Below are 121,896 nucleotides of genomic sequence, written 5' to 3' on the forward strand. Positions count from 1 at the left end.
CTCCTCCACACATCTGGGATTTTAGTGGTTATATTAATAATGGTAGCTTGCATCTACACAGCCCCTGAAAGACTTCAAAGCACCTATGTACACGTCATCTGGTTTGATGACTGTCGACAAACCTATGAAACTATTCCTATTTCAAAAATAAAGAAGCTAAGTCTCTATATAGTTGCACAATGATTTGCCCAAGGCCGCACAGCTAAGTAGATTTTCAACACTTTTTTTAAATGAACAAATGAAGACAGAGCCAGAATGCTGACTTAACAACAAAGAGGAAGAGGCAGGACCACTTTCAATGGAGAAGAAACTATTTAGTCTGAAAGAGACCATGTAAAGTCCGAATCTGACCATGATTACATTCATACACACCAATCTGCGTGCTTGGCTTTTGTGAGACTGATAAGATACAGCAAAAGGCAGAATTTAATCTAAATAGTTCAACAAATCAATTTTTTTAAGCCTAAAACTGGGAAACTATACCCTCAGCAAGCACTTATTTCTGCGTTTGCGACTGTTGGGAGCTGACTGTGTGGGAGAGTTAACGGCTGTGTAAACTGTGGAATTAAAATTAAAAAGCTCTTAGGTATGTTTTTAGAGAACAGAAACAATTAAAATTAAATGTAACTCAAAATCTACTCCATGGAGTTGGCATTTAAACTGAGTGTTTAATTAGCAAACTTCTATGTGATTTAAGTAGTCACTTGAAATGTCTTTCAAGTTCCTAGATGACCTACATTACTTGGTCTTTGTGCTCCCCTCTGGATTTGAGTTGTTCTCCAGTTTGAGTTAAGGAGCTCCTGGACTAGTACTTTAAAAACGAGCTTATCAGAATGAAAACAGAAAGTGAATCCTATTCAACAATAAAGTATACTAGGCCTTGAAAGACCATTAGCTACCTTTAAGTGTTAAAGTGGGGGATGGGGAGAAACCTTTTCTCTGTATTGAAGTCTTAAACCCGTATCTTACATTCCATCTGAGTTACTGGGTTGGGGGACTTCCTTTGAGGGTGCTGATGAATCAGAGTCCTTGAGGTTGCACTCCCAACCTAAAACATTTTTTAAGCAACGGACACAATTTTTAAAACACCTTATACATAACTGTGAAGTCTTTGAGAAAGTATATCTACTTCAAATCCTCTTTTTCATTTAGAACCAAACTAAAACCACAACCAGCAGATAAGATCCAAATCGTTTTTTAAAACACCCCACGGTAGGGATAAACTAGATATTCGCCAAATACATTTCCTCTTCCTGTGCACCCAGATAAGCTGTGTTTCCCAGCTTCCTTGGACCTTGGACCATAAAATTAGTTCTTGTGAATGAAATGTGAGAGAGGGTGTGCCACTTCCCGATCAAGGCAGTTAAGAGTGATGACCTGCCTTCCCCACGTGCTCTCCCTTTTCTCCTCTCTGCTACGTGGGCGATGCCAGGGTGCCCTTGAAGCGACATGTTGAAAATGGCAGAGCCTCAACATGGAAGAAACCTGATCTTTAAAGGACGGCGTGTACAAAGCTCCTCCCACGCACTGTGATGCACAGTCCCTGACCCCCTACCACCCACCACTGACTGCATTACTCTGCGGGGTGAGCAAGAAAAAAAATTGCTATTATGATAAGACACTGAGATTTAGGGGATTGTTTATTAGCCCACTGGGTGTTGGCCTGCCTGCCAATTCTACATTCTCCCAAAAAGAAATTTCCACTACAACTACAATCCACAATGCGGTGCCTAAATGATGTTGCTTCATGTCCTTTTGTCCCAGTTGTATATGCTAGAAGCCAGTGGGCCTTAACCTTTTTTGAGTTGTGGACTTTTTCAAATATGATAAAGACTCAAAATCCCTCTCTCTTAAATGCACATATGCTCAGGATTGATCGTAAATTTCAAGATGCTTTCAGACCCCCCCTGAAGCACATCATTAGACTCCAGGCTGAGATCCCTGCTATCAGTGATTAGTGTATTAGGAACACAGAGACGCCCTGGGTAAATATGAAGTGTATATTTTTTTCTGAGCTTTCCAATTTTACTCACCATTTCTTTCATAAACAGCTGCCCTGTCACATTCATGACTTTGATGTCTGGATTTTAAAAATGTAGAAAATTTCGTTCCTCCACATGGATTTGTCTCTTCCAAATGAAGGTGTCAGTGTAACAGTCCCAATGCCAAACATCAATTCAGTGACCATGCCTTTTGATTTTCGTATCGATTGTGAGCAGTGTCTGTATCACAACGTGATGGTCAATGTTCTCTGCCGGGCACTGTGAAATTGCTTTTGGAAACAGGATCTTAACTTCCTAGCGTGACCCTTGAGACCTTTTCAGTTTTGCCCTTGTCACGCTCCCTAACCTCATTTTTCATCATTCCCCTGCATAGACGTTTTGTTCTTATAACATCACGCTGTGCATGGCGCACTGAATCTGCCTCATGACTTTGCTTGGAGTGTTGGCTGTCTCAGAACTCCTGTCTTCCTTATGATTCAGCCCAAGCATCTCCTTTCTGGCCATCATCCCTGGCCCACCGCTCCGTGCAAGTGCAGCGTCCGCACTAGTGCTCCCACGGTCTTGTCCCTGGCCCTGCCGCAGTACTCGTCACACGGGGAGGATTTACCGCTGTGCCTGCCCCTGGACTATTTGCTCCTTTGAGGTAAAGACTGTCTTGTATTGTGTATTCCTTATGTAGCGTAGTACCTGACAACACAGATTGAAGAACACCACCTGTACACAGTATAAACTGTGTTCTGAGCTACAGTAGAGAGACAACAGTTGGGGAGTTGTTATTTTTCACTTGTTTAAGCTATTAATCTCCCTTGTGTATCCTCAACATCTAAGATTTTGTTTCTGTACTATGACCAGTTGGTAAATTAAAGGTATGGATTCTAATATGCTGACTTTCTGGGTGATTTAATACATATTTTCTAAAAGGAACTAAATTGTATAACATATATGTTAAATAACAATCTAACACTGTAGATGTAACTCTACATTCCGTAGCTTTCATGGACTGTCTCTCATGCAGCAGGCACTGTTTCCCCAGACACTGGTGATGGATAAACAAAAATCTATATGTGGACAAAATATACATGATCCCTGACTTCACAGTGTTATGTTCGAATATGGGAGATGCATACTAAATAAACACAAATAAAGACATAATTACAAATTATAATAATGTTCTGAAGGAAAAGAAGAGATAAAATATGACACAAAATTTAAAGGGAACAAAATTTAGCTGAAAAACAGGTCAGAGAACTTCTCAGGTTTTAATCTCTTCAGATTTTAAGAAAAAAAACATCAGAAATAAAGATGAATTAGCCACACTTACTTATTTAATCCTTAGGCAATTTAACACTCACATTTCCCTAATAAAGGCCCACTCAGAATTTGGGAAGCATAGCTTCTCTTTTATGCTCTTCCATCTTTTATTTATTCTAAATAGCCCATGAAGGATTGGTAGTGACTTCCTGTGGAGCTCTATATTAAACTTTCTGGTAAGCCAGTCTTTAAGATAGGAGCATATTTATCTAAAAGGAAAAATTCTCTCTAAATGTATTTAATCTGGATGCTCTGAAACATAGCAAGATAAATCTAAAAACAGTTTTGGCTGTATTTCTACCTTGGATATTATTAGAGATGATATCATGTTTATTTCCTCCCTTGTTTTCCTCTAATTGAATATTTGGGCTAGGATAAAGTGATTATTTTTCCTTTCTCATTCCTTTACTAGTTTACCCCAATGCCATTTACACTTGGTACTAGTGGTGAAATTAAGGCCCTGGAAAGGGAAAAGGGATTAGGAATCCTTCTGATTCTATAGGAGGTTTCTTGCTATACAGTGACTTCTAAAATTCATCATTGTTGCTTCAAAGGCAAGGTAACTCCTCTCACCTCCTATCAATGGACTGTTGATCACACACATGCTGGTGCCTCTCAATGAAATCTCTACCAGCAAGCAATCGGATAAAGATGCAGGAGTCAAAAAACATCAATTAATACTAAGACATCTGAAACAAATTGGAAGGTATTATCAGCCTCATTCCCTACAAGTGGCTCAATCTCAATTCTCTTTTTTAAAAAAGGACAAAAGAAATATACACACACACAAACTCATCTTGGGTACAACAGGATCTGAGTTTAACTGTCAGATCAGATGTTATCACGGGAGCAAGTTCTAGAACCAAGTTATTCAAGGTATGAATATGTGAGCTAAGTTGTGAAATCTCAGATCTTGGTGGATGAAACCAGCATCACTATCATCACAGTCATAAGTGATTTCTGAGGGCCAGAAACCAGACTAAATTGTTGATAGATATCATATTGCCATAACTGTTTCTAATAAGAACCGAGAACTCCACAAACTTGCAGATGCTCCATGTGGAACACGTAGCTTCCTTGATCTGGAGAAAAGAGGCTGGGGAATTACACGTAGGATTCACTGCTTCAGCTGTAAGGTAGGAAGCAGTAGAACCAAGATTTAAACTCAAACCCTAACATTCCACATCCCCAAGATGCTCTCTGACTAGGTATCTGTATTGTTTTCATCTGTTGTATATGAACTTTAAAAACTCAGTGTAAATGAATAAAAGAATAGTATAAAATTTTCTGCCTCTAGAATTGTTAAACCTGAAACACTGTTTTGAATGCATGTTAATTTGTTTACCTTCATTAACTCTACACATATAAACCTGTCAGTTTAGATCCTAAAAATAGTTTAATCCCATTTTTCAAAGGATAATTCTTTAGTGTACTAACTCAGTACATCTTCCATCAACATGCATGCCAATTCCATGTTTTTTAACCAATGCTGACTTTCTCAAACCAATGTTTGCTGTGAAGAGCAGACATTTCTCTATTAACATCATTAAACTCTCCTATTGTCTTCTGGAAAAATCTACTACAAAAATGCATTAGTTGGGATATACTGGGTTATGCTGTGCTTCTAGGTTCATCCTGAATTCTCAGTGGCTTCACATAATGTAGATTTATTTCTTGCTCATACTACAAGTCTATTACAGGTCAGCAAGTCTCTCCTCCATTCAAGGACCCTGACTGACCAGGGCCGCACCAACTTGCAGATGCTCCATATGGAACACGTAGCTTCCTTGATCAGAAGGAAAGAGAGACTGGGAAATGACACATAGGATTTTTACTGCCTTGGGCTGTAGATCACTTTTGCTCCCATTTCATCGGCTAAAACTGTTTTCATAGGCTCAAAAACATGGATGCTGAGAAATGTTAGAGATCAAATGGAACACTTGGTAAACACTACTGCCTTTGCCACAAATAATATAATAATATTCTTGCCTTTAATTCATTCATCCCTGTTGTCCTCTGAGAACAGAATGAACGATTGGCCAAGCTGCATGAACTCAAAACAGAAATCTTTTTAAAGTTTTTTTGATAATCATTTAAAATCTGTATATATCTTAATGTGGATAAAATGAAAGTTCCTGTGGGCAGGATTCTCACCTGGCCCTGCCCCATGTGTGGGCAATTGACTCTGTATAAAGAGCTCTGCCCAGTGCTCTGGGCAACATGGTGGCACCGCTGCAAGGCTGCAGGAGAGCAGAGGCTGGAGTGGTGCTAGTGCCAAGCACAGAGGCCCAGAGAAAGAGACCAGCTTGCTGTGTGCAGACTCGCTCTGAGTGAACAGGATCCTAGTGATGGACCTGCCACCGTGGAAATAAAGTTGGGTATAACCCTTTAACCCCAAGAATGTTCTACTGTCATTTCTTTGGTCACGTTGAATCCATAGTGAACTTGTCCGGGGCTGAAACCCATTGGCAAGACACTGAACTAGATGAAAAAAAAAAAAGAGTGGTTTCTTGATATGTCAGCTAACAATTTCCATTGAGACAAAATAGGAATCTACAAAGCCTCTTTCCCTTTTATATTTTTACCCTTTGATTTAACACCATTTTTCCATGATCTGGATATAAGACCCAACTATGGAGAAAAAAAAGATGAACACTTATTTATATACAGATGATATGTCTCTATTTAAACATTCCAAGATTGGAAATAACCTTCCTATCATATTATTTTCCCCAAAAAAGCTAGAGACCAAATATTCTAGAATTAAAGTCATTATTCTTGTTACCACCCAATGTTAAATGAGTTCATAAGTTAGAACTCCATAAATTCATTTATCAATATTTCACCATCTGTTTTCATTAATATGCTCATCAGGAAGTTATATTTCTTAAAGGGAAACACCCTCTGGGTCCTTCACTAAACTAGCTTTATGGCCAAGGCCAATGTTCGGTTATAGCTGTCCTCAAGTGTTTCCAGGATGGAATAATTGGGGACATGATAAAATAAAGGTGAAGTGGTGACATTGACCTTCTGAGAGATCACTTGTCTGTATTTTAGAATTCACCAAATATTACTTTTTCAGAAGAATCTTGCCCTGCCTAAGAATGCTGCCACTACTATCTCTGTGCAGAGGTGAGGTGGCTGCCTTACTAAACCCCTAAATTGTGTTTCCAGCCAGTTTACTGTAAAATGCTAAGACCAGTGGCTCTACACATTGAATAGAGCTGCTTTCAGACACATGTCAGGGAGCATGACCTCAAACCTACTTCTGGTCCTTCCCTATCAAAACTCCTAGAGAGAAAAGCAGCGCTCATGAATGATTGCCAAAAGAATATGCAGGCTATCCCTTCTCTCTTGCTACTCAAAGTGTGATCCATAGACCAGAAGAATCTACAGCACCTGAGAGTTTTTTAGATTTGTAGACTTGGGGCCCTAACTCAGACCCAGTAAATCAAAATCTTCCTTTTATCAAGATTTGTACACACAGTGAAGTTCAAGGAACACTACTCTAAGCCACATTCCTAACATCGGGTCCATGGATTCCTGGTTGGGCCTCAGGAAGACTGTGAATCCCTTGAAATTGTACTTAAGTGTTGTGCACATGCATTTGTTCATTTTCTAGGGAGACATTGCATGAACATCATCAGATTTTCCAAGGGGTTTGCTTCAATCATATTCATATAAAGTAGAGACCCCTATCTGTACATTTTCTGAAATATTTCTTTGGTCTTGACCAAAGTATTAAAGAGTTTTCTTACCTCTACCACCTCTGCTCTTATCTATTGCTACCTAACAGATTACTCCCAAATTTAGTGGTTTAAAGTAGCAAGCATTTGTTATCTCACAGTTTCTGTGGATCAGGAATTTGGGAATGACTTGGCTCATGCTTTGGCTCCAGGTCTCTCATGAGGATGTGGTCAAGTGTGGGCCAGGGCTGCAATCATCTGAAGGTTCAGCTATGGCTGGAGAATCTACCTCTAGGCTCCCTCATATGCTATAGGCAGGAGGCTCCAGATCATTACTGGCTATTGGCTGGAGACCTCAGTTACTCACTTAAATGGATCTCTCCATAACCTGCCTGAGGTTCTTCTTAACATAACAGCTGGCTTACCCCAGAGTGAGTGAGCCACGAGAGAGGCAGAATGAGGCACGCAGCCACCCTCTTTTATGACCTACCTCTGAGTCCCACACTTCCACTTTAGCCTTATTTTATTCTATATCACAATGTTTTTGTGAGGATTTGATGACAATGCATGTAAATAAATACCTTAAGTATTTCTTAAATGGTAAATACTCATTAACTGTCACTATTGTATTGAAGGTTACTCTAAGGAGCAATCCTATAAAATTCACTGCTATATAAACTGTAAAGGTATTACTGAGGACATTGGCCACTGTGCTCCACAGAGATCTCTTCACAGAGAGTTCTTTGGTCTCAGCAAAGGGAATAGATTATCCATCTCATAGATATTGTGAGCGAGATGACAGTGTCCTTCCTGCATTGATCATCAAAAAAATATAATCACATTCATGGCCTGAGCTAACCAGGGAATGGAATCCCTCTGAGCAAGCATTTAGTGCTCTAATCTTGCTCTTAGCTTTATGTTACTTATCTGTTCTATGTTCCATTTACTCTGGTCCTTCACTGAATATTATCTAAAATAATATTTTAATTTTTTTCATTACATGTAGTTTTGTAAGCTGTTAAACCTGCTTTATGGAGCCCTATAATCTTTCAAAGTTCACTGATAAGAAATAATACATTAGTTACAGGAAATCTGATCTAGCACATTCTCTATAAAATGGAATCCAAACATTTTTTAATAATAGTTACTTACTGATGAAAGTTATGGAACCCCCCACAAAATAAATAAACACCCAAAAGTGTTAGCACAAGTTTAGAAGGCTTATGCACCACACAAGCCCATACATAAGCTTAAGCTGAAAGCCCATTCTCTGTGGGGTTCCCTGAAAAGATTCCTCTTTCCCAAACTTTCTAAAACTAAAGTACAGTCTTCAAACGGGGCCTGCATGCCCCTGGTGTTTCTTTAAGACTTTTCAAGGGATACAGGGACATCAAAAGTTTTAGGATCATCAATTTCCAAATCTTCAAATTCCATAGGCAGTCTTTCCTAAACCTGATCTGCCAGAGAGCACACCACAGCCAAGACGTCATGCCTGTTCTCCTTTTCCACCTCCTCTCCTTTCATAATTGCATTTTCCCACATTACAAAATAAAGACATGTCTCCTGTACATCCCCAAACTTACCATATTGTATTGCCCTCAGAGTAAAAGCATAGAGAGAATTCAAAATATCTGTGTTGGTAAAGCCATCTTAGTCAAGGTACCATAAACCCAGAGTAGACTTTAGCAGCTTTCTTTGTCCTAAATCTATTTCTTTTTCCTAAATCTAAAGCAAGGCATTAGAAATCTTCGTTGGGATGTTTCATGACTTACCTGAATATCTAGGCTAGCATAAGAATTAGGAAGGAAGATGATAATTGATGGAATGCATTCTAATGCATACATTTGATTCAGAAATTAAGTTGAATTTCTTCTGATGGAAAATAAGTATGATTTGGCTCCTTGGTTTGACAAAAGGGCTGGTTTGCCCAATTATTTTACATGTTAGACATTCTCCATAGATTGAACAAACTAAAGTTCAAGAATTACAAAAAATAATCACATAGGAGATTAAATGCTATATTTGCAAAGATAAATTGACATTAACAGTTTTTCATTTTCCCAACCCCTTTTGGGTATATTGAGATACCACTAAGTGAATGAATAAGAGCAGCTAATACTCATTTGAGAACTTTTAGTGAAGTCTCTTTGAGAGCCTTCCCAGAAATGAAAGGATTCTAATGACTGGGTAACAAATACTTTGCAAGTTAGGTGGTTTCTAATTCTGTGGTTTCAACAAAACTGAAGAAACCCCTAATTGAGGTGTCAGTTGCAATACTTTCAGCATATAACTTGAAAGAAAAATTTTTAATTAAAAAAACGTTTTAATTGAATAATATTGTCAAAATAAAACTTCCATTCCCATTATTTATGGAAATAAAGATTTCTCAGAGATTATAGCACTAAAATAAAAAGAAATAGTATGGATTTATGCTGAAAATATTCCATCTTCCTCTGGTGATAACTAATGATAAGTAATAGTTATCCATAGATGCATGTAAAGTGTAAGTAGTAAGAGTCACCATATCATAGGATTGCCGTGAAAAGTCAACAGACTAACACAAAAAGGACTTTGACAATGCATGGCACAAAATGAATAACCACACACATGAATTATTATCCTTGTAGCTGACATAGAGGTGACAATCATGTGAATCACAGCTATCTCCATCACACCTATCTCCACACGCATTTACAAAATGTTTTATGTTAATAATTACTTATCAAGTCATAATATGTGTGTTGCTTCGGTATTGATACTAAAAGTAATTTTTGTGGCAGAGAAGGATGTCAGGATTATTATTAAAGATTTTTCAAGCATTAAAATAGATTAAATTAGGAAAAAGTTGTGTGGAGAAGTGCAATAGAAATGAGCTTGAAAAGAAAAGGTAGCAACGTGAAGTTCTTAGGCTAAAGAAGAGTTTGTTCACGTATTTATTTAAATGACTTATGATAAGAACCAAATTGGTATAGCATTTGTATTCCATGTGATACATTTTAAAAAGTGATAGCACCATTTTAATGTAAAATGTCAAACAGGATATGCAGGAAATTAACACACTTTGCAACTACTTAAACTTACAAGGAAAATTTACTGGGACCTAAAAAATGTGCACCTATGTTATGAAAATGTTGTGCAAACCACTGTCCTGGAGCCCTGCCTTTGGTTTTCCACTCACTCTATATCATCTACTTATTCACACTCATTTTTCAATAAGCCTTGTTATCATCTGCTTTACCTACTGAATCTCTGAGCAGACATCTCCACACAGGGCTTTGCATTTTAGTTTGTATTGCCAAGTGTCTATGGGACATCTCTAGTTACTCTTCTACTAACAACCTCAAACACAACTTGTTCAAACGTTATTTTTCTGCCTGATCCTTATTCTATGTTTGTTAGTATATATATTTTTTAAGTTACAAAGAATGTAATATAAATGGGGCTCATTTTAAAAGGGAATTTGTTGGCTCATACAACTGAAGCTTTCGGTAAGGAAGGAAGCTTTCAGGAAGAAGTGAGGTGGGGCGTGACAGGCTTCAGGCCCCGAACTTGTCTTTAGAGCTGAGCCCCACACAGTAGCCCATTTGTCCCAGTCCTGTGCTGCCGCGGGGCTCTCCAGATGAGAGCAGGTGGCTGCGGCAGCTCTGCATTTAACAATCTCTGAGTTCTAACTCAGTAGTCAAGAACATCTGCTTCTCCTCAGGAACCTCAGCAAAAGGCTCCCAGTGTCTCATGGGCTCCCTTGGGCTCAGTCACCCATGGGTGAACCAATCGCTGGGGCCAAGGGAATGGAAGGCCCAGAAAGGACGGAACCTCCATGTTCCAGGGCCTGATGGAACCTGATTCAGGGGAGCTACTTGGACTGAGATTCTGAGAGGGGGAGATCCCAGAACAAAATTGAGGGCTGTAGCTGGAATGAGGGACTTAGATGCCCGGCCACCGCTCAGTTGTCCACTCTGCAACCTCACTTCCATTCCAGCCTCATTCTCCATCTTGCTAGCTAAGAGTATCACCACTTTTCTGGGGATTACTCTTGACTTGCCTCTTGTTTGATCCCCATACTCATGCGGGTACCAGTATATGGTAGTGGCTAAGAATGAAGACTGTCAGCTTAAATCTCACCCTGATGGTTTCCTAGCTCTGCAAGTTCACCTCACTGCTCTTTGCCTTAGTCTCTTCATTTATAAAATGTATGTAGTAACAGAACCCTCTTCATAAGGCTGCTGCGACAAGTAAATAAACTTATTCATGGAAAGCGCTGAGGCAACACCTGGCACATAAAAATTGTTCTATTCATATTTGCTCTTACTATTATTACTTCCCCTACACTTGTCACAGAGGTTACAAAGATTAATAAGGGGGACACTTTAGCACATGAATATCATGGTCCCTGCACTGCTTTTCCAACTTTATTTTCTGTTATGCTTCAACATAGTTACTCTGGGAGGCTATCTACTTTCCCTCACATTCCCTGTTATTTCCTATTTTCTATTTCTCTGTTTTGTTCAAACTATTCATTTTTCCCAAAATGCTCCCGCTTTGTATGTCTGGGTTTACCATGGTTTGGTGTTGGTATATAGGTTTCTGTTGCTTTGTTATGGGTGCATGCTGAAATAATTGCAGGCTGGTTATAGTTTTGCAAGCAATAGAGGACAGTCTAGTTAAAGACATACTTGTTCCCAGTCTGACTTTTAGTAATAGCCAAATACAACATTTTTTCTAGCAGCATAATTGGGATCTTGCTGAAGAAAAGAGAGAGAGAGAGAGTTCTACTAGTGAGCAATAAAATATTCACTTGATTATAAAAATCTGAGCAGAACCTCAACACCCAAAAAGCAAATAACCCGATTAACGAATGGGCAGAGGATATGAAGAGATAGATCTCCAAAGAAGAAATTCAGGTGGCCAACAGGCACATGAAAAGATGCTCCACATCACTAATCATCAGGGAAATGCAAATTAAAACCACAATGAGATATCACCTCACAAGAGTAAGGATGGCCAGCATCGAAAAGACTAAGAACAACAAATGCTGGCAAAGATGTGGAGAAAGAGGAAGCCTCCTACCCTGCTGGTGGGAATGTAAGCTAGTTCAACCATTGTGGAAAGCAATATGGAGGTTCCTCAAAAAACTAAAAATAGAAATACCATTTGACCCCAGAATCCCCCTCCTTGGAATATACCCAAAGAATACAACTTCTCAGATTCAAAAAGACAGATGCACCCCTATGTTTGTTGCAGCACTTTTTACAATAGCCAAGATTTGGAAGCAACCTAAGTGTCCATCAGTAGATGAATGGGTAAAGAAGATGTGGTACATATATACAATGGAATACTATTCAGTCATAAGAAAGAAACAAATCCTACCATTTGCAACAACATGGATGGAGCTGGAGGACATTATGCTCAGTGAAATAAGCCAGGCAGAGAAAGACAAATGCCAAATGATTTCCCGCATTTGTGGAGTATAACAATGAAGTAAAACTGAAGGAACAAAATGGCAGCAGACTCACAGACTCCAAGAATGAACTAGTGGTTACCAAAGGGGAAGGGTGCGGGAGGGCAGGTGGGGAGAGAGGGAGAAGGAGACTGAGGGGTATTATGTTTAGTACACATGGTGTGGGGGATCACGGGGAGAACAGTGTACACAGAGAAGGGACATAGTGGATCTCTGGCATCTTGCTGCACTGATGGATGATGACTGCATTGGGGTATGGGTGGGGACTTGATAAGATGGGTAACTATAGTAACCACGTTGTTTTTTTCATGTGAAACCTTCATAAGAGTGTATATCAATCATACCTTAATAAAAAATTTTTAAAAAATCTGAGCAGAATGTGTTCCTACCTGTTTGGGGGCAAACTGGAGTTTGATGGAATGAGTTGGCATCTTGGGATGAATTGGCTAAGTAACCCAGAGCTGAGGCACCTGATGCTCCTGACCATCTGTGAATCCCAAACATGTGCCAATAAGATTACTTACCACCCCACCTCATCAAAGACAAGGGGATTTGATAAAATTGTGGAAAATTTGAGCATGTCCTTCTGACCAGCCTCACAAGGCAAGATGGTCCCAACGGTTCTGCTCATGCCCAGTCACTACAAGGAAAAACCTTCACAGTAAACTCCCACCAAGGATGCCATATCAGCCCATCTGCACCCTACACTTTGTACAACCCAGATTCTATAACCTCAAGTATCATGGAACAATATAACTTGGCACAACTCCATAGTTCTCAGCCAAAACTCAGTTTTGGCTTAAAAAATAAAAGTAATATGCTTATAATCCCCCTACCCTACATCTGAAGTCTAAAAATATCTTTAGTAATATAAAATTTTTATTTATTTTATTAATAACTCAGTTGGCAGTACAACCTGACACAATTTGGACTCCTTTGGCAGCAAATCCTGGCCCAGCCTCGGGAGATCATTTATAATCTTTATTTGGCTTTGTGAATATTTATGTTTTGCTGAGACATATTGCTGTGCTTGATTATGAGTTATTTACCGAAACTTTACCAGAGGTCACATATGTGTGTGAGACAGAGAGATTAACTCATAATCAAGTAATCAAGTGCTCCAATATTTCTCAGCAAAACATATGTGCATGTATGTATATATACATATGTAATTTTTTAAATTAATAACTTAAAAAAATATTTCAATTATGAAGCACATCTGTGTCTGAAGCACATCTGTTCAGAGCTGCAGATATGGGATTATGAAAAATATCTATCAAATATGCCCCTCCTTCCACCATGCATTCACCTATTATGTAGGGACTAGGGTTGAGGCTGTGTCTAGAAACTTTTAAATGAGTAATCGTAGGCACCATAGAATTAATTCCCACTTACCATTTTGCGCTTTCCAGAAACTTTTTAGACTCTCCTTCACTTACAGCCTCAAGGAAATGCTAGTAAATTTGTTTGGCTTTTCTGGAGACAACACACAACCTAAAAGTTATCCTTTCCGTGTTCCTGCTTCTTCACCCAAATGTTAAAGCCTTTCTGTTTTTGTTACCCAGGACTTTCACTTTTGCCCCCAGAATGCACTGTAGGCCCAAAAGGGGTCCCTGATTCACCTGCCCTTTTAAAGCCATCTCGGGGTCCTTTGTTCTAACAAGTGTAGCAGGTGTCATTCCAACATTTGGATGTTTTCTCACCTTTGTTTCTCTAACTCAAGATTCCAAAATCTTACTCTCCTAATCTTCCATCAATAATTCTGTCATTTCCTGTTCTCTCTCTTTAACTGTTCCCAAGACAATCATTCATGTATTTTGGAAATAAAATTTCCATAGTTACCAAAATGCATACTGAAATAAAATGCTAGAATTTCTTATAAAGGGGATTTTTACTCAGGAAGGATCACTGGCTTTACAAGTCTTTAAATATAATTTGTAGCCATTACTTTCATGCAAACAGCCCATGATTCTATTTAAGTAGCTCAGTCACAATCATTTATGGGATAATAGGACTTTTCCCAAAAGGTGAGACTTAGAATTTGTGTCCCTAGCTTATGAATGGCTTAAATAACTCAAGCAGTTTCTCTCCTGCACATGCCCTCACACACACCCAATTCAAGCCATTGACCAATCCAGAATTAATTTGGTCATTCAGTCTGATCATCCTGAAGGATCTCTACACTGCACTTTACAAGGAGACATTGCTACAGAGTCTGGCATTTGCTGTGGCTAATGGCTCACATCATAAGTTCCAGACTCTGCTTTTTCAGATTTATATTTGCTAAACTAGACATACACATCAAGCAAAAAAATCTTGACCTCTGTTTATGTGACAATAATTCAGGGTACAGGACTGTTTTTCCATGAGACTCAGAGAAAGTTTGTGATCTGTACAAATTGAAAAAGCATGGCCCTAACAGAGGAAGATGTGGGACTTCCTAATCCCTGAGATAACATTAAGGGCTTCTTGTCATTTGTGCATTGTTCTGTTCTCTAACTGATACTCTTTTAAGTAAGTAACAATTGGTGTCTCTTTACCACTGGCATTTTATGACTAGATCCAGCTCCAGCACTGATGTGATGATATATAAGTGGTAAGAAGCAGAGTTTATGTGCACCGTAATGCATTCCTGTAGACTGAAAGTCAATAACCACTTGACATTCAGAAAACATTCTCATGCTAGCAAGTCCAATGTTTCTTTGTTTGCTCAGACTGTCATAACAAAATACCACAGACCGTGGGGTTTAAACAACAGAAATTTATTTTCTCACAGTTCTGGAGGCTGGAATTCTGAGATCAGGGTGCCAGCACGGTCAGGTTCTGGTGAGGATCCTTTTCCTGGTTTGCAGACGGCCACCTCCTGCCTATGCCCTCACAGAAAGAGAAGACAAGCTCTGACATCTCTTCTTAAAGGAGCACGAAACCCATCCTGAGAGCCCCACCCTGATGACTTCCTCTAGACCTAACTGCCTCCCAACGGCCCCGTCTCCAATACCATGACATGGGGGACTAGGGCTTAAACATGTTAATTTGAGGGGACACAATTCAGTCCATAGAAGCTTCATAATACCTTTTCCAAGTAAGCAATGAAATAGTTACACACAAGCTAAGCTTTGTGGGAAGAGCACCTGGAAGGAGTGATGTTAACAACAGAGGAACAGGTGCAAGGGCTTCATGGAGAACCGCACACACATACGGTTCCACGGTGTGGCATTTGAGGACATCCCCCAGACGCAGCACTTGGTCCTTAACCAAGGAGCAATGCACTTTCTAATCTGTTGATTCTATTAGGGAAACTCACATTTCAGAATAATTGTTGGTGTTCTTCAACAATTCCACCTGAAGACTCGCCAGAGAAACAAAAATAAGGAGCAGTAATTCTCCCCTGGCCCTTTTACCTGTCGAGGTGAAGTCGCCTCATATATCTAGGTCCACAGCTGAGCCCTCACGGAGAGAACTTCTCTGCCCATTACTAAACTGAACCAGCTAAAGGGAAAAAGAGGTGTCATTTATTGTTAGTTCTTAACTCTTTTCAGTTTCTATGCATCCATGCTTCAGTGATTGGGTTTAGCTTAGAGATTTCAGAAATAAAAAGATTATCCTTTTAACGTCCTATGCCTTCCTTGCCTGGTTTTTGTGTTTGGGGCTTGTTTTATTTTTACAAATGACCTATGTTTCTCCACCTCCCACCCAAGATCTATCTCCTCTGAGAATCTGATTCCATTCCACTCTGAATTTTTCCATTATCTGGCTTTTAAAATACATATTGTATGGGATACATGATAACTTCCTCAAGAATTCTCTAAGATAGTCATACATAATATTCAATATATATCTGATTGATTCATTGATATTCTTTATAAACAGCTCTAGTCCATTAATTACAAGTTATGTATAGTTTTTAAAATGATATGGAAGCAGGAGAGAGACCAAGTTGTGTGAAACTGTACTTCTTCCTGGAAGACTCTGTTGTTTTTGGCACCCAGAGCATCTCATCTGCTCCATAGGGGCACCTGGCAGAGAGCAGGACACCAGACACACCCCCTCTGGGATGCCCAGATGTACCTGCGGAGTCTGTCAGTACCATCCCTCTCCTAACCCAGTTTTGTTTGAAGAAGTACAGACTTCCTTCCAAGGGACCACCCACTCGCATCTCACTGTTGCTTTCTTTCCCATGCTCCCTTCCCCTTCCAGTGCAGGTTGAGGGTGTTTTGGTTTTTCATTTATTATCGGACAGGAACAAAAGGAGATAGGGGCAGAATGGAACTCACCCAGGATTTCTTTCAGTCCTGCTGTTTAATACGTGGTCCTAGAGATTTGAACTTAAAAAAACAGCAAACAAACAAAACCAGAGAGTAGCTGCCTTGTTACTCTGGTTCTGTTTTTCTTGGGGCAATGGTGGCCTAACACCCAACAGCACTACTGGGGAAGAGATATGGGAACAAAGCAAAGGGGAGACAACATTCATGCACATTTTGAAACATCATCCAGTTGCAGATTATAGTAATTGGGTTTGACTTTAAAGGTAGTCTAATAATTATTGAAGGACTTATTAAAATAGTGCTTGGGAAATACTTGATAAAGAGGATTTAGTGATAAATTCAAATAATTATTTTTAAGCGAATCATAAAATTAAGTGTGTCCAAGATTCCTTCAGGCTTCCCCCAAGTCTTAGCTCAGGCAACAACTTACCTTATCAACAATGTTTTTCCTATGAAAAGCCATGAACAATTTGTATCTGCACAGTGATATTTTGATCATTTGATTGCTGCAAAAGTAGTGGCTTGCTTTCAGCAAAGTTGACTTTTGCCCTTAATCAAGGAAAAGAATGTCTGTGTAAGGAGTTATTATCTTGGTGTTAAGGAATTGAGACTGTGCATCCTCGACAAAGAATGTATTTGCGAGTTGTTGATCTCAGAGGAGATTCACAGGAGGAAGTTAATATTTTCTTGCTAAATTGTCTATCACCAAAATACTGCAAACTAATTGTAAATAATGCGAAGGTTCATATAAGTGAAAATTATCTATATAAGAGCTGTAGAACAGTAAATTTAGCTGCTGAAGATATATAAGGCTTTTCATTGAGAAGTGGTTAATATTATATTCTTCTCCCAGTACTTTCTATATTCATATTACTGCTATCAACTATATTACAAGAGGAATGTATTATACTCATTGTATTCCCATTAATCTTTTTAAAAATAAATATTACATTGCTTTTCATTTTATCATTTCACAGCTATTGTTTTTCCACTAAACAATGATTTTTACAGTAAGGCTGAAGTCAATAGACATTTAACAAGTAATATACATAGGTTTATCATCAATCAAAAACCCTGGGGACCTAACACAGCATTTACTAAACTGTGTTTGAATTCATCTTTGGTATTGTATTTTGTGAAGTCCCTTTTAGAGGATCTGGTTTGCTTCACTGAAAAAATGTGCATTTGCCAATCCTAATTGACAAAGGATTTAAGGAAATATGATTTGAAAAAAATTATTTACTGCACATGGCTGGAACATGAACCCTTTCCTTCATTCTCTCTGCCTCTGGTAGTACAGCAGGCTATTTTGAAACTACTTTGCTTTTGTGTAACTTTTACATAGAAAACCTTCACTTAGAAAAAGGTTGTAAGTAAAGAGTTTGCTTTCCAGGAAAGTAAAACCAAACATGAAACTGCCTTTGGTTATCTGATTTTACCACCTGCCCGAAAGTTGATAAACTAAAATCAGGCCAGTTAAAAACTTAGAGGGCAAATTATTAAAGTGATTGTAACACCCAAATTAGACTATGACACAAATGGATATTAGGAGTGGAAGGGAATTTGTAGTTAGAATGAAGGAAAGTTGAAAATATGGCGATAGATGGGTCCACATATCAACTGGGAATTAGAGTTCTTGGTAATTAAAACCAGACAACTCTAAGCATAGAAAATACAGAGATGCTAGAAACAAGCTGTTGCTGTGCCAGGACCTCAGCCTTCTCAAAAACCAGTTCCTGTGTTTGCAAAGTGCTTGGGGATTCCTGCTTCCTACATATAATATAATATAATCTGCCTTAATTTGGGCACCTATTCCTTTATCATAGCCCATCATAAGCTAACCTGCACTACTTTTTTGTGTTCTGGAGCCCACCTGCAGGTTTTCCCCACCTGCCAGGAAGAATTTCAGGGTTGAGTGTTTACCAAAGAATAATTCTCACTGAACTAGTGTGGCACAGCATGAACAGGGCTGGAAGCACTCTCCCTTGACTTCAGGAAACTCACAGCAATGATTTTTATACATGACCATCACTAAATGGAACTTGTATTGTTTGAAATGGCAGTACTTCATGTACATGCATGTGTATGGTTATAAAGGAAACTTCCCAGGGAATGTTTTGGTATTAGAAAGAAGAAAAAGAAGGGAAGAAAGTAAACACTTTGTACAGAATTAAATTTAACAATAAGAAATGGATCTGTGCAAAACATTGGGAATATTGTAAAACTATCCATAAACTCTCTGGGCTCATAAACCCTTCTGTAGTCATTCCGACTTCTCCATAAAAGCTCTCAGAGAGCTATCCTTCCCCTTCTGCCTCCTTTTGGTTTATAAATTGAGTCTGAGGTATTTTGTTGTAAAGGACCAATAAACCAAAAGAGGGTGAGGACCAGGGAAAATTTGCAGCATTAAGAAAATGTCAGGGCTAGAGACTTCTTCACTGCTCTATGGCTGGTAATATAATTTTTGCAGAACATGATGCAACTTGAATATACAGTTGTCTGAAATGTTAGAAGCAAAATTAGGGCAGCAATCATCTCTCCAAGCTTTAGTTAGTATTCCGTTAGAATAGGGTGATTTTACAGAAACTCAGATGCTTGCAACTGAAGCAGCTTTTATGAATAAGAATAAGGCCAGTTCTGACCAGATCAATACCTTGTTTTCATGGGGCCACGTTCTCATTCCATGTAACTATGGAAATCAGATTACCCAGGAAAGCAATCTTCCCAAGGGAACTGGTTACAGGTGAACTTCATGATACTGTTAGTGAAACTGAAATTCTAAACCCAGCTATGTTGATGGAATTCAACACACTCTAAGTTGCGTATACATCATTTTAGTAAATTTAATTTTAGTAAAGGGAAACAATGCACAAATAATATGATTGAAAGTCTTGCTCGGCCTCTAAATCTGTGTCCCTGAACAAATGCAGAAAGGTTCTCTGCGTTAAGAATCTCTATTTAATGTAGTGTCTTGTAACTACCTCCAGCAGTAGCACAGTAGCTGTTGATTTTGATAAATTGTTATCTGAGCCAAATCATTGTCATTTTTCCTAACATCTACTTTAAATACGTATATTTTAAAGTTTCAAGTTGTTTTTCCCAATTGTACTAAAACTAAAAAGTTTAAAGACTATCTTGCTTCCTTGTATAATTTTAGTGCTTGCATTGTTTACTATGACTGCTGTAATAAATCCTCATGAATGTACTAGCTTAATACAAATTTGTTTTACAAAACAATACAAATTTGTCTTACAGATACAGCTTTTACAGTTCTAGAGGTCAGGAGTCTGAAGTGGATCTCCCTGAGCTGAATTCATGACTTTGGCAGGGCTGTGTTCCTGGAGGCTCCAGGAGAGAATCTGTTTTCTTGCTTTTCCAGCTTCTAGAAGCTGCTGCATTCCTTGTCTGGTGAGCCGCATTAATCTTCAAAGGCAGCACTGCTTGGTCACTTCTTCCTCACATCAAGTCATTCTGACGTCTCTTTCTGCCTCAATCTTCCACCTTTAAGAAACACTGGTGATTACATTGGACCCCCTCTGAGAATAATCATCTGGTTTAAGGTCAGATTAAATTACAGATAACTGTCCTTCCCTCTGCAACCTATTTCTCCCTTGCCATGTACCCTAACATACTCAAAAGTTCTGGGGAAGGACACAGATATCTATAGGTGAGAGGATATTATTCTGACTACCACAGCACTCCAATATTTATTGTAATTTATCATACCCTCACAGACACATTTTGGAATTAATGGTTCAACTTTAAAAGCTTTCTGCAGATCACACTCTGTTATAGGTTGGATTTTATCCCCTCAACAGATAGGTCGAAGTCCTAATCCCTGGTTCCCAAGAATGGGACCTTATTTGGAAATAGGCTCTTCACAGATGTAATCAAGTTAAGATGAAGCCTTTAGGGTGGGCCCAGGCAGTCACGTTTGCTCACAGTGGACTTCCCCACTGCTTAACTGACCAAATTGGAATGAACACTGACCAGATTCTCTTGCCCAGAAATTTGGCTTTGAGATAAGGGGTTATTGATCTGGGTGTGGAACTAAAGTGGATGGAAATAATGAGGCCTGCATCTGAGAGGTGTGTTGCTTCTGGTACAAGACAAAGAGAAAGCCCATGTGCAGAAGCAAAAATGAAACTGATCAAAGAGAGAATGGAGTCCATCTGGCCCCAAAATTAGAGTGACTGAGAGAGTAATTTCTGTGCTTTCTGAGAACTTTCTAGTCCCTGGCTAGCCTACACATGGGAATTTATAATTTCCTTCCTTTTTAATTAATTCACCATGAAGAGTATGGGTCATTCGTAACTAATAGAATGTTGATTAAGACATTCTATCATATTTATGAGAAATTAAATAGCTAGAAAACAAACTAATCAGGAAGAAACATCTTAATGTATAAAGTACAGTTCAGCAAATATGACTGATCAAAGAGTTTGTGAAGGTCATTAAGTGGGATTCAGAGCTGGAAATCCCACTTAATGACCTCAGGTTTGAGCTGCACTGTTTGGTAGACAGTAAGGCACATTAATAGTGAGCAGCAAAGCGATGTACTAATAATGACTTTTAGCATTTCTTGAGTGCAAATTAAATGGCAGAGATAAGCATTTTATGTGTATATTTTAATTCAGTCAATACAACTATAGGTTGTGGGAATTATTACTATCCATAACATAAATTAGGAAATAGGGAATGAGAGATAAAGTGGCTTAACCAATCCCCCACACTTAGCTCACCCCAGATTTGGGGTTCAACTCTCCTAGATTGTGTTGCCTTGAAGTCAGAGTTATACTTTAGAAGGACAGCTCTAGCTGGAAATCCTTAGTGCAAGATTAGAGTAAAAGGCAGAAGGTAAAGACACATATAAGAAACCTTTGCCTAAGAGATTTAGTAGAGCCACTGGAGATGACATCGGGAATGGAGAAGTGATACAAAGATTTCATTGGCAAGAACAGCTGATGGCGCATAAGGGGGAAGCAACAGTCAAAGCCAAACTCAAAGGCTGAAACCTAAGCTTGGAAGGATAGTAAAGCCCTGAGCAGAAGTAGGAATGCAAGAGCCTGGGTGAGACCAAGGATGGGACGGGACCTTCATGAGTTCACTGTCATTCAGTAGGAGATGCAGTCAAGCAGCTCTCTGGAGCTGTTCAACAGGCAAGTGATTTGTAGGATGCTGAAGCTCAGGGAAAAGTTCAGCTTTTAGATATTGATTTGGGAGTTATGTTCAAAAAAGTAAAAATTAAAACCACAGAAATGGATGAGACTGCCAAAGTAGAGGATATATATAATGAGAAGGTTGATGGCAGAAACTCAGAAAAACATTTTGAGCTTTGAAGGAATTTCTAGTGAGATCAAAGATCTGATATAATAGAACTACATTGTATCAGTGGAGGCAAAAACAGAAAATAATCAGTAACTCACATGAGCAACTAAGACACCAGTTCAGGTCCCAGGAATCTTAAAAGATATGCCCCCAAACAGAAACTTAACAATGGTAAAGGTGTAGAAAGGAAGTTATTTTCCAAAATTATATAGAAAATGGCTTTATGAGATCAGAAGTAGATAGGAGGAGCTTGGGCTTCAATTCATGAAGGTCTTCCCTGAAGATTTTCTGGGCATCTTTAGCTACACACGACAAGGTACATGTATTAACCTGTATTCACCTTTAACAGAAAGAGTGCTTTATGGTTATTGTGCTTTGAAAGGAAAGCATTTGGAATAACCATGAACATTCTTAGTGTAAAAAACTTATATAGGAAAGTGATGGTGATCAGTTACCCTTTTAAAACAGTCTTTTGTTCCTCGTATAAACAGTTCAAGTACATAAGAGACATAAAATATTCCCCAAAATTGAGTTTGTCATAAAACGTGTGTTCATGGTTATAACTTTATAACCTCAAATAAAGATACACAGAGCAGTTTCTAATGATTTTGGGAGGAGCAGCAGATACTGGTCATTTAGTAGTTAAAAAATAATGTTTGACTTTAATCTTGAACATTTATTTGAAGCACTTCGGCTCATTTTTAAGTCCTGGTTTCATGCATTTGACAGGAAACCCAAAAAGAAAAAGAAAACAAATTTCTCATGATTCCTTCTTCAGCTTTATTCCCCTACTGTGTTGGGCCAGTCAGTGCTCGGTGAGAAGTGATTCTTGCCTTTTATGAGATGCACCAAGGCTACAGACAGTTGGGTGTTTATCAGTGGTCTGTTACTTTCTATACTTGACTAGGGCAGAGGACCAAAGGAAGAAATCCTACAGTGGACCTAATCACAACCTTTAAATAGAACTCGTGCCACATGTCGAATTTACCGAGTATCATAATTCTTCCAAGTGGTAAAGACACCTCAAGACAAATGCTGGGCATAGAAGCCACAGGGCATAAATATGCAAAGAAGTAAAAAGCTAACCTTTTCAAACGATAAGGCCTCTCTCTCACTTACCAACTTAACATTTCCCTGTATGGCCCCAGAAGATGACTGGTTAGCCAGAGACGGGTAAGATTCCTCAAGGGAGGAACAACCTAAGACAGGCACAGTCGCAGGGGGCCATCTGGTGAGAAAATGGGGAGCAGCAGAGGTGAGGCTTAGAACCTCCCCCCTCATGTTCTGAGAGAAATCTTCTGCATACATGGATGTTTATTGCCCTCGTCTAGCGCGGATTAACACATAGTCTACAGGCACACACCTGATCATCTACATTTGCTCTCTTACAACACTAAACTCTGTTTTCTACCTTTATCTCGTATCTACCTACCACTTCAGCATTTTATTAAAAATAATAATAATAGAGAAATGTGGTATCCACATATAAATCAGGTTTAAAAATCAAATGAATATTCATATTTGAACTGACTGTGTATAGTTCATAATGCATTAACAAAACCGAAAGCTTCTGTGATGACTACCCTTGCACTGTTCACCATGTAACTTATTCACTATGTAAGAATTTGTACTCCATGTAAGAATTTGTTCGTTATGCATCAGAAGATTGGAGACTGACGAAAATTGGGCTTGGGGTGGATTAATGATTGTGCATTGAGTATTGACCCCCCTATACAGAGATTTGTTGTGGTTAACAACTATTTGATCAATAAATATGAGAGATGCCCTCACAATATATATATATATATATATATATAAACACACTTCCAATTGTAAAATAAATAAGTAACCGGGATGTAATGTATAGCATAAGGAATATAGTCAAAATATTGTAACAACTTGGTATGGTGATACCTGGTACCTAGAAATATCATGTATATAAATGTTGAGTCGCTGTGTTGTACACCTGAAACTAATGTAATGCAATGCTGTTGTCAACTACCCTTCAATAAAAATAAAAAAAAAATGAAAAAAAAAAAGAAATCCTACAGTGGAAAGCAAACAACAGCAGGACTCAAGCATCCTGAGCAAAGGTAAAGGAAGTTGCCTCCTTGTTCCACTGCTTATGCCCAGCATAAGATGAGTGACTCTTACTAGAAATCAAGATCTGTCACTAATTCAAAAGAGGAAAACTATACCAGAAAGCTATTCTATAGTCAGAGATATTAGATAAGAAACATTAGCTCTATCTTAATATTCCTCTGTTGACTTAAGAGAATAAGTTTTCCTCTTAAGAGTATAATTTAACATCTAAGTTAATAAACAATTTAAAGCACAGTATATTTAAGGAATTTCATATTAATGTTATACAGTGTTAACAATTGTTTCTATCCTTCTGAAATTAATTGATTATATCCTTCTGAAATTAATTGGAGCAATAAATAAATTGACACAAAATTTAAGAAATGCTTACCAAAATGAGATATTATTATTACTTTTTTGGTGTCATTAATGTACAGTTACTTGAACAACATTATGGTTACTAGACTAACCCTATTATCAAGTCCCCCCCACATACCCCATTACAGTCACTGTCCATCAGCGTAGTAAGATGCTATAGAATCATTACTTGTCTTCTCTGTGTTATACTGCCTTTCCCATGTCCCACCCCGCTACATTATGTGTGCTAATTGTAATGCCCCTTTTCCCCCTTATCCCTCCCTTCCTACCCATCCTCCCCAGTCCCTTTCCCTTTGGTAACTGTTAGTCCACTCTTGGGTTCTGTGAGTCTGCTGCTGTTTTCTTCCTTCAGTTTTTGTTTGTTCTTATACTCCACAGATGAGAGAAATCATTTGATACTTGTCTTTCTCCACCTGGCCTATTTCACTGAGCATAATACCCTCTAGCACTATCCATGTTGTTGCAAATGGTAGGATTTGTTTTCTTCTTATGGCTGAATAATATTCCATTGTGCATATGTACCACATCTTCTTTATCCATTCATCTACTGATGGACACTTAGGTTGCTTCCATTTCTTGGCTAATAGTGCTGTGATAACCATAGAGGTGCATATTTCTTTTTTAAACTGGGCTCCTGCATTCTTAGGGTAAATTCCTAGGAGAGAAATTCCTGGGTCAAATGGTATTTCTATTTTTAGTTTTTTAAGGAACCTCCATACTGCTTTCCACAATGGTTGAACTAGCTTACTTTCCCACCAGCAATGTAGCAGGGTTGCTCTTTCTCCACATCCTTGCCAATATTTGCTGTTGTTTATCTTTTGGATGCTGGCCATCCTAACTGGTGTGAGGTGATATCTCATTGTGGTTTTAATTTGCATTTGTCTAATGATTAGCAATGGGGAGCATCTTTTCATGTGCCTGTTGGCCATCTGAATTTCTTCTTTGGAGAAGTGTCTGTTCAGCTCCTCTGCCTGTTTTTTAATTGGCTTATTTGCTTTTTAGGTGTTGAGGCGTGTAAGTTCTTTATTTATTTTGGATGTTAACCCCTTGTCAGATATGTCATTTACAACTATATTCTCCCATACTGAAGAATGCCTTTTTGTTCTGTTGATGGTGTCCTTTGCCATACAGAAACTTTTTAGTTTGATGTAGTCCCATGAGTTCATTTTTGCTTTTGTTTCCCTTTCTTGAGGGGATGTGTTCAGGAAGAAGTTGCTCATGCTTATATTCAGGAGATGTTTGTATATGTTGTCTTCTAAGAGTTTTATGGTTTCATGACTTACATTCAAGTCTTTGATCCATTTCGAGTTTACTTTTGTTTATGGGATTATACAATAATCCAGTTTCATTCTCTTGCATGTAGCTGTCCAGTTTTGCCAACACCAGCTGCTGAAGAGGCTGTCATTTCCCCATTGTATGTCCATGGCTCCTTTATCATATATTAATTGACCATATATGGTTGGGTTTACATCAGGGCTCTCTAGTATGTTACATTGGTCTATGGGTCTGTTCTTGTGCCAGTTCCAAATTGTCTTGTTTACTGCGACTTTGTCGTAGAGCTTGAAGTTGGGGAGCATAATTCCCCCTGCTTTATTCTTCCTTCTCATGATTGCTTTGGCTATTCAGGGTCTTCTGTGGTTCCATAAGAATTTTAGAATGATCTGCTCTAGTTCATTGAAGAATGCTGTTGGTATTTTGATAGGGATTGCATTGAATCTGTAGACTGCTTTAGGCAGGATGGCCATTTTGACAACATTAATTCTTCCTATCCATGAGCATGGGATGTGTTGCCATTTATTGGTTTCTTCTTTAATTTCTCTCATGAGTGTCTTGTAGTTTTCAGAGTATAGGTCTTTCACTTCCTTGGTTAGGTTTATTCCTAGGTATTTTATTCTTTTTGATGCAATTGTGAAGGAAATTGTTTTCCTGATTTCTCTTTCTGCTAGTCATTGTTAGTGTATAGGAATGCAACAGATTTCAGTGTATTAATTTTGTATCCTGCAACTTTGCTGAATTCAGATATTAGTAGTTTTGGAGTGAATTCTTTAGGGTTTTTTATGTACAATATCGCATCATCTGCAAACAGGGACAGTTTGACTTCTTCTTTGCCAATCTGGATGCTTTTTATTTCTTTGTGTTGTCTGATTGCTGTGGCAAGGACCTCCAGTACTATGCTGAATAGAAGCAGGGAGAGTGGGCATCCTTGTCTTGTTCCCAATCTTAAAGGAAAAGCTTTCAGCTTTTTGCTGTTAAGTATAATGTTGGCTGTGGGTTTGTCATATATGCTTTTATTATGTTGAGGTACTTGCCCTCTATAACCCCCATTTTGTTGAGAGTTTTTATCAAGAATGGATGTATTTTGTCAAATGATTTTTCAGCATCTATGGAGATAATCATGTGGTTTTTGTCTTTCTTTTTGTTGATATAGTTGATGATGTTGATGGATTTTTGAATGTTGTACCATCCTTGCATCCCTGGAATGAATCCCAGTTGATCATAATGGATGATCTTTTTGATGTATTTTTGAATTCGGTTTGCTCATATTTTATTGAGTATTTTTGCATCTATGTTCATCAGGGATATTGGTCTGTAATTTTCTTTTTTTTGTGGTGTCTTTGCCTGGTTTTGGTATTAGAGTGATGTTGGCCTCCTGGAATGAGTTTGGAAGTATTCCCTCCTCTTCTAGTTTTTGGAAACCTTTAAGAAGGATGGGTATTAGGTCTTCACTAAATGTTTGATGAAATTCAGCAGTGAAACCATCTGGAACAGGCATTTTGTTCTTAGGTAGTTTTTCGATTACCATTTCAATTTCTTTGCTGGTAATTGGCTAGTCAGATTTTCTGTTTCTTCCTGGGTCAGCCTTGGAAGGTTGTATTTTTCTAGAATGTTGTCCATTTCTTCTAGGTCCAATTCTATAGGTTGCCATATAATTTTTTGTAGTATTCTCTCATAATTGTTTGTATTTCTGTGTTGTCTGTATTGATTTTTCCTTTCTCATCTCTGATTCTTTTTATGTGTGTAGGCTCTCTTTTTTTCTTGATAAGTCTGGCTAGGGGTTTATCCATTTTTTTTTTATTTTCTCGAAGAACCAACTCCTGCTTTCATTGATTCTTTCTATTGCTTCATTCTTCTCAATTTTATTTATTTCTGCTTTAATCTTTATTATGTCCCTCCTTCTACTGACTTTGGGCCTCATTTGTTCTTCCTTTTCTAGTTTCATTAATTGTGAGTTTAGACTATTCATTTGGGATTGTTCTTCTTTCCTGAAGTAGGCCTCTATTGCAGTATATTTCCCTCTTGCACAGCCTTTGTTGCATCGCACAGATTTTGCGGTTTTGAATGATTGTTGTCATTTGTCTCCATATATTGCTTGATCTCTGTTTTTATTTGGTCATTGATCCATCCATTAATTATTTAGGAGCATGTTATTAAGCCTCCATGTGTTGTGGGTTTTTTCATTTTCTTTGTGTAATTTATTTCTAGTTTCATAACTTTGTGATCTGAGAAGCTGGTTGGTACAATTTCAATCTTTTCAAATTTACTGAGGTTCTTTTTGTGGCCTAGTATATGATCTATTCTTGAAAATGTTCCATGTGCACTTGAGAAGAATGTGTATCCTGTTGCTTTTGCATGGAGGGTTCTGTAGGTGTCCATTAGGTCCATCTATTCTAGTATGTTGTTCAGTGCCTCTGTCTCTTTATTTATTTTTTGTCTGATTGATCTGTCCTTTGGAGTGAGTAGTGTGTTGAAGTCTCCTAAAATGAATGTACTGCATTGCATTTCCCCCTCTAATTCTGTTAGTATTTGTTTCACATATGTAGGTGCTACTGTGTTGGGTGCATAGATATTTATAATAGTTATATTCTCTTGTTGGACTGACCCCTTTATCATTATGTAATTTTCTTCTTTGTCTCTTGTGACTTTCTTTCTTTTGAAGTCTATTTTGTCTGATACAATTACTGCAACTACCTCTTTTTTCTCCCTATTAGTTGCATGAAATATCTTTTTCCATCCCTTTACTTTCAGTCTGTGTATGTCTTTGGGTTTGAAGTAGTCTCTTGTAGGCAGCATATAGACAGGTCTTGTTTTTTTATCCATTCAGTAACCCTATGTCTTTTGATTGGTGCATTCAGACCATTTACATTTAGGGTGATTATCGATAGGTATGTACTTATTACCATTGCAGGCTTTACTATCTAACATCTAATTTAACTCAGTTCATATGCTATTACAAACACAACTTAAAGGTTCTTTTTTTTCCCTCCTTTTTCTTCCTTCTCCATTCTTTGTATGTTATGAATCATATTCTGTAATCTTTGTCTATCCCTTGGGTGACATCTGTTTAGCCTTAGGAATACTTCCTTCTATAGGACTCCCTCCAAAATGCACTGCAGAAGTGGTTTGTGGGAGGTTAATTCTCTCAGCTTTTGCTTATCTGAAAATTGTTTAATCCCTCCTTCAAATTTAAATGATAACCTTGCCAAGTAAAGTATTCTTGATTCAAGGCTCTTCTGTTCCATTGCATTAAATATATTATGTCACTCCTTTCTGGCCTGTAAGGTTTGGTTGAGAAATCTGATGATAGCCTGATGGGTTTTCCTTTGTATGTGGTCTTTTTTCTCTCTCTAGATGCTTTTAAAAGTCGGTCTTTATCCTTGATCTTTGCCATTTTAATTATTATATGTCTTGATGTTGTTTTCCTTGGGTCTCTTGTGTTGGGAGATCTGTGCACCTCCATAGCTTGAGAGGCTATCTCCTTCCCCAGATTGGGGAAGTTTTCAGCAATTGCCTCCTCAGTGACACTTTCTATCACTTTCTCTCTCTCTTCTTCTTCTGGTATCCCTATAATGTGAATATTGCTCCATTTGGATCAGTCACAGTTCTCTCAATATTCTTTCATTCTTAAAGATTCTTTTTTCTCTCTGTGCCTCATCTTCTTTATATTCCTCTTCTCTAATTTCTATTCCATTTACCATCTCTTCTACTACATCTAATCTGCTTTTAAATCCCTCCATTGTACATTTCACTTCAGATATGGAATTTCTTAATGATTGAATCTCCATCTTAAATTCATTCCTGAGTTCTTGAATATTTTTCTGTGCCTCCAGAAGCATGTTTATAATTTTTATTTTGAACTCTCTTTCAGGAAGATTGGTGAGTTCAGTTTCATTTGGCCCTTTTTCTGGGGTTTGTGAGGTTTTGTTCTGAACCAGGTTCTTTTGACGTTTCATATTTCTGTGTGGTGCCCTCTGTTTCCTGCTTTCTGGCTGCAGTGCCTGTCTGTAGTGTTAGAGCCAGTGGGCTGAGCACTCAGGTGTAAGCCTCTGTGCTTGGCATCTCTTGCTGTTGTAAGCAGGGCCTCCCTCTGGCTGGCCTGACACCAGTGCAGTGACTCACGGTTTGCAAGCAAGTGCTGGCAGGCCAGGAGGAAGGCTTGGCAGGCTGCGTGTCACAGTGGGGGTGGGGGCTTGGAGCCGAGTAGGCAGCCAGGGGGATGGAGAGCCTGAAGTTCCTCAAAGTTCCCAACCTGCTGGGCAGAGCAGGCCCAGACAACCTTGTCCAGCTCTCCCTTCTCCTGTGCAGGAAGCTCCCCACCCCTTCATCAGCCTTCTCGCTGCTAGGAAGCCTCTCAGAACACCCATCTTTCCTCTGTCCCAGACTGGTTGGATGTGGATCCTGTCCTCCACAAATAGCTGGAATCTCAGTCCCTCAAGCACTTTGCCTGTCCCAGCTCCCTCACCTCCAGAGCACCACACAATGTAGGTTTCTGCTCACAAAGCAGACCTCCATGGCCGGGTGTTCAACAATCCCAGGCTTCCACCCCCTCCCCACTCCATTTCTCCTCCTCCCACTGGTGAACTGTGGTGGCTAAAGGGCTTGGGTCCCACCAGATCAAGGCTTTCATCTGTTACCCTGTTTAGTGAGGTCTGTATGCAGTATGGTGCAGCCTTCTTTCCTGTTGCTGTTTTAGGGCTAGTCGTATTAACTATATTTTCATACTCTGTGTGGTGTTGGGAGAGTTCTCTGTCTCACCTCTCATGCCACCATCTTGAATCTCTTGAGATATTTTTAATTGATGTAATTGCTTTAAGAGTTTGACAAAACTCAATTCTATTAGGGTTTTCATGAAAGCAGGCTCTCCTCTATATTGTTCATAGGACTAAATTTGGTCTACCATTCTGGAAAGGCAATTTGGCAATGTCTAACTAAACTAAAATCACATATTGCTTTTGATTCAACAATTCCCTGTTAGGGAATCAGACATAATCTCCTTATACCTATTCTTTCTTTAGATTTCTAGGAAGGTATTAAGGGTCCATGTAAAGCAGTGTGTTAGATACTCGTGGGTAAACTCATGGTAAAGAAATTGAGGGAAAAAATCAGTAATGTAAAGAAAACAATTAGAATGGAAATTTATAATTTCTCAAGGAGATAATGTTTAAAAAATCATGTGTGACAAAATGTAACAGCAAAGACAAATTTAAATTAGATTAAAGCACAGATTAAGTTTGTGAAAGAGAAGCTAGAGCCCACATTTTGCAATTCATCTGTTACAGTGTAACAACCGAGCATATTATGTCTTCTTTTGATTCTATTTGTTATAACTTTGATTATATATTATTATATTATTCAAGCATAGATCCTCCAAATTTTTGAAGGCAGTTGTAAATAAGCTCCTAAAATTTGAAGGGCATCTGATCCTGTATAGCCTAGGATATTTTAGACCCTGTATAGCCTAGGATATTTTAGATAATGAGGATAGGTATAAATCCATATCTATGACTGCCAAATATAAATTGAATTGGATGTAGTTCAGTGGGCATTTATTGACTATTACCTTGCAGTGCGTCAAGGGTATTAGAGAAGGGAGGCTGTCTATAAGAAGCATCTCTACCCTCAAAGGGCTTACAGGCTCATGAGCTAGGCTCACCTCATAGATTAACTATAATGAAAGGCAAAATGACAGATTCCAAATAAAAATACATAAAGTAGTAAGTCAAAGCTATAGGAGCTTTGAAGCATTGTTTTTCCCTATTTGGGGGGTGTGGTGATAAGAAATAGCAGAACAAATGAGTCAAACCTATGCCAATGACAGACGTTATACTCAGACCTCAGTCCACCCAAGCAGATGAAGGAAGGCTCCACAGCAGAGCCCTGGTTATAGAGGAATTCAAGAGGATGAGGTTGTAGAGAGAGGAACAGTGAATAACAGAACTTTTTTTTTAAGGTATGGTAGAAGGTTAAGTGCTGGGTAGGACTGATCCTGCTCTAGGATATGAGTAGAATACTACATACTCTTCTCTAGGACCCAAGAGCCGTTCTTTGAAATGCAAACTTTTGGGAAAAGTTTCTCATCAGAAGAAAACAAGAGGGAAAGGTATATGGAAATTGGGCTAATGGAAAATCTTAAATGTCTTCTCCACAATTATTAGTAGAAAAAGCTTTAACCATCTAAGTGGGTAAACTTATTCTACCTGACAGAAAAACAGCTTGGACTAAACTTTTCTTTTATAAACTAGTGAGTTTTGCATTATCATACTTGCCTCATGGGTAAAATTATAAAACAAAAGCTGTAGGATTGGTTTGTGTCCATGTGTATGCTTACATGTGTCTATTTGTTATAGATGTGTGCTATTTTTCTACTCTCAGAATTGCCAAAATTAATTTGTAGAACAAGAGCTCTATTTAATTGGCTTAAAAACCAACAAGCACTTCTAAACATAAGTTTGGGGAGCATATTATTTAGAGAGATGTAAGTGGGGTAAGAGTGCATAGGTAAACTTTTTAGCAGTAATTATATTTTATGGTATGTGAGTTCCCCAAATCTCTTTGGTAACTTTGTTAAGCAGGAAAACAGATATGAGCAGGGTGGAAAGAGAATAAGGCCAGTAAATCCCACTAGAAGGGACTCAAAGAATTAACTAGTTAAAAATAGAAAGCTCAGAAGGCCAGGAGCAACTTGGCCTAGAAGTTTGAATACTCCCCAGATAGAGAAAAGTATCTCAGCATAGCCTATGTTTTCACTGTGTCAGTTAGAACATACCATTGTAAGATTTACTCTCGCACCTGCTAAAAGGCCCAGCTTATTCAGGAAGAATTCCATCTTAAAGCTAAGATTGCATTTTAATCAAACGGACAGTGGCTCAGCGAACCTTGGAGGCAGGGCAGACAGTCTTGATTGATATGCTTCCAGACAGGAGCTGATATCCTGGAAAAGAATCAAAGCAGTACATTTCTTGAATTAAGTTAAAAAAAAAAAAAAAAGAACCTAATGTCTTAACAAAGATGAACATTCTGAGACAATTTGGCCAGTCCGCACCTGGCCCTGTATCGCATTCCTGAAAATCTTCAACTGCTTATAAAACCCCAGACCTTAACCCTTCAGTGCGCTCCTCTCTCTGAGGTCCCCCGCACTTTCTAATTGTGTAGCCTTAAATTTTCTTCAACTTTTCAGGGTGCCTCTCCTTCCTGAGGTTGTCAGCACTTTTTCTCTCTAAGTAACTTTAAATAAAACTTTTACTCTGCTTCACTACTGTGTCTCTGCCCTTCAATGCTTTGTTGCGGCAGGGACAAGAACTGAGGGAAATACACAATGCTCTCCTCACAACTTGAAAAGTTTAAAGTTTTGCCAAGATAAATTAAATGATGGGAAATTTATTGACTATCTGGGTCATTTCCAAATAAGATAAAATAGTAAAATAACAATTAGTGAACATAGGTTTATCTACTTCTGGCTTCCGATTGCAGATAAACTAACAATAAAAAAATTTTGTTAGTAAAAATGCCTTATTCCCTATTAAGATTGTACACTGAAGAAGGATATGCTTCTAGAAATTATGAAATGTATTCATAAATTTTCCAATCTAGAGAATATTGATATAACAGCTCACAATTGCTTACTACTTAGTTTTCACTAAAAATGAAAATTTCTAAGTGTTTAAAATTCTAATATATGTGATTAAAGCTACCAGAGAGAATAAGGGAAACAACTCTGTTTGCAAGGAAAGTAGAATGTGTTTTTAACTGACAAAATGTATGAGGTACAGAGGTGTATCTTTGTTAAAGAAAAAGAGAATAATTTGCCCCAAAGTAAAACTGGTGATTTCAAAATGCGAAATGGGAATGATGCCAGCGTTCTTGTTCATGCAGCCACAGAATGAACTTTGCAAACACTCAGAGTAGGAGAACAAGGGATAGGCTTTTATTTAGAGATAAAGTGACAGTACAGAGCTCCTGGTTCACTCCAGGAGGGGACAAGAGAGGCCATGATGGTGCATTGTCTAGGGGATTTATAGTTGGTTGAGGATACTCAGGAATGTGAATAAGGGCTAGGTGTGCAGACTTGTACCACCTACCCTGCCCTCAAGGTGAGCTGGGTTGTTGTCTGTTTGCTAGGGCTGTTTGTAGTTGAGGTACAGTGAAGTCATGGGTTATGCTGAGATACCCTTCTTTGTTTGCAGAACACTCAGACATTTCAGGCCAACTTGCTTCTGGCCTTTTGAGCTTTAACTGATCTCACTGAAGATGTTTATATTCCTAGTCTGGTATCTTCACCCTAGAGAATGACCTTGACTTTGCATAATGCTTAACACAGAGTTTCAATAGGGACGTCTTTGCCCATTGTTACCTTGCTCTGACTGTAAATATTCTGCCTTACTTTTTCCAGAGGCTCTCACCCTACTCTGACTACATTCATGGTCCCTGTCTCAGGAATACAAAGTACAAATTAAATAGAAAATTGTAAAGAGAGAAAGAATTTTACCTTGTGTGATCAACCTGGCTAAAACTGAATTATTATTAAGATATTAAAAATAAGCCTTAATATCAATAGTGTACTTATGTAAAACTGAAATTTAATTTTCTTTCATCTACTGAAAAGACAGTTTTCTGGGACTATTGGTTTTCTTCTGGCAAGAGATTGTGAAAGATTTTTCTTTGCCTTGTAAATAATCTACCTAGAAAGCAAAGATTTTGTGTTTTGACAAAATGATTTCCTGCACTCTTTATCATCAGCTCTTTGATTACTTAGGAAAACTGAGTCTTTTTAATATTAAAAGAGCCAAGTTTTGCTCACATCTATGTAACCTTCTGCATTTTCCTTTGAGATCTTTTATTGTAACTTGGTTAAATAGATAATTACGTACTATTTCATAATGATCTGTGATTCTGTTTATTCAACTGCCTAAATCTCTTGGTATATTTGACAAACTTCCCAAAGTCAAATTCTAAATGAAAGCTTTTTTACTTTAAATTAACTTTGATTAATTCCAGAGGACCCCTGGAACATCTCAAAAGATTTGTACTCTCTCTTTGTAAAAAGATAGATGCTACACTAATAGGCTTATTTGGTATGTTAAATTATGTGGAAAGCATTGTCAAGTAAGTGATGCTAAACCTTCTTACATTATATTTGTATGGATATAGGTTATTAATGTAAGTATTCTAGAAATTGTATGAAACTCCTAGTAATTTCATATGTCCTGGTATGTTATCTCTTGCAATTCTAATTATTATATTGAAGTGTATGTGTCACAGACACGAGCAATTTTCCTTGTCAATTGCATTATAACAAATTCTCATCAGATCTTTAACCATCGTCATTTTTAGGTCTTCTGTCACAATTATTATTTTACTCTGAGTACAGGTTTCTGTTAACTTTAAGATCATCCATTGAACTGGGTAAGAATTTCCAGAACTAATGTAAAAACTGCATTCAAGCAGAACTAATTACGTGGGATTGAATGAACTGATGAGGATGATTATAATTTTATGACTTTTTGTGGGAAACTTTGCTGATTCTTTAATGTTCCATCTTTCCAGATTCAAGGAAATTCTTTTCTTTTAAGCTGTCTATGATTTACAGCAATTTAGTAGGATACCACTGTGAACAAAGATGAAACATTTATTTTTTTGCTCCCTACCTGATTCCTCCAGAATTCAGAAACTTTCAATGCATATTCTTATTTTCAAGTTATTTCTGTAAGTTCAGTAAGAATCTGCTATCCTTTTAATAGGACACAATTAGAAACTGGTTATATTATCAAGGCTTTGACCAGATTGCCAGATTTGAGAATGTGCATAGAATCAGATATTACAGAAAACTTTAAGGAACTAAGGATGACTTTATGAAGCCAATAAAATCTCCTGGAAAACAGCCTGGTATCTTGCTTACAAAGTTTCTGACAACCTAAGCAGGTGAGTAAGGAAGGTCACTTCCTGGCAAGTGCAGGAACTTCAGGATATTTAGGGGACTGCAAGAAGAGAGGATTTCACCCAAATCTACATGTAGTGCAGGCAAGTCCTTCACTTGGCTCCCTAGCTTTGACTGGCTTTTAAAAGTCCAATCTGAGATTGTTTATGAAAAGTTCCAGTAAATCAGGTTTAAAAGAGCTGATGATCAATCACTATTCTTGCTGTATTTATGTGAAAATCAGACTGAGTCTTTTGCAACTAGACTTATTTCACAAACAAATTAGTTTTACCTTAATTATCATTGGTTAAAGTACATGTGATTGTAGAGAGAAAAAATATGCTTCATCAGAAACTGTAACACTTGTGTGGATATCAGATTGTAGTCCTGATAATTCTAGTGATGTTAACTGTCTTTAAGATTTTGCTATTTATCTATTAACTGGACTGGATCCTAAATTCTTCTGGTTTCCTCATCACAGTATAAATCTGCAAAGTAACATTTCTAATCTTCTCCCATCCTTTTGTTACAGGTGGAGTTTGTTCTCCTTAGTTCTTGTCCCCATCTCAACAAAGAATTGAAAGGCAGAGACACAATAGTGACACAGAGTGAAAGTTTTATTTGAATATACTCCAAGGGAAGAGTGGGCCATAGTCAAGGTAGACAAAGGACCCAGACTTTTAGGGGAGGGTCTACTTATCATGATAAAGCAGGCAGGCATTTCTTTTTTTTTTTTTTTTTGAGAGGGCATCTCTCATATTTATTGATCAAATGGTTGTTAACAACAATAAAATTCTGTATAGGGGACTCAATGCACAATCATTAATCAACCCCAAGCCTAATTCTCAACAGTCTCCAATCTTCTGAAGCATAACGAACAAGTTCTTACATGATGAACAAGTTCTTACATAGTGAGTAAGTTCTTACATGGTGAACAGTGCAAGGGCAGTCATCACAGAAGCTTTCGGTTTTGATCACACATCATGAACTATAAACAATCAAGTCAGATATGATTATTCATTTGATTTTTATACTTGATTTATATGTGAATCCCACATTTCTCCCTTATTTATTTATTTATTTAAATAAAATGCTGAAGTGGTAGGTAGATGCAAGATAAAGGTAGAAAACATAGTTTAGTGCTGTAAGAGGGCAAATGTAGATGATCAGGTGTGTGCCTGTAGACTATGTGTTAATCCAAGCTAGACAAGGGCAACAAAACATCCACGGATGTAGAAGATTTCTCTCAAAACAGGGGGGGTGAGGTTCTAAGCCTCACCTCTGTTGATCCCCAATTTCTCACCGGATGGCCCCCCTGTGACTGTGCCTGTCTTAGGTTGTTCCTCCCTTGAGGAATCTTACCTGTCTCTGGCTAACCAGTCATCTTCCGGGGCCATACAGGGAAATGTAAAGTTGGTAAGTGAGAGAGAAGCAATATTCTTTGAAAAGGTTAGCTTTTTACTTTTTTGCATATTTCTGCCCTGTGGCTTCTATGCCCAGCATTTGTCTTGAGGTATCTTTACCACTTGGAAGAATTATACTCAGTAATTTCGATATGAGGCACGAATTCTACTAAAGGGTTGTAATTAGGAAGGAAGAAGAAAAGCTTTAGAAGTAGCAGACGGAAGAAAACATGGGAAGATTGATTATTTCTTTGACATAACTTCTTGTAGAGTAACATAAGCATGTATAGGTTTTAACGAACTACTAATTAAATAGCATACACACATTAACAGAATAGGAATACAGATACATAACCAAAGCAGACCTACAATTACCAGCCATTTCCAGTAAAACCAAGAAAACCAGTTAGGTACCCTAGGCATTTGTGAAAACTTATCAATGATATGATGGATATTGTCTAACTGAATTTGAATAGTTTGAGAAAAATCATACAAATTAAAACAACACATTCCTGGGAACTGTTCACATTCCATATGTTCTTTTAACAGTAGATAGTCTATAGTTGCAAGATTTTGGAGCCCTGCAACTTGCACTTCTCCTAATTCTTGGTTGAGTTCCGACAATATAGATCCAGTCAAATTTGTTGTTTTACTGTATGCACAGGCCAGCTTAGATATCTCCTTCTTCATTCCAACGGCAAGTCCAGGAACCGGCGGGATGAATGCAGCTACAACTGCAACAGCGCCAGGATCTTTGTTGAAGTTTTTTGATGATCATCTTCTGGAACGACTCTTCCAGAGGATGTTGATGTTGGAAGTTCTTCTTCGTATCGTATCTTAATTCGTTTTCTGGGTAGCCAAATTAGGCTTTGATCCTCTATATAAACACAAACAAACCCTTTGCCCACACTTTGATATGACCTTTATACCATTGTGAAGAACCTATTGGAGATCACCACACAGGAACTGCTTTTTTTTTTAAGAGAAAGATATTATCAGAAAAATGTACTTCCATAGCTGATCATCCGACACCCTTTAAAAGATCAAAATTAAGGATATGTAAAACATGCATTAACTGTTGATTTGCAGTTAATTTTATCCTATCAGGGAGTAATCCCCCCCTTTTTTGTTATCATTAATCTACAATTACATGAAGAATATTATGTTTACTAGGCTCTCCCCTACACCAAGTCCCCCCCATAAACCCCATTACAGTCACTGTCCATCAGCATAGCAAAATGTTGTAGAATCACTACTTGTCTTCTCTGTGTTGCACAGCCCTCCCCTTTCCCCCACCCCCCACATTATACATGCTAATCATAATACCCCCTTTCTTCTTCCCCGCTCTTATCCCTCCCTACTATCCCATTCTCCCCAGTCTCTTTCCCTTTGATAACTGTTAGTCCCTTCTTGGGTTCTGTGATTCTGCTTCTGTTTTGTTCCTTCAGTTTTTCCTTTGTTCTTATACTCCACAGATGAGTGAAATCATTTGGTATTTGTCTTTCTCTGCTTGGCTTATTTCACTGAGCATAATGCCCTCTAGCTCCATCCATGTTGTTGCAAATGGTAGGATTTGTTTTCATCTTATGGCTGAATAATATTCCATTGTGTATATGTATCACATCTTCTTTATCCATTCATCTACTGATGGACACTTAGGTTGCTTCCATTTCTTGGCTATTGTAAATAGTGCTGGGATAAGCATAGGGGTGCATCTGTCTTTTTCAAACTGGAGTGCTGCATTCTTAGGGTAAATTCCTAGGAGTGGAATTCCTGGGTCAAATGGTAAGTCTATTTTGAGCATTTTGAGCATACTGCTTTCCACAATGGTTGAACTAATTTACATTCCTACCAGCAGTGTTGGAGGGTTCCCCTTTCAGGGAGGCACTTCTTGATTGACAGCTCGAGTTACACACCCATTCCTCTTACTGTTCATGTTTTTTCCCAAAATGCACACAGAAATGCCCCAGGTCGCAGTGGGGCACAATTTTATTTTACTAGATAATGATGAGGTGTGGTTTGGGCAGTTCTCAGTTTTGTTCGATTGCACCCACATTGGGATCAGGTTGGGACCAGTTTAGCCTGTTCCCAATAGGCAAAGAAATTATCTCCCTACAAGGCCTTTGTTATCTTCATGTGGGACCCCCCTACCTGGGCAGGGTTTGGGTAATTTTTTCCTTAAATCTTACTTTCCCCTTCCCCAGATGCTCATGTCTATCTTTCTACCTAACATTTTGACTTGAGAACTAAAACTCCCCTTTTCCTTGAAGCCTTGTAAACTGAAGCTAGATAACTTGATATAAAGGTCAGAAAAACTGCCACAATAGCTCATGTTTAGACAATCTTCTTCATGCCTGTAGCTGCATGGGCCACTCAGAAAGTTTACTGGTAGACCCAATGTCATCATCAGAGGCGATCAAACTGCAAGCTGGGAAAATCTGTCAGATTGCCACTGCCTGCTTTCACTCCATCTGAAGATGCTTTGACCCTGACATCTAGAAATACTGGCTGGCTTCCCCCTGGGCTTCAGAAACTGGTTTATAATTTGCTCCAATCATTAACCTTTGTTTTTCTTTTGTTTCTGTAGAAATACCTCTTAATAATTACCTGACTGCTGCACAATATAGGCCTAAATTTGGAGGCCCACCAACAAGACTGCCTGCTGAAATGAGACCCAATTTGCTTAACTGAACTGACATATTCTCAGAACTGAGACTGCTTCAGTGAGATGGAGCAACTCAGTGTCTTGATTGTGAAACTTCTTACATGAAGTTTCAAAGGTGGGCCTGAATGGGAGAAGAATCTGCCTTTCGAAAATGTCTCCTTGACATGGGGATCATTATAAGCTGTTTATAAGAAACAGCAGACATAGGTGAAATTCTGAAAACTGTGTCACCTTTTTGTGAGAAACATTTATAAGGGAAATCTCCATTTGTAAGGGTATCTCCTTGGCTGTGCCTGGAAGCAGGAGATGACAATAATCTCTAGAAACTGCTGCCAATGGAGAAAGCAACAATTTAAATTTGCATGACATCCTTACCCTTATTTACTGTGCTTTTCCTGGTAACCTCTCATAACTGACTCTCCACACCCAATATCTTTTGTGTTTGTTGAAGATAGTATTTTAAGATGATTGCATTGGTCATTTGGGAGAATTTCTCGGTTTTCCTGGGTTGCTACATGTCTATAGGAGATGTATATGTTGTAAATTTTGTTCATTTTTCTTCTTTTAATATGTCATATCAATTTGATGATTAGGCCCACCAAAGATCCTAGAAGCTAAGACAAGAAAATGTTCTGCCCCTACACACCACAAAGGAAAATTCTCTGATGGGTTTCCAACGAGGTAAATGAGATACAGTGATGAAAAATCCCAATATACAAGAAGAGTGTTTTCTACGGTTCTCTGCTTCTTCAATGTTGTGAACCAACTTGAGCGTTCTCTATAGAGACAGTGTGTATCACATTCATGCTTCCAAGAGTTTATTTGCTTTATGTTGTGGTTATTTTTACCTTGGTTAATTTATAAATTTGAATAATTGAGGCTCTATTAAAAACATTTTCCTTAAACTGTTAATGCTCTTTCTCATTTGCACTTAGCTTTTCCCCATACGGAAAGAAAACATCCAAACAGGTAATCAAAATACCCCTTTTTATTTAATTACCTGTTCATTTCATGCTGTCTTCTCTCTGGGAGGAATTCAAGGACTAAAAGTAATCCTTCTTAGTGTAGGTCCAATGTTTCAGGTGCCTATGGAATAATTTCCGTATGTGGCACACCACCTGCCTCGGTTGCAACATTTTATTTGATTCCCTTGACTGTTTCTCTCAAGAAATATGCCTTCCTTGGAAAAATATATTGTGTTTTTAACCAATTCCAGTAGAGCTTCAACCCATGCCTCCTCTCTGTGTCTGAGGGCAAAGCAGTGGTTCCCAAAGTGGGGTGGGGGGGTGGACGTTGTCCTGGACCAAACCCCAGACAGACTCTGCCTCTGACCTCTGAGATCCAGGAGGCGGCCGGTCTGGGGCTGGCGGCCCAGCCCTGTGGAAGAGAGCATGTTGACCTGCTGGAGACCAAGCAGCAGTGCCCGTGTTTGGGCCTCCGCGAGACAGACGCGAGCATCTCTGCCCGGTTGGTTTCTGGAGGCCCCGCGCCTCGCCGCGCCCTGGAGGGTCTCCAGCATCTCTTGGCCTGGAGGCCCTGGACAGCCGCTGCTCCCTGGTCGGGAGGCACAGCCGCTCCTCGGGCTCGGTCCGCTGCGCGGGGTGGAGACACCATGGCTGCCAGAGCCCGAGCTGCGGCTGCCGGGCGCCGGGGCTGCTTGAGCGCGGGCGGCGTTGGCGGCGGCCCCGCCTAGGGAGCCCAGTCCGGCCTCGGCCGAGTGGGGGCTCGCAGACAGCGTTACCGGAGCGGAGCCCCATCCCCGCGGACCGTCCTGGTCGCCAGGGCCCAGGGAACGTGCCAGGGGAGGGAGAAACCGCGGCCCGAGGCGGCGCGCGCTCTCCGCCGCCACCCGCCGGCTTCGTGCTCCCTCCGCGAGCTGCGGCGGGGGCCGGGCCGCCGGGTTTCCCTGCTGCGGGGGTCGGGAGGACCTGCGGGGTCTCAGACCCGCGGTGTCTGGCTTCTGCAGACCCCAGCTGACTGCATCCCTGGCGCGGCCCCCAGGCTCCGTTAGCAGGCACAGCCCAGCTCCCGCCCTGCCCCTAGGCCCTGTTATTTCAAGAATTCTAGGGAAAAATGTGCACCGGCGAGGTGTGGCCCAGGGCAGCCAGACGAACTCGAGGAGCAGTTAGGCAAGCGCGGCCCGCACGCAGACAAGTGTGTTCCCTAAGCGTCTGAGGGCCTGCTCCCAGCTTTCTTAATCTCAGGGGGTGGGGTGGGGTCTATTTCTGGCCGTGAAATCTATTTACTGTGGAATCTAGTCTCTCCGGGGTGAAGGTCCATATGATTATATCACTTCCATAGCAATCGCGCTGTGTCCAGAATGCGCAGGGACACTCGCGGAGCAGACCCAGTTCCCCAAAGACACGGAGTCTCTTGGCCCTGGCCCTGGGGCTTATTCTTGCTTTCTCTATGGAACGGGCCTCTGAAAGTAAGTTTTCTGTGTGTGTGTGTGTGTGTGTGTGTGTGTGTGTGTGTGTGTGTGTGTGTGTGTGTGTGTGTGATGATTCCAAGGACAATTGGTGTTAAGAACAGATAGACTTGGGTGTAAGTCACATGCACTTGTTGATAAACCTTTTGTGTGAAAAAGAATGAGATTTCTGAGATCTCTAAAAGATCGACCTGTTAAAGAATTGTATCTGCAGTTCTTCTCATTCAATTAAAAGCCTGCACTTCTGTAGAGCTTTGATGGAGGGTCTGGCCAGACCTTAGACCCCTTTGGTGTTCTGCGCTCAGTCTACCTGCATTTTCATAATAGTTCGTGTGCGTTGCCTGTTCGTGTGCATTGCTATTGCAGGTCACGCCTCCACAGAAACTTACGCTTTCCCAAGGCAGGGATAGTTTTTATTCACCTTTGATTTTCACAAACCAAGCAGTGCCTGTGCATAAGCACTCAATAAGTGACTATTCGATGATTACATCACTCACTCTTAGTCCTTCCATTTCCCTTAGGCCCTAAAGTGGAGGAATGGGGACGTAGGGCTCCAAGATACTAAATAAAAGTAAGGGGCTTGGTCATCCATACTGCGTGTCATTTGCAAGACAGTAACAGCGCTCAGAAACAGTTTGCTTACGAAGTTGCCTTAGTTTAGGGCTATCACAAGCAGGAGATGGGAATAACCTACAGTCTCAGGCTGGATTTTTTGTTAAATCAGTATTTGCTTATATTTCTCTTTCTTTTCTTCCATTTTTCTTTCTACAGATTAAGTTTGGCGTAGGCCATTATACCTGAAGTGAAAAGGTATCTTGCTAACCCTTGATATCTTATCTGTCCTTGTATTTATTTGTACATGTGGCTAATCTCATATTTCTCACTTTTATATTTCACTGGCATCCTAAAATAATATAGATTAGAGAAACCTGGTATTGGATATCTAAAATACTTCAGTTGAGAGTATGCTGCAAACATTAAAATCCATTAGCTTCCTTAATTGTTGCCTTTTCAGCTGTCAGTGATACTTTTATATCCTTGCTCCTTAGCCTTTGGATGTACTTCGCAGCCTTTTCCACAAGAAAATATTTGAAGGACCTGTCTTAATATGTAATATCAGAACATATTAACAAGTACTTTGTACTAATATTTTAGCTGATACTGTTTTTCATAATGGTTCGATTGTGCCCTCACATCATATAATGGCACTTAAAACATCACCCCTGATGGGTTACAAAACATTCATTCTGGTCTAGAACACTTTTATTGATACTAGAAATCTCTTGAAGAGAACGCTGCCCACAAGAGGATTTTTTTTATTTTAAATGCTTGTTCTGGAAAAGTATACTTCACTTGGGATGAGAGTGAAAAGACTAGGTCCCTAATCAGTATCATTGTTTCTGAATTTCTGTAGACCATTCAATTGTAAGATAAGCCGCTTGTCTAATTTTATGCAATGTAATAAAATACTCGTTTTATTCTGAACTTTAGGATTAAGGACTTGAATTTTTGTAGTTTTTCTTCTACTGTTTTCAAGTGCCAAGCATTCATTCTTTCCAGGTTGCAAATAAAATATGGTTCAGAATGCCATTCTCTATTTGCAGCACCAGTAAAACAGCTGTTGAATTTATATTTCTCTATAACCTTGTTCTTTTAGCATCAGTTTCCCCTCTTCCGTTGATTTTTAATGGAGTCCTTATTATTTATTTATTTCTCTTAACGTACTTTCAAGAGCTTTCACATACAGCGTGCTTTCAGTGATGGTGATTTCTGTAGCGTGTAGGAGCAAAGTCTTAAATCACAGTGGAACAGATTAGATGGCTATCACTTAAACTAGAAATGTTTTCGTGGCTTAAAAATAACCTGGTTCTAGCGTCCACAATTTCATAGTCAAATCTTTCAGGCTATGCGTTTCATGAGTTTGCTCAGTTCCCCAGACAGGAATTGAACCTCATTCTGGTCTGATCCAATTGTTATTTTTCTTTGTTGCCTCCACCCCCTTAGAGATTGTGTTTCCAGGGAAGAGGCGTTCTTGGGGCTGAAAAGGAAGCGAGTCGAGCGGGACGAGATCTGGTACCTCAGGCACTAGGATCCCTGCTCCCCGGCCCGGTAAGAAGTCAGAGAGAATTTTGACAGTTCACAGTCCTGCTTTGGCTCTCACATCTGCGGTCCATGGGTAGGTTTCACCTTCTCCTTCTTGTGCCTCGGGCCTGTCTGCAAGCCAACCTTAAATGCAGCGGTTGCCACAGCGCACTCAGAGCTTTCCCTCACTCGTCCTTCGGGGAACTGGGGCATGTGTCCGTAGAAGACTTCGGGGACTGGGGAAAGCCAAGCGTGGATTGGGACGCTGCAGAGGGCAGCCCCTCCCCGGGCTTCCCCCTTGAATCGCGGCGCCCACGTGACCGAGAGCAGCCCTCACCGGCCCGCCCCTTTCGGCTGCTGCACCCCACTTCCCGCTCGGGGTAAGTAAACTGCGGTCTTCCGCGCCGCCACCAGCCCGCCCTCCCCCTGTCCCCTTCCCTTCACCTCGCACGGGCGCCCTCGCACCGCCCGCCCGCGCCGGCGTCCCCACCTCCCCACCGGTCTCTTTGTACGTGCTCGGCGGCGTGCGAGCGCGCCCGGCACGTGACCCCGCCGAACGTGGCATTGTGTTATCACGTGACCCAGGTGCGTACGCGACGGAGCGGGGTGTGAAGATGGCGGACGAAGAGGCCGATCAGGAGAGGTTGAGTGGCGGCGGAGGCGGCTGCGTCGCGGAGCTGCAGCGCTTGGGCGAGCGGCTCCAGGACCTGGAGCGGCAGCTGCGGGAGAGCCGAGTGCCAGCCGTGGAGGCGGCCACGGAATATTGTCAGCAGCTGTGCCAGGTGAGGGCGCCTGGGGTCCCCTCCCCCTTTCCCCTGCTGGAGGGGGAAGGCGAGCGAGCGCCCGGTGGCCGAGCGGGGGTCGTCGCTGCCTTGGCACCGTCGGCGCCGCCGCCCGGACGGGAGCGGGGAGGACGAGGAGGGCGCCTTTGTGCGGCTGCCTTGGTGGCGGCCGTCTGCGGCTCCCGGCGGGGGAAGGGACTTATGGTCGGGGCGGAAAATCCGCCTCCCCTGCCCTTCCCCGAACTCGGGGCTGCGCGGTCCCTGGGGCGGAGGAGATGTTGACGGCGAAGATGGGAGCCCTCTTGGCCGTAGGGAGAGGCCAAGCGGGGAAATGGAAGCCAGGTTGCCGTTTTCCTTCTCTCATTGTGCGCTGGGATTACCGCGCCCCCCGCCTCTGCGCCTGTTTCCCACTCCTGCGGGCCTCCGCCCCCACTGGTTTGATTCCTTTGCCTTGCTCTGCTTTCCTGCGTCCCGCCCCCGGCCCCGTCCTCCCTGTCTCTGGGCCTTTGTTGTTCGAGTTTCGCCTTAGGACTGAAGGGGCCTTTGTTGATGTTCAGAGGCGCAGTCCCCGCCGACCCCTTATGGCTGGGCGAGACATTCGGGGGTGGGGCGGGGGGCCCGGCGGTTGTACCTTCCTGCCCACGATTGCTCGGTGTACAGCTCCCACGGTAGACGTTGCTCTCCTTGGTGAAGAGGAGTTGTCCCTGTAAATGTAGCCTAGGGTCCGGTGTGTCTGTTGGCGGCTCTTCCTTAGTCCGCTTGTCCTTTGCTTTCACCCTTGGGTTACAAGGTACGGTTTCCTGTGCTCTTTCTTCCCCATCTCCCCGCACCCCTATGCTTTGGAGTCTTCCCTGTTTGACCACCTAGTGAAACGGAGAGGATTGAGGTTCTTGTGGACCTGTGCTCAGGTCAGTTGAGACCTTTCCTTCCTTTTTTTGCACAAGGACTGTGTTTTTAAGTATCTGCGTTCCAACCAGGACTTGGAACGTTAATAACAGTTGGTAGAAATCGGAGAGTTTGGGTCTACATTTGGACTTGATTACAGACCTTCCAGTTATGTTTGTTATTTCAGTGTGCAGCTGCCGCTGGCCATGGTGAAGATTTTGATTAGATTGCCTTCAGGAAAAACGCAATTTATACAGGTCACATTTAGAGTGAATGTATCATTACAGAGAAGTTATTTTGGAAAGATAATGAACTTAAGATGGACCGTTTTAGCATTTTAGAGATTACATTTTTCACTTAATTTTTAGCCTGCAAATTCTGAAATCTTTGCTTACAAGATTAGGGATACTTGTCCCAAACAAAAAATTCTCCATTAAGGTATTCACATTATTGTCACTAATTTTTTGGTGGTGGTTTAATATCTTAAAAACAAATTGTGAGATCAAGTAGCTGACTTGTCTGGAAATTGACGTGAAAGATCCCCATTTAAGGTAATAACAGGTCAGGTTAAATACCTATAGCAATATTAGAGATCTGTCATTCCTTTCTAGTTTTAAGGAAGTGTTGACATTTGCCAATTTCACTACCCTGGCAGTACTCACTGTTAATTGGTCTATTAGATACAAAGATTTATTTTAGATATAAATAAGATACCCATAAAAAGAAGTCTTTCATTTACAAATAAAGTCAGCTTTTTAATCAGTGAAAAATATTAATGTCTAGCTTTGCTGAGAGGCATTTTTCAGATAACTGTGTCCACTGATGGGTTTAAGGCTAATTACTGTAAGTACTCTTGGCCAGCAATATTTATTAGCAGGATTAATAATTCTGGGAAAAATAGAATCTCATGCAAGTTGGAGTTGAGGGTGTGCTGCATCATAAAGTTATCACTTTAAAAATATTTTTATTGTATGAAGCAACATTCTTTTTTATCAGTGTGAAAGTAGTTTCTGGGTTAGTTTTAACTGATTAGTCTTACGATACATAAATTGTTTTTATTGACCAAAGTTACAGTAATAAAACAGATACTGGGTGTGTGAATTTCAAAAATAATGAACTGTTTCATGCATTGAAATCCCACAATAATTGAAATATATTTAAAGGTGATCTCCATTATTTGACTATACAATGTATCAATGTTTGATCCGCTCTAGAACATTTTCTCTGTGTATACTTTTAGGTAATTGTTTTAGAGATCTTGTCAAACCGTTGGTAACTTGAAACATTGTTTAAAGCTGTATCTTAGCCATTATTAACATTTTTGCTAATGTGTTGAGCAAAGCAGTGGTTAACAGTTGTAGAATTTGTTAGAGCAATCTAAAAAAGAGTGCTAGAAATACTAGGAGCTAGAAGTTACTTTATGTCTTGGTTTCTAACATTATCATTTAACTTTCTGTCTAAGCTTTTGCTGTAAAACTGGGATATTCACATGCTTCAAAGAAGGCAAAATGAGTAAATGTCAGAGTAAGTGTGCTGCAGAGTTAAAGTTCTTTAAATGTTAAGGCTTAGTGCTTGTGTAATTCTCATTGTTGCACTAATTTAAAAAAAAATAGTTTTTATTCTGAATTTTTACCTCAGTAAAAGGTGAGTTTCTGGAGAATATAGTGAAACCTACAAAAATAGAAGTTGCTTACACTTCCTAATTTATAGGTTTTCTTATTTTTTGGATGAGTTATAGTAACATTTCTTGAGTTCTGAGAAGACAGAAATGAAGAAATGGAAGACAGTACGTTTTTCTCATGTTAACAGTATTGTTTTGCTGTTTATATTGAGTTGCTTCCTGGAAGCATGCTCCACTTACACTTTTTTACACGGACATTGCTTAAAGCTTAAGTAGGAGGAGGCAAAGGTGGTAGAGGATGAGCATATGGGAGTGCCTGTCAAAAATCTTAAATTTCCTTATATCTTTATAAACTAGCTTTGATCTGAATAATGTAGTTGATTTATTGATTTTCTTAAAATCAACCTAGAATAATATGGGATAACTAGAAATAATTTCTTGCATTTATTTCCTTCAGGATCATTACTATATGTAAAAATTGACTATAAGTTAGAACCTCTTGAACTATTCATTGTAATTAGACTGGGCCAGTATTCACTCACTTATTTAGCATTGTTCCTAAATACTTAAACTGTGACCTAGTCAATCATGATCATGGTCCTTGGCCCTATACAGTCTCTGGAGGAAGTTAGAAAAATAATTGCAGTATACTGTGATTTAGATCTTTTATATCTGAGATGAGCTCAGTACAATAGGTTGTTTATTTGGGAGTTTAAACAGAAGCATTCCAACAGAAGAACTGTTCTAAAAGGATTTATAATAATTAAAGAATGATCCATTGGGGAATGATGTTTGTTGACAGCATTATAAGCACTGGGCCAGATGACTGGTCAACTCATACAGTAGTTGTGATTGCTTTTGGTCGGTTATCTTATGGTGACCGATAATAAATTGTTTTACAAGGTTGGATTGCAGTTACGGAAATACATGTATCAAAATAGACACTTCATGACTTAATTCACATAAGCAGTGCTTCTCAACTGGGCATAGTACTTAATACCCCTGGAGTTCTCTCTTAGAGGGTATTTGAAAATATATAGGATCAGTTGTTTGGTCATTGCAGTGACTGGCAACATGACACTGGCATTTAGGGCCCATGGACCATGGATGCTAAATTTTCTGAACTGATCAGTACAGAGACAGTCGTGCCCACTGAAATTCATACTTCTTCGTAAATACCGATAGTGCCCTTTTGAGCAACACTGAACAGAAAGAAAAAGAATGTATTAACAAGATTTTTCAAAAGTCACTGTGGTCTTTTCATGTTAAGATGATACAGTTAAGAAATGCAGTTGATCTGGAACAGGTCCAGGTAAATGCTCATCAACTGCACTTCAATCCATACTGAGCTTGAGAGGTCAAGTAGTTTCTACTTCCTTAGCAGAAACTACAAGCGATTGTTAAGACAGTTCTCTTAAACTAGGTTAAAGAGGGTAGCAAATTCAGCATACATATTGGCCTGATTAAAACAGAGATTTGAGCTTTGGATATAATTGAAATTCTGTACTTTTTAAGAAAGTATTTAATGCAAGGACTAGGCTTAGATGTTAGCAAGAAACATAAGATACAAAGACTCAGGATATAAACTAACAAGGTGGAATGTAAGTATCACTTCAAGATGACAAATGAAGAGAGGTGAAAAGGCAGTGTATCATTAACTAACACATTTGCTTTATTATTTTTTTAATTAAAAGTGTGCCATATTGAAATGTTTTTTTAAAATTCAAACACTGAGGGAAGCCATACAATGAAAACTTGATCTCCTCTTTACCACAGACTTGCAGGCAACTTCCTCACAAAGACAATGCCCAAATCGTATTTTTTAATGTATCTTTTTCCAGAAATACTGATTGTTTTTTTTTGTTTAATTAAAGATGAAGGCATACTACTGTGTACTGCATCTTGCTTTTTTTCACCAAAATGTGATCTTTTTTGTCATTTAGTGCCCATGATCATGTTTGAGATGATTCCATAGCTGTCCATGTAAATCTATGGCTTTCTGTTTTAAACTATAATAATTCCAGTTTATGGTTGTAAGAGTGTTTCAGGCTGGGGTATCAGAGAAGGCTTTATTGAAGGGGTTGGATTTGAGGTAGACCTTAGTACTTTAATAACTGTTGTTAGTGCCTTGTTGGTATAAGAAACAAAAACCAGGAAAAAGTTACTACTTAAATTATGTAGTTAAAATATTTCTTCACATGTTCTTGATATATCTGTTCAATATATGTTAACTTTTTGTTTACCTGCATGTTTTACTTAGCTTTATACTGGCAAGAATTTTGAAAATGTTTTTAAACATTTTCCTTAAAAAGCTAGACTTTTTCTTCTGATTATTTGAGAACATCTTGTTAATTTGTAGGACACCTCAAATCGCAAGGAAAGGACTCGCTTGTTAATCAGTGATAATTACTTTAGGTATTGAGGGAATAATAAATCCTTTAAATTTTAAGCTTAGGTAATTCTCAGGGGGAAAAGTTTTCAAGTGTTCATAATTAGTATGTTTGCATATGAAGGTACTAAATTCCACTTTCCATAATATGCTTATACCAATTTTAGCAAAGCAAAACGTTACCAAATTTTCTTGCCTCCTCCTTGACACTTCTTGGTCCCAAATTAAAGTGGTGGAAATGAAGATGTATTCTTCATATTTTCTATGACGAACCTGCAAAACCAAGGATTTTTGAAAATAAATGTTCTTAACTGTATGAAACTGCTTCTGTACTTATTTTCTTGTGATTCTGTCAAAGTTGAGAAATTACCTTATTTTTTCCAACCCCCACACATAAATCCAGTTCATAAAATTAATCAATATGTAAGTAGCCTCATTTATAAAATGGAAAGTTTGCTTTTCATTTATGTGTGTGTCACATACCCCATGTAACTTGCAGTGTTTTCCAGGATTGACTCTTGATTCATTGTTTCTTTTTGGCATTCAGAGTTGCACAGTGCATTTCAGAAGAAAAATGTTACCTTTTCCTCCCTTAACTTTACATTACAGAAAGGTAATGGTTTCCAGATACATGTATTTAGTTAAGAAGATTTGTTCAAATTTAGTCAGTTACACATATCTTTTAATTAACTTAAATAAAATGTTTCTGTTGTTCTTATGTGGGAGCACTAATGTAGAATTATGGAATGGATCTTTGCTTTCAAAGAGTTTACAAAATTAGGTGCATGTATAGTTGAACAGTATTAGTAAAGTGTCTGGTGACAAGTACAGTAGGGGGCTGTTAATTAAGAGGAGAGCATTTTGAAATTAATTTAGCTAAAAATTGAGTGGGAAAGGAAAATACTATGTTGGGTCTTGAATGAATTTAGAAAACCAAAGAGAAGAGAGAACGATGGGAATAAATGCTCAGAGAAATGGAATAACTGTTCAAAATAGCATCTTGGGAGAAAAAAATGTCACGGGTTAGGATGAAAAACAGGATAGAAAAGGTAGGTGAACCAGACTAAAGGTTTAGGATCCAAATTGAGGAATTTTATTCATCTTTAAGTATAGATAATACATGTTTACCTTGCCTGAAGACTTACCCTTCAAAGTTTGGGGCATAGAAATACGAAAAATTCAGAATGTTACAACCTTTGGTTTTTCTGGAAGTGTATCCTGTATCAGTTATTCTACATAGTATATGTAGTATACTACAACTTCTAGTTTCTGTACTTTAATAGACATGGAATAACAAGTTATGAACAGGGTAAGCTAGGAAGGGCCACCTCTTTGTCCTCTAGAGAATCTTATCTTAATGAAATGGCAGACCGTATAGGTTGATCATGGCATCAGTATTTCACCTGTGTGAAGTGTTTTAAGTTTATATGCATCTTTGTTCACATCACTTCATGTAATAGTTATTTGTCATTCAGTGTATTCCTAAAAACTTCAGCTCATTCTAGCCTTGCTTATTTAAAAACACATAGGGCCATATTGACATGTGAGTATTGCCGCTTTAAGGACTACTATGTTCTTAACCTACGTCTTATTTAATTTATGGAAAAGAATAGAGTTGATTAGCATCATATCCATGTTTGTTGCACTTAAGTGGAGCCTCCGAGTTTTGTTCTGCCTATGATTTGCATAAACAGAATTTTTTCTCACGGTGAAAAAAGGAATTAGTGGCTTTAAAAGAACTGCCATTTTTTTACCATTCTCAAGTCTGTGGGTCTGTTGGATGGTCTGCAGTCAGCTGGTAGGTTGTCTGGGGCTGAATCCAAGTGGTCTCACTTATATGTCTTGTAATTGTCAGGTGGGCCGGTCGGGGGTCCTCAGTTAGGTTGGCTTATTTCCTCTCCTCCACTCACCCTCAAGAAACCTGGATTTTTTCACATGGCATCAAGAGAGCTGTTTCACACTGCTTTTCAGGTCTCTGCTTGTGTCTTGCTTGCCAGAGTGCCATTGGCTACAGCAAGTGGTCAGACTCAGCCTCTTTGTGGGGTACAGGGAAGTGCAATTCTTTAGGGACCATTTCTGTAACATTCTACCACATATCCTGTTTCCATTTAATTCTCCACTGTAATTCCAGGCACTTTTCTAGGTCAAATTTCCATTTTTCCCTCTGCCATCTTACTGGTCGCCACGTTCTGTAATTCCAAGCACATCTGACTACTCCTTTTCTTTTAGGTTGGCAAAAGGCATTCCATTCCTGCTTTCTTATCTCAGTCTCTAAATAGGAGGACTCCCCACTTCATCACTGTAATTTTTTAAAAATTGTGACATGACCTCTGGTTCTTTACCTTGAGTTTGGTGTTTTCTGTTATCTCTGCCTTGTACAAACCTAATGATAGCATCCCTAGTCTTGTCCTATCTTTGACCTTCTTTTTTCTTAACTGATGAATTAACTCTTCCTTTAAATTTGTGAAATTCCCCAGCATCCTGCTGTCATCATTTTACCTCAGTGGTAGTCCAGTACTTATAACAGTGTTTCTCAAATTTGAGTTTATAGAATCCCTAGATCTTAGTTAGAGTTACAAGTTTTTGACCTCAGGTCATAGTGAGATGTAACTTTTGTTACCTCACTACTTAGTTACACTGAAACAGAATCATCACAAAACAAAACTTATCCTTACTATGTGTGATGCATTCTACTTTCGTTTATTATTATTATTTTTTAAAGCTGCTCTTGATTTTATAGTCCTATAACAAACAATTTGAAAAACACTACTTATAGGAGATCATTGAACTCAATTTAATAATAAGCAGAAAGGATGGCAGTCCTAAGTTGTAAGGTGGCCTTCTAGTTCAGTTGGTTCAGAACATGATTATACTTTATTTAAGAGGAGCATCAAATTTAAAATACAGTTTTAAATATCTTACAGTGAATGCTAGAAACTCAGCATTATGTCCACGGAACCCAATTTGAGAAGTACTTGTGCACAGGATAAAATCTTAAGTGTAAGCTTGAGTCCAGGCCTTTCCCTACTCTCTGTTTACTTTTTTTCATTCTTTCACAGGAACTTCCTGCTTCATCTAAATCAGTCAGTTAGTTCCTCACAATATACCGATTCATTTTACTGCCGTTGTGACTTTGCTTAGAGGAGCAATTATTGATGCCTGACATAGGTTATATTATGTATTAATTTCATTTGATTTAAGTTTTATATTTATAAAAAGGTAATTCAATTTAAAAGTCGTAATTAATAATTGACTTGATCCTCATTCCAGTCAGTTTTATAGGGATATTAGAAATACATATCATGTATTTGAATTAGGCCCTATAGTAATTTTGATTTACCAAAGTTAATTGAAACAGTTTATGATTTTGAGAGAAAATTATTTCCACTAGATAGGGATGGTTTTGCTACTTACTTTGGATGACCATTATCAAAACCAGGCATTTATAATTTTTATTTACTCAAATGGCTTACATTTTATATTTTCTGTATAAATGTGTGTACATAGTCTTGAAACGTAAGTATGCATTTAACAAAAATTCAAATTTCATCAATTTATATTCTGGAAATACAAATTTTTAGATTTCTGAACAAAACTTTCACAGGACTATTTCAAAACAATAACACATAATTGTTTAATAAAATACCTACTAAAATCAATAGTTAAGTAGTTTGAATCTGGTGACTTACCATAACTTATGTGATCCATATTTGTGTAACTTTATTTTAAACCTCTGTTAGGGAAATTGTCCTAAAACAGGTTATTGTACAGAACTAAACATGAATAAAATTTATGTCCTCAAACAGATTGATCATGAAGTTCATCATCAGCATGAAAATATTGTATAGGAAACATTTCTGGATGCTTGTGTATAACTACTGCTTCTTTAATAATTAAGAACTAACCCTAGTATGTAAAATTGAATATGTTAGCAAGAAATGAGTCAGACTTAGTATATTCAATATTGTGACCTATTTATGAAATATTTCTTAAAAGGCAACCTGATGTTGCAAATGTTACCTTAAGAGAAATTATTTTTAACACCAAAAGACCTTTGAGGATTTATTTATCTGGAATGAAAATGTTTGTGGTCTTTGATCTTCCCCTTCCCTCAGTCATCTTCTATAGATCTTGTTTTGCTTGATGAAAAAAACCTACTGTCTAGATCTGTCTTTCACATATAATTTGCTTGACAGCCCACTTTGGTACCATGAATTAAAGTCTTTGGATTCTAAGGACACAGGCTTTAATTTTCACAAAATTGTTGTGACCCTTGGCATGCTATTTATAACTTTCCTTTGTTTCTTTATCCTTGAAATGGAGATGATAAAGACCTATGTTGTTGTTACAAGAAGAATTGATCAAAGACAGTTATTTAAAATGATTGTTGTAATATAAAGTAACATTTTCATTTACACTTAAAGACTACTTTAGAAACATCTTTGATGTTTTACATGTGATAATGAGCCAGCATAATTCTAAAACATTAATAATTCTATCATTTTCAAGTCATCTGTTATCACTTTGAAAAATAGCACTAGATTATTGATTTACCAACTTGTTTGAAGCCTAAATTTTAGAGAAGTCAGGATTAGATTTTATGATAATTTATAAAGATCTTTTTGATTTGGTGTTGGGGGCAGGGTTACCTGATAGTGTGTGAATATTCCAGGAGAAGATTATTAGCTTTACGAAGTGACTCCTTTGTTCAAAATTTTAAACCTGGAGTTTGAGAGGCAGGGGGTGAGAGGAAGTAGTATTTATTTACATAGTAACTAAATTTTTAACTAGGATGTGAATTCCAACTCCATTACTTTCTGTGGGACTTGAGGCTTGGTTTTGTTTCTGTGTCTTCATCTGTAGACTGGAGGTAATCATAGTATCTGCCTTAAAGCTGTTGTGATTAAGACAGCGTTTGCTGAACACCTTGCATATTATGGTGCTGGAAATACACAGTAAATGTTATTAATATAAGAGAACTAGGCCTGAAATTTTTCCTCACAAAAGGACATTAATCTTAGTGAAGTACCCTTCAGTTTCCTGTCATCTAGATAGTAGTTTTCAAGCCTAAAAAAATTAGGGATCCCTCCCAAAGTCTTACCTTGATAATCTTGATGTATAAAACAAACAAATTACCTCTGCAGAACGGTTTGACAAGTGCTGATGTAGACTGGAACAGCACCATTGCCAGAGGTTAAAAAGAGCTGATGCATAGTTGTCTTCTGATATTATTTTCTAAAACAGTGGGATTGTAAAATTTTTCCTCATTTTACTACTTTTTTTTCGGTACTCTCCCAAAGAAAGAGTGTTCTTATCTTAGAGACACAATGAAACCACCATTGAAGGCTTTCATATGTATTACTTAATTTTAAAAGACTCTTAGTTGCCCTTTTTCTTGTCTTAAATATTAAGAGGCACATTAAATAAACTCATTTTGATACCTAAGATTTAAAATAAGTTTATTTCTTTGGAAGCATGGCACTGATGTGTGTATGGTATGAATAGAGAATTTATATCTTATCAGAGGAAGAAATAAATTAATAGTGAAACTTACACACAAACAGGTACATAAATATACTCCGCTGCTAATGTTTAATTCTTTCTGAAAATTGATTGAGAAGACCTAGGCCATCTTACACATTCCCCCATACCTTCTTCACCTCATATTTTCTCTGGCTCTTTCATTTTCTTCCTTGGGTTTCCAAAGATGTTGTTCCCTGGAATGTGGATCTTTTCATCTGTTCACTTGATTCCCACCCCTTCAGAGAACCTTTTCATTTTCCTGTGTCTTCATCATTTTTCTTTCCATCACTTCCAACCTGTAGTCTGTAGATATGTGTGAGTCTCCTCATCTTTTTGCCTTGTTGTTCATTTATCTTCAGATTTCTTTCTTTTCACATGAGACTTCATCTATCCTAAGAAAGACTTTCTTTAACTCTTGTTTTCTAATCTTTATTGCCAGACTTCTTGAAAAGGTACCTTATTTATTGTTCTCATTTCTTACTTTTTATTGCAGTTTTGCAGTTTGGAGTCTACTCCTTACCACAACACTAAAGAAAATGCTCTTTTAGAGGTCTCTTGGCCTCTGTAGGACCTTGTTAATTGTATACCTTAGGAGCAGTCTAGCAGCTCAGACTGCTTCATGTACCTGTACATTATTTTTAAGAAAATTTGATTGTCAGCATTTTAAAAAATCTAAAGTTTTCATGTTGAAAGGAGACTATTTGGCCTCTTTTGGAAAAGTCTGAAGATGTAGCGATACTGGATTTATTCATGGCTACAGGCTGAAGAGGCCGGCTAGCCCTTGTTGGCGTTCAAAAATATTTGCAACCCCATCTTAAACAGATCTCCCTTCAATTTATTTACACTGTTCTTCTGATTCTCCCACCTTTGTGACTGCTCTTTAGTCATCTTCACTGACTCTTTCACCTGCTGGAAGTGCACAGTAACCCTTAGGTGGTATTGATGTATTTAGGAGGACAGATCAAAAATTTCAGAAAAGTTTTATAGCGTTTTCTCATTGTTCTTTTGTTCCTTTCCCTCTTTTATTAGTGACCCTCAACCATTTTTCCAACCTCAACAGCAGCTCAATCAGAAAGTGGCTCATAGGCTCCTTGTTGATAATCTGTGCTTTACATACTAATTTCCAGCAGCCATCTACTCTTGCCAGTATCCCTTGTCACTCACTCTGAATAGGATTTCCAGGGTCCATTTTTTTTAGATCTTACCATTCTTATTAGTTCTTGGCTCCTGTTTCCCACCACCTGTGGAACTCTGTCTCTTGGATTTCAATGGGTATTCCAATTAAACATGTTTGAAATTGAACTGACTTACTCTCCTTTTTATTTCCCCATCCCCAACATAAAGAAAGCCTGTCGGTATTGGTGACATTTCCCTCCTCACTGTCAAATTTAGATTTTGAAACCTTGAGTCATTTTTAGCCTCTCCTTTTACCTCCACAGCCCAGTCATCAAGTTCTGTCAATTCCATTCATGCACTGTTTCCTGTAACTCTGGTTAGATCTGATAAGTTATCAGTGGCTACTTCATTTCTTGCAACAAGAAAATGCTACAGATTCTTTTTTTTGCATGGAGATACTTTTCTGTCTACCATTTTCTTCTCCAGTCTGTCTTCTATATTGTTGTTAAGATTATCAGTTACCTTTTCAAAGCATGTATATCATAGTTGTTCATTGGAGACTTGAAAAGGCAGCACAGCATTTAAGAGTCTAGACTCTGGTTTGGACACCATGAACTGAAATTTCAGCTCTTCCATTTACTAGTTATGGACTCAGATTTTTAACCTATTAAATAAGGATAACAGTGCTGATTTTGTAGGGTTGTGAGAATTAAATGAAGCATCAGCACAGCACCCATCACATTAGTAAAAACCACATAAAATGCTATTCCATGAAAAATAAAACTGAAGTTCGTTAGCCTTACATTCAAGGACTTTGATGCCTGGCTTCCATGCACCAGCCTGGTAATTGGCAGCTGTAGTTCTCATTTCTTTGTAGCCTTAGGGCTTTATAGTCGGTTCTTATACTTACACAGTTTACATATCCTTCCTAACCTCTGCTTTGGCTTTCTCCTTTAGTGTTTTCTTCTTTTATCAACCCCATTTCTCTACATGGCTTTCCCTCAATCTGTGATTAGATTATTAGGTATTACAGCATTTTTCATAAGACTTTCCTATACTCCCAAAGGGATTTAATGATGGACTTTGTTTTCTGGCTTTTATCATAGTTTATCTGTATTGTGATGTTTGTCTCCTCACCCTGTCTCCAAATTGGAGCTCCTTAAAAGCAGGTAATTAAATCTTGTTGAATGATTGTCTCCTCTTCCTTGAATAGGTGGTTTTAATTATTAGATGGGGGGAGTGAATTTAATAAACTTTAATGACCATGAAAGGCCATTTATTTACTGTACTTAGGCTTCTACTGACCTCTCTAGTTTCATCTCAATTCTGAGGTTGAGTGTCTATATTTAGGGTAAGGATTCAGTTTGATCAAATACTTGATTGTTCTTATAAAGCAAATATGAATGTATGATAAGTTAGTAGTCCTTTGAATAGCTAACATTCATTGAATGCTGACTGTGTGATAGGAATTACTAAGAGTGTGTCTGAGAAGGAGAGACTGAGAAAGGCAAACTAATTTAATCATGAACAACGCTCTGAAATAGATTGAGTTGTTATCTTTTATGTATGAGATTGCTGGGGCACAAGTAGAATAACTTGCCCAAGTCAAGTAACTAGGGTTTAATTTTTATAAGAAAAGCAAAACCTAAACTAAGTGAAACATTTTCTTTTTCTTTTTGGGAGGAATATGTAGGTGTTGATGAAATTTGCTTTACAGTACAAAGGGTATTTACAGTAAGAAATGAAACTAAACTTCAGGAAAGCAGAACAATGAATATAAACATTTTACTGTTGTAGCAGAGTTTGAATAATAGCCTTATTTAAGAATGTGTTAGAATTAGGGTTCTTTGTTTAGCATTAATGAGAATTTTAATAGTTTTGAATTTTTTTGAGTAATGTATGGGTCTTTTAAGAGTAATCAGTACATTATAGGAGCTACAATGAGAGCAAATAGTTGAAGAAAATGGTTTTTTATCTCCAAATATAACTAAGAATAATTCTCTCTTTTACTGGATTAAGGAAAAACAAATCCTCATTTGTAATGTATTTGATTTCTTCATATGTTGCAAAGAAGTACCTAAAACCCATGAGGATCGTGTCTACGTCAGTGGTCTTTAAGCTGTTTTTAATTGGGTCTTCTACCAGTAAACATTTGACTGTGAAACCCCATTATGAGAGTGTCTTATTACAAATCATATATGTATATGTCTCATGTCATATGCATATGTGTGATTCCTGTATTAGGGTTTCATATTAATGCTACACACACATGCAATAGCCCCCCTTATCCATGGTTTTGCTTTTGGTGGTTTCCATTACCCAGGATCAACTGAAGTCTGGAAGCTGGTGATCCTCCGCCTGGCATATTGTCAGAAGGTCAGTATTAGACAAATACTACGTCACAGTGTCTATGTCATTCACCTCGCTTCATCTCATTTCGTAGACATTTTATCAACTCACATCTTCGTAAGAAGGGTGAGTATAGCACAATCAGATACTTTCAGAGAGACCATGTTCACATAACTTTTATTATGGTATATTGTTATAATTGTTCTATTTTATTGTTACTGTTAATCTCTTGCTGTGCATAATTTATAAATTAAACTTTATCATAGGTATGTGTGTGTAACAGACATAGTATATTTAGGGTTCAGTATATAGACTGCAGATAAGGGGAGATTACTGTGTGTGTGTATGTATATATGCATGTGTATGTATGTGTATTATAAAGATACACACATATGTGCTGTTCCAGCTGATACAGTTGTTTATTTATTACAGTTAAGTCTATTTATTAAATAATAAAGTTTAATTTAGATAAATTTACTAGAAGAAGAAGTTTTTTCCCCTTTCTGTCCTTCGTTGTATACTCTTTGTTTGGAAACCACTGGTTTATAGTGCTACGATTGGCTCTGGGTTCTACATATATAATTAAATATATGCTTGGTTTATTTCCCATTTTCACAGTGTACTAGAGAAATGACAGCAGTGATCCAGTCAGATTTTTTTTATACTTTTAGTCAAAGTTAATGTAATGTGTGTTTCCAGTTTACTGTTTCTGTCATGCTTTATCCTTTTATGAAGATACCTGAATACTGAGTGTGCCAGTTATCAGATTCACTCTCAACTCCTCTAAACTCTGCTGCTTGCTCTGCAGTATTGGAGCTTGACCCTCTAAGCATTTCTCCTTTGACTGATAGTAAGCTTTGTCAGTAGAGGATGCTGAATGGACATTACCAAGGAAGGGGGCTTCTTTTTTGTTTCTTGCTCCTGCTGCATGGCTGCTAGTGGCATGAATGTGGAACATCCAGTGGTCCTCTGCCCAGGTGAGTGCTGAGAGTGGACAGACTCTTGGTACGCTCACAGTCCAGTCCAACCTTAGTGACCACTTCACTACAGTTCTCCTATATGTAATGACATGGGCGTTGCACACCCCAGACATTGTATCTCTTTGCTGAGAGCCAGCAGCCAGCACCCGAACTCCCCATGCAGATCTGCTTACAGCGCAGAGGGTTGTTTCCCATGGCCCTTCCTGTGCAGGCACTGAAGACAATCAGATTTTCAGTGTCCCAGCTTCCTTTATGTGCTCTCCCACCAGCCTCTCAGGCTCAGGCAACTCAGCCTGGTGAATTTCTTTGCCATCTAGTAGGCTGCAACCACACCTTCTCCAGCAAGGTCCAAACCCCTCTTCCAAGTTTTTTTCTTCCTTCAGTACTCTCACTAAACTATCTGGTATTCTTTAGAGTTCTCTGTACACATTTATGTATGTTCCTTCCCTGTTATGATTAATAATTACTTATGTGAAACTTCCCTGTTCAAATTACTGTGTGGTTTCCATTTCTTGGTTGGACCCTATCTAATGCAGTAGACTAAAATGAGATAAATTACATACTATACTTAGCCATAAAACTATAGATTAATACCAGTAGTTTTTCCTGCATACACATGGCATATTTGGGTCTTCAGCTAGTCCATGAAAACTAGCTTCGGTATTAAAAAAATAAAATACCATCATTGTAAATTCAGTTACTCATTCTGAGTGGAATTACAAATATGCAGAAGTAATCCTTAGAAATCATTGATCACAAAAATTGTTAAGATATGGGAATGGAATAATTGTATAGTGTGTTTTCATTGTTAAGTGTCTCATATATTAAGCAGTCAAGAGATTTTAAGTGAGAACTTTTCAGTCCTGTTAAGTTATTGGCATATTTGATAGCTCATAAAACTCCCACCTGGTCATTTCTTTTTTAATAAATTAGCAAATGACAGTCATGTGAATTATCTTTTTAAAATTTCCTTAAGTAGGGGCTTGGGTTAGCAGGAAAACACATTTGTACTCCCAGAGGATGTGGGGCTAGTGAGGCAAAGAGACAGAAGAAATGCTGTTGGACTACTTCATTAGTGGTGCTAACTTGTTAAATGGTTTATTGTAGACATCTAAATTTGATTATCATTTTCATATTCAAATTTTCTTGTGGATATTTAAAATCAGTAGCATTGCTAATTTTAATATTTCCCTCATCACATCTTTAATAACATTTACCACATATCTGCAGTTGTTTTTCTATGCAGTTGATTAAAGTGTTTATTAATACCTTCATTCCCAGAAAATTTTCCCAGTTCATTGGTTACTGGATTTCTGATTTGGACTTTGATACACCCCAGTTTTAGCTTTTTTCTTTGAAACTGTGATGTAGATTTAAAATGGATGATGATAATGTCACCAGAAGTTGAAGAAGGAAAGAATAAAAGTAAAGTAATGATCGGATTATTGATTCTAGAGCAAATTTTGTTAGATTTGCTCTATTAAATAGCCTTTACACTGGCACAGTAGTAATGAGTTTGCATATTGTATTAAATAAATTACATTTTCAGTAAAACAGTGTAGGACACCAGAATCTGGTTTAAGGGGTTTCCTACCTCCTGGTCCTACTGCTGTGACTAAACTGTTCATGACAACTTTGGGTATCAATATTATTGAAGGTTAAACTGATGGCCTTGGCTTTGAATATAATGATCTTCCCAGTGGAATATTTATCCAGTTAGTATATTAAGTACATTTTCAAAAGGAAATGATGTTTTCTGTAGAGAAGCCACTTTTGTAAAAACTTAGGTTATGATTACTATGTATGTTTCTGAGGATAAAAATGCTTTTCAGTAAGGTTACAAATAGGAATTTTTTTCTCTGCAATGGAAAGAATGGTACTTTATTCAAGTCTTTGACATATGAGTTTCAGTGTGTAATGTACTAGAGAAAGATTGTAATTACCAGGAGAGGAGTCTAATCATCTTTGCAACAGTAAAAATAATAGGAAAATAACTTATAATGTTTATTGCTTTCAAATAAATTTTTTTTTTTCTTGCAGGCTGGTCCCTGCAAGAAAATACAGCATGAAATTCAAGTATATGCTATATAGTGTATCTTGCAAAGAAGCTAGTGCCCCCCTTTTTTGTCAAGGCCCATTCAGTTGACAGAGTATGACAATTAACATAGTAATAATTTTAATTTTGTTGATGTACTATTTGCATTCCTTCAGGGCTTCCAACATACTTTTCTGGGTTATATTAATGGAGGTTAAATTCTCCAGCTAATCATAAAAAGTTTTTTTATTTACAGTATATGCTTTAATGTTATTTTATATTCTAGGAATAGGGTGCCATGCAGGAAGGAAGGTTTTCTATTGTTTTTCTGACTAACAGGCAAGCTTACTTTCCAATTTATAAATAATAGTTGTGTAGCTTTTTAATTTTTTTTTCCGTTCCTTATCACTTTGTTCTTTTTCTCTTTCCTTTCCTCTACTCATTTTCCCAGGTAACCACTGTTCTTAGACTTCTGTGAGCCCTACTTTGCATCTTCGCTCAAACCTCCTATCCTATCAGTATAGGAGAAATCAGCTAGCTGTTAAGAAACAGCTAGACTACCTTATAATGTGTGGATGTGTCTTACGTAGATTCAAGATTTCATATAGATAATAAAAAGGGGAAAATACAGCTAATTTGGGAAGGATAATTTGGAATAGAAGGGTCTTCAAAGAGACAAACCTATTGCTGCTGAATCCAGTCTGTTTTTAGAGTTGTTCTGTATTCCTGATGTTGTCTGAAAACTTCAGCTCAGAAGTTTTTAGTAACTACTTCCATTACATTAGCAGCAAGTGTTCATGGGGTGAATAGGTTAACTCTCCTTTGCGGTGCTGTGATGCTGTGGTTTTGTAAATTCAGGATTCCCCTTTGTGCCATCATCTATCTAGTCTTTCCCACTTGTTATGGTAGCAAGTACTTTTTTTTTCCATGTAAGTGAAATTGTGTTAAATTTCTAATCCTAATACAAGTTAATAATTGAAATTTTTAGGGAAGAAGTTACTTAATATAACAAGTTGTCAGTCCTCTCTGACTTAAGTATATGAAAAGAACTGTTAATTATGGGTCCAGGTCAATCATGATAAATATCAGTAAACTTATTTATTTATTTTTTAATCATTTTGTCCAATAAACTCACTTGACTAAATCTCTGGTTTCTAGGGCCTGGGCACTTAGTTCAGGGAAATACATGTACCTGTAGCCAGACCTTTAGCTGAAGGCCTGTTGGATTTTAATATTCACTGTTGGAGTTTAATATTCACTGATGACTTAATGTGGTTTGGTGCTCCTGAATTAAAAGCTGCTTTCACTATTAACTGTTTGCCTGTGCAAGCAGTGACAACATTAAATGCTTATAAACCCCTGGAATGTAAAGTTAAGTGAATAACTTGGGTGGGGAAAAAGTAATGAGGATCAAGAGCTCCCGTCCCGATTCACCAACTGCTACTTACTTAATCCTACTGTGTGAGAATTCTGGCCAGTGTTGATCTGATTTTTCAAGAAGAACTAGAAATCCAGATTCATTCATGCAATGTCCCAATTTTGAAATAATTGGCAACTAATTCAAAATGTCTGGGGGAAAAATCCCCAAACACCGTGTGAGCCAAACAAAACATGTCTGGGGAACTTAGTTATTCCTGGATATTTTGAGCAGTCTATACTTTGCCAGAAACAGTACATGGAAAACAACTCCTTTCCCTAGAGTAAGTTTTGTTTCTTTATGATTCTGTCTTGGTCTGTGCAATTTCCCTTCTTCATTTGCATCCCTGGAAATTGTAGTTTCCTGAATGCATTTGGAAAGAGGGGTATACAAATGGCCACGAGGATGAGGGTGGGGAAACAACTGGAGTTGCTTTGGTGCATCGTCTTAGGTCTTTAAGGTTAAATTACTATTGGCAGATAGGTAGAAATACCGTACCATCTTTCTGGTCTTGTATTTCTGCTGTGCTTTGTTTAATTTATCCTGAGGCCTGACAGATTTTTAACCAGTGTTCTAACTTCCATGCTAATATTGTTTGAATATATATCATTAAACATTGTATATATCCAAGGATGTTTTTATGGGTATTTCAGTGGAAGGATAGAGGAGAGCAAATCAGGTAACAGTAGCTCACAGTCATGTTAACTTGAAATTTACGTGACTATTTAAAATTTTAAGAATAGACTTATGTTAAAATTAGTTTTTAGAATATCAGTATTTGCTAGAGTGCTAAGTGGCCAGCTACTGTATTATCTTTTAATTATTTTAGAAAGTTTAGTTCTCTGTTGTCTTCCAAGTAAAAACAGCCAAATAGCAAGTTTGAAAATGAACATAATAATGAAATATTTTTAAAAAACCATTAACCTTTTTTAAAATAAATTTTTTATTAGAATCATTTCAGGTTTAAAGAAAAATTATGAAGACTGTACAGAAAAATTATGAAGACTGTACAGAAAATTCCCGTATACCTCACAGCCAGTTTCCCACATTAGTCACATCTTGCATTCGCATAGTGCGTTTGTCAGGTTTAGTGAACCAATATTGATTGGTACAGTATCATTAGCTGCAGTTCATCTGAGTAGTGGCTTTCCTATTTCAGGGTCGCATCTAGGATATCACAGTATATTTAGTTGTTATATATATCCTTAGGCTCCTTTGATCAGTGATGGTTTCTCGGGCTTTTCTTGTTTTTGATGACCATAGTTTTGAGGAGTACTGGTCAGGTATTGTTTAGCATATGTCTCAGTTGGAATTTGTCCAATGTTTTCGACTTGATTAGGCTGGGGCTGTCTCTTTTTGTCAGGAAGGCCGCACAGGTAAAGTGCCATTGTCATCACAGTCATATTAAGGGTCTTTGTTATCATCACAACCTAACACTGTTGCTATTAACTTTGATCACCTGGCTTAGTATTGTCAGGTTTCTCCGCTGTAAAGTTACTCTTTTTTACCCTTTGCATATTGTACTCTTCAGAAGGAAGTCACTGTGGGTAGCCCACACTTAAGGGAAATTATGCTCCACATCATTAAGAGTGGAGTCTCAATAAATTATTGGGAATTCTGTAAGGGAGGTTTATCTCTTCTGAATTTATTTATTTGTTCAGTCATTTATTTATATCATTATGGGCTTGTAGGTATTTTTTTTTACACTTCCTGTCGTAATCCAATACTACATTTTGTTGCTCAGAATGTTCCAGCTTTGGCCATTGAGATTTCTCAGTTGACTGACTCATGTGTTTCCTTTGAGATAGCTCCCCACCAAGCCACCGTGTGTGTGTGTGTGTGTGTGTGTGTGTGTGGTGAGCACAGTGAGTCTTTTGATTTAGAAAAAATAGAAAAAATTTTAAAACAGGTTATGTTTTATTTACAGGTCATCTTTCCATTTTAACTAACTTCCAAAATAACTAACAAAATTCAACTATTAGGGTTATGCCCTGCTTTCATCATTCTTTATTCAAGTACTTTCAGAGGCATTGGTGAGCATTATCTTGGAAGTGAACATTGTGCAGATAGAAGATCCTAGAATATTTTGAAGTTCTTGAAATGGTGAAGAATGCCCATACTTGTAACAGGGAATTTGCCAGGAAATGGAGTTCTTAGGCCAGTTCTTAGATTTATTTTTAAGAAGATTGCAGAAAAATTCCTTCAAATGAATATGTAAAAAAGCTAATAAATATCTTTGAAGCATGTGTTTGCTTTACTTTTGATTAACTTTAATATTTTTAATGAGATATATAACTCATTTCCTGAAATTGGACTCTTAATATATAATCTGTCTTTGCAATTTGAATTACTAGGAGACAGTGAAGTCATTAGTTGAGAAACGGGAGTCCCTGGTATATCTACAGAAATGTGATTTAGTCATTAGCATCCTTTGAAAGTCAGTTCTGTTTTCTGAATGATGAAGCATTCTTTAAGTCAGACAGATATAATACTTGATTGTGATTCATTTTTTTAAACTTCAATGCATAGTATTAGTAGTCTCCATTTCTTTACTGTTTCCTTTTTTAATTTATAAAAAACATTCTTGTTATTTAAAATCCAAGCAATGCAAAGGTATTCTCCTCCCCATCCTGTTCCATCATTCACTACAGAGGTAACTAGTTAGAAAATCAAGTATTTTTTAGACATTTCATTCACATAAATATAACCAGGTACATTTATATGTTCATATTTGAATAGTGGAGTCATATAATGCATATTGTTCTGCTCCGTCCATTTTTTTTTCACCTAATAATATATCCTGGTCATCATTCCATGTTAAATTCAGAACTACTTGGTTCTTTTTAAATACAACATTTCATAGTTTGGAAATACCATAATTTGTTAGTCTTCTATTAGTAACATTTAGGTTGTTCTCAATATTGTGGATTATAGGAAGTGTCAGAATATTTTTATATCAGTATCTTTGCATGTATGTCTGTAGTATTTAGTTAGGATTGTTTTGTGGAACCGAATGTAAAATGTTTGTATTGCCAAATCAAACACCAAAAGACTGTACTCATAAACATTCTTCAGCACTGGTTGTTTTTAAAGTCTTAAAATTTTTGTTATTTTGTAAGGTGAAATGGTATCTTCGTGTTGCTTTTAATCTTTATATTCCTGACAGCTGGGGAGGTTTTAGAATTAATTTCTTCATAGACATATGCTTTGCCAATAGAGAAGCCTTTCAAAAAATCCATCTCTCAACTGAATTTTGAGGGTTTTATAGTTGAAATGGTTTTTAGGTCATATCTATTTTAGAATTATCTTTAAAACTTTTGTATCAGCTACCCCTGAACTGTGTTTTCTGAAAAAGGTAAATTTTGAACCATTACTGTTTTAAGCAGTGTTTAATATGTATTAATTGGTATTTTCTTCATTATTAGTTTTAAATTGATTATACAAATTTGATGAGTTAAATCAGAATTCAGGTAGCCAGGGATCCATGCTTTAAATTACATTAATTTGCTTAAAATTTAAATCCTAAAATAACCAAGTCACTATTATATATTACATATTAACTGTGTGCTTCATATTCATTCATTTTTAAAATTATTAAAAGAATTAATTGGTAGTTGGGAAATGGATGATGCTTAATATAAGTTATGAATGTCCTATAGTTTCAGGAGTTTTTTTTTTTTACTTAACCTCCTTGGTTCAGTTTGTATGTAAATATTTCATTGTTTTTGATGCTGTTGTCAGTGGGATTGTTTTCTGAAATTTCTCTTTCATATAGCTTGGTGGAGCAAATAGGAGTGTGACTGATTTTTGTATGTTGATTTCGTATCTTGCAGTTTTACTGATTTTATATCTTTTCATTTTCTTAACAGTCTTTTGAAATGCAAAAGGTTTTAATTTTGATGAAGTGTAGTTTATCAACTGTTTCTTTTTATAAATCACGCCTTTAGTGTTTATCTAAGAACTCTTTCTCTAACCCAAAGGCACTAAGATTTTCTCCTTTTTCTTTTAGGAGTTTTTTAGGTATAGCCCTACACTTAAGTATGGCTCGTTTTGAGTTAATTTTTGTGTATGATGCACGTGTCTCATTTTATTTTTATGCATGTGGATACCCAGTTGTCCCAGTACCATTTGTTATGTTCAGAATGAATCATACCCCTCATAGTGCAACCAGTATTGATTACATTTTTTTCTAGGAAAAGGAAATAATTTTTACATTTGTTTTTAATCTGAGTTCTTTGTGGATCAGTGACTATAATGTAAGTGACTAAGGAAAAACATTTCTGTTGAATTTTATTACCATGCAAGAATAGTTTTTAGGTTTATAGAAATGAAGATTATAGAAATTAGAGAGAAGAATAGTTATTCGAATTGTAGAAATGAAGGGAATGCACCATCTTTTAAGATGGGTTTCTGCCATTGTATTTCATGTTCTAAAGTAAGTGTATTCATTCAGGCTGCTGTAACAAAAATACCATAAACTGGTTGGCTTATAAACACAGCAATTCATTTCTCACAGTTCTGGGGGCTGGGTAGTCCAGGATCAAGGCACTGGTAGGTTCAGTGTCTGGTGAGAGCCCACTCAGTTCTGGCTCATTGACAGTGCCTTCTCACTGCATCTCACGGAGTGTAAGAAGCAAAAGGAGCTTTCTTGGACCTTTTTTAATAAAAGCCCTAGTTTTTATAGGCTCCATCCTTACTACCTAATCACCTCTCAAAGGTCCCAGCTCCTAATACCGTCATCTTGGAGGTTAATATTTCAATATAGGAATTTTGAGGGGACACATATTCAGTCCATTGCAGGTGGGATGTTAGTTATGTGGCAACTGGCCCATGATAGACATACCTTCTAGACTATGGTACCTTTTCTGGCTGAGCCCCAGCAAGTTGAGAGTTAAATTCATGCTGTTAAAATTTATGGCAGCTTGACTCTGCTGCTTTGAATATGGTCATTCACATACACTGTGCTTATAGGTCCCTGGAGACTTGTTTTTCTGAGGTTTGAAGAGAGCATGGTGCAAAATATGTGTCCAATCTTTTTACATAAGGCCTTAAAATTTTAATATGTTTGAAGAGATTTGAAAAATGTAAAACAATGCCACTCAGTATTTTTTTTTGAGAATAGGTTTTGTTACAGTAAACATACCTTATTTATAGAACATTTGGTAGGTTTCTTATTATTTTAAATCCATTCATAAATACATAATTTTAGAATGTGTTTTCATTTCTAATATGGTGAATAGCAACAATTTTAACCCACATAAAAGCTTTTTGAGATCCTCAGAAATTTTAAAGACAATAAGGGTCATGAGGTCAAAACTTTTGAGAACTTCTACTGCAGAGAATGCTAGATACATATTGGAACTGGAATATGAGTTTAACAGTATAAACATATCCAACAGTACACTAGCCTTACCTTTACCTAGGACAATAATGTAATTTAATATTCGTGTTCATTAAATTTAACATACCCCTGTAGTTTTTTGTTTTCTTTCTTAATAATCCTTAGAAGAACTAAAGGAAGCTGCTGGAAGTTAATCTACACTGTCTTTCTCTCTAGAGTATGTATGTTCTAGTCCCTGCTGATTTAGATAATGAGAAATACTTAAGAGCCAAAATGTTGAAGTGTGCATTTTCATTCCCAAGGGGATGGAAATAGGCTCTTAGGGAGAAAAAAATATATTACATCTTACAATACAATGTGACCTATAAAGTTAGAGATCGTGTTAGAGCATGACCCCTTAACCTTTTTCTGTTTGTATTTTTTTTCTCCTATCTCAGACTTGCTCCACATAATACACACTATAGAATAGACACTGTGACCAGAATATCTCGTAGAGGTCCAGTAGGTCCCTTAAAGAGGGAAGCAGCGAGGCGAGGCTTGTAGCATCCAGAGACCAGGCCTCAGTCTGGGAGTGCGACTCATCGCTAAGCTCCCGCTGGTTGTCGCCATGCTGGGATGGGGCCCAAGGTTGCCAATTTTTTTTAAAAAAGAAAAGCCAGAAACCCAAGTTTAATGTAAAACTTAATTATGATTTTTAAGTATTGGAAACAAATTAAAATAATTTTTAAGTAATATGCACAACAGTCAGAACTTCCATAAGCCTCCAGTTTAGCATACTAAGTGTAGCTTTTTCTGATACAGTTGAATGTGTCTCCATAGTATGACTCCTCTGTAGCATCTTGAACTCAAGTCATATTGCTTCTGCTTGATAACTTCAGCAATAGGTCCTCCTGTCCCAGGCGGCCAACCTATCCTCTTTTGGGTTAACTAATTGTTTGATGGTTCTGCCTCAAGGAGGCAGAAATGTATCTTCTTCAGGCTTTTTTGTCCTGTGAGACCACACAGAATAAGGCTAACTTCTTCTCTTGTGTGACAAGCCTTCAGATTTGTGAATTTTGGCTGTGAATCATAGTTCATTTCTCCAGAAATGTAGAGCATGGTAGTTCAGAATTCAGACTCTGAAGTCAGACTGTTAGGGTTTGAATCTCCTCTCTGGTCTCTAAGCTTTGTGATCCTTGGGGCTTGTAACTTCAACCTTTTTATACCTCAGTTTGTCCACTTTTAATATAAGCACATTACTGTAATTCACCTATTTGCTAATAGGTATACATGTAAGCTCTCTGAACAGTGCCTAGGATATAGTAAATATTCAGTAAATGTTATTATCTGGATTAAGCATCCTTCAATCATTCTTCATATAAGAGTTTAAAATTTTCTTACCATACTTAGTTTACAGTTTACTCATTAATGGAAGCAATCTTGTAAAATTAGTTTTCCTTCCGTATTTCTTACCTTCTATTCCATCATCCCACATACTCTAAGCAAGATCACAATGACTTTTGTCTTTGTTTATAAGTGTATGTGAATATAAATATAAATACACACATGCATATGTATACCTAACACTCACTCATTCTTGGGAGTGTGTGGAAATAAAAACCACTGGGAAGACAACCAAAATGTGACTTTGGCCCCTCCCTCACTCTCCTAATAAAACCCTGATTTTATTTACACATTTTCTTTCCTCCACACAGCTTTGTGCTTCAGAGAAGCAAGCTCTCTCTCTTGCCTTGGAGAGTGGGTTCTGATTGGTTTCAAAGTTACCATGGGGTTCCATTATGGCTGCTTGATTTTTGGCATAGGTATGTGATGCAATTCTGAAGAGAACTCTAATGGGATTGGGTTTGGGGTTCCTTGTTCCTAGAAGAGATGCACATGAAGAGATGGTCTCATTTTTTTCTGGTTATTGCTGAGTCTGGACAAGAAGTCTGTCAACTCACTTGAGGCCTGGAAATTGGGTGGGGGCGCCACCCAAGGATGGCAGATTGAAGATATAGGTGGGTGCTTGAAAACATTGTTGAGCTACTAAACTAACCAATCTTGGAACTTGTCCTTCCTCTTAATTTCCTTTGTGAGAAATGTAAGAAAACCATTCTTACTGTTTATGTTGCTTTGAGTTGGGTTTTCTTAACTTTCAGCTAAAAAAGCTTAATTAATAAAGAAGTCAAGTATTTATTTAATTCTACTGTGGTATAGCAAATTGGATAAATAGTACTTCACCTCATAGAGGTACAAGGAATTGAAGTAATATAGGTAAAGACACTTTGTAATTATAAAGTAAGGCCATAGATTTATAGTCCTGTTGTTACAGTACCACAAAGATATTTGTCAGCAGTGGACAGAATGTTACAAAGTCAGACTGCCTGGCTTTGCTAATTATTGATTCTTTTGACATTGTGCAGGTCACTGGACCCTTTAATTATTACTCTGTAAAACAAAATTAAATGAACTTGAAGATCCCTTCTGGTTTTATGAAAAGCCAATCAGTTTGATCATTCTGGGTTTCCCACCTGAAAGACAGTAGATAAAATAAGTAGCCCTTTTTTAATTGAAGAAAGCATGATTTATTAACCAGTTATATTGGGGCTGCTTCCAACTTCACAGTGGTTCTACTGATCTTAGTGTCTTGAGAAACAAGGAAAGCTCTACTGTCAGTATACTTAACTGGCTGTGAATATCAACTCTCATAGCTTCATACTGATGGATAATTTACTTTTTAACCCAAGTTTTTGCATTATTCTCCTATATATGTAATCAGTATGAGCATGTCATCAGTTTTCTTATTCATACCGTCCCTTGTAATCTGCCATCATTTTCTTTTACCCTCTTCCTAGTCATACTGTTCCTAGACTATTGACTAGCCGCCTAAATGGTCTCAGAAGCAGCTTCCTCTCCCTTCTTATTCATCTATAAAATGAGGTGAAAGCAGATGATTTTTTAAGATGCTTTCTGATTCTAACATTCTGTGTTTGTCAATTATTTTTCTCATCAATTCAGATTCTGTTAAACCTGAGAGGACTCATCTTTGATTACATATTAGAGTTAGGTTTCACGGAGAGGCCTGAGGAGGAGGAGAGGGTGGGGGAGTGGCAGGTCAGCGGAGCAGTCAGGGCACAACATTTATTAGTAAAGTTTGCTGCCTTATGTGGGTGTGGTTTGTAGCAACCCAAAACAATTACAGTAGTAACATAGAAGATTACTGACTAAAACCGAATAACCAGTGTAACAGTAATAATGGAAAAGCTTGAAACACTGCAAGAATTACCAGTACAGTGAGTAAATGCTGTTGGAGAAACCGTACTCCTAGACTTGCTCTACAGAGTTGCCACAGACCTTCAGTTTATAAAAAATACAGTATCTGTGAAGTGCAGTAAAGCGAGGCATGCCTCCTTATCTACTACATGTAGATACATGTAATTTTTTTGCATTTTATTTATTTTTAAGGATTGGAAGACAAGAAAAAGAAGCAGCTTACAATTTCAAAGCTTTGGGAAATCAGTATGATACATTTTCTCTTCCAGCAAAAATTAAAACTTGTAGAAATTGATTCATAACTGCAGAAGTACTAATAAGGGAAACCTAAAGTGTTCAGTCTAATCCATATTAGATTAGGAGCGCTTGCATGAAATTCCCTAGACATCTAAACTTGTTTTTCCAGAAAAGGAAAATATTACTTAATAACTTTGTGTAGAAAGACAGATGCTAGTGAAAGTAAAAATATTGGTGTTGATTCTGAATTCTTGAAGATAATGAGTGAGGTCACCTTCTGTCACATTACCACAAATTGCCCAAGGAAAACATTAAAACCACCCATGCTAACATTTGAATGTGTGACGTTATTTAGACACAGAACATCATACCTAGTTTTATTTCTAGAAATAGGGGGTTAATTGCAAAAGAATCAGAATGCAGATTTTTGCTTTCAGTTTGTAGTTTTGTGGGGGTTTTTTTGTTAACATCAAATAGATGGTTTCTTTTCCAGTACTGCTTCTCCAACTCCAACACCAAATAGGTGTTGGACAATTAATTCAATTAAGTTAAATTCAGTTCTGACACTAACTACTAGAGTTAGCTTCAGACTCCATAGGTTAAAGGGTTCGGTCTCAGATCAAATGCCTGTTGCCTTTTGCAAGTATTGGCAATGTCTCCAGATTACTTTCATCTCCATCCACTGGATAGGGTCAGGGTCTATTAAATATGTGATTACTCAGAAAGTGAGTTGTTATTCTGCTCTTTAATTTACCAGATTACTTTTTCCATTCTTTCTTACTTCCTTGTTCTCTCTGATCACTTACTACTGCTAGTTAGAGGTTAGTAGAGAGGACAAGCCAGTAAATGTTTTCTTTTGAGTGTTTTGGATAATACAATGTAATTCCTTCCTTTATTCCTTCCTAATTTACTAATTTCCTTCCTTCCTACCTATGCACTTTTTTAAAGCTGCTTCTATACCAAAGGATATAAACCCTCATGGAGTTTTCCTTCAAAATACCCTTTTTTTTAAGGAAATGACATCAGAATTTCCACATGTAATGAAATGAGTCTTAAACCTTAAAATGTGAAAAGTGTGGTAGTCTTCTATATTATAAAAATATTTAATTAGAGTCCTATTTCATGTAGCACAATTGTAAATCTTTTAGATAGGTTTTAGTAACTCATGATTTTAATAGCTGTAGGGTCTTTGCATGTGGCTGTCTGTGTAAATATTGTTCTTCCATCTTTTCATTCTGTGGGATGAACAGCATTTATTTTTATTTTAATAATTCTGATAAGGTGTATTTGAAATGTTTGCTTCATTAAGAGATGAGTGTTTATTTTTAAAAATAAACACTTTATTATAAAAATTATTTGACCTTATAATCATTCTTTAATATCTTTAATACTGATCTTATGTATGTTGAAGGTCTTCAGATTATTTTTTTAATGCTAAAACTTGTAATAAAAACCAGTAATGTTATACTATTTTTTTTATTAACTGAACTATATCCTTTGACTGTATGCAATTCAGTATCATTAGGTGTTGAGTTTTATGCAGCTAATACAAAAACTGGAAGACATAAATATTTGAAATTCTTTACTGCATGCATAGTCAAATATTACTTGCCCAGGTGTCATCTTTTTAAAATAACTTTTAAGTCTTATACATTTTGGGGAGAAAGGTGGCATTTTGACTATGGAAAAGAACAGATAATCCTTGCGCTACTTAAAGTCACCTTTATGAAAGGCTGCTGCTGTTGAGGATGAATTAACACTGATCTTTTCTCCTACATAGAGCTGTTGGAAATAACAGTATGGGTTTATTACTTTCAATATTTTAATAAGTATAAACTACCTTTTGTTTTTATAAATAAAAAATGTTATTTTTGTAAGTTTCTCAGGGAGGAAAAAAAATAGCTGATTAGTCAGTGGGTATTTTGATTTACATTGAGTAATTTTTATTATTGCTTCCAAAACAGACACTCCTTGAATATGCAGAGAAATGGAAAACTTCAGAAGATCCTTTACCTTTATTGGAGGTATACACAGTGGCTATCCAAAGTTATGTTAAAGCCCGACCATATCTTACCTCTGAATGTGAAAATGTAGCATTGGTTCTGGAACGCTTGGCATTGTGAGTAGAACTTTGTGTAAATAAACATTAGATTTAGCTTTTTAATTTTAACCCTATATCTCAGGTCTTTGATAGTTTATTTTTAAATAGTTATGGGGAGTTTACTGATGATATTAGAATTGTGTTATTTTACTTGAATTTTAATAATTATTTGTGTCCTTACCAACTTTTTGTTTTGTAGAAGCTGTGTTGAACTTTTACTGTGTTTGCCGGTTGAGTTACCAGATAAACAGTGGGAACAGTTTCAGACACTGGTACAGGTGAGGATATTTACCTATTAGATTTAATATCTTATGCCAGTTTTCTTTAGTCTTAATACATTATTTGGTTAAACTTCAAACCATCTAAATAAGGACAAGCAATAATTGCTACTCTTATTAACACTAGAGTCTTGCACATAATAGATGCTCAACAAATGTTTGCTAGTGAATATGTACATTTAGATAGATTGGTTGAATGTTGCACTTTTCTTTAAGATCAGTTAATTAGGACTTTGGCAGAGCAGTAAGGGAACACAAAAGAAAATGCCCTAATTTGTATTTAGAAATGATTTAACTAATTGCTGAAAATCTGCAATATGCTTTGTAAGAATTTAACATCCATTTAATCCTCAAGAAAATTTTATGGGGGTATGTATATTTTTCCCATTTTAAAGGTGAGGAAACTGAGGCTCATATTCTAAAATATTTATTTGCTCAAGCTTAAATAGCTAACTAATATCACAGAGAAGTTACTTGAATCAATGTTCTTTATTTCAGTGCCCATGCTTTTTCTTCTTTATCTGAAAAACACATGCTTTGTCTCTTTTATTTGGTGTTCTTATTCTACTAATTTAAGTACTACACAATTTAGCATTTAGTTGTTTTGAAGTATTTTCAAGAATGTTAAATTTTGTTTCAAGCACTTGATTGTGCTGGATATATTATAGTTTCAAGTAAATTTTGATTAATAGATTATGATTAAAGAAGAAGAATGTTCTGCTAATTAATTTCTAAAGGTATAGTTGTTGCTTTTTCTAGCCAGAATTCTTGAACTATCTTTTGGCCTTATGTTTCTCTGTAGGAGATAAAGAGTGTTAGTCTCAAATTTTAAGAGTATGTGAAATAAACTACAGTTAGGTAGAGGAATCAACTTTTCCTATTTTAATATTAAACATTAAAATCTACATCAAGTACAAAATTCTTGAAGGTAGGATTCATACCTTAGTACCATTGGATTCTACATAGTGTCTTACACATAATAGATATTTAATAACTGTTTGTTGAAATGAAAGCGTCTTGTCCTGTTTGTCACATTGCAACTAACGTTTTAATCATACAATTTCTACTTCAATGTATCAGTAACTTGTGTCTTAGTTTTTTTTTCCCCCCAGCAAGTGTTTATTTTAGGTAAATAATTTCAGAACATTTCATTGTTTAGAATTCAGATACCCTGCACACAGAATTAATTAAATAGGTTGTTTATATGCAAATACATGGAATTCCTCATGGTATTTATTTTGTTTGTCAACACAAGATAAACTTTTAAACTTTTCTTTCTTGAGACAGTAACACTAATTGATACTTTTTCATATGGATTAATGAGAAGGAAATAATACCTCTTTTAAATCCTTCTGTGGTAGCTTTCAGCAATTGCACAAAGAAAATTTCTTAAAGCACTTGAACTTGTTTAAATGGGGAGATTTTTATGGTTTTAAGGAATGGACTTTTTATGTAAATACAGCATGCAGCTTTAAGAGTTTCCATGACTCTTTGCTCTCATTTCAGAACTTCCTTAGGGTTCTTTTATACCAGCTTAACAGCATTTGTTTCATTTTTCATTTTGCCTTTGTTTCTAAACATTTCTTTACCCCACGAGAGGTTAAGCCCTATAAGTGCAGGGACTAACTGCTCTCTTCCCTAGTCCTTTGCACATAGAAATAATAAACATTTTCTGAATTGAATAAAAACTATTGGTCTTTGTGGCTTGAAGAATATGCCAATTGCAGGAACATCTGGAAACTACTAGTAAGCAAGGTTCAGTGTCAGCTTTAGTATACCGTTACCAAGGCTGTTTACTGAATAAATGAAAACTCATGCATTTAGTTGTTTTCATTAAGTCCCTTTTTATTGGAATATGTATAAATTGTCACTTTTAGATCTTGATGCAAATCTGTCATTTATTGATGGTAGAAGTTTTTTGGGGAAATAGTTTTACTCACACAGAAGATGTAAAATGTGTAAGGTCTTTTATGGTATGGATATTCTGAGAGCCTCCTTGAGAAATAACTTTGCTCTTGGTTTAGATTTTGGAAGAAAAAATAACATGGCCTTATAACTAGAGATATATTGTATTTATTTGAAACTTATAATTGATATAATTCTTATCCTTGAAATTCGTCTTTAAAAATCAGAGTACAGGAATTCAGCACTTTGTAATGTGACGTGAAATTTTTAAGATAAAAGTCTTATTTTTGAACAGTTTAGTATTATATTTAAAGCTTGATAAGCTTGCTTTTGAAAATCTGTTGTAATTCTTTGGATGTTTATTTAATATTTGTAGGTAGCTCATGAAAAGCTGATGGAGAATGGCAGCTGTGAATTGCATTTTTTAGCTACTCTAGCTCAAGAGACTGGGGTGTGGAAAAACCCGGTACTGTGCACTATTCTTTCCCAGGAACCATTGGATAAGGATAAAGGTAAATTTTCTAGAGAGAGAGAAAAAAAAGAATCACTAGACTAGATAGAAAATAAGTACTTAACATTGTTTTGATATAATTCATCTCAAGATATACCAAAGAAAGAACATTTAATTAAATTTTGTCTGAGGTGCTTGAAGACCTTTGCCTTCATTTTATTTGGGGGAAGATGTATTTATAGGACTATATAATCCTAGAATAACAGAGAAAGTAAAAAATTTTTCCCTGTGTCTTTTCAACAAAGGAACTCCCTTTGCAACATCCTGACAGGTGGCAGTCTAGCTTATATTCAGTAACTAACTTATTTGACAGGTGGAGAAACAGAATAGGGTGAATTATTTTCCTCAAAATACAGTAAGAAATTAATGTTGGAATTCTCTTCTGTCTTTAAGATTAGTACTTTTTCTCAAACAGCTTTTTGATCAGTTTTATTCTGCTTTGTTACTACTATATGAGCTCAGGCAATAAAGATTCCAATTAAATTGGCAGGTATTCTATTGGAAGTAGATAACTAAATTACTAATATGCAAAACCTTTAATGTCCAGAGCTCAAAAAATGTATATATCATGAAGAAGACCACTGTTTTTGCCTTTGCTACTTTTCTTGAGATTGCTTAGGAGTGTGCCAGACTCCATCCTAACCTTTCCCAAGGTATTAAACTAGAGAAGTAAATAAACTTCTTACATGCTGCTTTTCTTGGTGGCAAACTCTAGGTATTTTGCTACATGATAGCAAATTACGAATGCTCTGAGAAAGGAGTGTTAGTAAATAAGTCCATTGCTTGTGAACTATTCTCATTTTTAGATGCTTACCAAAAGGTTTTCAGTTAATCTCCAAAGTTCTCTTTAAGCGAGTTGTTCCTACCTGGCTCTTCTTACCATTATTCCATGGTTTCCTGATAGTTCTAGCAGTGTTACCTGTTTCCTAGTTTTCATAAGAAGTTTATTTTTAGTATCCCCTTCCTTTGTGGATATCCACAGATAAGCTATAGTGTTCTCAGGACCTCGGAAAAATGGAGAGTAATTTAAAATAATAATAATAAAAATAAAGTTTTAAAGTTGAGAATCTTAGACTTTTCTGCCTTTGGCATATTGGTTTTATTCCCAATATACTGATACCACTATGGTTTTATTCATATAATCAGATCATTTTCTAATCTCTGCTTTGGAAATACTGGATGTGATACATCAATAATCAAATTACATTGTGTAGTTCCTAACAGTTTGAAATACGTTTTTATGTGCATGATTTCATTTAACCTTCACAATGATCCTGTAAAAAAGGTAGAATCTTTACTGCCCCTATTTTACAGATGAGAAAATTAAGACTCAGAAAAATTAATTGTCTTTTCTACATTATGTGCCAGTGTTATGAGGCACAGCCAGGAGTTAAATTTGGTCCTCAGCCTCTCTCCTTATGTTATACTGTGTTGTACCTAACCAAATAAATTGCACCTAGCTTAAATAATTAACTCCTTTTTTCTTTTGTCAGTTTCTAAAGAGCTTCTTTCCAAACTGACACATTATGCTAAAGCAGGAAAAATTAAACCTTTACCTTAATGGAGATTAAAATTTATTTTAAAAGAATACATGCTCAATTCCCTTACTTGTTTCAATGTGTCTAACATTGTTTCCATTAACAAATATCTCTACCCATCTCTGCTGCATGTTTCTTGGTCTCCACCTGACATAGCTGCTAGAATAATTTGGACTATGCAGCCAAAAGGAGTTTCTACAATAGAAACGGATTGTAGGAAGCCAGACTTTAATACAACTCATGAAGCAACCAGAGAGATTGTTAAATGATTGAGAGGTTTGCAGCCAAACTCTTTACTTGGTTCTCTGTTACTTAGAATGCTTCTTTGATGTGAGTTATTTTATGGATAATTACACAAACTAGAAGTGAGTGAATGTTTATTTCCTCCTTTGAAAAAGTTGAAGAAATTAATGTTTTACATATTACATTTTCAAATATGGTGGTTCAAAAGGATGGGAACTTTTAGCTCTTTTATTATATATTCAGCCCCTTGGTTTAACTTAATCTATCCTAGCAGGTCTGAAGAGGAGAGGAAGAGCTTAGTGAATAATTAGTACATCTCAATAGGCTGTGCTCTTTAGTTTGTAGTGAAGCCTTTAAGGTTTGATATAGTATTTGAACAGTAGATAATCCACTTAATTCCGAGTTTGTTTTTAATTGACTGTTTTCGACCCATTAAAACCCAACTAAACCAAGAAATTCTTTTTGACTTGGGGGACTAAGCATGGGTAGGACTCAAAATTTTAAATGTGGGTTTCACTTTAAGATTTTAGCCATCTAGAATAAGGTAACTGGAATACTCAAACCAACATAATTCAAGTAGATGGCCTTTGAACATCCAGGAACTTATAAAAAGCATACATATTTTCTTGTACCTTTGTTTAGTCAAAATCTTGAGATTGGCAAAGCACTGAATACTCATTTATTTTTTTCACCCAATTTTAACGCCCATCTAAAACATCACTGATAAATACATAGGTCTGCTTGAACACTTGTAGAAAATGGTAACTATGTAGTTCAGTCCATTCTTAGCCTGCTATTAGAAAATTTGCCTTGTGAAAACTATAGTCTTGGAGTTGCCATCTTTTGGATCTGGTTTTACCCTTAAAGACATACTAAAAAGTATAAATCCCTCTTTCATGTCATAGCAATTGAGATTAAGATTGCCATCATGTCCACACTTAGTGATCTTCTCCTCTGTTGACTAAAAGCCTTCCTGGTATGGCATGATTTTAAATCTACAATCATTTCTTAGTTTTTTAATGTATTTTGTTTGTTGTTTTTCAGAACTTAATGTGTACCCTAAATATATTTGATCTTGCCAGCTTTTAGGTCATTGGTAGTCTCATTCCTTTTCCTGACAATTTATACTGAAGTTAGTGTGACTTAAGATGACATTACCTTTTTTGGGTGGCCATATCATTCTTAAAACTTAGGTTACTAAAATTGCACACACAAATTTTTTTTTTTACAATAAGTGCTGGTCTTAAATTATCTACATTTTTGTATGTTGTCTTTTGGTACATAAGGTATTGCTTTTTTTTCTGTTTAATTTCACTATGTTAGATCCACTCTGTTTCTGCAACTTGCCAATATTTTTCTAAGTCTTGATTTGGTTATTCAGGGTTTTTGTACCCACTTTTTTCCTCTTGTTAGCATCCAGGTTCCTGATGACAACCATAAAAAGGTCATGTCCCGAAACCTAGCCCCTGAGATACTTACCGAAGTCTTCCTGCTTGCCTCAGTCCTTCAGTTAATCAATACCTTTGATTATGGTTTCATCAGATACACCTATTTTTATTTATGTCTCATACATGGTTCTCCTTTATGTGTATAAGGATTTGATGAAAGAGCATAGCAGGTATTTGACTAGAGTTTAATTATGTAAGATTATTTAATATTGAGGTTAGTCTGACCTAATTTATTATTTTTAAATGAACTTTTAATTTTAGAATAGTTTTATTGTAAAGAATTGTGAAAATAAAATAGATTTATTTTAGAAAAATTGTGGAGAGTTGTCATATACCTCACTAGTTTTCCCTAATATTAGTATCTTAGTATTATTAGTATTACCACTTAGTGTGATACATTTGTCCCAACTTATGAGCCAATATTGGTACTTTGTTATTAATTAAAGTCCATACTAATTCATATTTCCTTAGTTTTTACCTAATGTATCTTTTCTGTCCCAGGAGCCCATGCTCGGGATACCATATTACATTTAGTCGTCATGTTTCCTTAGGCTCCTCTTGGTTGTGACAGGTTTTCAGACATTCCTTGTTTTTGATGACATAGACAGTTTTGAGGAATACTGGTTAGGTATTTTGTAGACTGTCCTTTAATTGGGATTTGTCTGCTGTTGCTCTCTCATGATTAGAACTGGGCTTATGGGTTTGAGGGAGGAAGACCACAGAGATAAAGTGCCATGTCATCACATTGTATCAAGAGTACATGCTGTCACCAGACTTCTCACTGTTGATGTTAACCTTGATCACCTGCCTGAGGTAGTGTATTTGTTAGGTTTCTCCTTTATAAAGTTACGCTTTTCCCCTCATCCATGCTGTGTTCTTTGGAAGGAGTCTAGTATATGTAGCCCGCACTTAAAAGGTAGAGTTGAGCTCCACCTCCTTGTAGGGGTGGTATCTATATAGAGTATTTAGAATTCTACACAGATGTGTTTTCTTCCCCTTCCGTTTATTTATTTATTCAGTCATTTATATCGGTATGGACTCATGGACATTTGGTTTATACTTTGGTCATAATCCAGTACTACTTCATATAATTTTGTTGCTCAAATTGTTTCAGTTTGGCCACTGGCAACTCTTTAACTTCTGTGTCCCTTTGATGTACCCCCACCACTGGGGGTTATGTTTTTTGTTTTGAGTATTTCCTTTGTATCTTTACAAAATGCTCAAGGCTTATCTTACATATATCCTGGCCCCAGACCTAGAACCTGCTATTTCTTCAGGGAGCCCTGGTTCTTTTTGTTGGACAATAGTATTAGAAACCTTGGTTTCTGGTAATTGGGTATGCTTGTTGCTATTGGGATGTCATTGCTTCTAGGACCTCTTGACAAAGCAAGAAAACACATGTAGGTCCCTAATATGTATTAGGTATAAAACATTTCTGCATGTAGCCAGCTGTACCTAGTAAACCTAATGTGAGAGTTCATACTGATCTCTACTACTTTAATCCATACCACATGGATCATTGTAGCCTCCTCCTGTTGCTTTCACAGAACCTCTCACTTAACAGAATGTCATGTAATTGGAATCATACAATATGTGTAGCCTTTTCAGACCAGCTTCTTTTCACCATTGGTCATCCATCTATTTAATCAGTTCTGTTATATATATACAGTAGTTTCAGAATTGATAGCCTGTACCCTTGTGGAGAAAACCTTATCAATTACAGTACAGTGCTTATATGCAGTTCCTCTTGTCATCATTTTTCCAGGCTCCACTCATCCAAAGTAAGTGAGCACCTCATTCTCCCACCTTTTTCAATGAAGTCCTCTAACAACATTTGGAATACAATTAGACTCTTTTGCCATACTCTGCATTCCATCCAGGGTTTCCCCACCATCCTAAATAAACTTTTTAAAATTTGCATATCTTGAGATTCCTCCTTTGTGTTGTAAAGTTCTCTGAGTTTTGACAACTGCATAGTGTCATGAATCTACACAGGAGTTTCACTGCCCTAAAAACATCAACTGCTTTACCTATTCAACCCTCTTCTGCACTTGACAACTACTGATTTGTTTACCATCTCTATAGATTTGCCTTTTCAAGAGTGTCATATAATTATATCCTTTTCAGTCTAGCTTCTTTCAGTTAGCAATATGTTTTTAGTTTTCATCTATGTCTTTGAGTGGTTTAATAGTTCATTCCTCCTTATTGAATACTATTCCATTATATTATGTGTGGTATAAATGTACCACAATTTGTTGATCCTTTTACCTGTTAAAGGACATCTTGTTCACTACCAGTTTTTGGTATTTATGAATAAAGCTGCTATAGACATTCATATGCTGGTTTTTATATGGACGTAAGTTTCACTTCTGTTGGGTAAATATCTAGGAGTAAGATTGCTAGATCATGTGGTAAAAACTGTTTTGCTTTGTAAGAAACTGCCAAACTGTATACCATTCTGCATTCTCACCAGCAATGAATGAGAACTCTGTTGCTCTAAACCCTTATTGGCAATTAGTATTGTCTATTTGGGGAATTTTAGCTATTCTGATAGATGTGTGGTGGCACCACATTGTTTTAATTTGCATTTCTGTAATAACAGATTATATTGAACATCTTCATATGCATACTTGCTATCTGTATGCCTTTGGTGAAGCATCTGTTTAGATTTTTTGTCTACTTTTAATCAGGTTGTTTTCTTACAGTTGAGTTTTAACAGTTCTTTGTACAGTTGAAATACCTTTATCAGATACAAGTTTTGCAAATATGTTCTTTCAGTGTGTGGCTTGTTCTTTTTCTTTGCAGTGTCTTGTACAGAGAAGTTTTAAATTTTAAAGAAGTCCATCTTACCAAATTTTTTTCCTTCATGGATTGTGCTTTTGGTGTTTTATCTAAAAACTCATTACCAAACCCAAGGTTGTGTATATTTTTCTCCTGTTTTTTTTTTGTAGAAGTTATATAGTTGTGCATTTTACATTTGGGTCTATGACACGTTCTGAGACTTTTGTGAAAAGTGTAACCTAATTTATGTTTAGTGAATCTTGACTTGTCTTCACTCTTACCATTCACACTTCTCTTTCTGAACAATCAGAAACCCTGTTTTTAATATGTAATTAATTTTGAGACTTCTTACTCAGGACTGTGTATCTATTTCTGTAGCCCACAGTATTGCAAAATGTTCTGAAAATTAAAATTTCCTATGTATTCCATTTGCTCCATTGTTTGTACTGCCCTTTTTAATCTAAATATTATTATCAGAACCACCATAAGAATAAATGAATTCTCCTTTTCTCTGTTATCATAAATAGTATGTATGTAATCAAACCCACGCAGTAGGCCTTTCTCAGGAAGTTACCCGTGTCTGCCAATTTGTCAACATTTTTGGTGAGTTTTAGGAGTCACCTTGGGTTTTAGCTTTAGTAACATTTTACATAGGTTAATAGCAGTTCTCTGAAACTCATAGGGTGTGCATCCTTGGTCCTGAGCCTGCTTTCCCCTGTTTTATATGTGTCATCATTTTAAAATACAAATCCTGAGGGGGCTCCCCATTGTAGTCACACTGAACTCCTTTGGCCTTTTTCCCTTTACTTCCCCCCACTTTGGGATAATTTGTAATTGCATAAATTGCATTTGTATTAGCTTGCCAGTCCTTTCTTAAATTTTAAGCCCTGCAGTTCTTTTTTTCAGAACCCTTTGGTTTTCAATCCTTCAAAATTTTATGAGGCAATAAGTCTTTGTTTCAGTAATAAACTTTCCATGTTAAAGTGAACATGGAAAAATTCCTGACCAGATACTAGTGTACAAAAGATGCAGTAACATTTTTAAAGGGAAAGGAGATGGGAAGAGAAAACAAGTAACAACTGAGGGTGAGGCCAGATCATATTTGATTTGGGGTAGTAAATGTCTAGTTCTTTGGCCCCTTGACAGTTTGGTATCTGTGTGTGTGTGGTGTGTGTGTGTGTCTGGTGTGTGTGTCTGTGTCTGTGTGGTGTGTCTGTGTGGTGTGTGTGTGTGTCTGTGTCTGTGTGGTGTGTCTGTGTGGTGTGTGTGTGTCTGTGTGTGTCTTTACCTGTCTATGTAGAGAATGTTTCAATGGGTGACTCTGAGACCTAGACGTGAATCCATTCACAGTTTTTTTGTGTTAGGACATTTCTTACAGAAAGTCACTAAAAAGAGCACCTTGCAAACTCTATATTAAGTGTAGGTACTCTTAGAAGTACGCTTTTCCTCACTCTTGTTCCTCTTCGGCTGTGTTTCCCCCAGCAGCCCCCGCTTTCCTTTTCGCTCCCCCATCTCTCTTCCTCCTCCCCTCTCTCCTTCTCTCTCCCTCCCTCTCTCTCCTTTGACCTTAACTCACCTTGTCTTGGCATAAAAATAAGTAAATGGAGCATTTTAGATTTTATTTTTAAAAATCACTACTAAATTAGATTGCCTTTTACTTTGTTATAACCTTTAGAGCCTTGAGGATCAGTGACTGATTAGAATTAAGCTGTTAGAACTTAACTACAGTAAGCTTATAAAAGTATTCACTTGCTCATTTCATGCTGATGATTATTTCACATTTTCTTAACATTAATTATAGTCTAATATACTTAAACATAACCATGATGGTCCCAAGATTTTGATTTTTATTAAAAGCACATACTCAAAAGGCTTCTTGAAACATCCTAGAAAAATACACTGTATCTGTTTCAGTAAGTGCATTTTATAATAATGTTACATGGATAAATATGTCAGAATTCAAATGAAATACTAGTAATTCTTAGTTCACACAAAATTTTAGTGTTGTACACTAACTAGATTCATCTGTGACATAGTAGAATATTATTTTAACATTTTGTTATATGTGAGTCATGTCAAAAACCAGTTATGGCCATAAAGTTTCAGGCTTAATGAATAAAAAGCAAGCAACCATGATTTAAGGAATTCTGAAATCTTTAAGTGAAAATTCTATTTCTTGAAAATATAACATGTTCCTTCCGGAATGGCTAAGAGTTGGGGTGAAGGTTAAGATTATCCCTAATTGGTAATTTGGACACTGAAATACAGTTCCATGGAGTGGTGGTTCTTAGTCCTGGCTGTGCCCAAATCACCTGGGAGTTTTTAGACAACCACTGCTGACAGCCTACCTCAGACCAAGTACAGTCTCTGGGTCTGAGCCCTAGGCTTTAGTACTTTTTGCAAGTTCAGGATAATTCTACAGCCTGAGTTAAGAACCACTATCAAGAGCTTGAAGTGTTGTGTTTTATTAAATTTCTGAATTTGAATTAAATGCTGAATTGATTATGCATTTTTTATTGTAATAAACACATTAACATAAAGTGTACTATTTATTCATTTTTTAAGTATACAGTTCATTAGTGTTAAGTATAGTCATACTGTTGTGTGACAGATCTCTGGAACTTTCTCATCTTGCAAAACCAAAACTCTGTAAAAATTAAACAACTACTCTCCTTTCCCCCACCCTTCTCTCCTAGCCCCTGGTTAGCTGATATGATGCTTTTTGGTTTCTATGACTTTGACTGCTTTAGGTACCTTGTACAAGTAGAATCATACCATATTTCCCTTTTTGTGACTGGCTTATTTCACTTGGCATAGTGTCCTCAAGGATCATCCACATGTAGCATTTGACAGGATTTCCTTCATTTTTAAGGGTAAATAATACTCCTTTGTATGTATATACCACTTTTTGTTTGCCTGGTCATCTGTTTGATGGACATTTGGATCACAGCCACCTCTTGGCTCTCACGAGTAGTGCTGTTAAGAACAAAGGTGTGCAGGTATCTGTTTGAGACCCTCCTTTCAATTCTCTAGACATACCCAGCAGTGGGATAGCTCATCATATGGTCGTTTTAATTTTAATATGTTGAACTTCCAGACTGTTTCCCGTAGAGGAGGTACCATTGTATAGTCCCATCAACAGTGCACATACGTTCTGACTTCTCCACATTCTCACCAATGCTCATTTTATATCTTCACTAGTAGCCATTCTAATGGGTGTATTTCTATGGTAATTAGAGACACCAAGTATTCGTTCATAACTTGTTGGCATTTCTGTACCATCTTTGGAGAAATGTATATTGCAATCCTTTGCCCACTTTTTAATAGGATTATTTGATTTTTTGTTGAGTTGTAAGAATTCTTTATATATTGCAGATATTAACCCCTTATCAGGTACATGATTTGCAGATTTCTCCCATCCATTTCACTGTTGATTCTGTCCTTTGATGCACAAAAGTTGTTTGGTGTAGACCCATTTGTCTATTTCTGTTTTTGTTACCTATACCTGTTGTCATTTCTAACAAATCATTGCCATGTCCAGTGTCTTGAAGCTTTTCTCATTTGTTTTCTTCTAGGAGTTTTGTAGTTTTGGGTCTTGATTTTAGATCTTTAATCCATTTCAAGTTATTTTTTTAATATGGTATTAAGATCCTTAAGGGTCCAGTTTCATTCCTGTGCATGTGGATATCCAGTTTCCCCACCATAGTTTGTTGAAAAGACGGTCCTTTTCCCATTGAGTGGCCTTGGCACTCTTGTTGAAGATCATTTGATCATACATGTGAGGGTTTATTTCTTGGCCTTATGTTGTACTGCCTATATGCCTATCTGTGCCAGCATCATACTGCTTTGGTTATGGTAGTTTTGTAAGTTATTTTGAAGTGAGGAAGTGTGAAATCTCAAACTTGGTTCTTACTTAAAATTGTTTTGGCTATTTGGGGTCCCTTGAGATTTCATATGGCTTTTAGGATAAATTTTTCTATTTGCAAAAAATGCCACTGCAGTTTTGACAGGGATTACATTGAATCTATAGATTGGTCTGGGTAATTGGACATCTTAAACAATATTATCTTCCAATTCATGAACATATGGGGATCTTTCCATTTACTTGTGTCTTTAATTTCTTTCAGGAATATTTTGTAGGTTTCAGTCTACAAGTCTTTCATCTTCTTGGTTAGGTTTTTCCTAAGTATTTTATTCTTTTTGTTGCTATTACAAATGAAATTGTTTTCTTAATTTCCTTTTCATATTCATTATTAGTGTATAGAAATGCAACCTATTTTTGTGTTTTGATTTTTTGTATTCTGAAACTTTGCTAAATTTGTTTATCTAATTTTTTTGTGTAGAATCTTCAGGGCTTTTTACATAAAAGATCATGTCATCTACAGTCAGATTACTTGTCCCTTTCCAATTTGGATGTCTTTTCTTTATTTCTCCTTCCCCAATTCTGAATTGTTTTTAAAAGAAATACAAATTGTATTTTTTTTAAAGGTGTAAGGAATACATATATATTCATGTAGGCCATGATGAGAATTTGGGGATTTACTTTGAAGGGAAAGGGAAGCCCCTGGAGGTCTTTAATCTGAGAGAAGACAGTCAGGTGTTTGTTTAAAAAAAAGACAAAACACTCTGGTACTGGAGGAGATGTGATAGGGCGAGTAAGAGTGTGTACAGACTAGCAGAGTGCTACATAATGATCTGATAGATTAATGATTTGGGCTGGGAGGAGTGGACGAATGGCAGAAATAGAAATGGAGAAAAGTGAATGGGATTGAATATTTAGGAATTAGAAGTGACAGATTTAAATAGTGGATTGTATGTATGGGAGAGGAGGGGTCAGCAGGAGAGCTCATTTTTAAGGCCAACTCTTAGGTTTCTGGCTTGAGCACAACTAAGTGGATGGAGATAACACATACTGTGGTATAGAGATTTTTGTATGCAGTTTCAGATGCTTGTGAAATGGCTAGTCAGATGCTGCAAAGGAAATCCTGTGCAAATCTGGGTGTGAAAATATGCACCCAGTAAGTTGTCTCTACTCTGAGGGGAATCAAAGACCTAGTCTTAAGTTTTGGTGCATAGTTCATGCTCATTAATATTTGTGTAATGATTTATCACAAAAATTCAACTTGCACATTGTAAAATATTTGTCCTTAATGTAGGAATTAATATTTTCTTTTTTAATATTATGTAAATGGCATTTTATGGGAGAAAAGCCATTATTATTTTCTTAAATGAACTGGCTGAATATCATTCCATTTACATTGTCATTTTATGTCATCCAGCTCTCTTGATAGGCTCTAATACAGTAAAACATGCTTTTCTATTCAAATCCATAATTACACAGGAAATAGATTTAAAAGCTACACACTAGTGCAATTTAAGATTTTAAAAAATTTTCTGAGATGGGAGTTGAAAGAGTAGGGAGTGAAATTTGATGTGCAAGCTACTGAAGGAGATCATAAAACTTTTTTTCATAAGTCTAACAAGCACTAAAACAGGTAGACTTTGATGTGCTTTTACAACTGAGGAAAAAATGTTCTGGATTGGAGAGAAGTAGAGAAAGAGAGAGAGGAATGGGGAAAGGAAAAGCAATGAAAGAGAAATGGAGAAAGGTGATAAGGAGGGAGGTAAGTAAGCTTTCAGCAGGTTCTGAATTATTAGAATGTAATCCATTTGAATTTTGAGTTTCACAATATGTAATAATTTTCCTTGAAAAGCTAATCCTACTTTAAGCTCTTTACTGCTATATAAAGTGCCATTCTAATTAATAAACCAGTCAAATAATTTTTTTCCCTCAACACACCACTGTATAAAGCTGAAAGTCAGAAGACTCCATTATTCTGGTCCTGGTTCTGTCATTAACTGGCTTTATGGCCTTAGGACGTCACTTGCCTTCTGTGAGCCTCAGTTTACTCATCTGCCAAATGATGCCACCAGACAAAATGATCTATAAAGACTCTTCTGCTCTAATATTTCTTTGAAATCACTTTTGCCTTAAATGTGGCAATGGTTTCCCATCATTTAAACACATGTACAAACACATACCATGTTTTTGAAATTAATAATAGTAACATATGTCCCCCTGTATACTGAATCAAGTACAGAAATTATTTTGCACAATTTGCCATTCTAACTTACATGCTGCTGTTTCAGATTTTAGGGACTATTTGAGATTCTCCTATTAAAATTTTCATCAGTTTTAAGTTCTTGGCACCTTGAGTAAAATAATTTCTTTGTCATGATCTTTGGAGTTTGTTGATTATGAGTTTTCATGGGAGAATTTGAAAAAATTCCAAGACTTTATTATCACTAGGGTTTCTTCTCATTAGACTTTACTGTATTAGGAAACTAAAGCTGTTTTAAAGTCTATGACTTACTTATAGCCAGAATAAATCTAATTTTCAAGTTTTCATTTAACATCTTTACAGATTTTGCTTTTGTCAGTGAACTGAACTGTGAAAGGATATTTGCAATATAGTTGTCCTAATAGGATCATGTGATACAAAAAAAAGAAAAGTTATGCCCTGTATATGTAAGACACAGAGTCAGAGGCATCAAAAAGTTACTGTTCTATTTATCTGTGTTTAGTCATTATACTTTTTGGTTTTGTTTAATGTAAGAATAGAGAGCAGCTGATGCAAAAGTATAGACCTCCAGAAAAGGTTGAAATTCGGGATCCCATATTAAATTGCTTATATGTTCATGGTTTTAATACAAGGAGCCATGATTATACTCTCTTGTAGAAGAACCTTTTCGTAGTGTAGTACAGTTAGATCTAAAACATAAAGGTACTGGAGGGTAGCTAAGAATATAAAGAAGGCTAAAATTTTCCTCATTTGTCATCTTCCAACCCACAAATTACCTAGTAGACATATTTTCCAGTTTGTTCATAAGTACAGAAATTATGTGTTTATTTGTAGGGCATTTAAAATTTTAGTACTAGAAGCCTTCCAAAGCTTTCAGGCTTATCCATCACTAAGTAAATTTTTACACGATTTACATCCTGGTAAAGAAACTTAGGAAAAAGTTTGAATTTGTATTTGTTAAAATGTAAATTCTCCTTCACAGATACAAAAATAAGAATTACTTGTACTTGATCAAACAAGCATCTTTGATTATGTTGAAAGATTTGAACAGAATAGAAATTTATTATGCATAGTGGGTCTTAAGCAAATGTTGAGGTTTATTATTTGCTGTTTTAAAAATAGCAACACAAACCCACAGAAGTTTCAGCAGACTTCCCCACCCCTTACTTATTTTTCTGTGATACACTATTAATTCATTCTAAAACACCTATGAAGCAGAATAGAGTTCACCTTTGTAAAATGAATACGTCATCAGTACTGAACCACAGTATTAGCTAAATCTCATCCAAACATCCTTTTGTTGTTGCCAGTGTGTATAAGGCCCTAGCAGTGCAAATTTCTAGGGATGCTAACCTCTTATTCCAAAATAAATGCTGTGGGAAAGGAATTTATTATAATTTTAGTTAACACTGACTACTAGAGTTTATGCAGAATTATTTTTTATCAAGAAGTCAATTCACCTCATCCTAAATGGTACTCTCAGGCAAAATATTTAATGCAACTTTAAAAAGTTAGCAATGAAATCTTCTGCTTACAAGGTGAAATATTTTGTGATAACCTGCCAGTAATAGAAAATTGCAAAGAAAAATGTTTCTTTTGGTTTTTAAAAAACATTCCATAAAACTTTATGTTTTGCAGATGAACTATTACCAAATGTTAATAATCTATTATGTCTTGTTTTTTAAAGTGAATGAATTTTTAACTTTTGAGGGTCCCATCTTGTTGGATATGAGAATTAAACATCTAATCAAAACAAATCAGTTAAGTCAAGCAACTGCTCTAGCAAAGCTGTGTTCTGATCATCCAGAGATTGGTACAAAAGGTAGTTTTAAGCAAACTTACCTTGTCTGTCTTTGTACATCATCACCAAATGAAAAGTTAATCGAAGAGGTGAGTATATTTTTCTTTGTTAGTAATTATTTTTAAAAGTGAAGAAATTGATTTTCAATTAGATTAGAATGTCTTTTATTTCCCTTTCTCTTTGATAGTCAGGGACCATTGTCAATCTTATATTTTTGGTATGTTCTTGGATAGTGATTCTAAGAATCTCTCAGAATTATATGTGAACTGATTTCACCTAGTTTCTCTTTTAAATTATTTGGGTGTTTTAACTGCTTTGACTAAATTATGGAAAAGATGGTGGTGGCTTAACAATTAGTAGGATGTTTGTATTTGGCAACATTTAGGACTTGATCTGCAAGTATCTTGGACTTTGAGGTACTGGCAGATCTTAACTGGATAACTTAATTAAGGTAATTTTATAAAATTTATATGACTGCCTCCCCTAGGAATACATTCTCTGTTTTATATACATATTTATATATGTTTATGTATTATATATGAACATGTAATATGTATGCTTATATATAATGTATACATATATATGTTTATATATTTACATAGTATGTATATATAAAATAATCCTAGAGGGTAGTCAGATAACAGATATATAGATAGCTATCTAGAGATACATGTTAATATTTTGCATATTTAATGTAAAACAATTTTCATTGTGAGACGTGATTCTATTTTTACTTCTAGTTTGGCATGAAGCATAGTATTCATGTATTTGTATGTTTTATACTACAGAATTCTGAGAGTAGGAACATGATCCAAATGGGAACTTTGCATTTTGGAGGATTCATAATTCCAAAATAAAGTTGGAGACAGGATACGAGAATTAAAAGTTACTGATAAAGAAACAGAGAATATGTATTTCAAGAATTTAAATAAAGAAACTAGAATATGTTGGACAGCATTGTGTGAGCATTTACTGTGTGCCAAGGGTCTTGTGTCTCTGATTTAAATATCCTTTGGCTCCAGAGCAATCAAGGGGAGAACAAAGGGATTGTGGGGCAAACTAAGTATACACAGAGGGAAAACTTGACATATAGAAGAGAGGGCAATCAAGAGAGTTCCATGATCCCTCGAGTAGACAAGTTGTAATCAGAGTCCAGAAGAAGGATAACCTCAGACAGAAAGCTGAATGCCCAACATGAGGTTAGAGGTTATAATTACAATAGTAATAATTTGATTTTTCTTGAGAATCAAAAGTGAAGAGTAATATGGTAGGTTTGACCGAGATTAGAAATAAGCCTGTTATATGTAATGAGGATACTGGGAAAAGTCATGTTAGGCATTTCTAGGCTAGATGGAGTAGAGCCAAGAGCTCTAGCCTAGAAAATCATACCATTGGTTTGGACATTAGCTAATCTTTATAGATTTTTGTTCCTTTACTATTTCTTTTTTACCTCAGGTAATTGGCTTTTTAATTGCTGTATGTCAGAGCAAAATAAAAGATTGACATTTTCTTGTTAGTTCAGAATCACTGGATACAGTTTAATTGGCAGATAAAAGTTTCTTGAGATGGCTTTGAAATGGGTGTAACATTTTTTAAAAATCTTAAATAAGTTAGTTATTGTGCTGCTACATCTTAGACTTTTTCAGCTTTAAAGCTATCAGTTTGGTCCTTGCACTTAAGTCAGTCAGTCCATCCATCTCTCCTTCCTTCAGCATATTTTTATTAAGTGAATGGTATGTGCTAAGTCCCAGGAGGTTAAAGATGAGTAAGGCATACGCCTGTCTTAAAGAAGCATAACTTCTAATACGTAACAATCTATAAACCTTAGGGTTGTTGGGTTAGCATTGAAATACTATTTGAAGTTGAAGACTGAATTTGTAAACAAATCTCCAGGGAAAAAAACCTTTGTTTCTAGCTCTCTCTTGAATATCAAAAGATCTTGCAACACTGAACCTAAATTCCCTTTTGGTTTAATTATCCAGGAGTTGAGTAGCATCTCCCAGGGCAGGCTGGGGAGATCCTCAAGAAAATTCTCTGTGAGCACCTGAGTATCTCTGATGTCATATGAAATGATTTTTTTCCTTTTTTTAAAGCAAGTAGAATTAAGACATTCCATATTCTTAAGCAGAATTCTCTGAAGTCTCTGTACCCTACCCCAGCAACAAAACTAGGATTGTATAGAACAGGACAGGGTATGTGTAGGTCTACACATTTCCTTGTTAAAAGCCCCTTTTTGTTTAGAGATTGATTACTCTTTTGTATTTCTGTTACAAACATAGAAACTTGTTCTTCATTGTTTCATATAAAGTGAGTTAGGATTAGCTGTCCCCAAAGCCTATGATTTCTGCCCCAAGGGGAAGGAGGTGACTTTGGAACAAGCCCACAGACATTGCCCCCTTCAGAAGAGGTACTCTGTCTCTGTCTCTGTCTCTGTCTCTCTCTCTCTCTCTTTCTCTTTCTCTCTATCTCTCTCTCTTACGTGACCCACTTCATTCATTTACTTCATCTCTGTGGTTCTGTAAGCATTTGAGTTTTTTACTTATTCCTTCAAGTAAGTGGAAATAGATACTGGGAAGAATTGACCATGGCCTGGATCTGTGGCCTTTTGGGGAAATCCTTGTGCAAGTAAGCCAGTAGATTGACTATTTCCCAGGACCCTTTCACTGTGGTGGAAATAGCTGCTAGTCCTAGTAAATGGCAAAGGAATGGGGCTGAGTGAGATGAATGTTCTCCTGGCTTCTCTGGAAGGAATGAGATTTGGCCTGAATTCTAGATATAAAAACAAAGTTAGCAGTGTTTAGTTCAGATCCAGTATTTTGAATTTCTGTTGGTTTTGTTGTTAAACCGATTTTTGAAAAGTAAAATCCTATCATTTCCCCATTTAATACTACCCCCAAATAATCAGTTAAGTTTGAAATTTGATATATATAACTTTTCTGACATTATTCTATGCACATACATACATATTTTTTATATTTTTAAAACATATACCCTGGTTGCTAGTCACTTTTCCCCCATTTAATACAGACGTCTTTCCATATCATTCCACATAGATAACCTCATTCTTTCCAGTGGCCTAATGACTTCCTTAGTATGGATTTGTAATATCTTTAGCCAAACGGGGACATTTAAATTGTTGCTTTGTACCTGCATCCTTTCATTCTTGTTGGGGTGAACTAGGGTTAATTCCTAGAAGTAGAATTGCCAGAACAAAGATTCTACACATGTTGAGTTAATAGGTAGGGCCATACAACCATCTAAAAACGATTGTTCTAGCATACACTCCCATAAACAATATTTGAAATTTCTTCTTTCCTTACACTAGAGATTGTCTTTTAAATTTTAGCTTTTAAGCCTGAGAGTTAAAAAATAGTAGCTCATTGTTTCATTTTATATTTTCTCAGTCTGACAGGTACCGGTTTATTTTCTAGATGGAAAACAGTTTTATTTTGATAAACAAAAGACTATTCTTGAATTACGATTGCAGCCCAATACATTCTAAAAGTACACTTAGTAAATGTTTATACAATATTGATGAAGTGTTCTGTATTTTTTTTTGAATACCTGGCTTAATGTAGTCATATTAAAGCATAAAATTGGTTCATATTTTTGAAAATATTTTTCTGCTTTACAAAGTGATATGTGTTTAATAAACAGACCATTCTAATTGCTTTTAAATACTGTATTTGGAGTTCTAAGTTTTCTCTTGCTTAAATTTTTGCTCATTTTTTTAAATCAATAGAGTATAGGTATTTGTAATATATAAATAATATATAAATATAGGTAATATATTGGTGTTCCATACCTTAGGCTGCCCTGCATTTTAAAAATCTTGTTCATCAATTGTATATTAGACCTGTATTTCACTTGCACAGTTTCAGTCAGTCATTAAATACGGTTTCATTTTCCCTGCCATTCTCTTTAATGTCATATATTTTCAAGAGGGCCATCTAGTGGCAAATTCGAAATGAAGGCTGTCAAGTACACAGTAAAAATTGTCCTTAGTATACCTATAGAAAGTGAGGCCTTCTGTACTATTGAATACAGCAGATGTTTCAGTTGATACATTGTACTTGTGTTCTACATATATAGAAACTGTCTTAACAAAGAAATGTGTATTTAAATTACTTAGTAAGCTAACATAGGTAATATTGCTGGGAAAATTTCTTACTTACAATGTACACATCTTGCATCTTTTGAGCATTTTTCAAGAGCATTTATCGAGAATGGCTTAGGCTTTAGAAGAACAAAAGATCAGGTTCAAAATAAACCCAACTTTCAAGAGAAAAGATTTTTGTTAACCTGAACTTGTAAAAATCAATATTTAGCAATAAAGGGCCTCAGTATAATTGTGCTTGTGGAATTCTGGAAGGAGCACTGACTTTGCAGCTAGAACAAGGTTGAGATCTTGATTCTGCCACTAAGCATGTGACTGAGCAAGTAACTTAACCTTTCTGAGCCTTATCGCTAAAAAAAGTATTATCTGCCAGGCAGGCTGTTGTGCTGATTAGCAATGCTGTTTCTGAAGAAGCTGGCACCAGTAAATAGTAGCTGCCATTATTGATATTAACATGTAATGAAAAAGTAGACCAAACAAAACTCGGGAGTAGATTCACTAACATTTGTCTGCATAGTTATGCCAGGGTAATTGTTTAAAGTTCACACAACTTGTAAAAAGAGAGAATGTGATGAAATGCAAAGAGCATGAGTCTTTGATGTCAGTCAGACATAATTTGATATGTGACTACTACTAAGCTATTGTAACTTGGGCAAATTATCTAATTTCCTTGAACTCCACATTCATTGTGTATAAGATGTTAATGATAATACCTACCTAGTAGAAAAGTTATGATTAATAAAAATATATGACTGACAATGCATTTTACATAGTAATAGATATTTGAATGTATTTAAATATGTGTTCAGTAACAAATATGTATTGTTCAGTAATCATTTTTGTTTAAATGGGGTCACTTACAAATAAAGATTCATTAGAAAGAAGCAGATGGAGTACTAGAAAGCACTGCACTAGGAAGTTCTAAGGCTTAGGTATTGGTCTTAACTGCCACTAACTTCAGACTTCCTTTAAGAAATCATTGTTGTTAAACATGGACTCAGAGTTGGGTCTTTTCTTGTCTTAATATCTTCTAACCCAATTTAATGTATAAAGTGGAAGCTCTCAATTTATCTCCAGGCAACCTTTATCTTCATTATCAAAGATCAAGACTACCCTCATCCCCATTTAGACGTTTGTTCAACCCTAAACACTTTACATTTTATTCTCTCTCTCTCTCTCTCTCTCTCTCTCTCTCTCACTCACACACACACACACACACACACACACACACACACACACACACACACACACACACAGGCTTTTGCTGTATTCAAAAATTGATGAGGAGAGAGAAGATCAACAAAGAGGGGCATGGTTACCTGTGGTACATGGGTGCTTATGGTCTGTATTGGTCTTCAGTAATTCTTTTGCCATTTATTAGTTGAACCATGTTGAAATTAATCTATTCTGTTGAACACCAGTTGTTTGTGATTGATTGTATGCTATTTGTTCTATCCTTGGCTTAAAGCAAATGCTTATAGAGATAATAGGTGAATTCTCCTTATGTAGTAAATCATTATGAGGTAGTAAATTTTGATTTAAAAAAATAAGCAATAGATATAAGTATAATTAAGTGAATCACGTTGGCTTTATACTAGGTTATACTTATGCATGCATGATTGTTCAACAGGCTTTGGGATGGAATTTATATGAAAAGAAAAATAGTGGAGATTTATAGAAAACTGAGGTGAGCTTAATTTAAAAGTGGTGTAACTATATAAAATGTTGCATATTATACTTTTTTCCCCTCAGATAAATAGAAACTTTTTTCATCTATATCTGTAGATCTCTCTCTGTCTTTCTCCTGATTCTACTGCTTTTTAAATTGCTGGATAAAAGGGGGAAAAATACAAGTACCAGCAGCTTTTCTTTTTCACTATCATAGACCTAAATTAATGGGTAGAGGCTGCTTATAATTAGCATTAGTTATTTACATATAAATGAATGCTTGTAAAGTTCATGAAAAGAGTTGGTTCTCTGGCTTGAATGAGGATTATTTCTTTACTGCAGCCCAGAAATGACAAATTGAGTTGATAGTGTATAAGTTAATGAGGTTTTACTGATAAAAATATCTATAAATATCTAGTAAAAAATTTAAAGTTATATTACCGTATAGTCTAATATAAACCCATTTTATAGCATATTTCTGTATTTGTAGATTTCAGAAGTTGATTGCAAAGATGCACTAGAAATGATCTGTAACTTAGAATCTGAGGGTGATGAAAAAAGTGCTCTTGTTTTGTGTACTGCGTTTTTATCACGCCAGCTCCAGCAAGGAGATACGTACTGTGCTTGGTGAGTTGGTTTTCTTTTGTAAAGACAGGTTTTATTAAATAAGAATACAAGATAGGTTGTGAAAATACATATTTTTAAAAATCTTTTGAAGTATTATCAAGACAAAAGGCTTATTTTTAGATATTACATGCTTTGTACCTGATAAGTAATTCATATTGCAACTTTAAAAGCTTTTTGTATTAAGGAACACAATTCCATAGTATACAGTGATCAGGGAATTTTTTAATGTTGTAAGATGGAGGGATTATTTTGTCTAATGCCACAATAAAAACGATATGTAAAGGAACCTATGATTAAATATATGTTTTTTTTTCCTCTGTATATTACACACTTTTAACTACATAATTAGCTGCTAGTCATATATGTATGGAAATATAGTTCATTTTCTATCTTACAAGATACTCAACTTCCCTAACTTCTTCGATGCATATTTTTTAATATGGTACCTTTCCAAGTGTTCAAAGTCTATTATATATAATCCTTTGAGAGGATGCAACTAACTCAGATTCTTCAGTTAACTCAAAAAACTCAAGGTCAATGCCTTAAATTAGTGCTAGCTAAAACCAACAATTTATCTGGTCAGTCAACAGTATTATTAGTCCTCAGAGTTGTGTTGTTGTTAATGGAAACACAAAAGAAAATTTAGTTTATAACCTTTTGACATTCAGGAATAATTTTCAAGTGACACATGGCATACAAATGAATATAGAACAGGCAGTATTAAAATAAATGGTTGTATAATCAAAAAGAGTAAAGTTCATAATTAAAATGATTTTCTGAGCAAGTGGAAGGTGAAAAGGGCAGAGTTCCTAGGAGTGGAAACTGAGGAAATACTAATAGGAAGGGCCTGTACTGAGGAGAATACTTGGTGAAAAAAGTTGAAGCAAGGAAGATTTTTGTGAAAATTAACCATGAAGACAGAAGAGAAATAGGATGATAGATAAAAGGGAGGAAAATTCATCATCACTTCAGTAGGATTACTTTCTGTGAAAAATACATTGTCATAGCATTTAAAATACTTCTCAAGATTTCTTTCATTACATCACTGCTGTGGCACAGATTAGTTGGTTACTTCCTTCTGGGTTCTGTGTCATTGGTTCTCAACATTTAATAATTTAAAATTTTAAATTTAATTGACCAATTAAATTGCTACATTGTAAATTTAAGGTAGAAGATAAATTTAAATGTTTAAAAACCATTATGCCATTGATGCACTTTATATACACACACACATTCTGTACTTTTTTTTTTTAATGACGTGAAGTTCAGATGTGGCTCAAAGTTACCATTTGCATAACTTGTTTAAATTTTAGGTGTTTTCTTAGTAAAAGGCAGTACTTCTCTGAGGCTGAAAAATACTAATAAAATGATAAATAACGTACTGATGATTTTATTTAGTCCTTAGAAAATAGAGATCTATTTTCATGCTTTTAAACTTAGTTCTACATGTAGTGTTGGAATATAAAACTAGTTTTAATTTCAAATGTAATGACTGGACTAACATAGTCAATGATTATTACATTACTGCTGAGCTTACTTTTATACTTTTTTTTTTTAGGGAACTCACTCTTTTCTGGAGTAAATTACAGCAAAGAGTCGAACCATCTATACAAGTGTACCTAGAAAGATGTCGTCAACTTTCTCTGATAACCAAGACGGTGTATCACATTTTCTTCCTGATTAAAGTTATTAATTCAGAGGTAAGAAAGTCAAGGTATCTTTTCTTAACTTAAAATATATAACTTATATTTAATAAAATATTTTAACACAATTTTGACACCTCTCCCATGATTTCTGTTTATTTCAGTTAGTGTTGTCAACAGTTGGTTTTCTTATGAGTCCTTCAGGACATTTCGTACAAAGAAACCTAAAAATGGAAACGAGAGGCAGGGACATTTCTTAGCCTAAAGAAAAATAGCATACATATATTTGTACTTTTTATTCTACAGTTTTTACTTGTAGGTGTTATACTATTTTGATAATTTGACTATAGAAATTTATAAATTGGAAAGAGAAATTTAGTGATAGCTTCCTTTACTAGCAGCTTAGTAGATTGCATTATATAACAAAAACCCTTATACAAAACACGCAGGAATACTTCATAAAATAAAATAAACATCTTTTAAAATGTATAGCAGCTGAGATTGCAAGAATATTAAAGAAAACCTACACTTAAGGAGGAGGAACCTAATTGAGCTAACACTGAAACAGCTTGAGCTAATGCTGGGTTTTCTCCTATCGTGGTGGGAAATATAGAGTATGTTACTACTTGTTACTTGTAATAATGTAAGGGTTTGAGTTTTAATATCAATACAGGGTTGGGAGATAGCTATATAGGAATAGGAAATAAGATCTTGATCCTTCTCAAGGTGCTAAGTTAGAACCACGCTCTATGTTCCCCTCTCCCACCTCCAAACTGAGCACTAAAATTTCATTGAAAAAGTAGACCAGAAAAATATTAACACAGATGGATGATAGAGAACCTGGTGCATGTCTGACTGGGCTGTGGGTCAGAGGAGGGAAATGTTTCCTCTAAGAAGTTTGTAACCATAGATCTGCCCTCACAGAGATTTGGGGTCCAGATTTACCCTATATATATATAATCTGGGAATTCTCATGCCAAGTAAATAATATCAAGAAGATAAAGATGGAGTTCTAGACCAGTAATACCTGATTATCTGCCAGAAACAAATGCAGAATTGCTTTGGAAGAACATACCCCCAGTACAGGATTCTCAGATAAAGCCCTGCTTGAGATGAGTTCATGGTCAAGATTTACAAAAACATGAAACATGGTGCCATGTGGGAATATTAGCAGAGAGAAAGAATAAGATTAAACATGAAAGGATAAAAGCTATAAATTACATATAAAGACATAAGTAAGTTAACCATCAAGATTTATAGAACATACTAAAACTGATACGAATGAATTTCAATAGGCAGAAAGAATAGAATTATTTGCCCAATATTTTTAAAAATATAGTAATGGAAAAATCTATAAAATATGTTCATTTAAAGACAGAAAAGAAGAAATCAAAGCAAGAGAAAGATACTATCAAAATGACTAGATTTTAAAGAGTCAAAAGAACTGTCAATATAAAAAACAGTCATTGAAATGAAAACACTTAACAGGTGGATCAAGCAGCAGATGAAACACAACCTGAAGAGGGATGAAGCTGAGCAGAGGTTGCATATGTGTTTGTTTATTAACTAAGTCAGAATCCAAGTTTTACACATTTTCTGACAGTGGCCCTTGTAGGGATGCAGTTGGCTTCCGTTTCAAATGTACAGAAGACATTTTCCAGTGGTTCTGCCATTGCATAAAAGGGGATGCCAGGTAGTTTTTAACAATCCTTAAAAACTGGGTTTCAGCATCACAAGAAGTGTTTCTTAATTGATATGATTTTTTTTTAAAGGAAAGGGACCAAAAGATGTTCTCCTATCTGTTTTTAAAAGTTATCTCTTAAAATCTATAGTTGGTCAGTAAATCTTACCTTCATTTTTCTCTCCTGAGATAATTTCTCTTCATATCAGGAGTAAAGAACAAGAATGAATCCTGCTTTCCAATTTTTCTGTGTATATTATAGTGCTAGAGATTAAAAATAAAACATAAGTTTCTTAGGAAACTACTATGCGATTTTAAAATGTAGATTGGGCCACACTATTTTATATCTAACTTAAAGAGCAACATGGCAGAGTAGAAGGAACGTGGAACTAGAAGCCAGACAAACTGGATATACATCTTGACTTGCTATTGACTACCTGGTAACCTTGATCACTTTGGACTTTATTTCTTAATAGCATGAATTGAGTACAGTAGGTAAAAGAGACTCTCCTTTCTCAGCGTTACAGCCATTCACAAGGAGATTTGTGTTGGAGAAGGGGGAAAAAACTTGAACAAGAGCTACACTGTCTATTGTGATAGCCTTTAGTCATTGGTGACCATTCAACTTAAGTAAAATTAAAAATTCTGTTCTTCGGTCACAGAGGCCACATTGTAGGAGCTCAGTAGCTTCATGTGGCTAGTGACTACCATACTGAATAGCACATTTCCGTCATTTCAGACAGTTCTGTTCAGTAGTGCTTCTCTAGAGAGACTTTGTGTTCAGAAGTAAACGACATAAAAAAACAGTTAAAATAAAAGCATAGCTTGGAGAAATTGGCCATGGAAGCAGACTTACTGACAAGGATAATGTACAGTATGGTAATCACTTTGCCCCCAAAATCTTGTTTCCCGTTGCATAATACTTTCTGAAATCTCCTCAAGCAGGTTTTATCTTAAAACTGGAATCATAGATTATTACTGTTTGAGGACCAAAAGAGAGAGCTTTAAGTTATGCTGTAGTAACTAGTAGGTTCTAGTAGTATAACTCCTCATTTTTAACATGTGAAATTTAGCCCCAAGGTTAGTGGTTTGGGTTAAATGGTAACCTAATCTAAACTCAAGGAATTGTTGAAGACTATAGGCCAGCTACTCATATAGTAATTTAAAATAATTGTTTCCTTCTTAAATGTTAATTGAGATCTACAGAGCAAATGGAGCAGAGAGCTTCATGCATCTTTCTATTCATGCTTTTTCCTAGACCCCTGAAGCTAAAGGACAGCCCTGCCTTTATGAATTTCATAGGCTCTTGATGGAGACACACAAACAGTTGAAATATAATATAGGTCTTTCTACTATAGTAGATTGTGTTTTTTTGGTATAAAATGGTTTATTTATTTATTTACTTGCTTTGGTATCATTAATATACACTTACCTGAGCAACATTGTGGTTACTAGATTCAGCCTATTATCAAGTCCCCACCACATAGCCCATTACAGTCACTGTCTATCAGCGTAGTAAGATGCTATAGAATCACTACTTGTCTTCTCTGTGCTATACTGCCTTCCCTGTGCCCCACCACCACATTATGTGTGCTAACTGTAATGCCCCTTTTTCCCCTTATCCCTCCCTCCCTTCCCACCCATCCTCCCCATTCCCTTTCCCTTTGGTAACTGTTAGTCCATTCTTGGGTTCTGTGAGTCTGTTGCTGTTTTGTTCCTTCAGTTTTTTGCTTTGTTCTTATACTCCACAGATGAGGGAAATCATTTGATACTTGTCTTTCTCCACCTGGCTTATTTCACTGAGCATAATATCCTCTAGCTCCATCCATGTTGTTGCAAATGGTAGGATTTGTTTTCTTCTTATGGCTGAATAATACTCCATTGTGTATATGTACCACCTCTGCTTTATCCATTCATCTACTGATGGACACTTAGGTTGCTTCCATTTCTTGGCTATTGTAAATAGTGCTGCAGTAAACATAGTGGTGCATATGTATTTTTGAAACTGGACTCCTGCATTCTTAGGGTAAATTCCTAGGAGTGGAATTCCTGGGTCAAATGATATTTCTATTTTTAGTTTTTTGAGGAACCTCCATACTGCTTTCCACAATGGTTAATTTACATTCCCACCAGCATTGTAGGAGGGTTGCCCTTTCTCCACATCCTTGCCAACATTTGTTGTTTGTCTTTTGGATGTTGGCCATCCTAACTGGTGTGAGGTGATATCTCATTGTGGTTTTAATTTGCATTTCTCTGGTGATTTGCCATGTGGAGCATCTTTTCATGTGCCTATTGGCCATCTGAATTTCCTCTTTGGAGATTTGTCTGTTCAGATCCTGTGCCCATTTTTAATTGGATTATTTACCTTTTGTTTTTTGAGGTGTTGTGAGCTCTTTATGTGTTTTGGATGTCAACCGCTTATCGGATATGTCATTTGTGAATATATTCTCCCATACTGTATGATGCCTTTTTGTTCTATTGATGGTGTCCTTTGCTGTACAGAAGCTTTTTGGTTTGATGTAGTCCCACTTGTTCAGTTTTGCTTTTGTTTCCCTTTCCCGTGGAGATATGTTCATGAAGAAGTTGCTCATGTTTATATACAAAAGAGTTTCACCTATATTTTCTTCTAAGAGTTTTATGGTTTCATGACTTACATTCAGGTCTTTGATCCATTTCTAGTTTACTTTTGTGTATGGTGTTAGACAGTAATCCAGTTTCATTCTCTTACTCATAGCTGTCCAGTTTTGCCAACACCAGCTATTGAAGAGACCGTCATTTCCCCATTATATATCTCTGGCTCCTTTATCATATATTAATTGATCATATATGCTTGGGTTAATATCTAGGCTCTCTATTCTGTTCTGCTGGTCTGTGGGTTTGTTCTTGTGCCAGTACCAAATTGTCTTGATTACTGTGGCTTTGTAGTGAGCTTGAAGTTGGGAAGTGAGATCTCCGCTGATTTATTCTTCCTTCTCATGATTGCTTTGGCTATTCAGGGTCTTTTGTGGTTCTGTATGAATTTTAGAACTATTTGTTCCAGTTCATTGAAGAATGCTGTTGGTATTTATTTTTTATTTTTTTTGTAGATAATTATTTTTTTATTGAAGGGTAGTTGACACACAGTATTACATTACATTAGTTTCAGGTGTACAACATGGTGAATCAACATTTATATACATGACAATTCTAGGTACCAGCTATCACCATACCAAGCTGTTAAAATATCTTGACTGTATTCATTACATCCCGGTTACTTATTATTTTACCATTGGAAGTGTATACTTTTTTAAATTTTTTTATTTATTTTTTGTGAGGGCATCTCTCATATTTATTGATCAAATGGTTGTTAACAACAATAAAATTCTGTATAGGGGAGTCAGTGCTCAATGCACAATCATTAATCCACCCCAAGCCTAATTTTCGTCAGTCTCCAATCTTCTGAGGCATAACAAACAAGTTCTTACATGGAGAACAAGTTCTTACATAGTGAATAAGTTCTTACATGGTGAATAGTACAAGGGCAGCCATCACAGAAACCTTCGGTTTTGCTCATGCATTATGAACTGTGAACAGTCGGTTCAAATATGAATACTCATTTGATTTTTATACTTGATTTATATGTGGATACCACATTTCTCTCTTTATTATTATTATTTTTAATAAAATGCTGAAGTGGTAGGTAGATACAAGATAAAGGTAGAAAACATAGTTTAGTGTTGTAAGAGAGCAAATGTAGATGATCAGGTGTGTGCCTGTAGACTATGTGTTAATCCAAGCTAGACAAGGGCAATAAAACATCCACGTATGCAGAAGATTTCTCTCAGAACGGGGAGGTGAGGTTCTAAGCCTCACCTCTGTTGATCCCCAATTTCTCACCTGATGACCCCCCTGCGACTGTGCCTGTCTTAGGTTGTTCCTCCCTTGAGGAATCTTACCCGTCTCTGGCTAACCAGTCATCTTCCGGGGCCATACAGGGAAATGTGAAGTTGGTAAGTGAGAGGGAAGCCTTATTGTTTGAAATGGTTAGCTTTTTACTTCTTTGCATATTTATGCCCTGTGGCTTCTATGCCCAGCATTTGTCTTGAGTTATCTTTACCACTTGGAAGAATTATGATACTCGGTAAATTTGATATGAGGCACGAATTCTATTTAAGGGTTGTAATTAGGAAGGAAGAAGAAAAGCTATAGAAGTAGCAGGCGGCAGAAAACCTGGGAAGATTGATTATTTCTTTGACATATCTTCTTGTAGAGTAACTTCAGCATGTACAGGTTTTAAGCTACTACTTAAATTGCGCACACACATTAACATAATAGGAGTATAGTTACATAACCAAAGCATACCTGTAATTACCAGCCATCTCCAGTGAAACCAAGAAAACCAGTTAGGCACCTTAGGCATTTGTGAAAACTTATCTATGATATGGTGGATATTGTCCAACTGAACTTGAACAGTCTGAGAGAAATCAGACAAATTAAAACAACCCTTTCCTGGGGAAAGTTCACATCCCTTATGTTCTTTTAACAGTAAATAGTCTGTAGTTGTAAGATTTTGGAGCGCTACAATTTGCACTTCTCCTAATTCTTGATTGAGTTCCAACAGTATAGATCCAGTCAAATTCGTTGTTTTACTGTATGCACAGGCCAGCTTAGATATCTCCTTCCTCATTCCCATGGCAAGTCCAGGAGCTGGTGGGATGAGTGCATCTACAGCTGTAGCAGCACGTGGATCTTTGTTGGGGTTTTTTGATGATCATCTTCTGGCATGAGTCTTCCAGAGAGTGCTGATGTTGGAAGTTCTTTTTCATATCGTATCTTAGTTCATTTTCGGGGTAGCCCAATTAGGCTTTGATCCTCTGTATAAACACAAACAGACCCTTTGCCTACACTTTTATATGCCCTTTATACCCTTGTGTAGAACTCGTTGGAGGTTACCACACAGGAACTGCCCTTTTTTTTTTTTTTTTTTTGCTTTGTTTTTGGTATCACTAATCTACACTTACATGACAAATATTATGTTTACTAGGCTCTCCCCTATACCAGGTCCCCCCTATAAACCCCTTTACAGTCACTGTCCATCAGCATAGCAAAATGTTGTAGAATCCCTACTTGCCTTCTCTGTGTTGTACAGTCCTCCCTTTTTCTCCTACCCCCTCATGCATGCTAATCTTAATACCCCCCTACTTCTCCTCCCCCCTTATCCCTCCCTACCCACCCATCCTCCCCAGTCCCTCTCCCTTTGGTACCTGTTAGTCCATTCTTGAGTTCTGTGATTCTGCTGCTGTTTTGTTCCTTCAGTTTTTCCTTTGTTCTTATATTCCACAGATAAGTGAAATCATTTGGTATTTCTCTTTCTCCGCTTGGCTTGTTTCACTGAGCATAATACCCTCCAGCTCCATCCATGTTGCTGCAAATGGTTGGATTTTCCCTTTTCGTATGACTGAGTAGTGTTCCATTGTGTATATGTACCACATCTTCTTTATCCATTCATCTATCGATGGACATTTAGGTTGCTTCCAATTCTTGGCTATTGTAAATAGTGCTGCGATAAACATAGGGGTGCACTGATCTTTCTCACACTTGATTGCTGCATTCTTAGGGTAAATTCCTAGGAGTGCAATTCCTGGGTCAAATGGTAGGTCTGTTTTGAGCATTTTGATGTACCTCCATACTGCTTTCCACAATGGTTGAACTAACTTACATTCCCACCAGCAGTGTAGGAGGGTTCCCCTTTCTCCACAGCCTCGCCAACATTTGTTGTTGTTTGTCTTTTGAATGGCAGCCATCCTTACTGGTGTGAGGTGATACCTCATTGTAGTTTTAATTTGCATTTCTCTGATAATTAGCGATGTGGAGCATCTTTTCATGTGTCTGTTGGCCATCTGTATTTCTTTTTTGGAGAACTGTCTGTTCACTTCCTCTGCCCATTTTTTAATTGGGTTATTTGTTTTTTGTTTGTTGAGGCGTGTGAGCTCTTTATATATTCTGGACGTCAAGCCTTTATCGGATGTGTCATTTTCAAATATATTCTCCCATACTGTAGGGTTCCTTTTTGTTCTATTGATGGTGTCTTTTGCTGTACAGAAGCTTTTCAGCTTAATATAGTCCCACTTATTCATTTTTGCTGTTGTTTTCCTTGCCCGGGGAGATACGTTCAAGAAGAGGTCACTCATGTTTATGTCTAAGAGGTTCGTGCCTATGTTTTCTTCCAAGAGTTTAATGGTTTCGTGACTTACATTCAGGTCTTTGATCCATTTTGAGTTTACTTTTGTATATGGGGTTAGACAATGGTCCAGTTTCATTCTCCTACATGTAGCAGTCCAGTTTTGCCAGCACCACCTGTTGAAGAGACTGTCATTTCGCCATTGTATGTCCATGGCTCCTTTATCAAATATTAATTGACCATATATGTCTGGGTTAATGTCTGGATTCTGAGGTCTGTTCCACTGGTCTGTGACTCTGCTCTTGTGCCAGTACCAAATTGTCTTGATTACTATGGCTTTATAGTAAAGCTTGAAGTTGGGGAGTGAGATCCCCCCTACTTTATTCTTCTTTCTCAGGATTGCTTTGGCTATTCGGGGTCTTTGGTGCTTCCATATGAATTTTTGAATTATTTGTTCCAGTTCATTGAAGAATGTTGCTGGTAGTTTCATAGGGATTGCATCAAATCTGTATATTGCTTTGAGCAGGATGGCCATTTTGACGATATTAATTCTTCCTAGCCACGAGCATGGGATGAGTTTCCATCTGTTAGTGTCCCCTTTAATTTCTCTTAAGAGTGACTTGTAGTTTTCAGAGTATAAGTCTTTCACTTCCTTGGTTAGGTTTATTCCTAGGTATTTTATTTTTTTTGGTGCAATTGTGAATGGAGTTGTTTTCCTGATTTCTCTTTCTGTTGGTTCATTGTTAGTGTATAGGAAAGCCACAGATTTCTGTGTGTTGATTTTGTATCCTGCAACTTTGCTGTATTCCGATGCTGTTGGTATTTTGATAGGGATTGCATTGAATCTGTAGATTGCTTTGGGCAGGATGGCCATTTTGACAACGTTTATTCTTTGTACCGAAGAGCATGGGATGAATTTCCATTTATTAGTGTCCTCTTTAATTTCTCTTAAGAGTGTCTTGTAGTTTTCAGAGTATAAGTTTTTCACTTTCTTGGTTAAGTTTATTCCTAGGTATTTTTTCATTTTTGATGGAATTGTTTTCCTGATTTCTCTTTGTACTAGTTCATCGTTAGTGTATAGGAATGCAACAGATGTCTATGTATTAATTTTGTATCCTGCAACTTTGCTGAATTCAGATATTAGTTCTAGTAGTTTTGGAGTGGATTCTTTAGGGTTTTTTATATGCAATATCATGTCATCTGCAAATAGTGGTAGTTTGACTTCTTCCTTACCAATCTGGATGTATTTTATTTCTTGTGTTGTCTGATTGCCATGTCTAGGACCTCCAGTACTATGTTGAATAAAAACAGGGAGAGTGGGCATTTGTTTTGTCCCCGATCTTAGAGGAAACTTAGAGGAAAAGCTTTCAGCTTCTCACTGTTAAGTATGATGTTGGATGTGGGTTTGTCATACATGGCCTTTATTATGTTGAGGTACTTGCCCTCTATACCCATTTTGTTGAGAGAGTTTTTATCATGATTGGATGTTGAATTTTGTTGAATGCTTTTTCAGCATCTGTGGAAGTGCTCATGTGGTTTTTGTCCGTCTTTTTGTTGATATGGTGGATTATGTTGATGGATATTCGAATGTTGTACCATCCTTGCATCCCTGGGATGAATCCAACTTGATCATAGTGTATGATCCTCCTGATGTATTTTTGAACTCGGTTTGCTAATATTTTGTTGAGTATTTTTGCATCTGTGTTCATCAGGGATAATGGTCTGTAGTTTTCTTTATAGTAGATTGTTAAGATACCTGTGAGAGCACAGGTGTCTGGTAGTAAAGTAGGTGCTGAATGAATAAAAAGAAGTGGGCCATCTAACCCCTTCTCTTGTCCGTCTTGACTGAGTTATGGCCAGGCAAAGAAGTACAGGAGTGTTTAGTAACAGACAAAGCATTTAACGTGGTATACAGAAAAACCTGTTTTCTTCTCTCTCCACTACTCATTGAATACTTCTGGTCACCAAATGTGTAGGGATTTTTTTTTTTACCCACACCAAGCAATTATCTGGACACCAGCTGCAATTTAATTCAATTCTTATACTGTCTACATGGAGATAGCTCAGTCCCACAGGACTACTATTCCCTACCCTTCACCTCCCACTTCAGGTGTCATGCACAAGTCCAAGTCATCTGTCACCTGTGCTTCTGTGCTTCTGACCAACTGGCTATAAATCAGAGGTTCTCCGTACCCACTCTTCAGATTAGATTAATTTGCTTGGGTGGCTCACAGAATTCAGGAAGGTGGTATACCTAATAGATTTCCAGTTTACTGTAAAAGGGTACAACTCAGGAAGAGCCAGGTGGAAGAGATGTGTAGGGCAAGGTATGGGGGAGGGGGTGAGCTACCTTCCCCCATCTCTACATGTTCACCAGCCCAGAAGCTCTCTGAACCCAGTTCTTTTTGGGCTTTTCTGGAGGCCTCCTTGTGTGAGCATGATTGGTTAAATCATTGACCGTTGATGACTGAGTCAACCTCTAGCCTCTCTCCCTTCCTTGGAAGTGGGAGTAGGGGACTGCAAGTTCTACCCGTAATCACAGTTTGCTTCCCCCTGGTAACCAGCCCCCATCCTGTGGTTATCTAGGGCTTGTGGTTAAAAGCCTTATATGATTAGTAACACCCATTTCAACTTTAATGCTCTGGAGCTGTTTCATTCAGGAGCTGGGAACAAAAGATGTCCTTAGAGTTATCACTTAGATAATTACAAAAGTTTTAGGAGCTACGTACTGGAGTGAAAACCAAAATATGTACTTCTTAGTATATCACAGTATCACAAGGTGGTAACAAGACAAATGAGAGGAAAAAACGGCATATTTGGGGAACTACAGTTAGCTCAGTTTGGGGTAGGAGGAAAGGTAAAAGGTGCACTAGATCAGCTAGGGCAGAGGTAAGATTGTGAAGGTCTTTTTGTGTGTCATGCTAAAAAGTTTGTTCAATTCTGAAATGTACAGGTAAACTATTAAAAATTTTTAAAGTATGAATGGATAGGGAAGGATTGAGTGGGATATACTTGAGCCAGTATCATCAGTGTGTAAGCCGTGGGTAGGTTTGGGTCCCAGATACTAGGCAGCCAGAAGAAAGGAGCAGAAAAGGGGATACCAGAGATAAAACCTTGCGTTTTTTCAGAAACTTGCCTGGTGCTGTACCAGTGCCAGAATGGGGGATGAGTTTCTGTCCCTCCTCTAAGTGGTTATCACTTGGCTTTATGCTCCTGTGACTCATAAATTCAAGCTGTTGTTGTCAGTACTTTTACGAAGTAATGTTAATTAAGTAGATTTTTATGGGCTACTTGCTTAATCATATTGTATTTATGGATAATTGTGAATTCAAACTCCCCTTTAAAAACACACTTATTATATAACCTAGTTTATGATTTGAATATTGCCTGTAAAAACTTAATTTGCTAACACACACACACTGAGATGAAAATTCACAAGAGTAGAAATTTTGGTATAGTTTATTATTTTGTTGGCATTACTTGTTAAGGTTTCAAATTTATAACATTAAGATGTTTTTTTAAAGCCAATTTCTTCAAAGCTGTTAAAGAAATGAGTTGAAACGAACCCTTGATGAGTTGAACCCTTGAATCCAGTAGGAGACTGTATTGGAATAGAAATGTTAGAGTTCCTTTCTGAAATAATTTGAGTTGGATTTTTAAGCAATAAGTAAAAGTTTTTAATCAGTTTTTGTCATTTCTGGAGAAAGGATCGCCATTCACGATAGAACATAGTTAACCTCCTCAAGGCAAATATCCTACATCCACAAATCCTTTGTCCCCTGAATCCTTTCTTAAAGTCATTTCTTTCTCCATTGTTTCCTGAAACTTTGAATAATTACAGCCTTGCCAGCATTCTTGTCCTCTATATATTTTCCAGCCCTTCTTGACATCTGCCTTCATTATCACATCAGGTCATCATCAGGTTGACTTGGACTTTGATTTGTGCAAGACTTCTTAAACCTTCCTCTCTTTAACATGCAGCTTTACTGACCACCCATCTTTTTATTTCATATTACAACAGAGGAGTGGCCTAATTGTCCATTATTACTAGTAGCCCTTAAGGCATGTAACAGAGATGCAAATGTTTTACTGTAAGGTTTCTGGCTCAGACCTATTTCAAAATAGTATAAAATAACTATGCTATCTTATGTGAGAGCTGGAGGCAACCATATGGTCCCACTTCTTTCCCAGTTGTCCTTTCTTCACCGTCACTTTTAAACAGAGTTCTCATATGTATTCTTGACAGTTTTCTTCCTGGTCTCCTCGGTCCTGAAATCAAGGTCAGTTCAGGGTCCCAATAGCCTGCTTTAGCCTACAAATCTATGGTTCTGTTTTAGTAAAATAGTTTATTTCCTCAACTTGTGAAAATACAGACCCTTTCAGTTATAGTGTTTTTTTATGTTTTTTTTGCTTCCTTTACATCTTGCCTTTGATCTTGAATCACACATATTCCATTCCCATGAATGTGGCCACATCTTAGGGATGGCTTATTTCTCATATTTTAATTCTTTTGCCTTTTAAAACCCATTTAATCTCCTCACTACATATATATTTCAAATGACTCTTTCATTACTCCTGTCTTATAGTTCAAGATGCTAGTTCAAAAGAGAAAAGGTTTATTGTATCTCTTCCCACTTCAGATTCTTAAGATTGTCCGTCAGTGAGGTAGGTGATGTGGCATTCAGTTTTCTGGTTGAAACGAAATCCCTACTATTAAGTATCAAATAACTTTATTCTGTTTAAAGTGAATCTCTCCATTCATTACTAACAAGTTAGGAAATAATGGGGACAGTCTTAGTTTTATAATTGGGTTAAGATGGTTTTATTTCAGAAGGATTACAAACAAATATAGGAAATGAGATTAATGGTAAAGTTGACATTCACTGATTACTTACTATGTGCCAGACATTATACTAAACTATACCAGGTACTTTAATACATAATAGCCATAAATGCTCACAGAAATTTTAGAGGTTTAAATGCTATTTTGATATCTTATTATATAAATGGGATACAAAAGATCAGAAATGTTAAGTAACTTCCAAGTTTGCCTCGGTACTAGATAATTTTATGCCCAGCTCTTAGCTCTCAATGTTTAGGCTTTTTCTACAGTTGTATACATGTTACATACACATACACACCAGGCTAAGCTGCAGTGCTTTAGAAAGAGCATGCTTTCATAAGTTGGCTTTTGCAAAATCTGAGAAACGGAAACCTCAATTTTAAAATTACTAAAATTCACAGTCTGTTGATTAGTGGAGATTAAGTTAACATTTCCAATTTGCTCTTTTCACAGACTGAAGGGGCTGGACTTGCCACCTGTATAGAACTATGTGTGAAAGCTCTTCGTTTGGAATCAACAGAAAATACTGAAGTGAAAATATCTATTTGCAAGACCATTTCATGTTTGTTGCCTGATGATCTGGAAGTTAAACGTGCTTGTCAGCTGAGTGAATTTCTTATTGAGCCTACAGTAGATGCATATTATGCTGTGGAAATGTTATATAACCAGCCAGACCAAAAATATGATGAAGAGAATCTTCCAATACCAAATTCTCTACGCTGTGAGCTCTTACTTGTGTTGAAAACTCAGTGGCCCTTTGATCCAGAATTCTGGGATTGGAAAACCTTAAAACGACAATGTCTTGCATTAATGGGGGAAGAAGCATCCATTGTGTCTTCAATAGATGAACTAAATGACAGTGAAGTTTATGAGAAAGTAGTAGACTACCAGGAAGAGATGAAAGAAACTTCTATGAATGGACTTCCCGGTGGAGTTGGTGCTAATTCTGGTCTTCTTAAAGACATCTGTGATGAAAAGCAGAAGAAGAAAGAGATAAAACAGTTAAGAGAGAGGGGCTTTATATCTGCTAGGTTTAGAAATTGGCAAGCCTACATGCAGTATTGTGTGCTGTGTGATAAAGAATTCCTTGGTCACCGAATAGTGCGACATGCTCAGAAACATTACAAAGATGGGATTTATAGTTGTCCCATATGTGCAAAGAACTTTAATTCTAAAGAAACTTTTGTCCCTCATGTCACATTGCATGTTAAACAATCTAGTAAAGAAAGACTAGCAGCTATGAAACCATTAAAAAGATTGGGGAGGCCTCCCAAAATCGCACCTACCAATGAGAATCAGAAGACTAATGCTGTGGCCAAGCAGGAACAGCGGCCTATAAAAAAGAATAGTCTCTATTCAACAGACTTCATAGTATTTAATGACAATGATGGCTCAGATGATGAAAATGATGACAAAGATAAATCTTATGAGCCAGAAGTTATCCCAGTCCAGAAACCAGTACCTGTTAATGAATTTAATTGCCCTGTAACTTTTTGTAAAAAGGGCTTTAAGTACTTTAAAAATCTAATTGCTCATGTAAAGGGACATAAGGATAATGAAGATGCCAAACGCTTTCTTGAAATGCAAAGCAAGAAAGTTATTTGCCAGTACTGTAGACGGCATTTTGTAAGTGTCACTCATCTCAATGATCACCTACAAATGCACTGTGGCAGTAAACCATATATCTGTATACAGATGAAATGTAAGGCCGGTTTTAATAGTTACGCAGAACTCCTAACCCACCGAAAGGAGCATCAAGTCTTTCGAGCAAAGTGTATGTTTCCTAAATGTGGAAGAATTTTTTCAGAAGCTTATTTACTATATGACCATGAAGCACAGCATTATAATACCTATACTTGTAAGTTCACAGGTTGTGGTAAAGTTTATCGTTCTCAGAGTGAGCTAGAAAAGCATCTGGATGATCACAGTACTCCTGAACAAGTGCTGCCTCCTGAAGACCAACTTAATTCATCTGGAGATTCTGTTCAGCCTTCCAAAGTGAATCACAACACAGAAGGGAATGCTGAAAAAGAGAGATCCATGCTTCCTTCAGAAAATAATATGAGAAACACCTTACCAGCAGATAGAAGTGATGCTTGGGTTAAAAGCAAGGGAGAGTCAGCTGTGACCAAACAAGACAAGACATGCGCCTCCGAGCTTGGGCATGATGGACCGTTGTCAAATGGCTTGGAAAGCCCTGCTGCTGCTCCTCGCCTTCAGGCCAGTGAGGTAGCTGTGTCCATTAAGGTGTCCCTCAATCAGGGGCTCGAGGGCAACTTTGGAAAGCAAGAAAACTCACCTGTGGAAGGCACTGGTGAATCACTGGTTGCAGACTTACATGCACCAGTTGAAAATGTTTGTAATGATTTGTGTCATCCAGATTTCCAGGAGAGAAAAGAACAGGGTTGCTTTAATGAAGCCCAGGTTACTCAGAATTCTTTAGTAAATTCAGAAACCCTTAAAATGGACATTACTCCACAAAACTTAGGAAGACAGATAAACAACCTGATGACTTTTTCTGTGCAAAATCAGGCAGGATTTCAAAACAGTTTACCAACTCCCAAGTTTGACTGTGGAGGTAATGTTAAAACAACCAGTCTGTATAACTTACCGCTTAAGACATTAGAAAGTATAACATTTGTTCCACCGCAGCCCAACCTAAGTATTTCTTTAGGAACTCCATCAGTGCCTCCAAAAGCGCCAGTTCAGAAATTCAGTTGTCAGGTTGAGGGATGTACTCGAACCTATAATTCTTCACAGAGTATTGGGAAACACATGAAGACAGCCCACCCCGACCAATATGCTGCATTTAAAATGCAGCGTAAAAGCAAAAAAGGTCAGAAATCTAACAACCTAAGTACACCAAATAATGGAAAGCTTGTTTATTTTTTGCCATCACAGGTGAGCAGCTCTAACAATGCGTTTTTTACATCACAGACCAAAGCCAATGGGAATCCAACCTGTTCAAATCAGTTGCAGCATGTCTCACCTTCCATTTTTCCAGCTCATTTAGCAAGTGTGTCAACTCCACTGTTGCCCTCAGTGGAAAGTGTCATAAATCCAAATATACCTTCTCAGGATAAAAATGAGCAAGGCAGTAGTATGTTATGTTCCCAAATAGAAAATTTATCCAATACTACTTTGCCAGCACAAATGGACCATCTAACCAAAACAGTTTTGCCTTTGAATATTGACAGTGGCTCAGATCCTTTCCTTCCTTTACCTGCAGAAAGTAGTTCAATGTCTCTCTTCCCTTCACCAGCAGATAGTGGGACTAATTCTGTTTTTTCCCAACTGGAAAATAATACAAATAATTTTTCCTCGCAGATTGAAGGAAACACGAATTCCTCCTTTCTTAAGGGAGGTAATGGTGAAAATGTAGTTTTCCCTTCACAAGTCAGTGTTGCAAATGATTTCAGTAGCACCAGTGCCCAACAGTCAGCACCTGAAAAAGTTAAAAAAGACCGTGGGCGAGGCCCAAATGGGAAAGAAAGGAAACCGAAGCACAACAAGAGGGCTAAATGGCCTGCAATTATCAGAGATGGGAAATTTATCTGTAGCAGGTGTTACAGAGCTTTTACTAATCCCAGATCTCTGGGTGGACACTTGTCTAAGCGATCTTACTGTAAACCACTGGATGGAGCAGAAATAGCTCAAGAACTTCTACAGAACAGTGGACAGCCTTCTCTTCTTGCTAGCATGATTCTTTCGACAAATGCAGTGAATCTGCAGCAGACACAACAGTCTACCTTCAATCCAGGAGCATGTTTTAAAGATCCATCATTCCTGCAACTTCTTGCTGCTGAAAATCGCTCATCAACATTTTTACCAAATACATTTCCTCGTGCTGGTGTGACTAACTTTAATACAAATGTTAGTCAAGAAGGAAGTGAGATCATTAAGCAGGCTTTGGAAACTGCTGGCATTCCCAGCACATTTGAGGGTGTGGAAATGCTGTCTCATGTTCCAACAGGTTGTGTCTCAGATGCAGCACAAGTAAATGCAACAGTGATGCCAAATCCAACTGTGCCACCCATCTTGCAGACTGTATGCCACCCAAACCCCCTGCTGACAAACCAGAATAGAACACCAAACTCCAAAACTTCCTCCATTGAGGAATGCAGCAGTTTGCCTGTTTTTCCAGCAAATGACTTACTACTGAAGACTGTTGAAAGTGGCTTGTGCTCTAGTTCATTCCCTAATTCTGGTGGACCATCACCAAATTTTACCAGTAACAGTTCACGTGTTTCAGTTATAAGTGGGCCTCAGAACGTAAGGTCCGGTCATTTAAATAAAAGGGGAAATAGTGCTTCTAAGAGAAGAAAGAAAGTTGTTCCTCCACTAATTGCACCTAATGCTTCCCAAAACTTGGTAACAACTGACTTAACAGCCATGGGACTTATAGCAAAGAGTATTGAGATACCAACTACTAACCTTCATTCAAATGTAATTCCAAATTGTGATCCTCAGGGTTTGGTGGGAAATCTAACACAGAAACTGAATAATGTTGACAATCAGTTATTTATGACTGATGTGAAAGAAAACTTTAAAACCAATCTTGAGTCCCATACAGTGTTGGCTCCTTTAACATTAAAAACTGAAAATGGTGATTCCCAAATGATGGCTTTGAACTCATGCACAACTTCAATAAATCCTGATTTGCAGATTTCTGAAGACAGCGTTATGCAAAACTTTGAAAAGACTCTTGAAATTATTAAAAATGCTATGAATTCTCAAATACTTGAGGTAAAAAGTGGATCTCAGGGTGTTGGTGAAGTATCACAGAATGCCCAAATAAATTATAACATTCAGCTTCCTTCAGTAAATACTGTACAAAGTAACAAAGTACCTGATTCTTCTCAGTTTACCTCCTTCATAGGTGTTGTGCCAGCAAAAAGTAACATTCCTCAGTCTGAAGTATTACATAAGGAGGATCAAGTGCAGGAAATTTTAGAAGGCTTACAGAAATTAAAATTAGAAAATGACCTATCCACTCCAGCATCTCAGTGTGTACTAATAAATACATCAGTGACACTGACTCCCACTCCTGTTAAATCAATTCCAAATGTCACAGTTGTTCAGCCAGTTTCTGAAATAATAAGCAACATTCAGTTTAGTGACAAAGTTAATAAACCCTTTGTGTGTCAAAATCAAGGTTGCAATTACAGTGCTATGACAAAGGATGCACTATTTAAGCACTATGGTAAGATTCATCAGTACACTCCAGAGATGATTCTTGAAATTAAGAAGAATCAGTTGAAATTTGCTCCATTTAAATGTGTAGTACCTACATGTACAAAAACATTTACAAGAAATTCTAATCTCCGGGCACACTGTCAGTTGGTACATCATTTTACAACAGAAGAAATGGTAAAGTTAAAAATAAAAAGGCCTTATGGAAGAAAATCTCAGAGTGAAAATTTGTCAGTCCCACGAGTCACACTAGTAAAAAGACAGCTAGCTATTACAGAGGAAAATAAAAGGGAGTTCCAGCCTGCTTTAGAATTGGGAACAGTGAAGGAAAATGCTGTCAGTAATGTAGCAGTGATCCCAGAAAAACAACTTACAGAAAAAAAAAGTCCTGAAAAAACAGAAAGCTCTTCACAAGTGATTACAGTTACTCCAGGACAATGTAATACAAATTGTCTCATGAACATAGAAACCAAAGGACGGAAAATTAGGAGACATAAAAAAGAAAAGGAGGAGAAAAAACGCAAGAGGTCAGGTTCCCAATCCCTTGAGTCTCCGACAAGATACAGTCCTTACAGACCTTACAGGTGTGTTCACCAGGGTTGCTTTGCTGCCTTTACAATACAGCAAAACTTAATTCTGCATTACCAGGCTGTTCACAAATCAGATCTACCTGCATTTTCTGCAGAGGTGGAAGAGGAAAGTGAAGCTGGTAAAGAAAGTGAAGAAATTGAAACTAAACAAACTGTGAAAGAATTCCGATGTCAGGTGAGTGGCTGTTCTCGAATTTTCCAAGCAATTACTGGCTTAATACAGCACTACATGAAACTTCATGAAATGACTCCTGAGGAAATTGAAAGTATGACTGCATCTGTGGATGTTGGGAAATTTCCATGTGACCAGTTAGAGTGTAAATCTTCATTTACCACATATTTGAACTATGTTGTTCATCTTGAGGCAGACCATGGAATTGGGGTAAAGGGAAACAAAACTGAAGAAGACGGCATATACAAGTGTGACTGTGAAGGCTGTGACCGTATATATGCTACTCGGTCTAATCTCCTCCGACACATATTTAATAAGCATAATGACAAACATAAAGCTCATTTGATTCGGCCAAGAAGATTAACACCTGGTCAGGAAAATATATCAAGCAAGGCAAACCAAGAAAAGACAAAGACTAAATACAGGGAGACAAAACACAGATCTGGAAAGGAAGAAATCAGAATGCCTAAGACCAAACGAAAGAAAAAAAATAATTTAGAGAACAAGACTGCAAAGATTGTTCAGATTGAAGAAAATAAGCCTTATTCTCTTAAACGTGGAAAGCATGTATATTCTATAAAGGCTAGAAACGATGCCTTATCTGAATGTACAAGCAGATTTGTAACCCAGTATCCATGTATGATAAAGGGGTGTACATCAGTTGTTACAAGTGAAAGCAATATAATTAGACATTATAAATGCCACAAATTATCTAAGGCATTCACAGCACAACACCGTAATCATCTTATTGTCTTCAAACGGTGTTGCAACTCAGAATTAAAGGAAACTTCTGAGCAAGAAGTTAGTAAGAGCGATGCGAAAGATTCTGATACCTGTGTGTCAGAGAACAATGATAACTCGAGAACAGCTACAGTTCCACAGAAGGAAGTTGGAAAAAATGAAAAAGATGAAATGGATGAGCTAACAGAATTATTTATTACAAAATTAATAAATGAAGACAACACAAGTGTGGAAACCCAAGCTCATACCTCTTCAAATGTAAGTAGTGATTTTCAGGAAAATAACACCAGCCAATCAGAAAAACCAAAAGCAAGTAATTTGAAGAGAGTTAACAAAGAAAAAAATATCTCCCAAAATAAAAAGAGGAAGGTTGAAAAAGCTGAGCCAGCATTGCCAATTGAGTTAAATAGTTTGCATAAAGAAGAAGAAACTGCTGTTGCAATTCAAACCACTGAGGAGCATCCTGCATCTTTTGACTGGAGCTCATTTAAACCAATGGGATTTGAAGTATCATTTCTGAAGTTTCTTGAGGAATCTGCAGTGAAGCAGAAGAAAAATATGGACAGAGACCATCCAAATAGTGGAAGTAAAAAAGGATCCCATTCAAATTCAAGAAAAAATATTGACAAGACTGCTGTGACCAGTGGAAATCATGTATGCTCTTGTAAAGAAAGTGAAACCCTCATACAGTTTGCCAACCCATCACAGCTTCAGTGCATTGACAATGTAAAAATTGTTTTAGACAAGACTTTTAAAGATTGCGCTGAGCGTGTCTTAAAGCAGCTTCAGGAAATGAAACCTACTGTCAGTTTAAAAAAACTTGAATTACACTCAAATGATACAAATGTGTCTATTATGAAAGAGATCAGTATGGGAAAAGCCACAGGGAGAGGGCAGTATTGATAACTAACGTGCTATAAATACATCATTCATGCTTTTTTTAAAAATAGGAAGCCATCACGCATGCTAGAATTGTGAAATGTTTTCATCATTTTTGTTTTTGACATGAATTAAGCTGGCCAAAAACAAACAAAAAAAGAAAAACATGACATTTGTCATGTAAAGCTTTCTTTTTATCCCTATGGGACTTAAGGAACAGAATCGGTATTTCAGTTACTGTAAATAGAGGAGCTAAACCTCAAATTTCTATCAACCAGTTGCCCTTCCCGTGAACTAAATGGAATTATCTGTGTGATTGATATGTTTCACCAGATCACGGCTCATGTATAAACAGTACTCTTTGTAGATACCTTTTTTGTATATATTTATTACTGTAAATCATTTGCTGCCATCAGCAGTGTATAAGTCTAAACTATTAAATGACACATTTATATTTGGAATTTTAATTTTTAACCAAGTGACCAAGTTTTTAAAACTTCTTTTATTGTTTTAAATTAATTTTTTGAACTAAAACTAGAAACTCTGCCATAGTTCATTTTTACATAAAACATTTATTTACAAGATGATTTCAAAGTTACTTCTCACAAAGTAGACATATTGTATCAGTACCTTGCTCTGCTTTGTAAATTTATTCCTCCAGGGTTTTTTTTGGTGGTATTCATGCAAAATTAAAGCAGATTCTTTAGCAGTTTCCTATAGCTACAATTTTTCAATGCTTCTGATTGGACACAGTTACCATGATTCCATGAAATACAATGGAAATGTGAATAAAGAATTTACTACATCAAAGATTTTAAACATTCGGTATTAAAAGAAAATCCTTTGTGAATGTGATAGAAACTAGTAGTGTGGAGCAATGTAAATATTTGAGGTGGTGATTTGTGAAGTAGCCCAGTATTGCCTTAAATAAAACCACATTTCATTTCTTGTTTTATACATGTGATCTTATAAAAGTTTTTTTTCCCCCAATTTTCTGAAATTTATAGATTGGTGTATAGCTTTAAACTGTATAAACTTTTGTGGAAAGATTTTTTTAAACATTTTTATAAATCTTAAAATTGGTATCATCAAAGTGAGCCCATCTTGTGTTTATAAAATGCAAGAGTCCTTAACATTTATAATTACATAGATGAAACACTTTCTATAAGGAAGTTGGATGTTTTGATTTTACTGTTTATAGGTGTTAGATTGTACAGATTTGTATTTTCCCACCATATCTAATGATACTTTTTTCATTAGATTGGTCTTCCAGAGCAGTATTAGTTGTTATAATTGATTATTTTGGTTATTCAGTATATAGCTAGCACAGTTTAGCTCTATTCACCATATTTATACTGTGGATTAATGGCCAGAGATAGAGGTTATGTCAGGAGAGTTTATGATCTTCCTTTAAAGTCCAACTTTAAAATGTACTGGAAACAAAAGAAAACATCCTTTCAAACTTTGTTTCTTTTTTCCATAAATAGTAGTTTTGATTTTTAACTTGGTGTTTGTCATAAACCAGTTTACGGTCACAATGTTATTAGCCTGAGGTTTTGATGATGTGATGATATGAAAATGTGTATATTCCCTGTGCAACATCCAATTTGCAGGAAAAATGAAGCACTTAACATTTACTGAAATTGCTGGTACTCTGAATAAATAAGCATGGTCAAGGAATGAATTATTTTCTTTTGGAAAATATTTTTTAAAGTTTTATTATTAAAGTATTATAGTTTTATTTTTAGGGCCTAAGGGTTATATTGAATATTTGGTTTCACCTCAAGATTTATTACCATTATGCATAAAACTTGACACATTAAAATCCCTACCCTTTGGTAAGCCCACTGTTATTTATTAAAATAAAACTTGTTCTTATGGGTGATTAGTACATGTTTTTTTTCCTAAATTAACAATAACTTAACTTTGAGTAATTTTAACTTTAATTTTTGTTAACAACTGAATGTTTCTGGGCAGTTTTCTTAGAAGTTGACATAGCTCTTAAGGGAGGCTCTTGGCCAAACTGCCATATGTAGTTGCAGTAGCAAGCAGATTCATTTCTGATGGGCGTAGCAGTGAGCTGCTGTTCAGTGAAAATGCCAGTGTCTTGGGACTTTTCTTTTGCTGATGAGCTTCAGAAAGTTGACCACTAGCTATTTCTGTAATTATTCTCCTACACGTCAGTGGAAAGAGTTTGCCAACATTGGGTTAAATTTTTTATCCAAGTACTGTATGCTACAAGAAATTAGGGCAGAGTGGGCTTTTTAGCATGGAACAGAAAACTTGAATTATGGTATAAAAATAAATATGAATTTATAGAACAGCATGCTGGTAAAATCTGCTATGGAGTGTAATGCCTAAGTATTAAAAAATCATAAAGTATGTATTTTTCATGGTATACTTGACTTCAATATTGCCGTTGTCTTGAGATATTTTCACCTACAGCCTAAATTTGCCTGAGGTTTCAGCATTTAAAAATGGATTTTTGTCCCTTCTAAACCCAAAGAATTTGAATCTTACAGATCAGAACCTGTCCAAAATACATCATTGTATTAAGTGAAGTGAAACAGTTTGGGAAGTTTTTTGGCAATGTTAAGTTCACCATAGTTAAATTATTATTTGAAAGTCTTGGGATGAATAGTTTTAACAAGGCAAATTTTGAGTATCAGGTAAGCAAACAGTTATA

At 36.8% G+C, this 121,896-nt stretch overlaps 1 protein-coding gene and 1 long non-coding RNA gene across 5 annotated transcripts; one reads left to right on the forward strand and one right to left on the reverse strand.

Moving 5' to 3' along the window:
- Positions 1-43,897: 43,897 nt before the first annotated feature.
- Positions 43,898-44,832, reverse strand: LOC118925858 (uncharacterized). Its single transcript, XR_005030204.2, has 2 exons — positions 44,725-44,832; positions 43,898-44,516 (listed from the first exon to the last, which is right to left on the reverse strand). It is a non-coding gene; the product is annotated as an uncharacterized LOC118925858 (long non-coding RNA).
- ZNF292 (zinc finger protein 292) lies at positions 44,410-121,593 on the forward strand. Of its 4 annotated transcripts, none has more exons than XM_036912159.2 (9): positions 44,410-44,660; positions 44,866-45,062; positions 74,172-74,326; positions 74,508-74,586; positions 76,868-77,003; positions 90,783-90,985; positions 97,172-97,308; positions 98,867-99,008; positions 112,089-121,593. In XM_036912159.2, exons 2-9 carry the CDS (start codon positions 44,895-44,897, stop codon positions 119,232-119,234), a joined length of 8,166 nt encoding a protein of 2,721 aa, XP_036768054.2. In that variant the 5' UTR covers positions 44,410-44,660; positions 44,866-44,894; the 3' UTR covers positions 119,235-121,593. The 4 variants fall into 4 exon arrangements, with proteins under 4 accessions (XP_036768054.2, XP_057345390.1, XP_036768057.2 ...); XM_057489407.1 differs by lacking the exon at positions 44,410-44,660 and adding an exon at positions 70,586-70,715 and having other exon boundaries at positions 44,924-45,062; XM_036912162.2 differs by lacking the exon at positions 44,410-44,660 and adding an exon at positions 70,583-70,715 and having other exon boundaries at positions 44,933-45,062.
- The last annotated feature ends 303 nt before the right edge of the window (positions 121,594-121,896 follow it).

Source organism: Manis pentadactyla, chromosome 12, assembly GCF_030020395.1.
Source record: "Manis pentadactyla isolate mManPen7 chromosome 12, mManPen7.hap1, whole genome shotgun sequence".
Taxonomy (NCBI): Eukaryota; Metazoa; Chordata; class Mammalia; order Pholidota; family Manidae; genus Manis; species Manis pentadactyla.

Bases quoted from the DNA above. Each gene is read 5' to 3' on its own strand.
- ZNF292 (XM_036912159.2), top strand. From the start codon at position 44,895: ATGGCGGACGAAGAGGCCGATCAGGAGAGGTTGAGTGGCGGCGGAGGC. The intron at 74,587-76,867 runs GTGAGGATATTT...TAATATTTGTAG, and splicing joins AGTTTCAGACACTGGTACAG to GTAGCTCATGAAAAGCTGAT. The intron at 99,009-112,088 runs GTAAGAAAGTCA...CTCTTTTCACAG, and splicing joins TTAAAGTTATTAATTCAGAG to ACTGAAGGGGCTGGACTTGC.